At 44.2% G+C, this 121,896-nt stretch overlaps 1 protein-coding gene and 1 non-coding gene across 2 annotated transcripts; both read right to left on the bottom strand.

Moving 5' to 3' along the window:
* Window positions 1–345: 345 nt before the first annotated feature.
* GMPR (guanosine monophosphate reductase) lies at window positions 346–49,114 on the bottom strand. The gene is made up of 9 exons (XM_007973621.3): window positions 48,925–49,114; window positions 41,243–41,362; window positions 37,829–37,912; window positions 33,419–33,592; window positions 20,515–20,596; window positions 16,117–16,223; window positions 8,862–8,904; window positions 5,260–5,419; window positions 346–883 (listed from the first exon to the last, which is right to left on the bottom strand). Exons 1-9 carry the CDS (start codon window positions 49,009–49,011, stop codon window positions 703–705), a joined length of 1,038 nt encoding a protein of 345 aa, XP_007971812.1. The 5' UTR covers window positions 49,012–49,114; the 3' UTR covers window positions 346–702.
* A 48,050-nt stretch (window positions 49,115–97,164) lies between these two features.
* LOC119626911 (U6 spliceosomal RNA) lies at window positions 97,165–97,272 on the bottom strand. Its single transcript, XR_005243089.1, has one exon. It is a non-coding gene; the product is annotated as a U6 spliceosomal RNA (small nuclear RNA).
* Between the last annotated feature and the right edge of the window lie 24,624 nt (window positions 97,273–121,896).

Raw genomic sequence — 121,896 nt, 5'->3', positions numbered from 1 at the left:
AGATGACTTGACCCTGAAAAGCACGTGTAATGAAACTTGCGGGGAAAACACATTGGCCCAACTTTGTGAGTATCAGCTGGGAAAACAATTCATGTTACATCTGTCCAGTTAATTGCTTTCATTCTTTTGCAACAACCAAAAACTAGAGATGGGGGATGCCAGTTACTCTGACTCCGGACTGTCCTCCCCCCGGCTCCCGCACCGTCCTCCTCTCCTTGCCCCTCCTAAGGTGACTTGTCTGCTAATCACCAGGAGTGGCTTGCCACCGGCCTGTCCAGGAAGACGGCAAAACAAATCCCAAACCATTCAACTTGACTCCTGCAAGTACAAACTCCAGCAACTCCATCAAGTCTTAATAGCATTATATTAAAGTGAAACCATCTTCTTTTAAAAAAGAAAGAAAAACAAACAAAGGGAGAGAGAAAGAGAAAAAGAGAGAGGTGCGAGTGTTGGTTTGAACAATGAGGTTGTGAGTTCCGGGCAGCAGGGTGTGATGTTGGCCCAGTCGGTGCCTTGTGTCTGGGCCCGGAGAAGGCAGGCGGGAGAGCCCCGAAGCCTCCAGGCAGCAGGAGATTGGAGAGAGGACACAGCCTTCCACCATTCGGGAGCAGCCAGAAGCTCTGACGGAACAGAGTAGGAGGGAGATGGGAAAAGCAGGTTTGGATGCTTCCACTCGAGCCAGACGCCATTTCGTTCCTGGGGTTAGCTGAACACGGTGTTGTGCTGCTGGGTCACCCGGATGAACGTTGCCCTCCTGCTGAGCTCCTTGAGTTTGGCGGCCCCCACGTAGGTGCACGTGGACCTCAGTCCCCCGAGAATATCCAGGATAGTGTTTTCCACATCTCCTTTGTAAGGCACTTCCACAGTCTTACCCTCAGAGGCTCTGGAAGACAAAATAAGTTTTCTTTTTATCTAGTTCCCCACTCCCCATGCCCTTAAGAGCCCAGTTAGAATTATTCCCAGCTCCAGCACTTTCTGCAGCCCCCAAGGCACTCAGAAAACCAGACCCCACCCTCTGACCCCATCCCCACATTTCTACCAAGTGCCAGCGTGATCACCAGCACCTCAGACGAACACATTCCTCCCACCCAAAGGGCACGGGCTCATTGCTGGCTGCCCTGCACGCCGGGAAGAGGAAAGTCCTGGTGAGTAGCACTTGAAGGAGTTGGGGACCCATACCACCCCGCTTTGTGCCATTCTCTCCAGCAACGTGCTACCCTCTGCCCCTAACAGAAACCACCTTTACCTTTCTATTCTACCTCAACACGCACACCAACTTCCGAACAACCAGGAGCCCAAAATGTCCCCAGAATGGCCCTGGCAGATTCCCCCTGGAAACAGCCTCCTGCCCTCCTAGATCAACAACAGGAAAAGTCCAGAGCTTCACCTCCTGCCTGCTCTAAGATCAGAGACCAAGTGTCTTCAAGGGGGACGACCAGGACGAGGAGAACATAAAATGGGTAACTCAGGTCCTACTAGCTTACGTGGAAATCACCAGCAAGGTGATTTCATTAAAGTGGCTCCATTCTGATAGCCTGCCTGTCTTTCTGCTTTGCTGGGTACACCAGCCACCCCCAGTTTGCCTCCCTGTTCTTACAGGTCACTATACCTATCGCCCTGCACATGTGTGGGTCCAAGCAAGGTGGAATCAGAGGAGAACCGAGACCTGTCTTAGCACCGGAGGCTTCCAGGCTTTGGATAGCATCTTTCACATTTTCAGAGGAGTATTTAGAAATTCAGAAGGTCTGGCCTATGGCGTGAACACTGAGCAACATTTCACTGTCCCCACTGAGCCCATGTCCCTCTCTTCACAAAGCCACCATGTAACACTGCTTGTTACTTGGGTAACACAGGTCATGTCCCCTTACTGCAAAATGGGGATGTGGTCCAGACACATGAATATATTACCAGAATGTGTGTATATTACACATGTGTGTATTACCAGAAGGAAATCTGAAATCTAGGCACAACTCTAGTTCTCATCTAAGGGCCATGCAAGTTCTAAGAAGTACCCAAATTCTAGAACCTTCTGTAGCCATTCTCTTCAGCTGGAAAAAGAGCATCAGAGCATCTCTTTTTTTTTTTTTTTGAGATGAAGTTTTGCATTTGTCACCCAGACTGGAATGCAGTGGTACAATTTCGGCTTACTGCAACCTCTGCCTCCTGGGTTCAAGCAATTATCCTGCCTCAGCCTCCTGAGTAGCTGGGATTACAGGTGCCTGCCACCACTCCCAACTAATTTTAGTATTTTTAGTAGAGATGGGGTTTCACCATGTTGGCCAGGCTGGTCTCGAACTCCTGACCTTAGGTGATCCACCTGCCTTGAAGAGCATCTCTTGACCAGACATTCGTTACCTAGAATTTCAAAAGGGGGTTAACTCTTGGTCGCTGAACAGGCAGGACTACCCTTGGGTAAAATCTAGCTACTTAAACCATCGGCCAGTGTAGAGCCCCAAGCTCAGGAAGCCAAAGTCACTGGCCATACTCAGGACAGTTCAGGGCTCAGCACTCTGTGACCCCAGACAGGTGTCTGTACACATGTGCCTGCAATGACTGACATTTCGTTTTCGTAAGATATTTCCATGGCCTTCCTGGAGCTTGTTGGAAATTTCTAGATTCTCACTGGTGTGAATCTAGAGCTCATTTTTTGCTGATGCTTAAGTCTGCTCATCTGTAAAATGAAGGTACTTCATTCCCGGGGACAGCATGAGAATGAAATGATAGGGAAAGAACCAGTAGTGTGTACATAACTGTGCCATAAATAATTTGTGAAAGTCAGGAAGCATTCTCATGATGAGATCATGGTCATGAGGCTGAAAACTGCACAAGAGACAGAGAGAGAGAAAAAGAGAGAGAGAGACTGAGACTCAGAAACAGAAAGGCAGGACAGGTACAGCCTGGCTCAGGCTGCAGCCTTCGGATTAAGGTTCTAATTTTCTCAGCAATTTCCTTCCTGGTTAAAGATTTGAATCCACTTCCAGAATACAGTCTTGCTACTGCTGAATTTTTTTTTTTTTTTTTTTTTTTTCTGTTATATCTAAACACTGCTGAAATTACAGGAGATGGTTTTTCTTTCAGCTCTTTGGCTTCTGTCTGTGCCACAGCCTGCTCTGGCCTTCCCGATTCTATAATTGTTTTTAGAACCCAAAAGAGATGCAGCCACGAGGGTGAAAAAGGTACTCCAGGCAAAGCGCCTAGCTGCTGCTCACCCATGAAAGCTCCACTTACATTCTGGCACAGAGGAGACACATGTAGGCCCTGGGATGATGACAACAGTTGCTGGTAAAGCACGAAGCTTCTTGACCATAGGTCCAGCTTAGTGCCTCCTCCTTACCCAACCGTGCAACCTCCTCCTCTATCAGGGACCGCATGGGGGAAAGAGGGCTTCGGGGACTACCTGGAAGAAGTGCATCTCTCATTTCTGACTGATGCAGTCCCCATCGATCTTTCCATCCTGCTTTTCCCATATTATCTTTATTGGGGTTCACCACCAAAAGAGAAAGAGACTGAGGTGAATGAGAACTGAAGTAAGTCTGCTAGAACCCCACAGAAGAACAGAACTCTGGTAGAATACGCCCCACCCCCCAATCCCCCTACCTACAAATCTCAGTGGAGTTCTGAGATTTTGCTGCTAGCTTGATATGAACCTTATATAATACATCTGAATCCCAGGTCATCAAAATGACCCTCTGGGTGTGGACTGAGTGGTAAGAAATAAAGGGTGTCAGCCAGGGAGGGCTTAGGTGTCCACTCCAGCACAGGATAGAGTCTGAAAACTGGAGGGAGAAGCCTGAGGTTTCCTGGAGAAAAGCAACCAGCCAATTCACAACCAGCTTCCCTCTGTGGATGGAGGACCTTTGGTCCTGCCCCCGTTTTATATAGCTTGTTGTTGGCACTAATCCTGATGAGAATAACAGTAGGCTCTATGGAGCACGGTGAGGCAGTGAGTATACCGTCATCAGGTTCTTTTTTTTTTTTTTTTTTGGCAGGGTATCACTCTGTTGCCCAGGCTGGAGCATAGTGGCACGATCACAGCTCACTGTAGCCTCCAACTCCTGGGCTTAAGCCATCTTCCTGCCTCAGCCTCCTGAGTTGCTGGGAGTACAGTCACGTGACACCACACCCAGCTAATTTTTAATTTTTTTGTAGAGACAGGGTCTTGCTATGTTGCCTAGGCTTAACTGGAACTTCTGGGCTCAAGCAGTCCTCCAACCTTGGCTTCCGGAAGCACTGGGATGACAGGCATGAGCCACTGTGCCTGGCCCCATCATCAGGTTCTTAAAACACACATGCAGAGAGTTAAAATGGAAGTGAATCAGGAAAAGACCCAGGTGTCTTTGGAGACCATGGATTAAAAACACACATCAGGAGCTGGGCGTGGTGGCTCATTTATAATCCCAGCACTTTGGGAGGCCGATGTGGATCACTTGAAGTCAGGAGTTCGAGACCAGCCTGGCCAACATGACGAAACCCTGTCTCTACTAAAACTACAAAAATTAGCTGGGCGTGATGGCGGGCATCTATAATCCCAGCTACTCGGGAGGCTGAGGCAGGAGAATCACTTGAACCCGGGAGGCAGAAGTTACAAGTGAGCTGAGATCATGCCATTGCACTCCAGCCTGAGCGACAGAGCATGACTCCTCCACAAAAAAAATAAAAATAAAATAAACACACATCAGCAGAAGTAAGCCCCACTTCTACAGTGGATGACACAACTAAATGGCTGAAAGTGCTGCTGTGTCGACTCTGAGAGCCTGGAGGCAGGTGAGACGCAGTATGAGCTGTATGCAGCATTCTTCAGGAAAGGCCTGGCCACCGTGCAGCGGTCTAGACCACACCTATGGCTTTCTGTGCAAAAGGAGAGCCATTCTTCAACTCAATCCTTTCATCCTGAACTCTTCTCAAGCCAGAGATCTAAGCTTACAGGGATAGCTCAGCACAGGCTCTACTGGAAGGACAAGGCAATACTTCCACCCACCCCCAGAGGTCTGGAGTATTCCCTTCAGGACTGGTACCCACTCACATATACCCCTGGTCACGCTTCCAACCCGCCCCCAAACACTGCTTCTCTGTACTTGCTTTTGGGAACCCCAAACACTGCAAATGCTAACTGGATACAAAGGCCTCTTTTAAAAGAACCCCTTCCCACGGTATGTTAATATACACAGAGCTGCTGTTCAGACCTGCTTCCATCCCATCTCCGTAAGAAGCAAGAGCAAGGCCAGGCCTCGAGTGCGCGCTCCGGGGGCACCTCCTCACCTGTACTCAGCAACTCCTCCTGCATGCTTCTTCATGGCCGTGTCAGAGCTCATCCCGTAGAAGAGCTTGAGCTTCCGTCCGTTCCTCTCAATCACTTCTCCAGCACACTCCGTATGACCTGAAAACATTCCTCCCAGCATGACAAAATCTGCTCCAGCTCCTAAATGCCGACGGTGGGGATAAAAGGGAGTAGCAGAGAAGAGAGCTCAGGGGAAACAGACTCTCAAAAAATCCAAGTGCTTGCCCAGTTCACCCGCCTCCCCCACAGCTATAGCCAAGAGAAAGGCTGGACCTCTCTTGCCTATCTCCTGGAAAAAGGAAGGCTTCCATGCAGGGAGACAGGGCCATGGGACACTGGGAGAAACAAATGCAGCCTACTGAAGGCTAGTGTCCCATATACTGGACCATGCTGAATGGCTTTAATGGCTAACTAGGAGCACCTTCCTCAGATCTAACTCTTTTAGAACCAGAGAAACATTAAGAGTTGGGCAGTATTCCGCCAGGCGCGGTGGCTCACGCCTGTAATCCTAGCACTTTGGGAGGCCGAGGTGGGTGGATCACTTGAGATCAGGAGTTCAAGACCAGCCTGGCCAACATGATAAAACCCCATTTCTACTAAAAATACAAAAATTAGCTGGAAATTGCTTGAACCCGGGAGGCGGAGGTTGCAGTGATCTGAGAGCATGCCATTGCACTCCAACCTGGGCAACAGGGCAACAGAGGGAGACTCTTATCTCAAAACATAAAAAAAGGGGGCAGTATCTTAGAAAGCATGTTATCTAATCTTGTGCTTAATGCTATGACTCCTCTATGATGCCCCCTCAGGTGTCTGGTCTGTATATGAAGCTCTCCGCACTCGACATTCCCTGTGCTTATACATCAGGAAAAGGCCTCAGAACAGACTGAAGCGCCTACACTAGAGACAGCTTCAAGGAAAGAAGCCCCTGTGTCATGGAAGTCATGTGATACTCTACCCGCACCACCACAATGCTACGCATTAGACTTCCAGAGTAAACACTCTGCCAGACCAATCACCGAATGACAGCACATTTCCAGGACAGGCACAGGAGACAGAGGTACTGAAGCTGCCTGTCTTTGTGGGCTATGCTGGAACAGGCCCAGGGCTGGCTCTATGTTTATCCCAAGTGCATGGCACATGGTAGATGCTGAATGATTAGCTGTCAAAAAAGTAAAAAGAACATGTGGGAGAAATAATAAAAACAGTTATCATTCCCCATCTTGTTCATGGATCACTGTGCAGAGGGATTCTTCAATGCCTATTAACTAAGAAACTGCTACAACCTCCCCTGAGTAATCCTACTGAGGGTTTACATTTAGAACAGAACAAGACAGTAGCAGGGTGCAGATGTATTAAGTAATAGGATGAAGGAGGAGGGGAGCCTGGCAAATCCTAATTAGGAGGAGGAAACATAGGAACCCCTGAAAGTGGCCCTGATACCTTCGATTTGGTCATTTAAACATTGGCAGAGCGCTCTGGGTTTTGCGTTGGCGTTACGGCCCCTTCCGTCCAGCATGACAGAAAGGCATGCTTTTCTGGCACTCAGGGAAGCAAAGCACAACGCAACCTTCCTGTGTGGCAGCAACCTCTGAAGACCCTCCCTTTTGGGGTTCCTAACACGAATGTGACTCCCTGGTCCTCCTGCCATAATTTTAACGAGACAGAGGATAACTGGTGTCCAGCCAGGATTCTTGATGACCATAATTCAGGAGCACAGCATCTCCTCGGCAGCTGCAAAGGAGCAGATGTCAACAGCAGGAACGCAGAGCACAGACCCACTGAAAGAACGCTTTGAGGCGGTTCCCAACCATTTTCATTTCGGGACACTCTTGCATCCTTCCCTGACATGGTCGCTCTCCCTCCATTGAGTCCTGGCACAGGTGTGGCTACACTGACTGACAGGCAGTGGAGGAGGGAATGACACCCAAAGGAGACTGAGCTGAGTGTGGTCCAAAGCCAGGAACTGGGATCTACAAGGCACCTTCTCAACAACCAGCCACTTTAAAGTGTGTTCGGCTCTCTCTGTGCACAGAGAGCATGTGTGAGGCAACACAAAAGAGTCCAAGATGGACCACCACCTGTATTAAGCAGATTCAACTCAAAAACCAATCGTAAAAATGCCCTTGGCCGAAGATCCTTACACTACAGGGTAAGTGACAACACTAGTTAGCAGAGGCACTGTGTTCTCCCTGTTCTGCCCCCTGATTGTAGGACTGTGACCTTGTCATTCCCTCCTAGAGCCTCAATCCCCTCAACTATAAAATAAGAAGCTGGAATCACTGGAGGGTCTGTAGATTCCCTTTCACAGATAGGATTTATGATTAGGATGAGGTTAAATCCCATTTTTCATGACATTCTTTGGGTTGCTATGAAACCTTGTTGCTAAGAACACTGTCCTAACGTTTTTCCTTTGTCACTATCAGGGTTGTTGTCTGAACATTTTTTAATTTTTATTTTTTACATTTTTTTGAGACAGGTCACTCTGTCGCTCAGGCTGGAGTGCAGTGGCGTGATCTCAGCTCACTGCAACTTCTGGCTCCTGGGTTCAAGTGATTCTCCCACCTCAGCCTCCTGAGTAGCTGGGATTACAGGTGTGCACCACCACACTCAGGTAATTTTTTTTGCATTTTTAGTAGAGATGGGGGTATTGGCCAGGCTGGTCTCAAACTCCTGGTTTCAAGTGATCCGCCCACCTCAGCCTCCCAAAGTGCTGGGATTACAAGTGTGAGCCACTGCACCCAGCCTGAAAACAAACAAACAAACAAACAAAACAAAACACACACACACACACCCCAGAATTCCTATGACAGAAAGTTTCCTGCCACCATTTTTTTTTTTTTTTTTTTTTTTTCTGGCATCAGCAAAGGGCTGAGGCGTGAGAGCTTCGTTTTTGCTCCAGCCGGCACCCATAACCCCCATTTCAATTCTGGAGCCGGCAGCCACACGGCCAGCTCTGACCTCCGAATGCAGTTTGCAGTTCAGTGGCCAACACGGGGCTCGGCAGCTGTACTTTACTGCTTGTGGTGTTGAGAGACTGGACCGCGTCTAGTGTTTTCCGGAGAAAAGCTCAGAACCTGCTGCCCATCCACCACCGCTCCCTGATCCCCAATCCCAGGGGCTCACAGCAGGCACTGCTGCCCCCTAGTGGGAGGCAGGCTCCAGCCTCCAGTGAGAAACTGCTGCGGGATTCCTCAGGTCCCTTCCACGGGACTTCTCCAGGCTGGGTCCAAAAAACTCCGTCTGTAGTTCCTACACATCACACTTGTCACGGTCCCCTCGGACAGGTCCCCTGAGCCTTCTCTTCCCTGGGATGAAAAGGCCTTGACTTCACCCACTCCTGGCTTGCAGGACGTTACGCCTAGATCCATCTCCTAGGGCATTTGTGGCCTGCTCCACCACGGACCAGAACCAAATCAATGCGGGGATTTGGGCCAATTGGGGCTGAAACCCAGGGAGAGGAAACTCCAGGAGGCGCACAACTTCCCCAGCAGGTCCCCCTCCTCATTCAGGTTGCCACCTGGAGAGGTGCAAGGAGCTCTCTTCCTCCTTCCTTCCCTCCCTCTGCACCAGGGCCCGGCCTTACCAAATGCTTTGGCGACATCCCCTGGACACGTGCAGCCTCCATCCTTCACAGAGGAAAAAGCAAGGACAAGACACCATCAGCGGGAGCTCAGCCAGGCTGTCCCCGGATGATCCAGTGACTGGGGGTTCAGACCCACCACAGCCCCCAGCAAGCCCATGAGCCCAAGTCCCCCCACCATGGCTGTTGTTGTCTGATCGAGTGTACTCCCCTCATTATTGCACCTTTCACTCCCCAGGCCCATCCAGGCTTCCTCTGTGGCTCAGAGGCTGGCACCACCCACTGCCCACCTGCCCACCTGGGTTTGGGCACTTCTGTTGCAGAGCAGGAGGCAGCAGGGGCTGTGAGTGGTGGAGGGGCTTGGCCCTCATCCCATGCCAGCCCCTTTTATAACACACCCAGCCATTCCACTGTCCACGCTCATTCTCACTTAGAAGCCACCTTTCCCTCTCTGGCTGGTGTGAGGTGAGATTTATTTAGTACAAGGGGTGAATTCTTTTAAGAGCCAAGAAAAGGACATTGAGTTAATCCTTTTATCTTTCCAGGTACTTCCATGTTTCCTATTCCTCATGTATGGTACACAGTTACCTGAAAATCAAACATCTGTTCTTCCACCCACACTGCCCACGCAGACCACACCTGGGCTGCTTTAATGTGTAGCTGGGCCAGTCTGTTATCTTGGGCTGCCCAGCAAGGTTCAGCTGTGGGAGGTAATGTTTAAACACCAGCCACACAGTACAAGTCTTCTAGGATGCAGAGCTAGCTGCATTTTCTTTTCTTTTCTTTTTTTTTTTCTTTTTTATGAGACAGAGTCTCACTCTTGTCCTCCAGGCTGGAGTGTAGTGGCGTGATCTCGGTTCACTGCAATCTCTGCCTCCCAGGTTCAAGCAGTTCCCCTGCCTCAGCCTCTTGAGTAGCTGGATTACAGGCGCCCACCACCAAGCCCGACTAATTTTTGTATTTTTAGTAAAGACAGGGTTTTGCCACGTTGGCCAGGCTGGTCTCAAACTCCTGACTGCAGGTGATCTGCCCACCTCGGCCTCCCAAAGTGCTGGGATTATAGGCGTGAGTCACCGCACCCAGCCGCCAGCTGCATTTTCTTACAAACCCAAGACACCAAATGCCCAGAATGCTACCTACTATTCCTAATGTAGCCTGGGTGCAATTCAAGGGGCCAATGGACAGCAACAGTACGCTGGAGCAGCAGCCAGACACCATGGCGCAAGGGGAGACAGCAACAGTGTCAGGGTTCACGTGATGGTGACACAGCCCAAAGCTAAGTGTGGGTCTAGGAGAAACAACAGGGCCTCAGAGGGAAGCACCTGTCCCCAGAAGATGGGACCCACTTTAGGAAGGAACAGAGAAAAGACAGGGTACCCAGACTACCCCGTGTTACAATCTGCAGGAAGGTGCACGCAGCTCTGCAGTTGGAGGGCAGGGAAATGGGATGAACCACCTTGTAAAGAACATCTCCAACTGAGAACACAGGGTCTCTGTAACTCAGTCCCCTTTCTCTATCTACCAATGAGGCCTGTCACTCCAGGACCTAGAACTCCAATACTGTTTCACTACTTCTTTGCAGCTCTGATCAAAAGGTTAAGTGTGAAGCCTGCACCTTTTCTTTACAAACATTTACTGACCATAGTGATTTCCTCAATCAAATGTGTTATTCATATATGGCTTCTCTGACCCCCAGAGGGCCGTAGAGCACTGAGGAATAACTATTTCAGAGGTGGACTCATATGTTATCTGGCCCAAACCCTCTGTGTGAAGGCAGGAACAGGGCTTGTGGCTCTACACCCCTTGTTAATGCTTCAAAATCCTGGCATATTTATTTACTTTACCTTTCAAAGGTACAACCTCAAAATGCCCTTCACTTGCCCTGCCAATTAATGTTAAAGTGCTTTATCTCTTTATCAAAACCAGCTCTACACAGCGTTTCACACTTCTGGCCTCAAACACATTCAATAAACTCATGCTCCCATTAAAATAAGTCCTTTTAAAACATGACTTTAAAAAACATCACTCTTGGCCGGGCGCGGTGGCTCACACCTGTAATCCCAGCACTTTGGGAAGGTGATGAGGGCGGATCACGAGGTCAGGAGATCGAGACCATCCTGGCTAACACAGTGAAATCCTGTCTCTACCAAAAATACAAAAAATTAGCCAGGCGTGGTGGTGGGCGCCTGTAGTCCCAGCTACTCGGGAGGCTGAGGCAGGAAAATGGCGGAGCTTGCAGTGAGCCGAGATCGCGCCACTGCACTCCAGCCTGGACGACAGAGCGAGACTCCATCTCAAAAAAAAAAAAAAAAAAAAATCACTCTTTTCTTCACTCATTTGTATCTCCTGTGGTGTCCTGAAAATTTTATATTACTGTGGTCAGTGATGAGGCCTGAATCAGGAACCCTGTGCCACTGGGACCCCAAGAAAATCAGCCTTTCTCTTCCCAGGATGGGCCAAGAGATCCACAGTTAATACAACTCTATGGCGTGTTGCAAAAAGGAAAAGATATTTACGGCGTCATCTGCTCACAGGGTGCTTTTGTATTTGCACTTGTGAAATGGGCAGCGTAGACCAAACAACCATATGTGGTTAATGGTTGCACATTTAACCAAGAGCAATCCAACTTCACATGATGCCTCAGGACAGACAGGGCAGTCTACTTCCTGCTACTGTGTATATTTCCAAAAGTGTTCAGTGTCTTTTCATGTTCTCGGGAAGCAGAGTAGCTCCAGCAATCTAATACATACATGTATATTCACACGTAAATATTCATACCTGCTGAAAGGTTGTTAAAAACAACAACAACATTTGGGCTAGTATTTTGTTCTGTGCAAGTATTCAAGGCAGTAATTTACAAGGAGTCCTTTTCTTGTTTTTCTAAAAGAGTTAACATTATATTTAAGTACAAACGGCATCATGGGACATGAATGATAACTTGTGAATTGTCAGCCTGCCTCTTTTGCTTAACAATACTTGCTCAGGCCAGGCACGGTGGCTCACACCTATAATCCCAGCACTTTGGGAGGCTGAGGCGGGCAGATCGCCTAGGGTCAGGAGTTTGAGACCAGCCTGGCCAACATGGTGAAACCCAGTCTCTACTAAAACTACAAAAATTAGCCAGGTGTGCTGGCACATGCCTGTAATCCCAGCTACTCGGGAGGCTGAGGCAGGAGTATCACTTAAACCCAGGAGACTGAGGCTGCAGTGAGCCGAGATCATGCCACTGCACTCCAGCCTGGTTGACAGAGCAAGACTCTGTCAAAAAATAACAACAACAACAGAAAAAAAACAAAAGGAAAAAAAAATACTTGCTCACATTATGTTGAATACTGACAATGAAAAAAGAAAAATACTTGCTCATTCCTAAAACAAAGGAAGGATGGTGATGGCAAACATGGAGTAGGCAGAGAAAAGAGTTCAAGTCAGTCACCTACTAAAAACCAGCAACTATTATGAACTTAAAAGTCATTTTGCCATTCAAAGTCATGAACGTGAAGAAGACACTGTGTAGACGGGGTGGGGGGAAAAGTGAGGCTCAAAAAGGTTGAGCAACTCTTCTAAGGTCACACAACTATAAAAATGGAAAAACAGGTTTAGAACCAGTGGTTATCTTAAGATGATAGCATTACCGCTAATACTTATTTTCCTTTTTATGTTTATTTGCATTTCTAACTTTTCCTAGGTTAAACATATTTTGTTGGGAAAATTTTCCAGCCTCAAAAAAAAGATTAATTATTTGAATGCATTTGTTTAGGTATTTCTAAATAATGGTGTGACACAAAACTTAACTGGTCCCACCTTAATCTTCACCTATGCAGGAAGTATCCTGAATTTTTCCTCTCTGCTTCTCTGAAGCCCATGTGGGCCACAATAAGTAGAAACACGACTGAAGCCCAGTCTCTTGGGTATCAGCACATGCTGAACAGACACCACATTGTGGCTTCCTTTGAACTTCAACAGCACCAGTGTGCTAATTCAGCAAATAAAGTGTAAAATGGGACAGTTGGAAGGAAATTGGACCAAGTGGCAGGATCCAAAACATCGGGTGGGTTTCCAGCAGGTTCAGGGCTACTGGCAAGTAAGAGAAACATGCCCGTGCCCTGTTAGACAAAGGGAGTGTAGGGGCAATGGCTGCTCTAAACCCCAAGACGCTCAGCTGCTTACAAGGACTAACCTGAGGGCAAGGGTCCAAATTCTACTAAGCATTCATTTGCTTTTCTGGCTAAATGGAACTCCTAACCCCATCTAGGAGACCTCTCAGCACTGATGTAAAAGGAACCTCGGAGGCCGGGCATGGTGGCTCACGCCTGTAATCCCAGCACTTTGGGAGGCTGAGGCGGGTGGATCACGAGGTCAGGAGTTCGAGACCAGCCTGGCCAGCATGGTGAAACCCCACCTCTACTAAAAATACAAAAAAAATTGGCTGAGCATGGTAGCACGTGCTAGTAATCCCAGCTACTCGGGAGGCTGAGGCAGGAGAATTGTTTGAACCTGGGAGGCATTCTAGCAGTGAGCCGAGATCATGTCACTGCACTCCAGCCTGGGCAACAGAGCAAGACTCCATCTCAAAAAAATAAATAAAAAAGTAAAAATAAAATAAAAATTAAAGAAAGAACCTCAGAGAACACAAGCAAGATCAGAAGTGCTACCTTCCTATTGCACCAGTACCCCAAGCTTGGGATTCATTGTCCGTAACTGTTAAATTCAGAGAAGTTGCCGCCTTGGGCACCAGCAGATGAGACCTGGTTCAGGAACACTCACCCAGCCAGCGTATGCTGAGCCTCTACTCTATAAGCCAGTGGCTCTCGCACTTAAGAGGACATCAGAACTACCTGGAGGGCTTTTGTTAAAACAGGTTCCGGGGCCTCACCTGCAGAGTTCTGATTCAGTAAGTCATGTCGCGGGTGGGGCCCAAGAATTTCTAACAAGTTTTCAGTTGATAGTGATGCTGCTGGTCTGGGCACCAGGCTTAAGAGAATTGCTGAGATACACTGTAAGTTAGGTGGTAGTGTGTAAAGAGATGCTAAGTTGATTTCCAATCAGACTCACCTCTGGGACACACAGAGCCTCCATCCCACCCTACCACCAATCTTTGGCCAAACAGCCCTGTAAACTAAGCAAGTCTGAAGTTTCTACAGGGACATGAGGATCTCAGAATATGTTCAGAGTAAAACCTTATTAATCTGAACTCCACTACTTAGGAAATAGTGGTCATTCAAGTAACACTTATGATATAGGGTCCAAGCTTTTGACTTGATGGAGATGCTCAATGGTTAACATTATTAGGTAATGGAGACAGGACTAATTACATATGGGGATTTGGGGGACCAACCTCTGAAAGAGTCAGTTCACTAGGATGGGGTCTCGGAACGTTGATTTGTAAAAGCCTCTCTGGTGATCCTCATGCAGCCAGCCTCAGACAAGGCTGCACTCAGGATTTGAGAACCACTGACATACTGCGGAATGGTACTACTGCTTGGCTGCTCCCGTGAGTTGAATAACCTCTTAGCAAATGTAGACCGACAGTTCTATGTCAGCCTTTTACACACTAGTTGCTCAGTAAATGGATATTAATTTGTTCACTGGGGCAAAGGGTATTGAGTGGAGGGTCTTAGAACTCTGTCATTAACCAATAAACCTTTAACCATTTATTTTAGATTCTATCACAGTAGATGCTTAATAGATACTTGCTAGATGAATGGAGGGGTGGGTGAAAAACTTGGATGAGGCATTAGAAGGAGCCCAGGCAATCTGCACTGGACAGCGAGTGAAAGACCTTGATCCTAGCTTCAGTTGTTACCTGAGCACCATTCCCAAGACTCTCATCATCTATGGGCTAAAAGCTGCCAGGTCTCCAACCATGAACACAATGCCTCATGTACAATTTCCCTTCTGATGCCCCTCGAGCACCTCAAAATCAACAGACACGTGCCATAGTGAACACCACACCAGCCCTGAACCTCTTCCTTTGCAGCCATCTTCCAGGTGATCCAGCACGGGAGCCAGTACGTAAGCCAGTCATAGCCTTGCTCCTCCTCCTCCTTCTCCAGCTCCCTCCAAGCACCTACTCCACTGCCGACACTTGTTTAATTCTGCCTTCCAAATGTCAGTCAATTCTGGAGATGGCTCTTAAGCCTGCTACAGGGCACAGTCACCTCCCCACTGAATTACTAATGCTGTCCCAGCTGGGCTCTCTTTTTTATCTTGCCCCTTTCAATCTGCCCCAAGGCAGTGAGTTGGGCACTCGCCTGCTCAGACCTCTGCAATAGCTCCCTGGTGCTCCCGGAGAAGTCCCATCCTTAAAACTGGATCCCACCACTTTTGTCCATTCTTGCCTTCAAGTTTATCTCCTGCTGCCCCTCACGCCTGCCCCTCTCAGCTCACTCGCCCCAGATGCAGTGACTGAGATTTGGTTCCCCAGTGCTTTTCTGTTCCTTTCTTTCTTCTCATCTGAAAAATTCCTTTTCAACCATCAGGTCTCCCTATTACGCTCTAGGAAACCTTCCCTGACCCTGAATATGGGATATGTGGCCTGTTACGGGTTGCACTGGGTCCCCGCAAAAACTTGCATGTTGCCATCCTAACCCCTAGCATCTCAGAATGTGACCTTATTTGGAAACAGGGACAATGGACATGTCATCAGTTCAGATGAGGACATCCTGCAGGAGAGTGGCCCCTGATCCAAAAGGACTAGTATCCTCAGGAAAAGAGGATGTTTGCACACAGACACACACACACAGGGAGGATGCCACAAGCTAAGGAACCAGCAGAAGGTCACAGAGAGGCCTGGAACAGATCCTTCCCTGGGGCCCTGAGAGACAGCATGGCCCCCCAACACCCTGATGTTGGGCTTCTCGTCTCCAGAACGGTGAGATACTGAAATTTAAGCCCCCAGTCTGTGGGGCTTTGCTACAACTGTTCTAGCAAGCCGTGGCCTGGCCTGGCCCCTACCCTGTCCCCTAAAAGCTGCCTGCACATCCCTCATTGGATGCACCACCCAACCTGCTTGTATGGCTTCTGCCTACCAGGCCTGCCACCCTCACTGTGGAATTCGTGGGCAGCAGAGCCTGTTTCTGCTGAATGTCAGCACGGTGACCGCAGTGCCCAGCTCCTTCCCGTGCCCACAGGATACTCAGTCAGTGGAAGAAGAGCAGCGAGGGTGCAGGGGGGCATCCCAAGAGACTCCAGCCCCGGTCCCCGCCCCCGGCCCCAACCTCGCCCCAGCCCCAGCCCTGGCCCCGGGGCGGAGACTCACAGAGATGATGTGGCCCTGCAGGCCGTGGGCGGAGTCGGCACACTCAATGACGGCGCTCAGCTGGGGGTACCCCACTCCTGTCTTGGTGCGGGTGGTGCACACAGAACCTGCACAGAGAAAGAAGTTGACCCCCAAAGAGATGGTTATACATGAGAACACTGTGACATGAAGTGTGCCCCCATCACTTTCGCAGCCCCGCTCTAGTGACCAGGGTGAGCCTTTGTGGCAGAGGAGATGTGGGGAACGGGCTGCCCACCTGCACGCCGGAGGTCGCTGTAAACCACACCGCCTGGTCATGGTCATGTACCCCTTCAGTCCTCATCACTGTCACTGGCTGATGTCCCAGACATCGCCTTCCCCTCTACCATGCACCTGTCACTGCCACTCCTCCCTGTGGCATCAGCTGCCATGCAGTGGCCAAGCACTGATCTCTCCACACTTAAACGCCTACTCCTTTCCACCTTTCCACAAATCTACACTCTGCTTTAAACAGCCTCTCACAATCCTCCCACAGCCTCGCAGCTTCTTTACCTTCAAACTTTGTCAAATGACTCACCTCTTTTAAGTCTCACTGCCTGGACTGTAAAATGCAAAGAGAAACACAGTCTCCTGGGGTTGTGACAGAGGGCAGATGGCACAGGGAGGGGCACCTCTTGGCCCAGGGCCTGGCCTGCAGCAACCACACCCTTTACACCCTCACCTGCTCCCACCCAGCTCTGTGCTCCACAGGGCCCAGCTGCTTGTCCATCTCCCTCCTGGTTGCCAGCCTCAAGTCCCTTGCAGCCCAGCCTGAGGTTCACTTCCAGGGCAGGGCTCACGCCAGCACCCTCCTGCCTGCTTGTGCCACAGTCAGCCCCAGTCTTGGTTGTTCTCCCAGTTAGGTCCAGGCCAAGTCACACTCTGACCTCTTTATCATACCTCCCCTTATTCAAGCTTCTCAGTGCCCCCGCAGCACCCCACTTTACCCAGATCAGCAGAATCCAGCTCCACCGGCTCCCCTCCCTCCCCCACTGCTTCTCCAATGGGGCAAGTTTCTTCCCACCATAGGGACTCTGGACACAATGTTCTCTCTCTCGGACACTCCCCTCTGTGCCAGCCTGCCCAGCCAACCCCTTCTCATCTTTCCAGCTTCTTCTTAAATGTCACTGCCCCAGGGGAGTTGTTCATCGCAGTTTCAAAAAGAGGCATTTCAATCAGGATCTGTGTGAGAACGTTAAGGGTCTGTCTCCTCTACTGGGTGGTCGGCTCCACAGATATTCACTGTTGTTATCAGGTGCTGAGAACACAGCCTCGTATACAATAAGGCACCATAAATAGTCACCGAAAGAATGTGTGGACTCAAGAATGAATGAGTCACCCACATCCCTCTCTGCACTGCCACTCACTCAGACCCCCCCGGATGTCTTGTGTGCCTGAGAGGGCGCTCTGAGGACAGGGTAAAGATAGACGTGAACTCCTCCCTCCCCAGACCCGGGGGTGGGATGCTTTGAGGCCCAGCCTCCTCTCTGGCTCCCGGCCACCACTACCTTGTAGGATGCTAATTTCTGTCAGGGGTCTCTAGGGACAAGATCAGACAGAGAAGCATGTCTGTGTTCCCCAGGCCTGGATTTAGCAGAGAAACCAGGAGAGAAAGGGCAAGCCCCTCTCCTGCGTCAGCTGTGGGGCAGAGTCCACGGAAGTCCCGTAGCTCCCTGTGTCCTGCTGCTATATGTCACTCACAGTCCCGGAGCCAACAAGTCTCATTCCCACGAAGGCGCCTTCCCTCCGCCCTGCGACCGGAGGTTGTGTAGAATAAGAGGTTTAACCCCTGGTTCAGCCTCGGCTTTTCTCCTCCTCTCCTATTCAGTTGCTAGATCCGGGGGTGAGGGCCTCAGCTGCAGTAGGCCTGGGGCTCTGATCATAGTGAGGGCCCTATAAAGGGTAGACCAGTTGCCTTTCTTGGGAACAGCCAAGGAAGAAGCTTTAAATAAGGCACAGGTGGTTTTGATTAACATCCAGGTGAAAAAAATTGGCACATATTTTCTCCTGACTAGAGGGGCAGGGGATCCATTTCTGATGCTTTTTTCCCAGTTCCCAGGGGTTGCTCAATAATGAATGAAATCTATCAATCAATAGACATCCAGTACTGCTATCATTTAGATATGTAATATGCAATGTTTTTACCATAAAGAATGTGTGAGACATAAATATGGTCTCCAAACAATTTAAAGAAGTAGCTCCCGTGCATCAGGCTCAGAGAAGGCCCCTTGTTCTCTTTAGTCACATCTGTTCTACACAGACAGCCAGAAGGGTGGGGAGAGATAGTGAGAGCAGAAGGACAATACAGCTTCTGGGGAAATAGAATGCAGACACAAAGATGTGCAAGAAAACAAGTGTAGTAAATGCTTGAGATCACATCTAGAAAAGCTTTGAGAAGGCCGGGCACGGTGGCTTCACACCTGGAATCCCAGCATGTTGGGAGGCCAAGGCGAGCGGATCACCTGAGGCCAGGAGTTCGAGACCAGCCTGGCCAACATGGTAAAACCCCATCTCTACTAAAAGTACAAAAAATTAGCCAGGTGTGGTGGCGCATGCCTGTAATCCCAGTTACTCGGGAGGCTGAGGCAGAAGAATCACTTGAACCTGGGAGGCGGAGGTTGCAGTGAGCTGAGATCGCACCACTGCACCCCAGTCTGGGCAACAGAGCAACACTGTCTCAAAAAAAAAAAAAAAAAAAGCTTTGAGAGCCAAGAAGTTTCTCACACACCTTCACATCCTGTACAGCACCCGCCCAACACAATGGCAGCTGGTGAACACTCAATACATATTTCCTTTTTTTTTTTTTTTTTTTTTCCTTGAGTCAGGGTCTTGCTCTATCACCAACACTGGAGTGCAGTGGCACGATCTTGACTGACTGCAGCCTTCACCTCCCAGGATCAGGTGATCCTCCCACCTCAGCCTCCCAAGTAGCTGAGACTACAGGTGCACGCCACTGTGCCTGACTACTTTTTAATTTTTATCTTGTATTTTTAGTAGAGACAGGGTTTCACCATGTTGCCCAGGCTGATCTCGAACTCCTGGGCTCAAGCAATCCACCCACCTTGGCCTCCCAAAGTGCTGGGATTACAGGCATGAGCCACTGCATCAGGTCCATATTTCTGATTAAACAGGTGACTAGTGAGTGTCCCTGCCTTTGGGGGAAAAAAGAGTCTTCCTAGTTTATTAGCCTATTTTGTTCTATTATCAGTCTATCTATTACAGCCTGCCCTAAGAGGAGGCAGCCTGGCAAGGAAGAACAGGGCCTTATCCTTTCTTTGTCTTTTCAATAATGATAGATACTCAGTAAAGACCTCTTCCCACTTGCTCAGAATACATTATTAACTGGCTTAAACAAGTGGCAATATGAAAAACTTAACCTTGAAAATATCTCTGTATGTTAAAAGCTTGGCCATTTTTATGAATCTACAGGGCTCTTCTTCCTAATATTCTCTTCATACACATCCAATTCCCTCAGGCTGATCACGGAGCCAAGTCACAGCTCAACAGCGTCTCCAGTGCCTCCCAGCTGTGCGTTTTCCCACAGATTCCTCTCATGTTGGGTTAGATTTGCTTCCTTTTTTGGTAGTGTCATTTGGGTGTGAGATTCTTTTGAAAAATCTTTGCTGTTTTTTAGTCCCAAGTGAAAATGTGTATCTTCTTTCTTGCTCCTCAATGTTAGTGTCTGGTTAATAACGGATGTGCATGGATGAATTTAAAACATGGCAGCTCATCTTCATGCATGGCAAAGAGGGCACGCAAACAGTAACTCTGCCCCATGAGAAAATGGCACCACCCATGACAAGGACAGAAGGTTCCACCTTGTTCTTCTGCTTAAGATGCCAATGGGTGGTCCTAAGAAAGCACGCCTGGGAGAAGAACATGGTCAAAAATCTACATCTAGTATGTATCAGGTGAGGAGCCAAAGGTGATCATTACCTAGGCCATGGGTCAAGTTCAAATGTGGCCTCCTCACTGCAAGCTTATTTGCAATGTTTGGGGTCCTTCACATAAACTGGAGTCATTCATGTTTATTAACTGTCTCTACAGATTCTTCACCTATCACTTTCCTCTTCAAGGTACACGGGGTCGTTAGTGACATCTGCGTTCTTTCCTTCCACATTGGTTCTGAAACCAAGCCCTCATATTCTAACCACATCCAAGTTCATTCAGAAGGTCCCTGGGGGCATCAAAGAGCAGTTCAATAATACTTTGCATCAGGGGTTTCCCTGAGAAGCTCAGTGATGCTTCCAGAAAAAGCGTGCTTTAAATATCTGTGAGTGAGTCATTCGTGCATCCCCTTCTAGTGATCTCCAGTCCCCGCAAGCCCCAGATCCCATTCTTCCCACACACGCCCTCTGCCGTGCTCCTAACAAGTCTTACCTGGTCCAACTCCCACTTTGATGATATCTGCTCCGGAAAGAATAAGTTCTTCTACCATTTCTCCTGTCACCACGTTCCCTGCCTGAGACAGAAAGAATACAGCTCACGATCGTGAACTACTATTGCTGGTATAAAGGTGAGGAACTCCACACCCGAACATGAGGATGTGCACATCCTAAAGCCACCAGGCAGCTGGGGGACAAAAAAGGAACACAGAATTTCATACCTGGAGACCACTTTTGGGAAAGGCTTCTTGGGTGAGCTGGTGGCATGAGAAGATACAGCACTATATGATTTAAGAACTAGAAGAGACCTTAGAATGTCCAAGTCAGGGCTTTTCAGACATCTCAGCAACCAACAACAACAAAAAAAATCTTAGAGGGGGCTGGGCACAGTGGCTCACTCCTGTAATCCCAGCACTTTGGGAGGCTGAGGCAGGTGGAACATGAGGTCAAGAGATCGAGATCATCCTGGCCAACATGGTGAAACCCCATCTCTACTAAAAATACAAAAATTAGCTGGGCCTGGTGGTGCATGCCTGTAGTCCCAGCTACTCCGGAGGCTGAGGCAGGACAATCGCTTGAACCCAGGAGGCGGAGGTTGCAGTGAGCCAAGATCGCGCCACTGCACTCCAGCCTCAACGACAGAGCGAGACTTTTGTCTCAAAAAAAAAAAAAAAAAAAAAAAAAAAAAACTTAGAGGGACCCCAAATATAAAAAGTCAGCAATGAAACACTCTCTTGGTAATTAAAATCTTTAGTGTTGGGCAAAAAAATGTTTCACAGTTTGCAAAACCCCTGAAGAATCTCTGTGGAACCCCAGAGAGTCAGAATTAGAAAAACACAGTTAAGAAAATAGAAGTGTTCCCCATTCTCTAGGGCTGGGATTCCCATCTAGACAGGAAAGGGCAGATGAGCCCTCATGGACCACATAGCATCTGCATGTGCTCAGTTTACAGAACATGAAACTTTGGCCTAAGAATAAACACACAAGCCTCCAGGAAGTGGCAGAATCTATCAACCAGAAGGCTGTGTCTGGTTTGGAAATAGTACAAGTTCTTTCACTGCAGGAGTCTAGGAGTGCAAAAATAGCCCTTTTTATTACAACTCACTGCCCTGCGGATTCTTCAGCCAGTATATAGGATACTTGGCAAGACGCCCTGGCTGAGTTTTCACAACTTTGCAAAGTCATATTTTGCAAAATGAATCCTTACTCATTCCACTCATGTTTTTTGCACTGAAGTCCAAGTGTCTTCCCTCTGAATTGTTTCCCAAGGGAATTGCTGAATTGCTTCCCAGAGGGAATTTTTCTTTTTTAACGTAGACAAAGTGACTTTTAACTTCATATAAAAGGATGTGGGGAAAAGGTGATGAGGAAGGCTCAAAGCTTTAATCCAAACAGCAGCTGACAATGGAAAAATCACAGATGGCCCAGAAAGAGGACTACAGGTAGATTAAAGAATTAAAATTAAAGTTATACTCCCCAAATTCAGAAGGAAACCTGGAATACTTTCAATACGTATAAAAGTGAAAAACGTAACGACAGAGCCATCTACATAAAAACTAAAATCTTGGCCAAGTGCAGTGGCTCACACCTATCATCACAGCACTTGGGAGGCTGAGGTAAGTGGACTGCTTGAGCCCAGGAGTTCGAGACCAGCCTGGGCAACATGGCGAAACCCCGTCTCCATGTAAAAAAGAAAAAAGAAAAAAAACTTACATATACATAAACACAGATATTCATACAATCAGCAAATACCCAGGTAGAGAAAAATATCTACAATTTTGACAAAGGGTTATTATCCTTAACATAATAAGAGCTCTTACAAACGTGTAAGAAAAAAGCTAACACCTCACAGATTAAGTGCCAAAGGACATGAACAAACTACTGAAAGAAATAAAAGTGGCTAAGAAAAACGGAAAAAGTGTTCAACCTCCCGAATAACCAAATGTAAACTAACGTACCAATGAGGTACTACTTTTCACTTAACAAATTATCAATAGTTGTAAACAGTAAATACTAAAGAGAAAACATCAGATGGAATCTCTCTTTCTTCTGGGAAAATTTATTGTAGTATGTTTTCCCAGAAAGCAATTTGTCCATATAAAAGAAATATGCACTTCTTTGTATTCAATAATTCTTCTAAGATTCTCTCCCAAGGAAATAATCATAAGGGTGGACAAACACTTAACTATAAAGATGTATTCTCTATAACAGTGCAGAACTGTAAATACATTCCCCAAAATGGAATGATCCAACAGTGTATGACCCATCCATGTGATGTTTTTAAGAGTGTTTTGTTTTTTGTTTTGTTTTGCTTTTGAGACGGAGTCTTGCTCTGTCACCCAGACTGGAATGCAGTGGCATGATCTCACTGCAACCTCCGCCTCCTGGGTTCAAGTGATTCTCCTGCCTCAGCCTCCCTAGTAGCTGGTATTACAGGCACACTCCCCACTGTCCAGCTCATTTTTGTATTTTTAGTAGAGACGGGGTTTCGCCAAGTTGGCCAGGCTGGTCTTGAACTCCTGACCTCAGGTGATCTGCCCACCTTGGCCTCCCAAAGTGCTGCAATTACAGGTGTGAGCCATCACACCCAGCCTAAGAGTGGTTTAACAGCGTGGGAAAAATGCTTAAATGTTTTTAGTATAATGTTGGGAGAAATACAAAGATCTCGATTTTGTTATTAAAAAAAGTATATGTGAGTATGAAAAAATACACCAAAATGCTAACAGATGATGTCTAGGTGAAGAGATGATCTAACTTTTATTATTTCCTTCTTTAATCTTTTCTGGATTTTATACTAGGAAGTGTGTTACTTTTATAATTAAATGGGGGCAGGAGTGTTTAGTTTTGTTTTTTAAAGTGCGAGGAACAGCATGAGTTCTGTCCCTGAGAGAGACCCTAACAGGAGCCTAAGAAGCAGGGCGCGAGCTCCAGTTCTTCCCCAGTGGCTGACTCGCTAAACAACCAAACCAAACCACAAAAACTTTAGAGAAGCTACTCGAAGCCCACCACACATTTTCTTTTCTTTTCTTATTCTGAGACAGGGTCTCATTCTTGTCTCCCAGGCTGGAGTGTAGAGGCACAAACATGGCTTGCTGCAGCCTGAACCTCCCTGGCTCAAGCGATTCTCCTCTCTCAGCCTCCCAAGTAGCTTACAGGCATGTGCCACCACGCCTGGCTAATTTTTGTATTTTCTGTAGCGACAAGAGTTTCGCCTTGTTGCCTAGGCTGGTCTCAAGCTCCTGAGCTCAAGCAAATCTGCCTGCCTCAGCATCCCAAAGCGCTGGGATTACAGGCATAAGCCACCGCACCCAGCCACAATTTCATTTTCAATGTGGATTTCTTTTCCCCAATCTGGCACCACCTACGAACCATTTTATTTTTAAGGGGCTACTTTAGACAAATTAATTCAAGTCAGCTCACCATAGATGTACCAGGTACAACCAGGTAGAGTCAAAGTAAGTTCTACTTACTTATTTATTTTTAAAACAGAGATAGGGTCTTGCTGTGTTGCCCAGGCTGGTCTCTAACTCCTGGCCTCAAGTAATCCCCCCACCTCTGCCTCCCAAAGTGCTGGGATTACAGGCATGAGCCACCTCAACTGGCCAACGTCAGTTTAAAAACATCAAAAAGACTGACACCGTTTTAGTAACCAGAAGCTTGTGCAAATGTCTCTCCATCCCATCAGCTACCTGTGTGTGGCTGCTGAATCTGTCCACGGTCCAAATGTGGTCACTGCCACTGTGTGGAAAAACCCAAAGTGATTATGAAATGCCTCGACCATGAGGCACAGCACAGCAAGAATGCTGCCAGGAGGACGGGGAAGTTTCCATCGGCAGGAACAAAAAGCTGTCAGTTCAAGTTTGAAATCGAGAAGGGCAAAATAAGGGAAAAGACCAAATCAGAAATGAGAATACAACAGGAGTGCGGTCAGGCTTTAGTGAAGTCCCTGGTGTGCTGTCAAGCAGCCTCTGGGAATGGGGTGTGATAACCGGGGCCAGGAAACAGCTGGTCAGGGTGATTAAGTGAGGAGTCTCCTTTATCTTGTCACGAAGCACCTTGGGTGTGGAGTGGAGGACTGTCAGAATGGTACTGTGCGTAGCAGCACAGCAGGCTGTCACCCAGGCAGTTCATGCACGTTCATTTCTTGGGCAGCCATGACAACATGGAACCAATGAACCCTTGTCCAGAGCACTGAGGCAGGCAGACGGAGGTTTCTGCCAGTCAACCCCTCTTCCTAGGGAAGCCAAGAATGTTTCGTGCTCCCTCATGCTCTAGAAGGCAACAATTGCTCCTCTGTGTCAAGGAGAGGTTGAAGGTCATGGAAAAGACAAAAAAGTAGCCAAGTCAAGACTTCAACTACTTTTGTACCATTTTTTTAAAAGTTGATATGGCCTGAATGTTTACGTCCCTCCAAAATTAATGTGTTGAAATCTTTACCCTCAAGGTGGTGATATTAGCAGGTGGGGATTTGGGGAGGTGATTAGGTAGGTCATGGGGGTGGAGCCCTCAACAATGGGATTAGTGCCCTTCTAAAAGAGGCCTGAGAGAGATCCACATGAGGTGACAATGAAAAGACGGCCATCTATGTATGAGCCAGGAAGCGGGCCCTCACCAGATACGGCATCTGCCTTGATATTGGACTCCCTAGCCTCCACAACTGTGAAAATAAACTTCTGATTTGTATTTTTATTTATTTATTTATTTTTGAGACAGGGTCTCACTTTGTTGCCCAGGCTGGAGTGTAATGGCACAATCACAGCTCACTGTAATCTCAATTTCCCAGGCTCAGGTGATCCTCCCACCTCAGCCTCCCAAGTAGCTGGGACTACAGGCATGTGACACCACGCCCAGCTAGTGTTTTGTATTTTTAGTAGAGATGGGGATTCTCCATGTTGGCGAGGCTGGTCTCAAACTCCTGGGCTCAAGCAATCTGCCTGCCTCAGCCTCCCAAAGTGGTAGGATTACAGGTATGGGCCACCACACCAGGCCAACTTCTGATTTTTATAATATAAGCTATTCAGTTTATGGTATCTTGTTACTGCAGCCTGAACAGAATGACAAAAGTTCTCTGGGCAAAAATAAAAACAAAAACTGCTTTGCCCCAATTTTTCCAGCTTTCCTTTAGGCCTCAACATCTATGGCAAAATAAGTTCAGAAAGATCTGGGGTCAAATGCTGGACCTCCCTCATTACTTGGTACTTCTGAGCAAATCACTTCAACTCAGAGTCTCCATTTATCCTGCTATAAAATGGGGGTGGATGTACCTACTTTAATCCTTAAAAGATTTACAAAGGAAGTTCTCTCAAATTCTGAGCACAGGGCCCAGCTCTTGGTGGTGCTTTACAAATGTTAGTCCCTCCACTTAAGAGTGCTTTCTGTTTATTGCTCCTTTACCCATTCTTTTTAGGTTTTTTGTAATTGTGGTCAAATACACATAACATAAAATGTACTAGGTACAAATTTTACATGTAGAAAATAAAAATAAAATTTTTGTTTTAATTTTTTTAAAATTTTTACATGAAGGTACTTAGTGCCACTGAGCTGTACACCTAAAAATTAATTTTATTTTAAATTATTTAATACAAAATTTATTTAATAAATAAGTTTTTAGCTGTACAGTTCAGGGGCATTAAGTACATTCACACTGTTGTACAACCAACACCATTATCCATCTCTGGAACTTTTTAAACATTCCAAATTGAAATTCTGTACCCATTAAACAGTAACGTCTTCACCCACTTTTTACTGGTTTTTCTGGGGTCCTCTGGCAAGAAAAATCCCTTCCATGGGATGGTAACAAGGCAAGGGTTGGCAAACAGGTAGCAGGTGGCTAGATTTGGCCCACAGGCTGTGATGTGCCAACCCCTAACATAAAAAGAGAACTATCACCAGGCACGGTGGCTCACGCCTGTAATCCCAACACTTTGAGAGGCCAAGGCAGGTGGATCACCTGAGGTCAGGAGTTCGAGACCAGCCTGGCCAACATGGTGAAACCTCCTCTCTACTAGAAATACGAAAATTAACCAGGTGCGCTACTCAGGAGAATCACTTGAACCTGGGAGGCAGGGGTTGCAATGAGCCCAGGTCGAGCCACCACACTCCAGCCTGGGCAACAGAGTCAGACTCTGTATCAACAATAACAAGGACAACAACAACAAAATGGAGTATCAACCCCACTGACTGCTCCCAAGCACGTGGAAAATGTCCCACTACCTGCCGGTGGAAACATAGTTGATATCAAGGCAATAGCCACGTTAAACTGAGTTTATTATGTGACTCTTCAGAGATTACATCACCTTCCTAGCTTTCAGCTATGGTTCCAGAAAGTGGGTGAATACAGAAAATCCAGGGAACACAGCCTGAGAGGTGCTCTCAGCCATACACACTCCTTCTACCTCAGGGGAGGCACACTCGACTGGTGAAGCCCCAGACCTGCCCCAAGCTTTCAAGAAATTCAAAGGATATGTCCGTCTCTCTGTGAAGAGGTATAGAGTGGAAATGTCTCCGTGTGGCTCAGAACCTTGAGAAACAACATGGGCAGGCCAATGAGCCACCAGTCACGCATGGAAACAATCAGGGTCCAGCCGTGGAAATCTAGCCCATGGCTCCCGGAGATCTGCCCCAAGCCGCTGACAGGGCATTGCCCCAGGGGAGTAGAGCTTGGCCTCTATCTAATCTTAACAGATTAGATCTCAAGGACCTATTTCCTCCAGACCAGGTCAGAAAGAGCCACCAGCACAAAAACATTTCCCAGAGCCAACACAGGGACCTCCAAGTCCCAGTGTGTCCAGAATTGGTTCCTTCCGGTGGGTTCTTGGTCTTGCCAATTTCAAGAATGAAGCTGCAGACCCTGGCAGTGAGTGTTACAGTTCTTGAAGATGGTGGGTCCGGAGTTTGTTCCTTCAGATGTTCGGATGTGTCTGGAGTTTCTTCCTTCTGGTGGGTTTGTGGTCTCGCTGACTTCAGGAGTGAAGCCGCAGACCTTCTCAGTGAGTGTTACAGCTCTTAAAGGTGGTGCATCCGGAGTTGTTCATTCTTTACAGTGAGTGTTACAGCTCTTAAAGGTGGCCCGTCTGGAGTTGTCATTCCTCCAGGTGGGTTCGTGGTCTTGCTCACTTCAGGAGCGAAGCTGCAGACCTTCACGGTGAGTGTTACAGCTCTTAAAGGTGGCGCACCTGGAGTTGTTCATTCCTCCTGGTGGGTTCCTGGTCTGCTGACTTCAGAAGTGAAGCTGCAGACCTTCGCGGTGAGCGCTACAGCTCATAAAGATAGTGCAGACATAAAGATAGTGCAGACCCGGCTGGGCGCGGTGGCTCAAGTCTGTAATCCCAGCACTTTGGGAGGCCGAGACGGGTGGATCACGAGATCAGGAGATCGAGACCATCCTGGCTAACACGGTGAAACCCCGTCTCTACTAAAAAATACAAAAAACTAGCTGGGCATGGTGGCAGGCGTCTGTAGTGCCAGCTACTCGGCAGGCTGAGGCAGGAGAATGGTGTAAACCCGGGAGGCGGAGCTTGCAGTGAGCTGAGATCCAGCCACTGCACTCCAACCTGGGCGACATAGCCAGACTCCATCTTAAAAAAAAAAAAAAAAAAAAATAGTGCAGACCCAAAGAGTGAGCGGCAGCAAGATTTATTACAAAGAGCAAAAAAACAAAGCCTCCACTGTGTGGAAGAGGACCTGAGTGGGTTGCCACTGCTGGCTCAGGTGGCCACCTTTTATTCCCTTATTTGGCCCCACCCATATCCTACTGATTGGTCCATTTTACAGAGCGCTGATTGGTCCATTGGTCCATTTTACAGAGTGCTGATTGGTGCATTTACAAACCTTTAGCTAGACATAGAGTGCTGATTGGTGCATTTTTACAGAGTGCTGATTGGTGCATTTACAATCCTTTAGCTAGACACAGAATACTGATTGGTGCAATTACAATCCTCTAGCTAGACAGAAAAGTTCTCCAAGTCCCCACTCGACCTAGAAAGTCCAGCTGGCTTCACCTCTCACCAGCAAGACTGAGTTGGTGGCATGTGGGGGACAATAGCAAAAAATCGCAGGCCCAGGCAAGCCACCTGGCCCTGAATGCCAGATCCAGCTCTCACTGGTGGTGTAACCCTCAGAAGGCTCCTTGAGCTCTCTAGGACTAAGTTTCACATCAACAAAAGTAGGCGCTATTATCTCTACTCAAAGATTTGTTACTATGAAAGAAGTTCTGGCCAGGTATGGTGATTCACACCTGTAATTTCAACACTTTAGGAGGCAGTGGTAGGAGGACTGCTTGAAGCTGGGAGTTTGAGATCAGCCTGGGCAACACTGCAAGATTCTGTTTAAAAAAAAAAAAAAATGTTTGTAGAAAGAAGTGCCTACTCTGTGCTAGTGCCTTTTTCCACAGTACTGAGAATGTACCTCAAAACACATTATTCTCTTTCCTCCCTGAAAGCCACCAGGCAAATTGGCCACAGGACCTGGTATACTCTTCAATCAGTCAGCCCCTCAATATGACCTTTTCTGCCAAAGTTGTTCTCTAGAAATCCCTGCTTCTCCTACCTCTATGTGGCAAGGCTCATCTTAGGTGAAAGGCAAGAAAAAACAAAAACAGGAGAAACTGGGCACAGGGAGTGACAAGCCCTCACTCCTGGTGCAGAGGCCGGGAACTGCCAGCTTCTGCCTGGAACGTTTGCAAGCATCCTTTCTGTTCACTGTAGTGTAATGATCGTAATAACACTCCATTCTCTAACACTCAGTCCTCATATTACATCATTCAGTTCCAAAACACAGGATAAATGTGAATGCGTCTTCACTATGCCTCCAAAAGCCATAAGAGAAATTATGTTTCAAAAACACCAAAAACCAAGGACATAAAAGTACTGGAGGTTTCCAAATGAATCACAGATTGCAAGGGTCACTGCAGGCACAGAGCAGCTTAAGAATAAACACCTACCTTGCCAAAGTCTCCTGTTCATTGCTGGGGAAACCAGTAAGAGCAATGAAAACATACCCCTGGGCCAGCCAGCCAGCAGGTGCTGGAGAGGGTCTCGCTGTTGGTGGCTTCCCAGACAGCTGTGGGAACCCTGAACCAATCTCTTCCCTCCCAGTTAACTCCCCCATAGCAACTCCTAAGTTCTACACTGGTAACGACACCCTTTCCCTCGTCTTACCCTGCCCCCTCCTTCCTGCACTTTCCTCCTTCCTGGTCTTTGTCCTTCCAGAGGTGACAGGCAGGCTCTCTAGACTGTCCAACAGGCAGCTTGCAGCTCTCAGGCCCAGCTGTGAACTACACCCCACAGCAGCTCCAGTCTGGAGAACGCAATGGACAGCTTGGGAACACTAATGCATTTCCACTATCACTTGTCATTTTAAACAGTGACATACATTTTCTCTCTCTTCTTAAAACAAACCCCACATTACCCTCCATCTTTCTTCTCCATCTCTGACTCAGTTCTCAGAGCAGGTGCCCTTGATGACACTCACCAGAGATGAGCAACTGCTAGTGAAGGCGGCGCCGTTATAAATAACTGCATCCCATCTGAGCCCCAGAGTCATTCTCCAGCCACGAGGATCCTCAACCTCCTTTTCACAGGTGAGGAAAGTGAGATTCAGAAAGAATGCAACTTCCCCAGTGTGACTCAGCTCATGTGCCCACACTGACTTCCGGGGTGCTATGGGCTGAACGTTTGGGTCCCCCACAAATTCCTATGCTGAAACTGAATCTTCAATCCAATGGCATTAGGAGGTGGGGCCTTTGGGAGGTGATTAGGTCATAAAGGTGCAGCCTTCATGAATGGGATTAGTGCCCTCACAAGAGAGGTTCCAAGGAGCCTGTATGCCTCTTCTACCGTATGAAGATGCAGCAAGAAGGCACCACCTATGAGGAACGGTGAAACCAGACACTACATCAGCCAACACCTTGATTCTGATTTCTGTCCAAAATCACAGAACTGTGAGCAATTACATTCTGTTGTTTATACACCAGTCAGTTTATGGTATTTTATGATGGCAGGCCAAACAGACAAAGAGCATTAAGGAGTGAGTTTAACAGTGATACAACCAGCTGGAAAGTAAAGAGAAGGAAAAACAGCAAGTGAGGTATCTTGGAAATGATATTAAAGATTAGCTCCAGGAAATGATATTAAAGATTAGCTCCAGGAACCAAGAAGTATATATACACAGCTGACATAAAGCAACGTGGTGAATCTCAAATATACTATCAAGAAAAAGAAGATCAAAAGATATAAAGGATTACCACTTATGGAACATTTACCAGTCTATCATATTAATAAAGGTTATGATGAGGAATACAGATGAACAGCCTGATGAAGCGAGACATAGGGTGAGGTCTGGAAGAGTCCAAAGTGCAGGAGCTTCTGTCCCCACAGAGCTGGGGTCTGCCACCCTCCAGGCATGTAGACATGTTACTAGCCAGGAAGCTTTCAAAACCCCATACTTTGGGGGTTTCTATGAAGGCCTCATCAAGGAGGCATAATGGATTATTAACTCTACTTCCAGCCCTCTCCCCTCTCTGGAAAATGGAGGATGGGGCTGGAAGCTCCAAGCTTCTCATCATGGCTTGATCTATCTGGTACCAACCCCCACACAGGAGCCCATTAAGAGTTGTCTTGTTAGGACAAGAGCAGCTGCACTGCTATCACCCAGGAAATCCCAAAGGATTTAGGAGCCAGGTGTCAGGAACCAGGGTCAAAGATCAAATATTAGAACAAAAGCTACTCCTACCACCCAGGAAATCCCAAGGGATTCAGAAGCTCTGTGCCAGATGCTCTCATCACTCTGGAAATTACAAAGGTTCTAGAAGTTGTGTCAGCAACCAGGATCAAAGAGCAAATATTAGAACAAAAGATTGTCTGGGCACCGTTATCTACAAGGGTTTTAAGAGTTCTGTCTCAAGAACCAAGAGCTGAGGCCAATAAACACATATACATTTCCCACTATTTAATAGTGTTCAACAAACATCATCAAAAACAATGAAGTTGGCTGTTCTATTACAGAGAACACAGTGAATTTTTCTATTTCCCAACCCACTTCTAACACTGGAACAGCTGGTTGACCTTGGAACAATTCTTTTTTTTTTTTTTTTTTTTTTTTGAGACAGTCTCACTCTGTCACCCAGGCTGGAGTGCAGCGGCGAGATCTCGGCTCACTGCCACCTCTGCCTCCCGGGTTCAAGCAATTCTCTGCCTCAGCCTCCCAAGTAGCTGGGATTACAGTTGCCTGCCACCACGCCTGGCTAATTTTTGTCCTTTTTTTTTTTTTTTTTTTTTTTTTAAGTAGAGACAGGATTTCACCATCTTTCCCAGGCTGGTCTTGAACTCTTGACCTCGTGATCCACCCACCTCAGCCTCCCAAAGTGCTGGGATTACAGGTGTTAGCCACCGCGCCTGGCCAATTTTTTTTTTTGGGGGGTGGGGGACAGAGTCTCCCTCTGTTGCCCAGACTGGAGTGCAGCGGCATGATCTTGGCTCACTGCAACCTCCAGCTCCTGGGTTCAAGAGATTCTCCTGCCTTAGCCTCCCGAGGAGCTGGGATTACAGGCGCCCGCCACCATGCCCGGCTAATTTTTGTATTTTTAGTAGAGACAGGGTTTCGCCATGTTGGCTACGCTGGTCTCAAATTCCTGACCTCAGGTGATCCACCCACCTCGGCCTCCCAAAGTGCTGGGATTACGTGAGCCATTGCACCTGGCTGGAACAATTCTTGATCCTTTCTTCCTATGTGTTTGAAAAGCATAAAAATACTTAACAATCCTTGGAAGTCCTTTAACAGAAGACTTTACTCTGTAACAATTCCTTCCTCCCATCTTTCTTACAATGATGACATATATGAGAAGAAATGAAGTTCAAAATTCAAAAAACGAAGGGTTAAATTATCTAGTGGTCAATCAGTATGTGCCATCATAATTAGAATTAGCAAAACCTTGCCTAATTACAATACAGGTTTTTGCAAAAGCCCAAGTTGTACTCTAGAGGTTCCAAATCCCTTTTTCTGCCAATCCATCTTTCCCAAAAGTCACTAATCTACATTCTAACTAGTTAAGGTGCAAGTAATTAGGAAAATACAGGAAAAGTCAAGAAACAAAGCTCCTAGATAAAATATACCACCGACTGATTCGCCACTGAGAGTAGACTGTCATGAAATGTTCATATCATGGACTCCCAACTCCTACAGCAGAGTTTCCCGTTGGCAGTAGGGGTGGGACATGGAGGACCTACATATGTGACACTCAAACCCAGTCACATGTTTTCAATATTAAAATACACTCTCTGTTAAGAAGTATTATAGACCCTTTCAAAGATATCATATGGGGCCAGATGCAGTGGCTCACACCTGTAATCTCAGCACTTTGGGAGATCAAGGTGGGCGGATCACCTGAGGTCAGGAGTTCAAGACCAGCCTGGCCAACACGGTGCAACCCAGTCTCTACTAAAAATACAAAAACTCAGCCAGGCATGGTGGCGGGCACCTATAATCCCAGCTACTTGGGAGGCTGAGGCACAAGAATCGCTTAAACCAGGGAGGCATAGGTTGCAGTGAGCTGACATCGCCCCACTGCACTCCAGCCTGGGTGACAGAGTGAGACTCCTTCTCAAAAAAAAAAAAAAAAAAAAAAAAAGTATCAGATAGTAAGAAACATGTGATGATACTTAGGAAAAACTGGAGCCAACATCCTACAAAGTTGATGGGGATTTTATTATTTATAGAGGAAAGCTAGTTTTCAGATCTTCCACAGCGGCTACCTATCCTTTCCCAAATGATCCTCAATTAATCTTTGACCAAAGAAGCACCAAAAGCTCTGAAGAGAATACAGCCCCCTCGACACATTGAACAACTCCCTCGTGGCTTCCCCATTTTGAGAATGTTCTACCGTAATATTCTACCGTACTTACCATAATGGTATGTTCAGGAAATTTGGCACGGACGAGTTTCACGAATTCCACAAAATGTTCTGAATACCCATTGGCCACATCCAGGCAAATAAACTTAACCTGTGGCACAGCTTTCAAGACGCTGGTCATCTTTTCCAGATCGTTCTGCCCACTGCCGGAACTCACGGCTACGTGCTGCACCAAAATAAACCAAGAAGACAGGCATGAATAGTAGCATTCAGACATCAGACCCTGCCCCATCTATGCACCTATTCTGGGACAGTACAACAACCCTTTTAGGTCTACCCTGATCAAATGCACAATGCACCTGCTCAAGACACATGCAACAGCAGAGGTAAAAGGGATTCATTCATTAAATTATCTAAACTTTGGCCAGGCACGATGGCTCATGCTGTAATCCTAGCACTTTGGGAGGCTAAGGCGGGCAGATCACCAGAGGTCAGGAGGTTGAGACCAGCCTGGCCAAGATGGTGAAACCCCGTCTCTACTAAGAATACAAAAATTAGTCAAGTGTGGTGGCTCATGCCTGTAATCCCAGCACTTTGAGAGGCTGAGGCAGGTGGATCACCTGAGGTCAGGAGTTCGAGACCAGCCTGGCCAACATGGTGAAACTCTGTCTCTACTAAAAGTACAAAAATTAGCCAGGCATGGTGGCAGGTGCCTGTAATCCCAGCTCCTCGGGAGGCTGAGGCAGGAGAATAGCTTGAACCCGGGGGGGGCAGAGGTTGCCGTGGGCCGAGATCGTGCCACTGCACTCCAGTCTGGGCAACACTCCAGTCTGGGCAACAGAGTGAGATTCCATCCCCCTCTGCCAAAAAAAGAAAACTACTGGCATGACTGTGTCATATCAGGGACACTCAAGGGAGGACAATGTGCAAGAACTAGGAAGTTTCCAGGAAGGAGAAATGGCAATCAACTCGGGCTTCCCCACATGAAAGCTGTGGCCTTCACCCTAAGCGCCTTGCTTGGGAAGCAAGAGAGGGGAAGATGTCTGAAATGCCTCTGACAAACTCCTTTCTATTTTGAGTTTCACTCCCAATAAAATAATAGTGCAGCATGTGACGTAGTTTGGATATTGTCCTCACCCAAATTTCATGTTGAAACATGATCCCCAGTGCTGGAGGTGGGGCCTGATGGGAGGTGCCTGGGCCATGGGGGGTGGATCCCTTATGAATGGCTTGGGCCATCCCCTTGGTGATCTCTAGGTCTGAGTTCACAGGAGATCTGATCATTAAAAGTGTGTGACCTCCCATCCTCTCTCTCTCTCTCTCTCTCTCTCTCTCCCATTTCGCCTTCCACCATGATTGAAAGTTTCCCCAGGCCTCCCCAATAGCAGATGGGTGGTGCTATGCTTCCTGTACAGCCTGCAGAACCATTAGCCAGTTAGACCTCTTTTCTTTATAAATTACCCAGTTTCAGGTATTTCTCTAAAGCAATGCAAGAACAGCCTAATACAGCACGCAAATCTCAACCTCTACACAGAACTGCAAATCTGTTTTCCTATTAAAGGGATAAAATTTCCCGAGGTGTGAAAACAAACAAGCCTGACGTGATCTTTCACAACTGCACTTGTACATTTTTAAATCTGAAGCCACCACATCCTCCCCTATAACACCCTTGTCCCTTAACTTCCACCAGTGCCCTGGCACCTCATACCTCTCCCTTCTCTGAACATCTGCCCCTTGGGAAAGGACTTGTTTTCACTAATTTATGCCTTAGTGAAACTAAGACATGGATCGTTTATATTTTAACTCTTATCTCCAAATCCTGGGCCACATACGAGTGATCTATCTTAATATCCTTTATGTTATTCCCCCAAATCATAACAACGGAGCTGCAGCGCACAGACTGAGTGTGAGCTGAGTGTGACTGAGTGTGAGCTGATGGTTAACATGACACATATTTACTCCAGCCTTCTCTGTGCATTCACGCCTGGGCCTCGTGGTTCACAGCTCTGCCCTGTGCCAGCCCAATCCACACAAGCCCACTCTCCCTCCCACTAGAGCTCTGCTTTTTTTAAATCTTACTTCGTTTCTGTTAAAGTACACTACGTGGAACTCGAGATTGGTTGCCTTCTCTCACTGCTACTAAGTTTTTCACGTTATCCCTTTTGAATTTGCCTTTTATTTGGCGGCGGGCTGTGTAGTAAGTCGATGTATCACACTTGGTAATGAAGGCCACAGTTCCAGTTACCAATACATTGCCAAAACCTCCCTTAAAGAAGGTGGAGAGAGGCCGGGCGTGGTGGCTCGCGCCTATAATCCCAGCACTTTGGGAGGCCAAGGTGGGTGGATCACTTGAGGCCAACATGGTGAAACCTCATCTCTACTAAAAATACAAAAAATTAGCCGAGCTAAGTGGCGCATGCCTGTAATTTCAACTACTCAGGAGGCTGAGGCAAGAAAATCACTTGAACCCGGGAGGTGGAGGTTGCAGTGAGCCGAGATAACGCCACTGTACTCCAGTCTGGGTGACAAGAGCAAAACTCTGCCTCAAAAAAACAATAAAAGAAGGTGGAGGGAGGTCTGAGAAAAAGAAAAAAAGAAAATTATTCCCAAACTTATAGAGAAAAACAGAAGAAAGTGAAAACAAGCATAATTCAGTTGAACACAATATGGCAAAAATAAAGGACTTACTATTGAGTCAGAATGATTTTATCTCCAAAACCACGTTTTCACTAATCAAAATCCATACATAATTAAAGCACAGTAACAACAACAAAAAGCCAGTGAGACCTTGAAAACGGTACGATCTGAAGTCATTTTCCAATCATAAATGATCTGACCAGCAGGGAGCACCTCTAACCCGGGGAGACCTGCCTGTGGCTCCGTCTCGGAGCCCCCTGAATGTGGCAGGAGGAGGTGCAGGCGTGTTGCAGCAGGGCTTTTTGTTGTTTTTAAAATGCTTGGGTTTTTAACAGCTTTTTGAAATATAATGACATGCCATACCCATTCAACATGCACAATTCGATGATTTTTAGTACATTCAGAGTTCTGTAACCATCATGATCGATTTTAGAACATTTTCATAATCCTCCCAAAGAAAGTCCCATACCCCTTAACCACATTCCTTCCCCACACTTCCTCAGCCCCTCAGGCTACTAATCTATTTCATGACTTAGATTTGCTATTCTGGACATTTCCTAGAAATAGGATCATAGATGCTATGGCCTTTGCGTGCGGCCCTTTTTTTTTTTTTTTTTGAGACAGAGTTTCTCTCTCGTTGCCCAGGCTGGAGTGCAATGACACGATCTTGGCTTACTGCAACCTCCACGTGAACCTCCCGGGTTCAAGCAATGCTCCTGCTTCAGCCTCCCAAGTAGCTGGGATTATAGGCATGCGCTACCACACCTGGCTAATTTTGTATTTTTAGTAAAGACAGGGTTTCTCCATGTTGGGCTGGCTGATCTCAAACTTCTGACCTCAAGTGATCGACCCAACTCGGCCTCTCAAAGTTCTGGGATTACAAGCGTGAGCCATCGCGCCCGGCTGCTTCTGGCCTTTTCACTTAGTGAAATGTCCTCAAGGTTCGTCCATGCTGTAGCCTGTATCAGACCTTGACTCCTTCTTACGGCTGAACAATATTCCATTGTATGGCTATACCTTATTTTGTAAGTCCTTTCACCCACTGATAGACATTTGGGTTGAGTCTACTTTGGGCTATTATGAATAACGCTGCTATGAACATTCATGTACAAGTTTTTCTGCGGAAATGTGTGCATTTCTGTTGAGTCTACACCTAGAAATGGAATTGCTGGGTCATATGGTAACGCTTATGGTTAATGTTCCAGGAACTGACAACTGTTTTCCAAAGCAGCTGCATGCACCAAAAAAATTCCATTCCCAGCAGTGAATAGGGTTCCAGTTTCTCCACATCCTCAACAACAATTATTGTCTTTTTTTAAATAGAGATGGGGGTCTCACTATGTTAACCAGGCTGGCCTTGAACTGGGTTCAAGCAATCCTCCCACCTCAGCCTCCCAAAGTGCTGGGATTACAGGCATGACCCATGGTGCCTGGCTATTATCTGTCTTTTTGATGACAGCCATCCTGGTGGGAATAATGTTTACTCAACTCTAAAACACCTTGTTTTACTCAGAAGTTTTTTCTACAGCCAAAAGACAGGCTGTACCTTGAATTAGCTGGCAGGAAACACAGGTCTTCCCCAAGCTCTTGGGATGTAACACTTCATCTTTCAAGGGAAAACAGACATTTCTTACAGATAAATCCTAGTATTTTAATAACACGATATGGAAACAAGTTTTCTCAGCAAATCCCTGGCAATGGCACAGGGCTAGAGAAACACCGAACTCTCAATGTCTCTCTGCTACTAACTGAAATCCTCTTGACAGCTCTGAAGATTTTGCTCCCCCTGCTACACTGGTAATTGATAACCAGGCTGTAGTCGTACCTGCAGGCATTCTGGGTGATTTGTGGCAAAGAGCTTCCAGTCATCTAGGGAGTAATGCTTGTGAATTGCTGTAAACATGGAGTGCTAGGAAACAAAACAGCACGATTAGGATGGGAAGCCAAGTGAGAGCCCCCCCTCCCTCCTCCATCTGGAGGTGGTGATCCAACAAGACAAAGGCATCAGTGTTCCTGCCATCCATGCTTAATTTGCTTTGAATATGCTCCTAGCAGCCAAAACCAGACAAAGGTACAACCACTGAAATCATAAAACCCTGTTTCCCATTCTAATCTGGTTAGACAATACTGCATTCAGGACTACAGAGGCTCTGCCAGGAGGCAGGAGAGGGATAAAAGACAATTCTCAGAGCCCTGCCCAGCCCACCCAGGCTCCCACCCACACCTGTATTAGGCCAAAAGCAGCACAGATGGTCCAAAGAGAAAACCAGGCAGCAGGTCCTCCGCCCAGGAGAAGGATCAACGCAAACTTCTGCTTAGCCAACCCTGAAGAACCCCACCTTACCCCTGAAAGCTTTCTCTTGTGTTCACAACCTGAACACTTCTTGCTGAAAGGTAAATCCATCGGGCAGTTGGTATTCTTGATGGTGGGAATTATATAAAGTATAACCCTAAATCTATGACTATTGCCCCAGCATTTATGACCTGCTGACCTGCTTTGTGTCAGTCTTTTCCACATATCATTTAATTTTTGGAACAACTTTGAACAGCATTATTAGCTTCACGAGCATAAATGGAGCTTAAGAGATTTAAATTGCCCAGGCATGGTGGCCTACGCCTGTAATCCCAGCACTTTAGGAGGCCGAGGCAGGAGGATCACTTAAGCCCAGGAGTTTGAGACCAGCCTGGTAACATGGCAAGACCCCCATGTCTATTTAAAAAACAAAAAACAAATAAAACCTATAAAATTTGCTGAGCGCGATGGCGTATACTTGTAATCCCAGCATTTTTGAAGGGTGAGGTGGGTGAATCACCTGAGGTCAGGAGTTCAAAACCAGCCTGACTAACATGGTGAAACCCCATCTCTACTAAATACAAAAAATTAGCCGGGCATGGTGGAGTGCCTGTAATCCCAACTACTCAGGAGGCTGAGGCAGCAGAACCACTTGAACCTGGGAGGCGGAGGTTGCAGTGAGCCAAGATGGCACCACTGCCTTGTTGCCTAGGCAACAAGAGCAAAACTCGGTCTCAAAAAAAAAAAAAATATTACAAAATTTAACAACTGTATGCATGGCTAGGAAGAGACGAAGGCCAGAGTCAAACTCGGATCTGACTACAGAGATTGTACACCTTGCCCTTTAACAGAAGCCTCCCACCTAACGTCTCTGGGGCTACCTATGTCCCCATCTACAACTTCTCATCCTAAACTTCTATGACTTTAGTAACTTGCACTAGTTCTATGGATCCTAGAAACAGGAAATTCACAGTAGCCATCCCTGGTTAGCTACACCAGTCTACACTATTCCGTGAGCAGGGAGACTTCCTAGGAAAATGGGAAGAGCGCAGCAAGTTCTAGGTTTTTCCTGGACTATAACCTATTATGTTAATTAATCAGAATTGATTGCTCCCTGGTTCCCCTCACTTTTATACTAACGCATAATCCATCAGTAGCAATGGCTGATGACAGAGCAAAGCAGGGAAAGGGTGAGGAGAAAAAAAATACCAGTTCCTTAGCAATTAATGTATTAGCCTCTGGCCCAACGCTCAGTAGGGGCTGAGGTCTGACAGACAATGCAAGTGATCATGGAATCTGACAGACCACCCCTACTCCATTTTGGGAGCTCATAATTTATTTGAGAATCTTTTCCTTCGAATCGCTGGCTAATAATGAATCTCAGCACCTCCTGTGGTTAGACTTGCTGCCCACAGTGAGAAGCTCTCTCAACTAATTGGATTTACCTTTTCACTTGGCAGGCATTATCCACAGGAAAGACAGAACCCCTGAGTGCAGCAGACATTCCACATCTAGGATGCAGAAGATGCTCTGCCTCTCACCCATAAAGGTTCTGCCCACAAACGGGTTTTCCTTTATTTTTCCCAAAGCCAGGACACTATTTTTAATTTGTTTTTAAATTGTATTTTAACAAACAGTGCTTCTCAGATTGATCTACACAATGAGTTTTGTTTTTTCGGGGTTTTTTTTTTTTTTTTAAGACAGGGTCTTGCTCTGTCACCCCGACTGGAGTGCAGTGGCGCCATCTTGGCTCACTGCAACCTCTGCCTCCCAGCTCAAATCATCTTCCCACCTCAGCCTCCCGAGTAGCTGGGACTACAGGCTCATGCCACCACACCGAGCCAATTTTCATATTTTTTTTTTATAGAAATGAGGCTTTGCCATGTTGCCCAGTCTGATCTTGAATTCCTGAGCTCAAGCAATCCGCCTGCCTCCACCTCCCCAAATCCTGGGATTACAGGTGTGAGCCACTACACCCAGCCAAAGCTAGGATATTAACTCCTCTTTATGGAAAATTAGGCTGTTGTAGTTGGCTAAGAGAGACCTTGAGCTTGTACTGTGATCTGTCCATTTAAGTTGAGGGGTAAATTCCTTAGATTCAAGAGTCAGTTTGGGTTGGAATCCTGATTCTCTCTCTGCATCTATCTGGCTGAGGGCCTAGGGCAAGTGACCTACCCCTCCCCTCTCTGCCTCAGTTTCCTCGTCTGTAAAAGGAACCTATCTTGTTGAGCTGTGTCCAAAATTAAGAGATACAGGCCAGGCACAGTAACTCACACCTGTAATCCCAGCACTTGGGGCAGGCGGATCACCTGAGGTCAGGAGTTCAAGGCCAGCTTGGCCAACATGGTGAAACCCCATCTCTACTAAAAATACAAAAATTAGCCGGGTTTGGTGGCATGTGCCTGTAATCCTAGCTACTTGGGAGGCTGAGGCAAGAGAATCGTTTGAACCAGGGAGGCGGATGTTGCAGTGAGCCAAGATTGTGTCACCACCCTCCAGCCTGGGCGACAGAGCAAGACTCCATCTAAAAAAAAAAGAAATACATTATCTGCAGTGTTTTGCACATAAGCACTCGATACATGTATTCGACATAATTATACAGTAAATGCTGCAGCACAGACTGCATACAAAACAGCTCTGCCTTAATTTTAAAGGGGTTGTCACTTTTCTGCAATATGGCACTCTTCATGTTGTCTAGCTTCTTTTTGTATCTCTAATTTCCAAAACCATCACAGTCATTCATGGAAGCAATGGATGCAGATCTAGACCATCTCACTGAACACAGAATCCAGACACTGTCCACTTTCTGATTGAAAGGAAAGACAGAGAATGACCCAAAGCATCTCACATTTCTACTCTTCCCTGTGTATAAAGCCAGGGTGGGCTCCTGATAACATGTCCATGTTGTGAGCAGCAAAGGAAAAAAACAAAAGCCTACCGCCTCACCTGTGACATCACAGCTGCCATCTCAAATGTGCCCACAGTGTCCATGTTGGCCACGATAATGGGAATCCCTGAGTAGGTCTGCTTTGAATTGCGAAACGTGAAGGTGCGTTCAAGATCCACCTGTTGGCAAAAACAAAAAAAAGGGGGGGGGCGGTGGAAGATATGAGTGCTTTGCTCTTATGTGAAATGTGCAGAATTTCTGGAGTTTGGAGTAAGAACAACACAAAGGTCCCTGGATTCTCTTAGGGGTCAAAGACAGGTATTCCAAAGACACCAGAGTCCCAAAAGAAACCAGGTAAGGCACTGGATTCAGGTGCAAAAGCTGAAATGGGCTCCTCACTTTCCTTGCTCAAGCACCAGCAGAAGGCACTGGAAATTCCACCATCAAGACAAGCCTCGGAAGCTCTCTCCTCCTTTCCCAGCCTCTCCAACCCCACTGCCGCCTTCTAGCCGCATCCCTAAAGACCCTCGTACATGTTATCTTCGTCCCACCTCCAAGCTCTATGGAAACCACTCCCCTCCTGGGAGCACCTGCTCCACTCTTCCTTGCCAATCATGGCCCTCATCCTGGAACAATCCCTTTACTTCTTACCTTTCACCTAGAGCCCCACTCCAAATTCGCCCTGCAGTGAGCACCACGCCATTAATCCTTTTGCCTTTTACTCTCCACGGCTGCTTTAATTATGAGAATCTTTCAAAAAGCTGGTGGAATGTACATTGCAACCATATGTTCCCGCATATCAACCCTTGTTCCTTTGACTTGCAAGCAGCTGGGGGGCAAACGGGTAGGCGCGGGGGCTCCAATTCTTCTGTAACTTCAAGATCAGGGCATGTAGGACTAACCCTGCTATCGGCAATCCAGAACAACACAGCCACAAGGTGGGCTTGACAGAAGCCACGTGCCAGATAGAGCCAGGCACTCACCAAGAGCTGGAAGAGTCCGAATTACTCCTCTGACCCAGGGCAGATGCCAGCCTGTCTACCCACCCACCATCCTCAGCCTGCTCTTATCCCAGGAAGGCTACCTGTTACAGGTTCCACTTCTCAAGTTCATTTCTGGCTGGGATTGGTCAATGGAGGACACTGGATGGGAAACTGGAGGACAGTGGCAGGCAGAGGTAGGGGGAAGTCAGGGTAGTTCTCCCAGAACCCCGCTGCCTTAGGCAGCTTCTCCAGAGCAGCTGTGTCGCCTCCAGGCCTGGATCCTCTGACCAGAGAGGCCTGCGTATTCCTCGTTCCAGCTTTCCCGAAGCGAGCCCAGTCCCTTCCTGGGCTCCAGAGCACTGTCTTCTCCCTCCGACCCTCGCCCTAAGGCAGGGTGGCTTCTTGCTGTTGCTGATCTCTGGGGTGCCTCAATATCCTCAGTTGTGTGAGGATGCCCCGCATTCAATTCCATGTTTTAAACAGCCAGCATTGTTTGTTTCTCTGGCTGGACTCTGATAGACACAAACCACATTAGAAGTGAGTGCTTCCCCAAGGAGAACTGGCCAGAGAAGCACAGGTGTGAATCTTACGCTTCTGAAGTAACTTAGACCTACATTAACCCTGGCTTCATGAATTACGCCAGCAAGAGTCATTCTCTGCCACGTTTACCTAGATACTCCTCTCATTTTTTTCACTTGAGGCAACTTTCACTTTGCAGTCAGCATTAAGTCAGAAAACACCATGGGACGGCTCCGCCCCTTAAGCCTTTTCATTTCTCTGGCTTCTCAACACAGGGTTCTGTGTCCAGAAGGCATCCTGGGTGAATGATGTCATAAACATGACTGCACAGGCCTCACACAGCAATCAGTGAGGAGAAATGAGATGCTGGAAGTGCACGAACCTACGCGCAGCGGCGTGTCCCTTTCCCCACTTCCTTCCTGATGACTCTGGGTTATACTTCAGTGGAGCACGTTACAGCGACATTCTGAAAGAGAACTGAAGGGATCTACCCATGGCAACCCTGTATGCGGCTAATGGCTCTCTAACATTTGGCTTGGCAGGCTTGAAACAATCAGAATTCCTTGGTCTCAAATTACTCTTCTATCCTCCAACAGGCATGGGACTAGCTGCTACACTCTGCACCCGGCTGAGATCACAATGGGTTTTTCTTGGCACGCCAAAACCTATCAGCAGGACACAAAACGCAGAGCTCTTCATGGAAAAGGGCAGCCTTAACAGTAAACGCTTCCCCTCATTTCCAGTCCTTTTTATGAGCTAGTTCTTTGCCACCATTAATTCTAAGAATAAGAAATAAAGTGATCTTCCCCAACTTTATCCGCCCAGACACACACACATACGGGCCAGTTGTTCACTAGCAGAGATAAATATTTTAAATATTTCAGCCTCACAGGAACAGCACTTGGCACTTAGTCTGGCACAGCCGGCCAGTACGCCAAATATAGATTTTCTAAGCCTGACCTGAAAGGGAACATAAAGTAACAAAGTCCCCTCCCCCATCTGCTAACACACATCTCTGCCGCTCTCTAACAGGCCTTCATTAAAGCCAGTCCCGCCACCCAACATGTCAGGGGCTCAAAAGTGTAAATGGGCCGGCACGGTAGCTCACACCTGTAATCCTAGTACTTTGGGAGGCTGAGGCAGGCAGATCACTTGAGCTCACGAGTTCGAGACCAGCCTGGGCAACATGGTGAAACCCCATCTCTACACAAAATACAAAAAAACTAGCCAGGCTTGGGTGGCACGGGCCCGTAGTCCCAGCTCCTCAGGAGGCTGAGGTGGGAGGATTGATTGAACACGGGAGGCTGAGGCTGCAGTGAGCCATGATCATGCCACTGCATGCCAGCCTGAGTGACAGTGAGACTTTGTCTCAAAAAAAAAAAGTACAAATAGAGGCCCACCTACCACATTCCTAAATAATTCAATGTAATAAGTCCAACGAACAAACTGCTACATAAAATAGGTTCTAACCTCCTACCCTAAAAATAAAACAATTTCATTCACAACCAGAAAGGCATCAGAACATGGCGGTGGGGAGCTGGCCCTGGGCCCCAGTCTGCCCCTCTTCCCTTCTCACCTAAATCCTTATGTATGCACAGAGGAACAGCCCCCCACCTTCAGTCTGCACATGAAGCTCTGTGCATACCCACATACTTTTCCATAAACAACTGCCACTTGCCCGCTCTGGGTTAGAGGTGAGCACACCAGCATCATGGGTGGCCCTTGGAAATATACCAGGGCAAGAAGCCCATGCAGGCCTTAGAGTCAGCTCAAAGTCACCTGGGGAAGGATATCCAGGATCCCGAGTACTTAGAGCACGGCCTAAGGCACAGCATAGCCCACAGGCCCTGCCCGGTGAGAAGGGATGCAATTAGGGGGGCAGACAGGGGACCCAGGACAGAGGCTCCTTTTCCTAGATCCACAGATGGCACCGAGTAAAACAATTCTTTTATATATTGTATTTTATTACATAATTATATAGATTGCTCATTATCTGTAACACCTGTCTGAGTACAGGGACAACGTCTTCCAACTTTGTAGTTCTAGTGGCTCAAAATGCGTGGGATAAACTAATGCCTGGCTAAAAGGTAAGAACACTGTGTTCTGGCCTCCAGCCTTTTGCAGTGTTTGGTGGCCCCAGCCCAGACTTCTGAACGTGCATCCAAGCCCTGAAAGCCTCACCATCAGTTATCAGGCTCATGAGAAGCTCATGCCCAGCTGCAGTGCTACTAGCAAGCCGCAGGGTTCCACAAATGGAAAGGGCTTCAGAGGCTGGTCCAGCACACCCGGGTACCCATCAGAATCCTCTTAGAAGTGGTTCCAAAATACTCATGCTCCAGCTGCCTCAAACTTCATGAATCACCACCTTTGTGCTGGACACATTATGTGTATTTTGGAGTGTTTCCCTAGGCGATTGTAATGCATTCATGACTCAGAACAGCGCCAAACTCTTTAATTTTCCAAAGCAAAATTTACAAAGACTGTTATGGGTTGATTTATGTCTCCCCCCACAAAAAATGTTGAAGTCCTAACCTCCAGTACCTGTAAATGGGACCTTATTTAGTTAATAGGGTTACTGCAGACGATCAAGCTAAGGTGAGGTCAAGAGGGTGAGCCCTAGGCCAATATGACTGTTGTTCTTATAAAAAGGAGAAATTTCCAGGAGCGTAATCCCAGCACTTTAGGAGGCTGAGGTGAGCGAATCACCTGAGGTCGGGAGTTCGAGACTAGCCTGACCAACATGGAGAAACTCTGTCTCTACTAAAAATACAAAATTAGTCGGGTGTGGTGGCGCATGCCTATAATCCCAGCTACTCAGGAGGCTGAGGCAGGAGAATCACTTGAACCCGGGAGGCAGAAGTTGTGGTGAGCCAAGATGACACCATTGCACATTCTTACTAGCTTAAGGACTAGGGTAGAATGTTTAAGCCAGAAATGGGTTCTAAGGAAGAAAACACTCAGGGAGAATGCAGGCTTCCCAGCATATCAGATGAAAACAAAGGTCTTGTCTCAATCCACAAAGTCATTATTTCTCAGAAAAAGATTATCCAAATGTCCCCACATGACCCTGTGGAGCTTTATTCTTCCATGCCAGGGGCTGGACATTTGAGAGATGAATGCCTCCCTGGAGAATCCAGGCTAAGGCCACCTGGGCCACTGCTACCTGTATTCTTTGCCTTTCAGAGGTGACCTCAGATTCATTTCATTTATGTTCATTCATGGGAGGCTGGTAGAAATGTCCTTGCAGGAGTCCTGAAGCTTCTGAGGGGGAGATCACTCTTACTGTCTGTTTCCTGCTTACAGCCTGACGATCCATTGCTGGGCCTGGCTCTTAGCAAAACTGCCACGAGGATAAGCCCATCATCAGCTGTCAAAACCCTCCTCCCCCAGCCAGACTCTACTCCCAGGGTGTAAGTTCTCTTTCCTGGCTCCACACAAATCCACTGTTAGGCTCAATGTTGGTCATCTACCGTTCAGTTTCCAATTTGCCTCCAGATATTACTTCTGCCAGGATGCACACATTTTAAGCTTCTGATTGTGCAAGGAAAAGTTTTTATCTGCCTATGAAAAATTTCAGGCATCAACAAGCAAACTGAGAAAACATTAAGAGGGGATTAGGGAGGCCTAACTAGATCCTCAACGCCACTGAGGCAAGTAAAGTCAGACCATGGGGGTGGTCGGCCAGGCAACAGCCTCACGCACCAGGGAGCTAAACCATCACGGCAACCGATTAGAAACGCAATGCTGGTTAACTTCAGTCTCCAGGCCCATGGCTGGCAAACTCCCACGAACGTGAAAATATAAAAAAGACATCTCAAGGGCACTGAGTTCTCACTGCAATGTGTACATAAAGATTGCAAAGGTGCCATCCCAAACTGGAACATTAGTAGTTACAATCTGCCCAAATTGTGAAGCCAAGTGTTGCATGACATTGTCGCATGATGTGATAGTATTCTCTGAGGAGTAATTCATTCTATTACATAAATTTCATTTTAGCTTTAGAGACAGGGTTGTCCAGGCTGAAGTGCAGTGGCACCATCATAGCTCACTGTAACCTCCAACTCCTGGGCTCAAGCCATCCTCCCGCCTCAGCCTTCCAAGTAGCTGGGACTACAGGTGTGCACCATAGCTCTAATTTTTTAAATTTTTGTTGTAATCTCTAACTCCTGGGCTCCAGCCATCCTCCTGCCTCAGCCTTCCAAGTAGCTGGGACTACAGGTGTATACCACTGCTCTAATTTTTTAAATTTCTGTTGTAATCTCCAACTCCTGAGCTCAAGCCATCCTCCCACCTCAGCCTTCCAAGTAGCTGGAACTACAGGTGTATACCACTGCTCTAATTTTTAAAATTTCTGTTGTAATCTCCAACTCCTGAGCTCAAGCCATCCTCCCACCTCAGCCTTCCAAGTAGCTGGGACTACAGGTGTATACCACTGCTCTAATTTTTCAAATTTCTGTTGTAATCTCCAACTCCTGAGCTCAAGCCATCCTCCCACCTCAGCCTTCCAAGTAGCTGGGACTACAGGTGTATACCACTGCTCTAATTTTTCAAATTTCTGTTGTAATCTCCAACTCCTGAGCTCAAGCCATCCTCCCACCTCAGCCTTCCAAGTAGCTGGGACTACAGGTGTGCACAACTGCCCTGGCTGATTTTTTAAATTTTTGTAGAGCTGAGGTCTTGCTATGTTGCCTAGGCTGGTCTCAAACTCCTGGCCTCAAGCAATCCTTCCAATTCAGCCTCCTAAAGTGCTGGGATTACAGGTGTGAGCCACTGTGCCTGGCCCTATTACATTTATGTTCAATATTTTACCTTCTCAACATGTTTTCTGGTTCAGAAAATAGGTATATCTTTGTTTTGAACATCCAATTTTCTGACAAATAAGTTTCTCTCTTCTAAATACATTTTGAATATTTAAAGAATATTGAGGCCACCAAATTATTAGCATATCCAGAATCCCGGTATTTCATCTTGGTCTTGCCTTAGGTACTGGCTACGCTCATGCTTCCAGAGACCCAGGCCTGCCCTCCAAACTGTTTTTGTTCCACGAGAGGCCCCCTCTTTAGCACCTGAAAGGTCATGAGGGACAGGCACAGGGTCACCCAATCTGGGGTGATAAGCTTTAATCATTCCTCCCTCACCTCCTCCAGTCCTGCCGGGCTCCAGCCAGCCAATGCTGCCGCTTACAGAAGGCCACTTGGTTTAGTCATTGGCTAAGGCGGAAGCTTCCCCAATCCAAGCAAGCCCTCGGCTGGCAGCCCCAGGCACTGCAGTTAGGCCTGTCACCGGAGTGGGCAGCGGACTTTTTTGCTGAGGGGATTTATTTATGGTCTTGTTTGTGGAGCTGGATGGACGGAGCTGTGCAGGTTGGCCCAGCCTCCTAGTGTTTACTCCTTCAGCCGTGTCCAGTTTCCTCACCTTCCGCTCCAGCTCTCAGCAAAGCCACAGTCACCAGCGCACACCACCCCGGGGCACTCTGCCTTTCAGTGCAACTAGTTTATCCTTCAGGGGCTGACCTCCCTTCCCCCAGCCTATTTCCAGTCTGGTCTCCACCTGTTCCTTAGGATTTGAGTACATCCAGGCAGAACCAGGGAAATGCCCGAGGCTTCCAATTCGTCCCCACCTCTCCCACCCCAAAGCTTTCCGCTTCTCCAGGGCTAGGCTGGGACCGCGGACTGTCCAGTACCGCAGAGTCTCCAAGCCCCACTGCCAGCAAGGCCGCCAAACTCCGAAAGGAAACACTGAACTTGTGCCCTGGGTTCTCCTGTTTTTTCAGACGCATTCACTAAGTTCCACCGCTGGACCTGAAGCGAAAGCAGCAGCAATTCTCAGCACTAGGAGACGCTGCCAAAAATCACCGGGATCTGCAGTTGTTTTTGTCGTCCTCTCTCCTCTAGCTCCAGTTTCCTTTTCTTGCAATATGCGCCCTCGTACCCCCATTCCTTCTAAACCAACTGGCCACTGGATCTCTGCTCATCTGTGGTCAAGTTTCACTGTGAACTTCCCCCAGGCCACCTAACGGGACCGACGTGTAGAGAATTTCAAGGGCCGCCGTATCACCGCCCTTAAAGACACCTCACGTCCCGGCAGGTGCTGGGGCGGGGGAACAGGGATGCAGCGCCCCAACCTCAAACACCAAAGCAGGCAGGGTAACCCCGTGCCACCCCCCTTCCACCCACTTGCCCGGCGCCACCCGGAAAAAAAAAATCCCAGCCCCACTGCGACTTCCGAACGGCCCCCACCTCGGCTCGGCTCTTGAGGCTGCTCCGCTTAGGTCGGAGCAGGACATCCTTGAAGTCGAGCTTGAGGTCCGCATCTATGCGGGGCATGGTGCGGCGGCTCCTGGCTGCGGCAGCGACGGCGGCGGGGCGGGGGCAGCGGCGCGGGGGGCGCCGAGGCTGCTGTGCCGCGGCCGGGAGCTGGCGCGGGCAGGGCGCGCACGCCGCGCTCTTAAACCCGCCCCGCCGACCCGCGGTCACGCTTGGCCCGCCCCGGGCACCGCCTCCGTCTCGGGCAGGGGCTGAGAAGCAGGCTGGTTAGCCCTTCCTCCTCGCGCCCCCGCCCCCGTCCTTCCCCCGCCGGTATACAGCCCGTGGCAGTGACCGAACGGGGACGGGGGAGGGAAATGCGCACCGTCCTGTTTGTCCCCAAGGTCCCCGATAGGGAGGGGACTTAGCGTGTGCCTGCCTTATCCAAGGGAAAGTCGCTCCGAGAGCTTTTACTTCTTCTTCTTCTTCTTTTTTTTTTTTTTTTTTTTTTTGGAGACAAGAGTCTCTCACTGTCGCTCAGGCTGGAGTGCAGTGGAGCGATCACCGCTTATCGCAGCCTCGACCCCCTGGGCCCAAACGATTCTCATGCCTCAGCCTCCCCGAGTACAGGCGCACGCCTCCACACCCGGCTTATTTTCAAATTATTTCCTAGAGATGAGGGTTTCACCATATTGCCCAGGCTGGTCTCGAACTCTGACCTCAAGTGATCCGCCTGCCTCGGCCTCCCAGAGTTCTGGGATCACAGGCGTGAGCCACCGTGCCCCGCGGCTTCCCCCTTTTTAAAATTCAAGCCCGGTGTGCTCAGCCCGTGCTGAGGGGCAGGCCTCTCACTTGCCAAAGAAGGAGAAACCCCAGGGAGGTTGTACAGCATTAAGGAAAAGAGCATGGGCAGTTAACTGTTGAGCTGTACTGGGATTCTTGAGGCCATGATTCCCTTTGGACTTGTTAAGAGACAAGGTCTCACTGTGTTGCCCAGGCTGGTCTTGAACTACTGGGCTCAAGTAATCCTCCTGCCTCAGCTCTCCAGTGTTGGGACTACTGGTGTGAGCCACTGCGCCCAGCCTGGATTTCAGTATTTTTGTTTAAGAAAAACAGTGGAGCCTGAGTCCCCTCTGGGGATTACCAGTGATGTGAGTTCATTAATTCACTTATTGACCTTACTGAGCCTTTATTATACACTCGGAATGTTATTATACACTCGGAATGTGCTGCCGGGCTTCATGCATCATCTCACTCACTCCCAGAACAACCTAATGAAGAAAGAGCCACTTCACAGATAAGGAAAAATGAGGCTCCTACAAATTAAATAACTTGCCCAAGGTCGCAGAAAAATTCAATATAAATTTCTCAGTCCTTAGAACTTACTACAACTCTTCACTGAAGCTTATTTTGTCCTGGAATATCTCTTTGCCTGAGTTCAAAACCTGGTTCCAGCACTTTCTAGCTAGGTGACCTTTGAGGAGTCAATTTCTCTAAGTCTCAGTTTTCTTATAAAAGGGGCGGGGCAGGAGGGGGTTAACCCTGTCTCCTCCCTGGTTTTTGTGAGAATTAAAGTGTGTGTGTTTATGTAAGCACAATGTCTGTCCCATAGTAGTTGCTCAATGCATGGTAGTTACAGATTTGTAGTCCCATGTTACATTATGTGCCTTACGTTTTGTATTTTCAAACTAGAATGCTAACTGCACAAAGGCAAGAATCATCTTTCATTCTCTTCCATTTTTCTGCAGCCTCAAACTGAGCTAGCAACTGTCCTCCCTGAGCTAGCATGTAAGGCTGACCATAAAAGATACATCACAATATTCAATTTAACACAAATGGCTGAAGATGATAAAGGTCTCAGCCCATCCCACATGCTCTCATTAGCTATACCCCAAAGGAAGTTCATGAAGTTTCAGGGAAGGAAATGAAATTTATCAGAGAGAGAATGAAAGTAGCCACAATTAGTCCAGCCCTGCAATGTTTACCACCCTTGACAAATTCTTGGGGGCTGGCCAGATGTGCTGCTTATTTGCAAAGTACTGAAAGGAAACCTAATTCTGATCTTTTAAAGATAAAATAGAAGTGAAATATAATTACTAGGTGGTATGATTATTTTTAAATTATTCTCCTTAAAGGGAAGAGAAACTGACCTTGTTAAGTATCTGCCAGCATGGGTGAGGGCTTTATTCATTGTTTCATACAGGGTCTTAAAGGAGAAGCTTCTGTAGGTTGTCCTTGCTCTTTCCCTCTGGTCCTCCTTCTTTCTGGTCAGTCCTCCTTCTATTAGAATAGACAGAAGTTCATTTTACACATTCCATTCCTTCTCCCTCTGGAACGAACATTCCATTATAACTGCCCTCTTCTCTGACACAAAATCATACTTCTGTTAGAGTCAGCCTGAGTCCCTGATTCTTCTAAAACCAGCTTTGCAAAAATTATGACAGTGAGAAAAATCTGACATAGGAAAATGACGACAATGAAAGAAATCTGACCTAACCGACTCCATCTTGCTTTTAACCTCCAAGGTGTCCTTGTTCATTCCTGGGTGTTGGCTGAGCTAACTATGGGAGGAATTGAGTTTATGGTTTAACTTTGAAACAAAGATGAGAACAGCACGTTCCCAAAACAAACCCCCTCCTGGCTTGGGGACCAGCCCACCTTTGTAAAACTAACAAAGTAGCTACAAGATTACAAATCATGTCTCAGGCATCATGTAGCCAGAGGCCGCAAGATTCCTAACCTCCCCAGTTGCTCCTATGATTAACATCACTATTGAAAACCTAAGATTGGTGTTAGAGATATGTTTCAGTCAGTCCCCCCATTCTGATGGACCAGCTGGCACCACCCTGACCGGCAAACTGGCTCAGCTAGTTCTGTGATCTCACTCAGAAATGGAAGACAGCAAGAAAAACCTACTTCCACAGCCTATTATTTCATCCCTCACCCGACCAATCAGCACTCCCCACTCCCTAGTTCCTGCCCACCAAATTATCCTTAAAAAAGCCTAGTCTCTGAATTTTGGGGGAGACTGATTTGAGTAATAAAACTCCAGTCTCCTGTTAGCTGTCTCTGCACTTATTAAACTCTTTCGGTATGGCAGTAATACTGTCTCAGTAAATTGGCTCTATCTATGCAGCAGGCAAGAAGAACGCATAGGACAGTTTCACTCCCACACCAACTGAGACTCCTTTCAACATCCTGTGCATCTTGTACGTATTTTTGCTTCTCATTACGCTAATACTAACAATGATAGTTTCCCATCAGTACAATGACTTTATGTTAAAGTTCTCACTGCCTAGACAAGGCTATAAGTGATATCTAGAATTCAATTTGTTAACATTATATTATGGGAGGGGAAGGTTATCCCCAAAATTACATGGGAAGATAACCTCCAAAATTATGTGGGATAAATTCCACTTGGTCACAGTGCATAATCCTTTTTTGTATTGATGGATCCTATTTGCTAATATTTTGTTAAGGATTTGTGCATCTGAGCTCATAAGGGACATTAGTCTGTAGTTTTCTTTTGATGCTTTTATCAGGGTAATAGTGGCCTCATAGAATTAGTTGGGAAATGTTCCATGCTCTGTTTTCTGAGAGCTTGTGTAGGTGTGGGATTAGTTTTTTAAATATTTAATAGAATTAACCAGTGAACTAAAATTATGTAAAGTGATAAAATGCTTTATTTTTAGTAAATAAGTATCTCTCAAAACCCAGAAATAAAGTTAAGTATTAAAGGCTTTTTGAAATTCAAAATTATAGTATTTAATACTAAGGGGATAAGAACAAATCTGGAGGCATCACACTACCTGATTTCAAACTATACTATAAGGCCATAGTGACCAAAACAGCATGGTAGTGGTATAAAAATGGGCACATAGACCAGCAGAACAGAATAAAGAACCCAGAAATAAACCTAAATACCTGTTGATCTTCAACAAAGCAAACTAAAACATAAAGTGGAAAAAGGACACCCTTTCCACAAATGGTGCTGGGATAATTGGCCAACCACATGTAAGAGAATGAAACTCTCACTTTATACAAAAATCAACTCAGCATGGATTAAGGGGCCAGGTGAGTGGCTCACGCCTGTAATCCCAACACTTAGGGAGGCTGAGGCAGGCAGGTCACCTGAGGTCAGGAGTTTGAGACCAGCCTGGCCAACATGGTGAAACCCCGTCTCCACTAAAAATACAAAAATTAGCTGGGCATGGTGACATGGGTCTGTAATCCCAGCTACTCAGGAAGCTGAGGTGGGATAATTGCTTGAACCCGGGAGGTGGAGGTTGCAGTGAGCCAAGATTGGGCCACTGCACTCCAGCCTGGGCGACAGAGTGAGACTCCATCTCAAAAAAAAAAAAAAAAAAAGAAGGATTAAGGACTTAAACCTAAGACCTGCAGCTATAAGAATTATAGAAGATAACATTGGAAAAACCCGTCTAGACATTGGCAAGGATTTCGTGACCAATAACGCCAAAGCAAATGCAATAAAAAACAAAGATCAATAGCTGAGACCTAATTAAACTAAAGAGCACGGCAAAAGGAACAGTCAACAGAGTAAACAGACAACCCACAAAGAGGGAGAAAATCTTCACAGTCTATACATCTGACAACAGACTAATATCCAGAATCTACAACAAACTCAAACAAATCAGTAAGAACAAAACAATCCCGGCCGGGTGCGGTGGCTCAAGCCTGTAATCCCAGCACTTTGGAGGCCGAGACGGGCAGATCACGAGGTCAGGAGATCAAGACCATCCTGGCTAACACGGTGAAACCCCGTCTCTACTAAAAAGTACAAAAAACTAGCCGGGTGAGGTGGCGGGTGCCTGTAGTCCCAGCTACTCGGGAGGCTGAGGCAGGAGAATGGCGTAAACCCAGGAGGCGGAGCTTGCAGTGAGCTGAGATCCGGCCACTGCACTCCGGTCTGGGCGACAGAGTGAGATTCCGTCTTAAAAAAAAAAAAAAATCCCATCAAAAAGTGGGCTAAAAGGGCATGAATAGACAATTCTCAAAACAAGATATACAAGCGGACAATGGACATATGAAAAAATGCTCAACATCAGTAATGGTTGGGGAAATGCAAATCAAAACCACAATGCGATACCACCTTATTCCTGCAAGAATGGTCATAATCACAAAAATCAAAAAACATTAGATGTTGGCGGCCAGGCATGGTGGCTCACACCTGTAATCCCAGCACTTTTGAAGGCCAAGGCAGGCGGATCACGAAGTGAGGAGATCGAGACCATCCTGGCTAACATGGTGAAACCCCATCTCTACTAAAAATACAAAAAGTAGCTGGGCATGGTGGCACACGCCTGTAGTCTCAGCTACTCATGAGGCTGAGGCCAGAGAATTGCTTGAACCCGGGAGGCAGAGTTACAGTGAGCAGAGACCACATCACTGCACTCCAACCTGTGTGACAGAGTGAGACTCCATCTTAAAAAAAAGAAAAAAAAATAGATGTTGGTGCGGATGCGGCGAACATGAAACACTTCTACACTGCTGGTGGGAATGTAAACTAGTATAACCACTGTGGAAAACAGTATAGAGATTCCTTAAATAATTACAAGCAGAACTATTTGATCCAGCAATCCCACTACTGGGTATCTACCCAGAGGAAAATAAGTCATTATTCAAAAAAGATATTTGCACGCACATGTTTATAGCAGCACAATTCACAATTGCAAAATCGTGGAACCAACCCAAATGCCCATCAATCAACAAGTGGATAAAGAAACTGTGGTATATATGTGTGTGTATACATACATACATATATATATATGATGGAATACTACTCAGCCATAAAAAGGAATTGATTGACAGCATTTGCAGTGACCTGCATGAGATTGGAAACTATTATTCTAAGTGAAATAACTCAGGAATGGAAAACCGAACACTGATATGTGGGAACTAAGCTATGAGGACGCAATGGCATAAGAATGATACAATGGACTTTGGGAACTTGGGGGGAAGAGTGAGTGGGGGAGGGATAAAAGATTACAAATATGGTGCAGTGTATACTGCTCAGGTGATGGGTGCACCGACATCTCACAAAACACCACTAAAGAACTTATTCATGTAACCAAATACCACCTGTACCCCAATAACTTATGGAAAAAGAAAAAGAAAAAAGAATTTGAAAATACTTGATATTTCATGCACTTGTAATATTTGACAAAATGTGTCCCATTGGGTTAATAGAGCAGCCTTCTAATACTAATTCGAAATGTATATTTGCCTAATTGACTTAAACATATGAAGGCAATGTGAAGTGTATTAAGTTTGTGTAGATTATTGGAACGTTTAGAGTATTTATAATAAAGTTGTTAAATTACTTTGGAAAGCTCTGCCTGTTGGCTAGTTTACTACTTTACTTTGCATAATAATCCCTGGGGATTTTGTGAAAATGCAGATTCTGCTTCAGTACATCTAGGCTGGGGCCCGAGGTTTTACACTTCTGACAAATGCCTAGATGAAGCAGAGGTTCCAGGGACCACAGATTGAGTAGCAAGGAGCGTGACTATTGGAAGTTTTAGGCCGGTCAGTGTGGCTCACGCCTGTAATCCCAGCACTTCGGGAGGCCAAGGCAGGTGGATCACTTGAGCTCAGGAGTCTGAGACTAGCCTGGGCAACAAGACAAAACCCTGTCTCTACATAAAATACAGAAATTAACCAGGCATGGTGTCATGTGCCTGTGACAAGTCCCAGCTACTCAGGAGGCTGAGGCTGGAGGATCACTTGAGCCCAGGAGGTTGAGGCTGCAGTGAGCCAAGATTGCACCACTGCACTCCAACCTGGGTGACAGAACAAGACCCTGTCTCAAAAAAAAGAAAAAAAAAGTTTTAAAAAGGAAATCTATTTGATAGTATTTATAAATTCAGCTTAACATATGTTAAAGTATTTAAGTTTGTAAGTGGGACCAAGTGTTATTCAAAAGCCCCTTAAAGTTGATTATGATAATTCACTAGAATTAGAATAAAATTTTTAAGTAGACTGTATAAACTTAACAAAGAAACAAGTTTTTAAATTTGTACTTTTGCTAAAATGGAATAGTAATTTTTATTTATTTGTGTATTTTTTTAGAAACAGGGTCTCCCTCTGTTGCCCAGGCTGGAATACAGTACCACAATCATAGCACACTGCAACTTTGGACCCCTGGGTTGAACTGATCCTCCTGCCCCAGCCTGCAGAGTAGCTAGTGAGAGGTGAAGCCAGCTTGCTTTCTGGGTCGTGTGGGGACTTGGGGAACTTTTCTGTCTAGCTAAAGGATGGTAAACACACCAATCAGCACTCTGTGTCTAGCTAAAGGTTTGTAAATGCACCAATCATCACTCTGTAAAAAATGCACCAATCAGCACTCTGTAAAATGGACCAATCAGTGCTCTGTAAAATGGACCAATCAGCAGGATGTGGGTGGGGCCAAATAAGGGAATAAAAGGTGGCCATCCGAGCAAGCAGAGGCAAGCTGCTCAGATTTTTTTCTGTGGTGCGGTGTGTATTTCTTTTGCTCTCTGCAGTAAATTTTGCTGCTCAATCACGCTTTTGGTCCGCTTTGCACTTATGAGTTGTAACACTCACCATGAAGGTCTGTAGTTTCCTTCTTGAAGTTAGGAAGACTATGAACCCAAGGTCTGCAGCTTCACTCCTGAAGTCAGGGAGACCATGAACGCACAGGGGGGAACGAACAACTCTGGAAACGTCATGTTTATGAGCTGTAACACTCACTGTGAAGATACGTAGCTTCACTCTGGAAGTCGGCGAAACCACGAAGCCACCGGGAGGAAAGAACAACTCCCATGCGCCACCTTTATGAGCTGTAACATTCACTGTGAAGGTCTGCAGTTTCAGTCTCGGAGTCAGTGAGACCACGAACCCACCAGAAGGAAGAAACTCTGGCCACATCTGACCAGCTGAAGGAATAAACTATGGGCACACTATCTTTAAGAAGTGTAACACTCAGCGTGAGGGTCCATGACTTCATTCTTGAAGTCAGTGAGACCAGGAGCCAACTGGAAGGAACCAATTCTGGACCTGGTAGAACTACAGGGCATAATACCACACGCGTCTTTTTTTTTTTTTTTTTTTTTTTTTTTAGAGATGGAGTTTCACGCTGGTGCCCAGGCTGGTCCCAAACTCCTGACCTCAAGTGATCCTCCTGCTTCACTTTTCTGAAGTGCTGGCATTACAGGCCTGAATGGTAATTAAAAACAAACAAAAGAACCTTAAAATGGCTGGATGGTTATTTATGGGAACAAAAACTGCTTCCAGGGATACTAAAAGGTCCTAATTGACACTAACATATGTGTGTGTCAGGCATTGTACTAAGCATTTTGTGTGTTTTTACAACAGCCCTGTGAGATGTCATAGTCGCTATCATCATCTCCTCTTTACAGTTGAGACTAAATGCAGTAGTTCACACCAGTAATCCCAACACTTTAGAAGGCCGACTCCAGGAGTTTGAGCCCAGTCTGGACAACAAGGTGAGACCTCATCTCTATTTTAAAAACTTTTTATTTATTTGGTTTTTGGAGATGGAGTCTTGCTGTGTCACCCACGCTGGAGTGCAGCGGCATAATCTATAAAATATTTTAAAAACTTAGCTGGGCATGGTGGTACACACCTCTAGTCCGAACTACTCAGGAGGCTGGGGCAGGAGGATCACGAGTTCAGGAGTTTGAGGATGCAGTGAGTTATGATCATGCCACTGCACCCCAGCCTGGGCAACAGAGTAAGACCCTGTGTCTGAAAAAATAAATAAAAATTTTAAAAATAAATATGGGCCGGGTGCGGTGGCTCAAGCCTGTAATCCCAGCACTTTGGGAGGCCGAGACGGGCGGATCACGAGGTCAGGAGATCGAGACCATCCTGGCTAACACGGTGAAACCCCGTCTCTACTAAAAAATACAAAAAAAAAAAAATATATATGAAGCCACAAAAAAAGAACAAGATCATGTCTTTTGTGGGAATGTGAATGGGGCTGGGGGCTACTATCCTTAAACCAAACGCTGCATGATTTCATAAGTGAGAGCTAAATAAGCACTTACGAACCCTGCGAAGGAAGCAACAGGTGCTGAGATCTTGTGGAGGGTGGGAGGAGGGAGAGGAGCAGAAAAGATAACTAATGAGTACTGGGATTAATACATGGGCGATGAAATAAACTACAAGAGACCCACACCATCATGACACGAGTTTACTTATGTAACAAACCTTCACATGTACCCCTAAGCTAAATAAACGTTAAAAAAAAATTAAAAATACATAGTTGAGGAAACCAAGACTCCAAAATGGTGCTAGTCATATGGTTAATTAAGCAGGCTAGATGAGTTCTGTAGCCCCGGCTGCTGAACTGCCCATACACTGTATTGGCACTGCCTGCCATGTGGTTTCTCTACTACCAGACGTTTCCTTCCTTTTTTTTTTTTGTTTTTTTTTTTTTGTTTGTTTTAATTGAGATGGCGTCTTGCTCTGTCACCCAGGCCGGAGTGCTGTGGTGTGATCTCAGCTCACTGCAACCTCTGCCGTCCAAGTTCAAGTGATTCTCCTGCCTCAGCCTCCTGAGTAGCTGGGACTACAGGCATGTGCCACCACACGCGGCTAATTTTTTTGTATTTTTAGTAGAGACAGGGTTTTGCCATGTTGGCCAGGCTGGTCTCAAACTCCTGACCTCAGGTGATCTGCCTGCCTCAGCCTCTCGAATTGCTGGGATTACAGGCATGAGCCACTGCTCCCAGCCTACCAGAAGTTTCTTTTTTTACTTTTTTTTTTTCTTTTTTGTGACAGAGTCTCGCTCTGTTGCCAGGCTGGAGCACAGTGGCACGATCTCGGCTCACTGAAACCTCTGCCTCCCAGGTTCAAGCGATTCTCCTGCTTCAGCCTCCCGAGTAGCTGGGACTACAGGCATGCGACACCAAGCCTAGCTAATTTTTGTGTTTTTAGTACAGACAGGGTTTCACCATGTTGGCCAGGATGGTCTTGATCTCTCGACCTTGTGACCCACACACCTTGGCCTCCCAAAGCGTTGGGATTACAGGCATGAGCTACTGTGCCCAGCCCCAGACAGACCTCAAGAGGTCTCTGGGTTCTTGAATGGTTTTTCACTAACTTCTCCTTGAAAGTAACATTGAATGGGGACCACAGACCATGACTGTATTAATGCTGCCTATGTCTTTGTCATCATGGAAATCACATATATTTTCATACCTTATTACAAGTGTTGAACTCCCTCATCTCAAATTCAGAAGTATAGTAGTTATTAAACGTGCTGGTAGATCTTCTTATCTAAGACATTAATAAACAAGCATTTTAGCTATTATATCACAATTTGTTCATGTTGGAATACCTGTATTTCAGTATAGTTTCCTGTACAGTCTTCTGTGTTTTATGTATTTCAAAGCATTATTCTAGGCCGGGCATGGTGGCTCAGACCTGTAATCCCAGCACTTTGGGAGGCCAAGGTGGGCAGATCACTTGAGGCCAGGAGTTCGAGACCAGCCTGGCCAACATGGTGAAACCTTGTCTCTACTAAAAATACAAAAAGTATCGGGGCGTGGTGGTGCATGCCTGTAATGCCAGCTACTTGGGTGGCTGAGACACAAGAATTGCTTGAACCCAGGAGGCCGAGGTTGCAGTGAGCCGAAATTTCGCCACTGCACTCCAGCCTGGGTGACACAGTGAGACTCTGTCTCAGAAAAAAAAAAAAAAAAAAAAAAGGCATTTTTCTCAGATTTGCAGTTTCAATCAAATTGTTAGGAAATGTTCTGTTTTTTAAAAGTTTGATAGTAAATTACCATATTCAATTATATGTATGATTTAAAACAGAATCTGAGAAGTGACCCAAAGATATTCATGACACAAAAAACGCTAAGACCCCCGCCCCCAAATCCCCACCCTCTACCAGACTGTAAGTTAGGTCAGGAGTCAGGGGTCTTATTTTTATCTGAGTAGCTGAGATCTGGCATGAAGTAGGTGTTGTTTTGTGGAGTGTCTCAGTGAATGTAGATGTGTAGGAAAGAGAAAAACTAAATAGAACCCCATGGTGAGCCAGTGGTAGATGCTTGGTTAACAGTGGTTCATGTGAATCTGAACTAAGGATTAAAATAACTCTTCATGACTGGCCACCGACTACAGTGAGGCAAACCAAGCACTAAGGAGGCATGAATTTTAGGATTGCACAGTGCAGATTTCACTCCTGAAAATGATGCCTCCTTAAATTTTTTTTTGGGGTCCCAGAACAGCTACTTCCAGTTGTTATCTGGTCTCCATTATTTGTTTATTTTTATAACAGCTTCATTAAGACATAATCCACATACCATACAATTCATCAATCTAAAGTGTACAATTCAGTGATTTTTACTCTATTCTGAGTTGTACAACTATCATCGCAATCAACTTTAGAACTCTTTCATCACTCCCAAAATAAATCCTTTTAGCAGCCGTTCCTCATTGGTGCCCCTTTCCTCTGCCCCCCAAAGTCTTAAGCCATGACTAATCTATTTTCTGTCTCTTTTTCTTTTCTTAATAGAGACAGTGTCTCACTATGTTGCCCAGAATGTTCTCACATGCCTGGCCTCAAACAATCCTCTTGCCTTGGCTTCCCAAACTCCTGGGGTTAACCATGCCCGGCCTCTTTTCTCTCTCTGGATTTACCTATTCCGCACATTTCATATAAGTAGGATCATATCATATGTGGTCTTGTTTAACTGTCTTCTTCATAGAAGATGTTTTTGCGGCTCATCTGTGTTGCAGCATGAACCAGTAACTTCATTCCTTTTTTTTTTTTTTCTTTTTTTTGAGACAAAGTTTTGCTCTTGTTGCCCAGGCTTGAGTGCAGTGATGCAATTTTGGCTCACTGCAACCTCTGTCTCCCAGGTTGAAGCGATTCTCCTGCCTCATCCTCCCGAGTAGCTAGGATTACAGGTGCCTGCCACCACACCTAGATAATTTTTTTGTATTTTTATTAGAAATGGGGTTTCATTATGTTGGCCAGGCTGGTCTCGAACTCCTGACCTCAGGTGATCCACATGCCTCGGCCTCCCAAAATGCTGGGAGTACAGGCATGAGCCACTGCACCCACCAACTTCATTCCATTTTATGACAAAATAATATTCTAGCCTCCTTAAAACTTTCACCCTCGATGTCTCACTTGCCTTCCAGCTCTGTAACGTAAGTAATCAAGTACTGATAAAAGAATTTTATGATTGCCCATGGAAAGAGAATTCTGCCTAAACGAGGAACAAACCCGTGACAATCTCCATGTGGAGCTCCTTGAGCTAAGATTCTGGGAGGATGTGGTTCTTGCAAGTAGCTTTGGAGATTGATGTCACAACTGAGAGGTCACTCAAGGGGAAAACCACCAGTAAAATTAGGCAGTTACTAATCCACGCTCCACAGGGGCCAGACATCAGGTCACATGCAGCACCGCATTCCAAATAAAATGTATGTGCTGGGCTTCTAGGGGAGTTTTGCTTTATGGCCAAGCAGAAATAGAGCAGGGATGATTATAAATTCTGAAAGGCTTAGGGTATAAGAGCAAAATCTGTTATTTCTGATTGTCGTCCTCCCTCTATTTTCTTTATCCTTATTCAAACTACAACCTCCTCCCTTATGCAGTCACACACACGCGTACACATGTGCTTGAAACATATTGCATCTAAACATTCCTAATTGTCAATAATGTTAATATAATACATAGCAGGGACTACAGGCTGACAATTCATGGAAGAGATGCTTGGTTTGGCCAGTAGAGTGCTTTGAACATTTTTGAGCTAGTTGAAAACATTTACAAATTGAGAATTTTCACACAGAAAATCTGAACAGCCAGCTTAACTTTTGTTTTTATTTTTTTAATTTTTTGAGACGGAGTCTCTGTCAGCAGACTGGAGTGCAGTGGTGAGATCTCGGCTCACTGCAACATCCGCCTCTTGGGCTCAAACGATTCTCCTGCCTCAGCCTCCAGAGTAGCTGGGACTACAGGTGTGCTCCACCACACCCAGCTAATTTTTGTATTTTTAGTAGAGACAGGGTTTCACCATGTTGGCCAGGATGGTCTTGATCTTCTGACCTCGTGATCCACCCACCTCGGCCTCCCAAAGTGCTGGGATTACAGGTGTGAGTCACTGCACCTGGCCAGCCAGCTTACTTTTAAAGACTGGGAGGCTAGCCGGGCCTTCATCCCGTCAGAGGTCTACCATCTGTTAGAGTGAATCAAAGTCTCTTAGATGGATTGGGTGGGTGATCTCTAATGCGTAAAACTGACTCGACCCTCCTGGCACATACATAGTTGTTTAAATTTGCCATCCCTGATGGACAATACACACTAAGAATAATGCCTCACTTTTCCAGCTCAATTTGTGCAGAGAAAGTAGATATAAATTCAATTTGCTTGTGTCTTGCGGCAGGGAAATGTGTGTGTGTGTGTGTGTGTGTGTATGTTTGTTTAACTTATTGAAATAGACAAGTCAGTATCATCATAATGGAATTTAGACTACAAAATCCAACACCAAAATGAGGGGGTTTGCCTTCAGGATATGATTCTATTTTTAAAATAACGTTAGAGATTAAAACCTGTAATGGTATTATTAAGGTTGTTGTTATTAAGATGAGTCAAAATTAGTCTGGCATAATCATCTCATTACCAACCTGGTGATCTCCTTTCTTTTAATTAAAATCTTCTGTGTCAGCAATAAGGCAGAAGGGAAGAAAATAATCTCCACATTAAAATTCCCATAGAGTCTTCCTTTAATCTGGTTAATCCGGTGTTGGGTAGTTTATTAAAAATGCTGTTTTCCACATTTTTCACTGAGATGGAGCCTCCACTTCTTAAGTCAATTTTGTTTCCAGCCCAGACATTGAGTTTTAACTGACAGAAGAACGTAACATGGCTTTTTCTTGCAGTGGTGTTTACAACCAACTGATCGCAGCCAGTTACAGATTTCTTTGTTCCTTCTCCACTACTCTGCTTCACTTGACCAGCCTTAAAAAAAAAAAAATTTTTTAATTGCTTTTTCTTGATTTTCTCATAATCCCTAGCTGTGCAGACCACTTTTTTTTTGTTTTCATTTTTGTTCTGTTTCGTTTTGAGACAGAGTCTTGCTCTGTTACCCAGGCTGGAATGCAGTGGCATGATACTGGCTCACTGCAACCTCTGCCTCCAGGTTCAAGTGATTCCTCTGCCTCAGCCTTCCGAGTAGCTGAAACTACAGGCATGTGCCATCACACCTGGCTAATTTTTGTATTTTTAATAGAGACGGGGTTTCATCATGTTGACCAGACTGGTCTTGAACTCCACACCTCAGGTGATCCACCACCTTGGCCTCCCAAAGTGCTGTGATTACAGGCAAGTGCCACCACACCTGGCCTTGTTTTTGTTTTTGTTTGAGACAGTGTTGCAGGAAACTGAGGACCAGAGAGACTGATATGGAGAACAGGAGGATTGTTGATTTTAGATACGCACTGGCTCAGTGGACTTACATCCAAAAAGCTGAGCCGATGCGTACCTAAAATAAACAATCCTCCTGTTCTCCATATCAGTCTCTCTGGTCCTCAGTTTCCCATAACATTTTTGGTGACCACAAAGGGACTGGAGACAGTAGGTTTACTGTCTCCTTTGCCTCTGGGGGTTGGAGCCCCGGGCCTCAGAAAACCTGTGACCCCAGGTGCTGCCAGGAGAACTTTAGCCCAGAGGGAAGATCAGCTCTCTCATTACCCTGTGCCCCTACCCAGCAGCACAACGAAACCTAAAGAAGGGCTACAGGATGATTTCAGAAATAGTGTGCTTCCGATACTGCAGTAAGGTTTTAGGGCCCGTCCCATGGGGATGGAAGGGGAGTCTGATCACCTCCCGGGGTGTGCTGAATAGTCCGACCCAGAAGGGCTGGGGCAACTGGAGTGGCTCGTCAATCTGGGTGAAACTCAAACCACAGCCGACACAGGACGCAAGAGTGGCTCGCTAAGTCGGCTAGGAAACTGGAGGTGGTGAGAGTGGCATGCTAAGTCAACTAGGAAACTGGAGGTGGTGAGAGTGGCATGCTAAGTCGGCTAGGAAACTGGAGGTGGTGAGAGTGGCTCTCTAAGTCAGCTAAGAAACTGGAGGTGGCAAGAGTGGCTCTCTAAGTCAGCTAAGAAACTGGAGGTGGTGAGAGTGGCTCACCACCCCAACTGGGAAACTAGAGGGGGCGAAAGTGGCTTGCCACCCCAATTATGAACACAGGAACTGGCAGTGTGAAAGTGTGTGAATGGAGGGACCTAATTAGACTCATCAGCCACGAAATCAGGAGTCACAGATCTCTTAGCATGGACTGTATGCTCTGAGAAAGTGTAGGGCCAACTAAGACTAGTGGCGATCTGCATATGGCTAATAGGAGCTGCCCTACAGCTCAGAGTTGTAGCAGAAATAAAGAACTCTCCAAAGCCAAGCAGCATCTGAAAACTCTCACAATAGCAGATGATATAGTCGGACTAAATGAGAGGAAGAGTGAGTGTGCAAGAGTGATTGTGCTGTGCTGTAAAGGGAAGAATGGGAGGAAAGTCATCAAAACTTACTCCATTGGAGTGCATGTTACAAAAATTTAAGAAAGGTTTTGCAAGGGATTATGGAATTAAGTTAAGCCCATAAAGGTTGGGAACTTTCTGTGAATTAAAATGACCTTCTTTTAGTGTGGGATGGCCGACTGAAAGAACTATAGGTAGGAATAATTGACTATGCATTTAAGGTGGTGACAGGGGTTGGAGGACAGCCAGGGTACCCAGACAAATTTCCTTAAATTGATTCATGGTTAAATATAGCACAGACAAGACCGGCCTGGATCCAGCCCTATTTAGCAGCTTCACTTGCAGGCAGAGAGTTAAAGGGAAGTCCCAGACAAAGCAAGAGAAGCCAGTTTTGCAGGAGCTGCCAGAGGGAACAGAGATTCTTCCTCCATATGTCCCATCCTAGCCCCCTTTACCAAGGCTAACAGCCCTCCAGGAACCAGATTCAGGTGCTAGCACACCCCAAGTTTCACCCCAAAGGGGAGAATCGGAGCCTCAAGAGACCAGGGAAGGAAGTCAAGATTGTCAAGCAGGCGGTCTCAGATCTGGCCATGCTCAAGCTATGCAAATGCGTCTCAGGGAGATGCGAGAACTCATTTATTATGATGACCAAGGCTAGGTCCACAGGGGCAAGTGGACTTTCATCTACTATCATTTTCAACCAGTGATCTCTTAAACTGAAAACACCATACTCTCTCCTACACGGAGAAGCCCCAACCTCTTATAGATCTGAAGCAATCCATCTTTCTGACACACAGTCCAACCTGGCCAGACTGCAGGCAGCTTCTCCTCACGTTATTTAACACTGAGGAGTGCAGGAGAGCAACACAGGCAGCTCTCCACTGGCTAGAAGCCCAGGCACCAGAAGACACAGTGAATGCCCAAGCCTACACTCAGGGTTGGTTCCCAGACCAAGGCCCCAACTGAGACCTGGAAGGTCACTTTTGCAAGGGATAAGAGCGAATAAAAAGAAAGGAATTAATATAAGGACGATTTCAGAAGTGCTTCAAGGAGCTGACAAGAGCCTAAGTCAGTTTTATCAGAGACTTTGTGAAGCATCCTGGTTTTACACCCATTTGACCCTGAGGCTGCTGAAAATCAGCACATGGTAAACACAGCGTTTGTAAGGCAAGCCCAGGGTGACATCAAGTGGAAGCTGCAGGCATGAATGCCACCCAGCTTATAAAAGTGGCCACCACGGTGTATGTTAACCGTGACCAGGGAACAAATGGGAAAGAGCAAAGGCAACAAGCACAGCACCAAGCAGCTAGGCACGCTAAGGGTTAAGTCCCTTTCCCCAGCCTGGCTCTACCTTGAAAAAGAGTGGGGCAGGGACCTGCGCTGGGAGAATAGCAAAGGAGAAGGAAGGGAGAAAGTAAGAGTAAGTGTGAAAAAGGAAAGAAGAAAGTAAAAGGAAAATGGAAAAGAAACAGAAAAGACCGATGGCAGTGCACGCGTGGGGACGGGGCTGCTGTCCCTGCCTGGCCCCGCAGGCTGTAGGAGCAGGAGAACTCAGGAAGGAAAAAGAAAGCAGAGCGAAGGCTTAAGAAAAATGCCAATCTGTTGGCAGCAGTCTTTACAGAAAAAGAGATTAGCAATGTGAGAGGACGTGGACTCGGACGTGGACGTGGAAGGGGTCAAGTTAGGCAGGGATTTGAGAGCCCGACAAGGCTAGAAAGAGATCAATATGCGAGATGCAAAAAGAAAGGCCCTGGAAGGATAAATGTCCAGAAGGTAATAAAGAGAGTGGTAAAAGCTGTGGTATAAAGAAGTCATCGGCCAAGGGCTGCTGCACCTTAGGAAACCCAGATACTGATCTGATTGGGCTGGCAGGAGCTGAAGGATGTGAGAACTAGGACAGACTGGGCTCCTTTTCATTAGGTCTCCAGGAGCCCATGGTCACATTAGAAGTTGAAGGCAGCAGGATTCTGCCATGTCTGGATTCCAAATTTCTCACTGATTGCTAAGCCACTATATAAAGTTACAAAGGTGGGGAGAAAAAGAATCCCTCCTCTGGGAGGCTGAACAGGAGAAGGAGCCATGCCTTCATGCCCTGTGAGACTGGCTTATAGACTTTACCAAAATGCCCCATGCCGGAGGCTACTGGTATATGCTAGTGTTTATTTGCACCTTTTCCCGGATGGATTCAGGCTTCTTTCCCCACCAGGAAAGAAAAAGCATGAGAAGTGACTAAAGTACTATTAAGAGACATTATCCTCAGGTTTGGACTGCCTATAACTTTAAAGTCAGACAATGGGTTGGCATTTGTAGCTGAAATAGTGCAAGATTTAACAAAAGTGTTAAAAACAAAACGGAAGTTACACACAGTCTATCGGCTGCAAAGTTCAAGAAAAGTGGAACACATGAACTGGATACTCAAGCAGCTACTGAAGAAATATTGCTAGGAAACTCATCTGAGATAGCATCAGGTTTTGCCTATGGTCCTCCTCTGAGTCAGGTGCACCCCAACCAAACAAACTGGGTATTTGCCCTATAAGATTTTGTTCAGTTGGCCACCCCCAAATCATAGGTCCAATTAAAGGTGACCTCCAGGAACTAGGGGATTAACTCTAAGAAAGCAAATGCAGGCTTTAGAAATAGCCATGCAAAGTGTTCATAATTAGGTACATGAAAAAATGCCTGTAAACCTGACACCCCTTTAAACCTAGAGACTCTGTTGTTTAAGTTAAAAAGTAGAACCCAACTTCCCTAAAACCCATGGTGGGATGGGCCCCATACGGTAAGCTTGTCCACTCCTACTGCTGTTAAAATTGCAGGTGTTATACCTTGGATCCACCACAGTTGGCTGAAACCGGCAGCTCAGGTACAAGTAAACCAGCCAGCAGGACACAGACCATTTGACTCAGCTGATCCTGGGACAAGACAGGGTTGCTGCTGAGGACGACAGCCCTGCTCTGGTCACTCTAGAGGCTGACTATGCACGGCTGAAGCTTGAGGAAACAACAAGCCTTGCTGTAGTCACACACCGGAAGCTGACTAGTCTATGCAGGGCTAAAGCTTGAGGACTCGTCAAGCAAGTAAATATAGTTAGAAATCTTAGGACTAGTAGTTTTCCTGTAATACTGTTTTACTATTGTTTTGTCGCTGTGCTCAACCTCCTTCCCCAGGTAAGGACCTCTTTTGTCCTTGCTGGATATGAATATGCTGTACATTGTTTTGCTGCTGTTACCTCCCTTAACCATGCTAGAAGAAGCACCCATAGAAGGGTGTCCCCACTGTACACATACTACTTGGTCAGGGAACAGTATAACTAGAACTCTATTGTACCATACTTATTATGAATGTGCAGGGACTCACTTAGGAACTTGTACCTATAATCAGACCACCTACTCAATTTGTGACCCAGGAAATAACCAACCTTATGTATGTTATGACCTCAAGTTTTCTTTTTTTTTAAATTATACTTTAAATTCTAGGGTACATGTGCACAACGTGCAGGTTTGTCACATATGTATACATGTGCCATGTTGGTTTGCTGCACCCATTAACTCGTCATTTATATTAGGTATTTCCCTTAATGCTATCCCTCCCCCTTGCCCCCCCACCCCACGACAGGCCCTGGTGTGTGATGTTCCTTGCCCTGTGTCCAAGTGTTCTCATTGTTCAGTTCTCACCTATGAGTGAGAACATGCGGTGTTTGGTTTTCTGTCCTTGCGATAGTTTGCTCAGAATGACGGTTTCCAGCTTCATCCATGTTGCTACAGAGGACATGAACTCATCCTTTTTTATGGCTGCATAGTATTCCGTGGTGTATATGTGTCACATTTTCTTAATCTGGTGTGTCATTGATGGACATTTGGGTTGGCTCCAAGTCTTTGCTATTGTGAATAGTGCCACAATAAACATACGTGTACATGTGTCTTTATAGTAGCATGATTTATAATCCTTTGGGTATATATCCAGTAATGGGATTGCTGGGTCAAATGGTATTTCTAGTTCTAGATCCTTGAGGAATCACCTTGAGAAATAACTATGAGAAATAATCCTTGAGCAATAACTATGCAAGGCCACAAGTTATGCTATGCTATAGATTATGTGACCTGTCTTCCACAATGGTTGAACTAGTTTACAGTCCCACCAACAGTGTAAAAGTGTTCCTATTTCTCCACATCCTTTCCAGCACCTGTTGTTTCCTGACTTTTTAATGATCACCATTCTAACTGGTGTGAGATGGTATCTCATTGTGGTTTTGATTTGCATTTTTCTGATGACCAGTGATGAGGAGCATTTTTTCATGTGTATGTTGGCTGCATAAGTGAATGACCCCAAGTTTTCAACTGGTGAATGGTTTGAAATTCGTAGAGGGTCAAAAGAAGGTCCCCTCTTAAACCAAACCAGGGTCCCTCCCTTTTACTGAGGGCCTGTTTCTCTGTATTTTGATGCTTGTCAGGTAGCATATCAAGACTCACCCGTCTGTGGAAACTTACCTTTGGAAAGATACTATAGAAATAACTACAAATATATACGCAGGCCAAGAGTAACTCCAACTTGTTCCCCTGGGACCCCAAAGAAAGATTATTGGTTTTGCATATTGTGACACCCTAGCACACAGCAAAGGTCAATTATACTTTCCAAAATGCCAGTGAAACCAGATTGTGAAGCAAAAACTTGTAATCCTGTAAATTTCACTATTCTAAAGCCAGACTTACCCATGTGGACTGCAGGTTACCCCATACATGTCTACGTACACACATACCCAGCAACCTTCGTATATGTTATCAAAAAGAGAACCTGGACCCATCTGGCCCAGCAAGCCACTAAAATGAGGAATGCTATCTATCAGAACAGATTAGCTTTAGACTACCTCCTAGCCCGGGAAGGAGGAGTATGTGGAAAGTTCAGTCTAACAAATTGCTGCCTAGAAATCGATGACAATGGAAAGGCAATTATGGAAATAACTGCAAGAATGAAAAAATTAGCCCATGTTCCAGTTGAAACTTGGAAAGGGTGGTCTCCAGAGTCTCTCTTTGGAGGCTGGTTTTCATTTTTCGGAGGGTTCAGGACTTCAGTAGGAGTGGTTCTGGCCATACTAGGAAGTTGCTTAATACTCCTTTGTCTCTTACCTCTCCTTGTTAGAAGCTTTCCATCAACTATAGAGGCAATACTAGCTAGGCAAACTACCAGTCAGCTAATGGCTCTGTGTAAATCAACCTTTGTCTAAAGAAGAAAACTTGTCTCTACAGGCAGAACTAAGCAATAGTAATGCCTTCTATTAAACTTCTTTTATAAAAGGCATCAAAGGGGGGAAACTGAGGCAGACATTTAAAAATAAATATGCATTCATTCACTCTAAGAAAAGTAACAGGCAAGGCAAGGGTTAAAAAGAAAAGAACAAGTGTGCCTCTGCTAGTGCAGCAAGCTGGCTTCAAGGACAGTTATAAAATAACACTGTTTAAGAAGCCAAGGTCAAAGGAATGGGCTCCAGACACCCGCCCTCCAGAGCAAGGCTGAAGGAACAAAAAAAAAAGGAGAAAGACAAATTATTTTACCGTTACTCCTTTCCCAGGCTTCTTAAGCATGATTATGTTTTACAAATGTCTGTATTTAGCCAGTGATTGTTTTTCTTTCAATGCAGCTACAAGGCCACTGGCTATGCAAGGCCACAAGTTATGCTATGCTATAGATTATGTGACCTATCATATGATTAACTGCTTTTGTTTTATTTATTGTAAGTCCACTTATAAAAACCCCGCTCTGTCTTTGTTTAATGTCCAGTTTTTTGGATGTGAATCTACTGAGCCGACGCGTACCTTAAATAAACAATCCTTCTGTTTCTCTCATATTGGTCTCTCCGTTCCTCAGTTTACCGCAGCAACAGGATCTTGCTCTACCACCCAGGCTGGAGTGCAGCGGTGCTCACTGCAGCCTCAAACTCCTGGGCTCAAGCAATCTTCCTGCCTCAGTCTTCCAAAGCATTGGGATTTCAGATGTGAGCCACCGTGCCTGGCCTTGAAGGCCACTTTTAAGAAAAGTTAAGCACCTTGAAATATTTACTAATGCTTAGGCCAAAATAATTCAATTTCCCGGTAACTATACCCACCTGCTATGGGTAACAATTTCTCTTTCCTTCTCATCCCCATTTAGCAAGTCTCTGTCCTTTCCTTTTGCTGTGTGGTCCTTACAACTCTCAGCTCACAAACTCCATATGCAGGAAAGCTGTCCTTCTTTACTTTCTTTCAGAGATCTTGGACTTGGTTTCTGGCCCCTCACCTTGCTGAGATGGGGGCCCAGGTTTTATTTTCGGTCATTGCTGGGACTTTCCCCACACCAAATGTACCCAGGTCTCACAGTGACAAAGGCCGAGTTGCTGACTTGTTTTTAATCATCTGCTACACCAGAAGTCCCCATTGTCCTGGCCCACAAGGTCCCTTTGAGTCTTGTGGCTCTGATGCTTCTTTGTCACTTGTGGGTAAGGGAATCTTGGCTGGGACTGGGAGCCCTGTGCCTGGAGTCCTTTCCGTTGTCTCTGGGGCACATCCTCCTGGTGCTGATTTGAAGAGGGGTGAGGGACAGGTTTGCAGAAAACACTCTCTCCCCTTCAGGATCCAGAAGAATATTTCCCCTTCCTTATCCCATTGTGTTCTCTCTAAGGTGCTACTCCTCTCTCCTGTTATTGACACCCAACATCTTCTCCTCATGGGTTTAGACTTTTACAAAAGGCAGAGAGAGCTGTGGACTTTTGCTCTTTGCTTAAAATGGGAGAATTTAAATACACAGAGAATAGCTTTGTAGCTCAAGAAAGGTACCTTTGGCTGGGCGAGGTGGCTCACACCTGTAATCCCAGCATTTTGGTAGACCAAGGCAGGTGGATCACCCGAGGTCAGGAGTTCAAGATCAGCCTGACCAACATGGAGAAACCCCATCTCTACTAAAAATACAAAATTAGTCGGGCATGGTGGCACATGCCTGTAATCCCAGCTACTCAGGAGGCTGAGGCAGGAGAATCACTTGAACATTTGAGGTGGAGGTTGCAGTGAGCCGAGATTACGCCATTGCACTCCAGTCTGCGCAACAAACTCCCTCTCAAAAAAAAAAAAACAAAAACAAAAAAGAGAAAAGTACCTTGCTGTAAGGTATCTGATTACCAAATAAAGCAAATAGAGGTCACATTGAAGTATGTATTCCCTGAAAGAAAAAAGTAAATAAGAAAAGACACAAAGCTGGGCATGGTGGCTCACACCTGTAATCCTGTAATCTCAGCACTTTGGGAGGCCGAGGCGGGTGGATCACCTGATGTCAGGAGTTCGAGACCAGCCTGGCCAATATGGTGAAACACCATCTCTACTAAAAATACAAAAAGTTATCTGGGCATGGTGGTGGGCAGCTATAATCCCAGCTACTGGGGAGGCTGAGGCAGGAGAATTGCTTGAACCTGGGAGGCAGAGGTTGCAGTGAGCCGAGATTGCACCACTGCGTTCCAGCCTGGGCAACATGAGTGAAATTCCACCTCAAAAAAAAAAAAAAAAGAAAAAGAAAAAAAACAAAGGACACAAAGGAGAGATAGAAAGTCGTGGGACTTCAGCAACTGAGTTTGGGGCCATTTTAAACAGCGAAATTTCCAATAAAAAGCACAACTATGTGAAAACCAAGACACTAGATCAACTGTAAAAAAGAAACTCAGCCATGGTTCACACCTGTAATCCCAGCACATTGGGAAGCTGAGGCAAGAGGGTCCCTTGAACCCAGCAGTTCGTGACCAGCTGGGGCAACATAGTGAGACCTCATCTCTACAAATTAAAAAAATTAGCCAGGCGTGGTGGTACACGCCTGTAGTCCTAGCTACTTGGGAGGCTGAGGTGGGAGAATTTCGTGAGCCCTGATCTCACCACTGCACTCCAGCCTGGGGAACACAGCAACACCTTGTCAAAAAAAAAAAAAAAAAAAAAAAGGTGCTTATTTACAGTATGAGAGCTGAAACAAGAAGGTAAAGCATTGCTTTGTTCCACTTGAATGTGAAAATGTGCATCTCAGGTGACTTAAGGAAGACTTCAGGAAGCTCTTTGACCAATATTGGACCTGTTGCCTGTTTTATTTACCCTATTTGAACAAATCAAAGCAAATGAGCACACAGGGTTTTCTTTAGAAGAATTATTTATAAAGTTCTTCAAACATGAACAGCTGCTGTACACATGCACATCATCATATTATTAAATGCGAAAGTCAGTGACAGCTATAAAGATATATAATAGTATTAGTTAGCATTTGTTGAACAATTACTGTATTATCTTCTAAGCAATTACTGGATTATATTCTATAATATATGATTATATTCTAATCATATATGCTAAGCCCAGCGTTATTATAAGTTTTAAAGAGGGTGTCTCTTTGAAAAGCAGGGCACAGTAGAAACCAAATACTGAAGTATTCTGAACTGTCCAAGCAGCAGATTCTTCCCCCCAGTACCAGAAGGCACAAACCCAAATCAAATCTGGTCTCCTGGCTCTTTGCATAACTCTGTGGGTACCTGAATTATTAGTTTCTCCAGACTTTCAAAACCAAGAGCTTAGTTTCTTTTCTGTGTTCTCCTTCTTGCGCCTGCTGGGCTGTGGTTGTTAAATAAGACTGCAAGAAAAACAGCCCCTAACTCAGACAGCTAAATAGCCACATAGCATCTGGCTTCTGCAGACATTTAATGAGCCTATGATGTTCCCCCCTCCTGTGTAACTGAATGAAGACCTCACTGCTCAGTTCATGCTGGTTTACCTGCAGAATGTGCAAAGCAGGAGGTTGCTACTCTTTCTTTCTTCTCCTTGGCCCACTGATCCTTTGCCCATTTCCTTAATAAGCTGCCTTTATCTTTGCCTCTATTGATTCATGAACTCTTTTTATCCCTACCTATTACTCCTTTACGACTAAAAATATCCCATTGTTCAGATCAGTAAGATCTAATCTTTATGAAATCTACATCTCTTTTCTTCTAGATAGGTTGGATTATTGTGTATGTGTATGTGCATGTAGCTAATATAAAATTGGACATCAAGTAGTTAGCATAGAAGTAAAAACTAGAATAAAGGATACTAGAGTCTGGGAAGGGTAGGGGTTTTCCTTGCCTGCTGCCCGGATGGAGCAGATTTATCAAGACAGGGGAACTACAATAGAAAAAGAGTTTAATTCACACAGAGCTGGCTGACTGGGAGACTGTAGTTTTATTACTCAAATCAGTCTCCCTGAAAATTCAGAGTCTAGGGTTTTCCAAGAAAGGTTTGGCAGGCAGGGGAATGAGTGCTGGTGATTGGTTGGGGATGCAGTCACAGAGGTGTGGGAAACGATCCTTGTGCACTGAGCCAGCTTTTAGGTGGGGGCCACAGGACTGCTGAGTCAAGAGTCGGAGGCGCCCCTGGGAGGAGTCATTAGATCGTCAGAAGTGTGAAAGCCTGAAAAGACATCTGAAAAGTGCAGCTGCCGTGGAAAACGGGTTGGAGGTTCCTCAAAAAATTAAAAGCAGAATTACCATATGATCCAGCAATTCCACTTCTGGTTATATACTCAAAAGAATTAAAAACAAGGTATCTAGAGGTCGGGCGGGTGTCTCACGCCTGTAATCCCAACACTTTGGGAGGCTGAGGCAGGCAGCTCACCTGAGGTCAGGAGTTTGAGACCAGCCTGGCCAACAGGGTGAAACCCCGTCTCTACTAAAAATACAAAAATTAGCCAGATGCGGTGTTGTGCACCTGTAAATCCCAGCTACTCAGGAGGCTGAGGCAGGAGAATTGCTTGAACCGGGGAGGTGGAGGTTGCCGTGGGCCAAAGTTGCACCACTGTACTCCAGCTTGGGCAGCAGAGTGAACCTCCATCACACACAAAAGAAGTAGGTAGATAAGAAACAGTCCTGAGTAGTGTTAAACTCAAGTTTCTCATTCTTCAGCAGAACTGAATTCCATTTCACACACTTCCATGCTTATCAGGAGCGGGCAGGAAAAATGCATGAGTCAGCTGACTTATACCAGTTGGTTTTGGCATAAGTCATCCTTTCCTGCCCATTTCTGTTAAGCTTGGAGGAAAATAGACAATAGGGTTGAGGGGATTTCAGAGTCACTGTCAGTGTTTTCTGGACAATTTATGACTTTGAAGACAGTCGTGGCCAGCATACAAGAAAAGCATTTTTGGCATAGATATTTACTCACAGGTCAGTGTTTTTCAACTCTTTATTGCTCCTCCAGGGACCATTTAGTAGTCTAGAGACATTCGCTGTTGTCACGACTGGAGAGGGGATGGGGGCAATATTGGCTTCTGGTAGATAGAAGCCACGGATGCTGCTGAACAGTCCACAGTGCACAGCACAGCCCCACAACCAAGAATTACATAACCCAGACGTCAGTGCTACCAAGGTTGAGAAATCCTACCTTAGATGAGACTGTCATCTTCAAATTTTTGGTTCAAGTATTCCTTCAAAATTTTATAAAACTGTTTATTCTTCCACATACTTTCAATCGACATCCAACATTTTTAATCATAAGTTTATTAATTTTAAAAGACATAATTTCGGCTGGGCATAGTGGCTCACGCCTGCAATCCCAGCACTTTGGGAGACCAAGTCGGGTGGATCACGAGGTCACGAGATCAAGACCATCCTGGCCAACATGGTGAAACCCCATCTCTACTTAAAAAAAAAAAAAAATTAGCTGGGCGTGGTGGCGGGCGTCTATAGTCCCAGCTACTCGGGAGGCTGAGGCAGGATAATTGCTTAAATGCGGGAGGGGGAGGTTGCAGTGACCCGAGATCACGTCACTGCACTCCAGCCTAGCGACAGAGCAAGACTCCGTCAAAAACAACAACCACCACCACCACCATGTAATCTCTAGCTGATTTCAAGCCAAATTGTTTTGAAAACTAATATCATGACTCCTTGCGGTCCATCCCCATTTGCTTAAAAAATGCGTGAAAAATTCTACTTTTAGAGTTGAAATATTGTATTGTTCATTTTTGTCCTTGTACTTCTATTTTCATATCCTGAAACCAGCTTTGCAAAAATTATAACAGACAATTATGACAGTGAAAGAGGTCTGACCTGACTGACTCCGTGTTGCTTCTAACCTCCAAGCTGTCCTTGTTCATTCCTGGGCAGAGGATGAACTAACTTTGGGAGGAGCTTAGTTTATAGTTTAACTTTGAAACAAAGATGATAACAGGCTGGGCATGGTGGCTCAGGCTTGTAATCTCAGCACTGTATGAGGCCAAAGTGGATGGAGCACTTGAGGTCATGAGTTCAAGACTAGCCTGGCCAATATGGTGAAACACTGTCTTTACTAAAAATACAAAAATTAGCCAGGCATGGTGGCAGGTGACTGTAATCTCAGCTACTCAGGAGTCTAAGGGAGGAGAATCACTGAACCTGGGAGGTGGAGGTTGCAGTGAGCTGCACTCCAGACTGGGTGACAGAGTGACTCTGTCTCAAAAAAACAAAAACAAAAAACAAAGATAATGGCAGCCATATCCGGAAACAAACCGCCTTCCCACCCAGATCGATAAAGTGCCTTATAATAATAAAACTCCAGTAATATGAAAACTCCCATCTCCCATTCAGCTGCTCTGCATGAATTGGACTCTTTACTGCAATTCCTCTGCCTTAATGGATCGGCTCTATCTGGACAGCAGGCAAAATGAACCCATCAGGTGGTTACAATCCCCCTCAGGAATTTATCCTGGGGTGGTTCACTTCCAGCTTTATGAAATAAATTGCACTGGAATAAGAGGCTTTTCCTGATCATCCTATCACACTTCTCTGCCATAAATATCCTATAAAATTGGCCGGGTGCCATGGCTCATGCCTGCAATCCCAGCACTTTGGGAGACTGAGGCAGGTGGATCACCCTAGGTCCAGAGTTTGAGACCAGCCTGACCAATATGGTAAAACCCCGTCTCTACTAAAAATACAAAATAATTAGCCGGGCATGGTGGTAGGTGCCTATAATCCCAGCTACTTGGGAGGCTGAGGCAGGAGAATTGCCTGAACCCAGGAGGTGGAGGTTGCAGGGAGCCAAGATTGTGCCATTGCACTTCAGCCTGGGCAACAGAAAGACTCCATCACAAAAAAAAAAAAAAAAAAAAAAGAATCCTATAAATTGAAATTAATGTTTCATTATTTCCTGTGACTATAATGATCTAATTGTTAAAACTTTTTTTGGGGGAGGGTCGATTATAGTTGCAACTTTTATTAGACACAACTGATCAAAACGACTTAAGTAAATTATAGATATACATAATTATTAAACATCAGAAGTAAACTTTCTTTAAGAGACACCTTTTATTGGGTGCATCTTGGCCTGGATTACACTCGGGTGCTTGATGCGGAAAAAGTGCATTTCTTGCTCACACTACTGTTCCACCCAGCAAGATGATTTGCTCATCAGGGTTACTCTGGGACCCAGGCTTCTGCAGGCTTCCTCTCCATGTCTGAACCCGTGATCACTGAGGCAGGAGAAAGGGAATGTGGCTGCCTGGAAATGATACATGTCACCTCCATTTATATCTCATTAGCCCATGCCAGCCCCAGGGCCAAATCTAACTTTGCATAGAGTTGGGGAAGTGCAAACCTTCCAAATGGTCAAAAGGGAAGAACTGGAATTCAGGTGAAGCCCTGCATAGATACCTGGGGCTTCCCTCCCACTTCCCTTCTAATTCACGTATTCATGAATGAATATTTATACTTTTTGAGGCAGGGTCTCACTCTGTTGTTCTGACTGGAGTGCAGTGGCGCAATCACAGTGCACTGCAGCCTCAACTGAGCCCCCGGTTCAAGTCATCCTCCCTCCTCAGTCCCTTGAGTAGCTGGGATTACAGACGCTTGCCACCACGCCTGGCTAATTTTTGTATATTTTTTTGTGGAGATGGTGTTTTGCCACGTTGCCCAGGCTGGTTTTGAACTCCTGGGCTCAAGTTATCTGCCTGCCTCAGCCACCTAAAGTGCTGGGATTATAGGTGTGAGCCACTGCACCCTGCCTGAATGAGTATTATTTATTGCTAGGATGAGACAGAGTTCAGAAGTGATTTTATTCCTATTATTGTGTTTGTCTTTATAGATAGAAGTTATGAGAAATTTTGGTCACGAAGAGAAATGTCACTAAAGGGCCAGGCATGGTGGCTCATGAGTAATCCCAGAACTTTGGAAGACCAAGTGCTGGAAGACTGCTGGAGCTCAGGAGTTTGAGACTAGCTTGGGCAACATCACAAGAACCCATATCTATAAAAAATTTTAAAAATTAGCCAGGTGTGGTTGTGTGCAACTGTAGCCCCAGCTACCCAGGAGGCTAAGGCTGAAGGATCTATCCCTTGAATCCAGAAGTCCAAGGCTGCTGGGAACTATGATTGTGCCACTGCACTCTAGCCTGGACAACAAAGTGAGACCCTGTCTCTAAACAAACAAACAAACAAACAAACAAACAAACCCCAGAGAAACGTTCCTCAATTCTTTGAATTCTTTCTGAGTTATATGTTAAAAGTCTAATGGTGATCTGTCTATAACAAGCAATAATTTACAATGATCTACCAGCTAACACCTTGATCATGTCCTTCTTTTTCATCAAAAGTAACAATTTAGAAATCCAAGTTGCTAAATGATTTGTACCCAGTGGTAAGGAGCGTCCCCTTTCCTGATACCCACATGAATATTTCAAAGAGCATTCAGAGATTCTATATGCCAGGGCAATGCAACACCATGAAGATAGGTTGGGCATGAGGGATACCTTTCTTTTGGGAAGTTGGGAATCTTATTTGTGCACTGATAAGAGGGCACGGATGAAAAAGAAATGGACTTTCCATCGTTGGTATTCTCAGGTCAGTTTCAGAAAAGAGAGTGGATGCAAGTTGAATATATTGATGGAAATGGATTCCATTTATTTATTTATTTATTTATTTATTTATTTATTTATTGAGATGGAATCTTGCTCTGTCACCCAGGCTGGAGTGCAGTGGTGTGATCTCGGCTCACTGCCGCTGGGTTCAAGCGATTCTCGTGCCTCAGCCTCTGGAGTATCTGGGATTACAGGTGCATGACACCACATCTGGCTAATTTTTTTGTATTTTTAGTAGAGACGGGTTTTCACCATGTTGCTGAGGCTGGCCTCAAACTCCTGACCTCAGGTGATCCACCTGCCTTAGCCTCCCAAAGTGCTGGGATTACAGGCGTGAGCCACCGCACCCAGCCATGGATTCCCTTTTAAAACAATCTGTGCCTGTGTATCCCTTGGAATGCTTTTATATAGTCCAGGGGTGCATACACCCCAGTGTGAAGACTGCAGTATTAAGATTTACTACCTGAGCCCATGAAAGGACAGATTTCAGAAATTTGTTTCTCATGGTTCTGAAGAGTAGGAAGTCTGAGATAAAGGATCCAGCTGATTTGATTTCTGGAGAGGGCTCTCTTCTTGGATTCCAGACAGATGCCTTCTTGCTGTGTCCTCTCAGAGTAGGGAGAGAGAGAGGAAGAAAGAGTGAGAGAGAGAAACAGAGAGATATAAAGAGACAGATAGAGAGAGGGAGCTAGAGAGAGAAAGAGAACGAGACAGAGAGAGGGAGAGAGCATGCTAGCTCTCTGGTGTCTCTTCTTAAAAGGGCTAGGAGGGCATGGTGGCTCACACCTGTAATCCCAGCACTTTGAGAGGCCAAGGAGGGCAGACGACTTGAGGTTAGGAGTTCAGGACCAGCCTGGCCAACATGGTGAAACCCCATTTCTACTAAAAATACAAAAATTAGCTGGGCGTGGTGGTACATGTCTGTAATGCCAGCTATTCGCAAGGCTGAGGCAGGAGGATCACTTGAACTTGTGAGGTGGAGGTTGCAGTGAGCCGAGATCACGCCACTGCATTCCAGCCTGGGCGACAGAGCAAGACTCCATCTCAAAAAAAAAAAAAAAAAGAAAAGAAAAAAGGAAAAACAAACACCACCACCAACAACCAAAAAAAAAAAAAAAAAAAAAAAAAAGAAAAAAAAGAAAAAACAAGAAGATTAAAAAAGATAATGGATATATATCAGGGTCCCCAATCCCCGGGCTGTGGACTGGTACCTGTCCATGGCCTGTTAGGAGCTGGGCCACATAGCAGGAAGTAAGCAGACGAAGGAGCATTACCCCCTGAGCCCTGCCTTTTGTCAGCTCAGTGGCAGCATTAGATTCTCATAGGAGCACAAGCCCTATTGTGAACTGTGCATGTGAGGGATCTAGGTTTTGTGCTCCTTATAAGAATCTAATGCCTTATGATCTGTCACTCTCTCCCATCACCCCCAGATGGGACCATCTAGTTGCAGGGAAACAAGCTCAGGGCTCCCACAGATTCTACATTATGATGAGTTGTATACTTATCTCATTATATATTACAATGCAATAATAATAGAAATAAAGCGCACAATAAATACAATGCTCTTGAATCATCCCCAAACCATCCCGTCCCTGTCCGTGGAAAAGTTGTCTTCCATGAAACTGGTCTTTGGTGCCAAAAAGGTTTGGGGCCACTAATGTCATAGTCTTTATGACTATGCCCAACACAATAGCATTTAATAAATGGAAGCTGTAATATAATAATATATCATCATTAACATTATTTTATATGAAAATAAACTCAGATGTATGAACAAGTATTGTGAAAATGTGCATACGTGTTAAAGATAAAACACGGACTTCATTCAGATTCCACTGTCCCCGTCTTGGGTTTCTTCCACTGAGACCCCTGGGAGAAGCAGCGTTTGCCATCCTTGGGGAAGCTCTAGTATAAGCCTTTTTCTCATGTTAAAATGCCAAAGCCTCTGTGAAAAGTAAGGATTTTTATTTAGTGTGTCTCTGATCTTTACCTGAGCTGAAATTTTGTTGAACACAGAAGAGAGAATGCAAGCATGAAGGTTCTGTGAGCTGGAGCAGGGATTGGGGGGCCCACGGGTGGAGAAGGCAATTTGCAGCATGAAATAGAGAAACTCCAACACTTACACCCCACTTTCCCCATTTCTCAGTTTGACCAAGGGTCTTGTCTCTACCTCTGTGTTCTCTCACCTCTTTCATTGTGTTAGTCAAATGCTGTGTCCTTTACATCCATGGCATTTCTTCCTCCCTTGTTGCCCTGGAAACGGCTTCTGTTATCCAGACAGAGAGTTTTATTGATTTCTCTGCCTTCCTTCAACCCCTGCTTAAAAACAAGCACAATGTCATCAAATGAAATTCTTGAGTTTTAAGAAGTCTTCCTTGAAAAACTTGAACACTTACAAATAAGCATATTTACTTGTTTTCCCTTTAGTAATGAAACAACCTTATTTTTTTGTTGCACATTGCTTCCTCTATCTATAACCAAATTTAAGACTGCCTTTACTTTTTTCGTAGCATCTAATACTATATTTGATTGAATGTATTTGTTTAATACATTTATGTTAATGTTAAAACACATTCTGGCATCTGTCCTGCCTCTGGTGGATAGCTTCACATAGAGATTTTTTTTTTTTTTTGAGACAGGATCTTGCTCTGTTGTCCAGGCTGGAGTGCAGTAGTGAAATCACAGCTCACTTCAGCCTTGAACTCCTGGGCTCAAGGGATCCTCCCAAGTTAGCCTCTTGAGTACCTGGAACTACAGATGCATGCCATCATGCTCAGCTAATTGTTTTTTTTTTTTTTTTTTTTTTTGAGATGGAGTCTCGCTCTGTTGCCCAGGCTGGAGTACAGTGATGTGATCTCAGCTCACTGCACGTTCTGCCTCCTGGGTTCATGCCATTCTCCTGCCTTAGCCTCCCGAGTAGCTGGGACTACAGGCACCTGCCACCACGCCTGGCTAATTTTTTTATTTTTAGTAGAGACGGGGTTTCACTGTGTTAGCCAGGATGGTCTTGATCTCCTGACCTCGTGATCTGCCTGCCTTGGTCTCCAAAAGTGCTGGGATTACAGGCATGAGCTACTGCACCTGGCCCCCAGCTAATTTTTTAATTTTGAGGGGGTTGGAGGGACAGGATCTCACTCCATTGCCCAGGCTGGAGTGCAGTGCACAATTACAGCTCACTGCAACCTCAAACTTCCAGACTTAAATGATCCTCCTGCCTCAGCCTCCCTAGTAGCTGGGACTACAGGCCTATGCCCCCTGCCTGGCAATTTTTTGTACTTTTTGTAGAGACAAGGTTTTGCCATGTAGCAGCCCAGGTTGGTCTTGAACTCCTGGGCTCAACCAATCCTCCCACTTCAGCACCTCCCAAAGTGCTGGGATTACAGGCATGAGCCACCCCGGGTGGCTTGAGAGATTTAACGCAAAACCCTGACTACACACAGCGCTGCCGTATCGAAGAAGGAATTCTATGTTTTAGGTGGTGCGTTACTCATTTAAAGTAATGTTTCACATAATGGAATTCTGGTACAGTGAAGCTTAACATTAGACCCAACATACAATAGCCTGAGCTTTGAAATGTCTTAGAATAACTATATTTCACATTTGGAAGAATTATCAGAGATCACCGACGCCTTCAGTTCTTAGGGATAATTAATTTAATCAAGAGAGGAAACAATTTCAACAACCAAAAACTACTTCCTGTCTTAAAAAGGAAATAGCAAATTATGCTAACACCTGATTATGGATTAAAAACTGATGTGCACGTGTCTCTATTCCTAATATTAGTATTACTAAGTCTACCTGTACACTAAAGTTCTGGGATCTGTGAGTACCAGTGACAGTGCCCTGCCCTCCCTCTCTTGGAGATGCTCCCAACTTGTTCTCTTTAGTGCTTCTGTAATCAGGGGGAGGGGGTAAAATAAATTATTCTTCATGTCTCTACCCCCCAGAGGGCGTGCACTTCCTCCCCTCTATTCAGGAAAGACACTTGTCCCCGAGGCTGGGCTGGAGTGGTGAGCTGGTGTGTGGACACACATGGAAGCTTGTCGTTTTGAGGCTCTTCCTTCCCACTTCTCTCTGAGACCTCTTATCTCTACCTATCCGGGCCCTTTCTCTCATTTGAGTAATTCACCTCTCTATCTCCTGTTTCTCCGTTCCCCAGCCCCGGTATTTCCTAGATTCATGGACAGCAAAAGCATGTTCCATGGGCTGATTCTCATCTTTCTCACCCTTAGTTCGACTAGTTCTTTGACTCTTTTTTTTTTAGACAGAGTCTCACTCTGTCATCCAGGCTGGAGTGCATCCAGTGGCACTATCTCAGCTCACTGCAACCTCCGCCTCCTAGGTTCAAGCGATTCTCATGCCCCAGCCTCCCAATAGGGGTGCGCCACCACGTCCAGCTAATTTTTTTGTATTTTTAGTAGAGATGGGGTTTGATGTATTGGCCAGGCGAATCTTGAACTCCTGGCCCAAGCAACCCACCAGCCTCGGCCTCCTAAAGTGCTGGGATTGAGCCACCGCACCCATCCTGAATCTTGGCTTTTATTTAAGAGTGGGCTAAGGGAGGGTACCCTGGGATTAATTAAGGAAATACACACAAAATCCCCAAAAGATATTATTTCAAAATATAACTGTCCTAAAAGAATTTTTATAAGTTAGATCATTTTATTGTTTGTTTGTTTATTTATTTATTTATTTATTTGAGACGAAGTCTTGCTCTGTTGCCAGGCTGGAGTGCAGTGGCACAATCTTGGCTCACTGTAACCTCCACCTCCCAGGTTTAAGTGATTCTCCTGCCTCAGCCTCCCGAGTAGCTGGGACTATAGGTGCCAGTCACCATACCTGGCTAATTTTTGTATTTTTAGTAGAGATGGGGTTTCATCATGTTGGCCAGGCTGGTCTCAAAGTCCTGACCTCAGGTGATCTGCCCACGTCGGCCTCCCAAAGTGCTGGGATTATAGACATGAGCCACTGTGCCTGACCAAATTAGATCATTTTAGAGTTGAAAAAGCTTAGACATTATTAGTCCAGTTCTTTCATTTGTTAATGGGGAAACTGAGGTCAGAGATGTTAAAGGACTTGCTTGAAGTCACCTAGTTAGTGGCAGAGGCCATGTCACAGAGTCCATATCTCCAAGCTTTCAGGCCAGTATTATTTCCTGAGCATTGCACTGTCTCTTATGTCAGGACTCAATTATTACATTAAAAGTTCCCCATCATCTGTAATTTATACAGGCTGTTAGAACATCTGTAAAAACTGTATCGTCTTGATACATATGTCAAAAGAACTTGAATAGTCTAAATCCAGCCCCACATTTCTCAAGGAGTTTGGACGGGAATATTTCTTGCTCATTCGGGATAGTTGGTTACTTGTCACCAAATTGAAGAAGTGCCTTAGAAGAGATGGTTGCTCTAGGTTACCATGTAATGAAGCAATAAATCATTAACCAATCAAGTTATGTCGCTTCTGGCTGAAAAATTGCTACCAGAACTCAATTTTGGGGGGCAGACTGGCAGGAAATGTGAAGGATTCTTACCCATAGCACTCAATGAAAGTGGATATAGCCTCTCCGTACCCAGTATTTCTTCCCGGTTTTAGAGGTGAGCAGCCTATTTTAATTAACTCAGACCTTCATGTGTCACATCCTGTCTGGACCTCAGCATTTCTGGAAGAAACAGAAAATAGGATTCAAATAGCCAGGCTTTCAGTAGGCCAGTTGTTATCTTTGGAAATTGGTCCACGGCTCTGGACAAAGGACGCTGTGGTGTAGTGTACTGTATGTGTCACTAGAGGGCACTTTTTCCCTTGCTTTGGAATCTTAAGTTTTTCAGAAACTGGAGTTTGCAATCGTCTGTATCTGTCCCTGTGTCCACACGTTAGTAAATTTTTGGTGACTCCAGTGAAATGCTCTCCCTGTACAACAGTGGCACTCTGCAATCCTTAACAGATGTGATTGCTGATGGGGATAGTTACAATGCATTCTAGTCAACTAAGAGGAAATTGATGAGGGTGTTACTGCCCAGGGGTGAGCAGAAAGCTGTCTAAATGTTTGGACTGGAAAAGGACTAGGAAGAGCTAGTACCGTATGCTTTGGTTGTCTGCCTTAGAAGGAAGACATTCAGAATAATAATATGATTTAACAAGACAAATAGGGCAGACATATAGGATAAGCCCCATACTACACAGGTGTGTAGCTAGCAGCCACCTGGTACACTCAGATTCTATGGAGGAAGAAAGGTAGACAAATACTGGGTTTAAAATATCTATCTGGCCAGATGCAGTAACTCAGACCTGTAATCCCAACACTTTGGGAGGCCAAGGTGGGCAGATCACTTGAGCCCAGAAGTTCAAGACCAGCCTAGACAACATGGCAAGACTTCATCTCTACAAAAAGTTCAAAAATTAGCCAGGTGTGGTGGTGCATGCCTGTAGTCTCCACTCTTTGGGAGGCCAAGGCCGGAGGATTGCTGGAGTGTGGGAGGCGTAGGCTGCAGTGAGATGTGTTACACCACTGCACTCCAGCCTGAGTGACAAAGAGAGACCCTGTCTCACAAAAGAAAAGATAATTAAAAAGAAAAAAGCTATCTATCTATCTATCTATCTATCTATCTATCTATCTATCTATCTATCCATCTATTTGTTTATCTCTATCTCTCTTCTTAGGACTAGAAAGATCAAAAGAGTTTGAATGAAATAGGTCATCGAATACTGTGGAGAAGAAAAGAAGGGAGATACATTTTAAAGTGTTTAATGCTCCTATCCCCAAGTAGTATAGAGATCATTGCACTGGAAACATCTGAGGACAGGACTAAGCAACGATCAAATGTACACATGGGTCATGATCCTTCCTTTGGGCATAAATGACTAGTATTTGAAAGGGCAGCGGGTGGGGACTTGTAACCATACACATACTTAATAAGAAGCTTGAACAAACTCTCAATGCATAAAAGAAAGAACCTGGATTGGAAATGTTGGAGAATGACTGTAAGCCTCATTGAGCTCTGCAAAAGAGATACGTCTTCCCCCAGTGGCCCAGTGACCTCGAAGCACCCAGGTTCACTACTCTGCTTGACTGCCTCTGTCCATTCCTTCTCACTTTCAGAACAAAACCACTTCCTTGATCCCCCTGACAAGAGGAACAATCTATTGACTTAGAGTTTCACCTTAGATTCCCTTTGACAAATTCCATGTCTCACCTGTGACTCTGGGCATCATGGCTAATTTTCAGGTCACCTCCTCTCAGTGCGTTCTGAACTGTATGGTCCTTCCCATAAACCCCTCAGTGGGCGTGGTCTCCACGGTCCAGGCTTATTTATCTTGGCCTCGCACATGAAGCTTTTGAAAGCCAGGGGCTCTTTGTGTTTTCTGAGCAGCCTAGAACATGATTCTTTAACCTGAGTGTGGTGGCTTGTGGCTGTCATACCAGCACTTTGGGAGGCTGGGGTGGGCGGATCACCAGAGGTCAGGAGTTCGAGATCAGCCTGGCCAACATGGTGAAATCCTGTCTCTACTAAAAATACAAAAATTAGCCAGGCGTGGCAGGCTAATTACCTGTAGTCCCAGCTACTTGGGAGACTGAGGTGAGAGGATCACCCAATCCTAGGATGTTGAGGCTGCAGTGAGCTGAGATTATACCACTGCACTCCAGCCTGGAAACCAGAGAGAGACCCTGCCTCAAAAACAAAACAAAACAAGAAAAGGATTCTTTGCATAAAATTGTAGTACCTTAGATTTGAAATAATAAGGGTCATGAAGTCTAGCCTTCTATTAAAGAGTTAACGTTGAATAAATGCTCAATGACTACTGGTATCCTACCAAACTTCTAAATTTCCTTTGTGAGGTGTTTAAAATGAAACTGCTATAAACATTTGTGTACAGGTTTTTCATGAACATTAAGGTTTCATTTCTCTGGGATGAATGCCCAGGAGTACAATGGCTGGGTCATAAGATTTGCATAAGTTGCATGTTTAGTTTTTTTTTTTTTTTTTTTTTGAGACAAGGTCTAGCTCTAGCTCTGTTACCCAGGCTGAAGTGCAGTGGTGGGATCACAGCTCATTGCAGCCTTGACTTCCTGGGCTTAGGTGATCCTGCCATCTCAGCCTCTGCAGTAGTTAGGACTGTAGGTGTGCACTGCCACACCTGACTAGTTTAAAAAGAAATTTGTAGACAGGGTCTCTCTATGTTGCTCAGGCTTGTGTTTAGTTTTTTTGTTTGTTTGTTTTAGAAAAGGTCTGACTCTATTGCCTAGGCTGAAGTGCAGTGGTGTGATCTTGGCTCACTGCAACCTCTTCCTCCTGAGTTCAACTGATTATCCTGCGTCAGCCTCCCGAAAGCTGGGATCACAGGTGTGTGCCACCATGCCTGGCTAAGTTTTTGTAGTTTTAGTAGAGATGGGGTTTCTCCATGTTGGTCAGGCTGATCTCGAACTCCTGACCTCAGGTGATCCACTCACCTCGGCCTCCCAAAGTGCTAGGATTACAGGCACGAGGCACCGTGCCAGACCAAGAGTGGGCTTTTGTTTGGGTCTTTTTTTGGCTGTAACTGCTGAAGTTTCAGAGTCGCTGGCTTCTTTAGCTCTGGGTTTGGAATATACGAGGCAAAAAGAAAACTGAGGGAACTCATCACCACATTGTCTTTGGATCCTAAGGCCCCCTCACTGGTCTGCTTTCTTCTCTCCATCTTTCAGAGCCTTCTTATGTTTGTCTTCTATCGGGGACCCCACCCCTGATGTTCAACGTGGGTTCCTTTCTATTTCCCTAAGAGTAGCTGGTCTGAGAAATAAAGGGAAAGAGTACAAAAGAGAGAAATTTAAAGCTGGGTGTCCGGGGGAGACATCACATGTCGGCAGGTTCCGTGATGCTCCCTGAACCATAAAACCAGCAAGTTTTTATTAGTGATTTTCAAAAGGGGAGGGAGTGTACGAATAGGGCGTGGGTCACAAAGATCACATGCTTCACAAGGTAATAAAATATCACAAAGCAAATGGAGGCAGGGTGAGATCACAGGACCACAGGACGGGGCGAAATTAAAATTGCTAATGAAGTTTCAGGCACGCATTGTCATTGATAACATCTTATCAGGAGACAGGGTTTGAGAGCAGACATACGGTCTGACCAAAATTTATTAGGCGGGAATTTCCTTGTCCTAATAAGCCTGAGAGCGCTATGGGAGACTGGGGCTTATTTCATCCCTTTGTCTATGACTGTAAAAGACAGCCGTCCCAGAAGCGGCCATTTTAGAGGCCTACCCTCAGGGAAGCATTCTCTTTCTCAGGGATGTTCCTTGCTGAAAAAAAATAATTCAGTGATAGCTCTCCTATTTGCTTTTGACAGAAGAGAAATATGGCTCTGTTCCATCTGGCTCACAGGCAGTCAGAGTTTAAAGTTATCCCCCTTGTTCCATGAACATTGCTGTCATCCTGTTCTTTTTTCAAGGTGCCCAGATTTCATATTGTTCAACCATACATGCTCTACAAACAATTTGTGCAGTTAACATAATCATCACAGACCAGGCACAGTGGCTCAAGCCTGTAATCCCAGCACTTTGGGAGGCCGAGATGGGCGGATCACGAGGTCAGGAGATCAAGACCATCCTGGCTAACATGGTGAAACCCCGTCTCTACTAAAAAATACAAAAAACTAGTCGGGCGAGGTGGCAGGCGCCTGCAGTCCCAGCTACTCGGGAGGCTGAGGCAGGAGAATGGCGTAAACCCGGGAGGCAGAGCTTGCAGTGAGCTGAGATCCGGCCACTGCACTCCAGCCTGGGTGACACAGTGAGACTCCATCTCAAAAAAAAAAAAAAAAAACATAATCATCACAGGATCCTGAGATGACATACATCCTCCTCAGCTTATGAAGATGATGGGATTAAGAGATTAAAGTAAAGACAGGCGTAGGAAATCACAAGGGTATTGATTGGGGAAGTGATAAGTGTCCATGAAATCTTCACAATTTATGTTCAGAGATTGCAGTAAAGACAGACGTAAGAAATTATAGAAGTATTAATTTGGGGAACTAACACATGCCCATGAAATCTTAACAATTTATGTTGTTCTGCCATGGCGTTGGCCGGTCCCTCTGTTTGGGGTCCCTGACTTCCCACAACAGTCTTCTATATATTGTCCAGGGGCTTTGTATTATTCCCTTTTGCATTTCTATAAAGAAATACCTAAGACTTGCTGATTTATAAAGAAAAGGGGTTATTTGGCTCATGGTTCTGCAGGCTGCACAAGCATGGCACCAGCATCTGCCTGGCTTCTGGTGAGACCTCAGTAAGCTTTTACTCATGGTGGAAGGTGAAGGGGAAGCAGATGTGTCACAGGGTGAGAGAGGGAGCAAGAGAAATGCCAAGCTCTTTAAAACAACTAGCTCTCAAGTGAACTAGTAGAGCAGGAACTCATTCATTACCGGGGGATGGCACCAAGCCATTCATGAGCGAACTGCTCCCATGATTCAAACAGCTCCAACCAGGCCCCACCACCAACACTGGGGATGACATTTCAGCATGAGATTTGAGGGTACAAACATCCAAACTATATCAGGTTTCACTTTGCTTAACAGAAAGGATAAGAAAAAGTATGTTTACTTGGCTGGGCATGGTGGCTCATGCCTGTAATCCCAGCACTTTGGGAGGCTGAGGCGGGCAGATCATGAGGTCAAGAGATTGAGACCATCCTGGCCAACATTGTGAAACCTTGTCTCTACTAAAAATACAAAAATTAACTGGGTGTGGTGGTACACGCCTGCAGTCCCAGCTACTGGGGAGGCTGAGGCAGGAGAATCGCTTGAACCCAGGAGACAGAAGTTGCAGTGAGCCAAGATCATGCCACTGCACTCCAGCCTGGGTGACAGAGTAAGACACTGTCTCAAAAAAAAAAAAAAAAAAAGAAAAGAAAAAGCATGTTTACTTCATCTTTTCAGAAGAGAAATTTGATTTTCCCATATTTTAAATGAAGTTGGTCTACAATATTCTCTAAAGATTTTTTCAACTCAAAAGATACTGTTGTGCTACAATGTATTAAATCCCTGTTTGCCTTTTTTGTGTTTCACTGAGGATATTAAAGCAAATAAGAAGGCCATTAGCCTAAGATTGTCTCTGCTCCAGGAGCTCTTATGTAAGGAGCCAAAACTTAACTTAGATGCATTTCTTGTAACTGACTTTAAGAAAATGCAAAAACAACAACAAACCCACAACAACGTCAGCCTCAGCCAATCACAAACAACCAGTAGATTGGTTGTTTAACCAGAAACCTCCCATCAAACCATATCCAAATAAGGCAAATGCCTACCCGTAGCCAATCAAGTAATTTCTGAACTTTGCTTCCGGGCTCAGCCTATAAAAGCTCACTGCTCACATTGCTGGAGTGGAGCTCTCTGAACCCCTTCCAGTTTTGAGTGCTGCCCAATTCATGAATTGGTTTTGCTCAAATGTACTCTGTTAAATTAATTTTCTCTCAAGTTTTTCTTTTAACAGGAATCATAGTCACTGCTCCATAAACATGTTTTCTAGTTTCTACTTTATAATGTACCCACTCCCTATGTGCTTTCTGCTGGGTTGGGAGAAGCAAAGGAAAGTTCTTAAGATAGTGTTACTCTCCCCTTCAGTAAAAAGGTCAAACTGTTTTATCTTTGGCGAAGTGGTGTTTGCTTTGGGAGAAACCCCACTTGAGAACATGGAAGGTCCAGGAACTCCAGAATTAGACGAAGTGTAAAAAAGTTTGAGAACCACTGATCTGGGGTAAAATATCCTCAGTACCTTATACAAAGAAGTTTAGATGTTATCCATTTTAAAGACATTTCTAAAATGCTAAATCAAATACTGCCAGTAAAAACTGACATCAGCATATGTTTCCTGGATTCTTTATTATTTCATTTTCGAGCTGGTATCCCAAACAAGATGGTTTAGTCCTTAAAGTTGGCTACACTGACATGCATATCAGCGTAAAAATTTGTTCAAATGTTAATGCAAGGAAATACTGTTAATTTCTTATTTAACCTAATACAAAAATGTGCACTTTTATTTATTCAGCTAGCATTTATTATCCCCCCAGATAGATCTCCCACTTGCTTAGTCATACCCTGACTTCACTGGCACTGCTTTTCTACCTTTTACCTGAACTCATTCCTGCAGAAACATCTCTCACTCCTTTTATTTCTTCCCTCTTCCCATTATCTTCATTCAGTTGCTCACCGATGAATTTTTTTTTACATTAAAGCAAATATAATAAAACTTTTAAAAGTGATCATCTAAGCAATATGATTTAATACAAATAGAACACTAATTATTCTGTATTTTAATCTCTTTCTTAGTTGTCTTTTTCATATGGATGAATTTTCAGTGTAGTTTACTTAACTTTTTATTGAGATATAATTCGTCCATGATCAAATTCTCCATTTTCAAGTGTCCAATTCAGTCATTTTTAGAATATTCATAAAGTTGTGAGAAGTCCATGAAGAGACTGAGGGAGATGAGTGAAGGATGTGGAGGGTAGAGTTTGAGGTAGGGATTGATGTAGGGATATCCATTTACAATGCCCTAAAGGATATAGAAATAAAGGATAGCGTGCCGGGGTAATAGACAAAGTCATGGGAGGGTGTGATGGCCTCAATACCAAGACTGAAATGCAGAAGAGCAGAAGGTCCCAGCAGGTGGAAGAAGAAGAAGTTTAGATCCTTGCCCTGAATGAGTTTAAACCCAACTGGAACTGGGGACCCATTCAATGTAACTGTGCTGGTGAAATGCAGGATTAGGAACAGAGTCCATCACTCCTCAGCTGGCAAAGTCTGCTCCAGGCTGGCAGGCCTACTCACTGCTGTTGGTACAGTCTTGGGCATCCCTCTATGCTTTTACTTAGGCTGTTATTCCATTCTGAACGCCATCCCTAGAGCTCACCAATCACTCACTGCCTACCTCACATCCTCTGTGAAATATTTCCTAAGGGATCCTTTCTACACCAAGCTCTCTGAAAGCCCATTGCATTTGAACTAAAACCTTACAATACAGTAGTCATAGTATATTGTACAATGCTGTCTGATCACCAGTTGCCAGATAATCTTGATCTTGAAGGCTAATTAACAATCCTGCCTTGCCAATAACTGTCAGTAGCTTGCATTTTCACTATTTCCTTCTAGATGTTCCTTCAAAGGGTCCTTACCAGGAAAAGACTGGCGATCACTGCCGTAGGGGGAAGAAAAGATCTAGAAAATACAGATTGACCTCCTCTATATTTCCATAATGTTATTGAGGCAAGAAGTTAACGCAATAGAATATTTATGCACACACAAACACACACAGAAAATATAGATCAGTCATCCTCAAACATTTTCCTTATATATCATAATAATTTTCATCTACTATCTATTGCTTTGCACATTTTAAGGTTGACATTTAAGTTTTGTCATAAGTTTCAAGTTGTTGCAAAAGATGAAATGTATTCATTCATAACAGTATTCAAAATAAGAATATTAAAACTTAAAAATAAGGCTGGGCATGGTGGCTCATGTCTGTAATCCCAGCACTTTGTGAGGCCGAGGTGGGTGGCTCACCTGAGGTCAGGAGTTCAAGACCAACATGGCAAAACCTCATCTCCACTAAAATTACAAAAATTAGCTGGGTGTGGCGGTGTGCACCTGTAGTCCCAGCTACTCAGGAGGCTGAGATGGGAGGATCACATGAGCCTGGGAGGCAGAGGTTGCAGTGAACTGAGACTATGACACTGCACTCCAGCCTGGGTGACAGAGTGAGACCCTGTCTCAAAAAACAAAAACAAAGAAACAAAAACAAAATCTGTAACATTATTAATTTACTCATCATTTAAGAATACAAGATATTTTGTAAATAAGCATAACTTTTAGATTGTTCCCTTTCTCCTTAAAATTGTGTTTCAATTCTACTTCCCTATAGAATTATATCTTAGTATAATAATACATTTTATATCTCTTACTGATCACTCTATTACAGTTTTCCCCCATAAAATTAATTTTAAAGTCCCTGTAACTGTAAGTTATAGTGTTAAAAATAAATATAGATTGAGTAATTTTTATTATACAATTGATCCAAAACAACCTATATATTGTGTATACTTTGAAAATAGCTACACATAAAAAGTAAGAGTTTATTGGAAGTACATCTATTCATGAGATGTGTGTTTTTCCAATTAGTTCACATATTTGTGAATGAATGCTACTTGATGCTAGAGCTCTGAAACATGGTTAAATATAAATTGTATTCCTAGTTTTACGTGTGTGTGTGTGTGTGAGAGAGACAGAGAGACGGGATCTCACTCTGTCATCTCGGCTGGAGTGTAGTGGCACAATCCTAGTTCACTGCAGCCTCGAACTCCTGGGCTTAAGCAATCCTCTTGTCTCAGCCTCTCAAGTAGCTAGGACAGAAGGCATGCACCACCACGCCCAGCTGATTTTTACATTTTCTGTAGAGACAGGTTCTTGCTGTATTGTCCAGATTAGTCTCAAACTCCTGGCCTCAAGTGATCCACCTTGGCCTCCTAAAGTGCTAGGATTATAGGCATGAACCACCATGTTTGGCCTACTTTTTCTTCTTTTAAGATGGGGTCTTTCTGTGTTATCCAAGCTGGACCTCAGTGGCCATTCACAGGTGTGAGCACATGTCAGCCTCAGACTCCTGGCCTAACGTGATCTGCCCACCTCAGCCTCCCAAGTAGCTGGAACTACAGATGAAAGTCACAGTACCCAGCTCCTAATTTCACTCTTTTTTTTTTTGCAGAGTCTTGTACTGTTGCCCAGGTTAAAGTGCAGTGGTACCACTTTGACTCACTGCAACTTCCACCTCCTAGACCCAAGAGATTTTCCTGACCCAGCCTCCTGAATAGCTGGGACTAGAGGCCAACACCCCACACCTGGTTAATTTTCTTTTTTTTATATAGAGATGAGGTTTTACTATGTTGCCCAGGCTGGCCTCAAACACCTGGGCTCAAGCAATTCTCCTACCTCAGGACTCTCTAATTTTACTTTTATAACTAAGTGTAAATACTGATAAAACTAGTTCTTTAATAATTAGATGAGAATTGATGTACTTAAAAACTTTTTAAAATGTTTTGTTTTATTATAGTAAGAACGTATAACATGAGATGTGTCCTTTTAGCAAATGAAGCTTAATAGACTTTGTCTATTACCCTGGCACGCTATCCTTTATTTCTATATCCTTTAGGGCATTGTAAATGGATATCCCTACATCAATCCCTACCTCAAACTCTACCCTCCACATCCTTCACTCATCTCCCTCAGTCTCTTCATGGACTTCTCACAACTTTATGAATATTCTAAAAATGACTGAATTGGACACTTGAAAATGGAGAATTTTTAAGTGTGAAATATTATTGTTGACAATAATTGCTATACAGCAAATCTTTAGAGCTTATTCACCTAGTTCAATTAAAACTTTATGTCCATTTTTAGTAACTCCCCATTTCCTTCTCCCCCCAGCCCTTGGAAACCTCAACTCCACTCTTTGACCCTAGGAATTCAACAATTTTGGATACTTCATATAAGTAGAATCACGTAGTATTTGTTATCCTGTAACTGGCTTATTTCACTTAGCAACCTGTCCTCAAAGTTCATTCTGATGGTTGTGTATTGCAGGATTTCCATCTTTTTAAATGCTAAGTAATATCCCATTGTATGCATGTATCACATTTTCTTTATCCATTTATCTGTTGATGGACCTTTAGGTTATTTCCACATGTTGAATAATGATGTGGTGAACATGGGAATGCTAATATCTCCTCAAGATCCTGACTTTAATTCTTTTGGGTAAATACCCAGGATTACCCAATTATTATAGAAACATTAAAATTGTGATTTTACATTTTTGAGGAGCTACCACACTGGTTTTCATAGGGCTGCACTATTTTGCATTCTGACCAACAGTGCACAAGGGTTCCAATTTCTCCACAACTGTGCCAATCATTGTTATCTTTTGGTTTTTCAATGATAGTTATTTTAGCAGGTGATATCTTGTGGTGATTTTGACATATTTTGTTATAACAAGTTAATCATTCCTTGAACTCTGAATTATGTGCTAAAAATCACATGATGGTCTCTCACCAAAAATTACTTTAAGTGATAGATCAGGTGACAAGTCAATTAGGTATTCCTCTACTTTTGTTAAAAGCAAATTGGAAATTGTCTGAATTGCAAAAGGTTTATTATCCAGATATTCAATTATTCAAATTGTGTGTATCAAAGTGCATTGTGCTGCATATAAAAACTTCTCAGCTTGTCATTCGGTCATATTGAGAAGTTTTTATACCCAGCACAATGCACTTTGATAGGATTTGGAATGTGGGAGAAGGAAGGCTTTTCTTGGTAAAAAGGGAAGCCTTGGCCTCAGGCATGTTCTCAGGGGACTCATAGACATTGAGGACCTGGTAACCGATGCCCCTAAATAATCAGGGCCTGTTTATTTCTTCCACCAGGGGAAGGTGTACCCCACTTTGGAGACTGAGGGCACAGTCAGTATATGGTAGAATTAGGGTTCTAGAGTTATAAAGATGGCAGTTTGAATCTTAAATTCTGACATATATTGCCAGTGTGATGCTGTTCAATTAATATAATCTTGCTAAATCTAGTTCCCTCTTCCATAATATAAGGATAATAAGTATATCTGTCACTGAGTGTTGTTGTGAGGATTAAATAAAAATAAGCAGATAAAGGTGAAAAGCAAAGGGCCTGGAACATAGTAAGCAAGTGGTGGTTAATTTTATGTAATGGCTTGGCTGCGTAAGGGATGCTCAGATAGCTGGTAGAACATTGTTTCTGGCTGTGTCTGTGAGGGTGTTTCTGGAAGAGATTAGCATTTGAATCAGTGGACTGAATAAAGAAGTTCTGCCCTCCCCAATGTGGATAGCACCATCCAATCCTTTGAAGACCTGGATAAAACATAAAGGAGGAGGAAGGGTGAATTCCATCTTTGTTCTTGAGCCAGGACCTCCATCCTCTCCTGCCCTTGGACACTGGAGCTTCTGATTCAGATCTTTGGACTCTAGGGTCTACACCAGCAATCTTCCTGGTGTTCTCAGGCTTTTGGACTAGGACTGAATCAGACCATCAGCTTTCCTGGGTCCCCAGCTTGTAGACCACATATTATGGGAATTATCTGGCTCCATAATCCTGTGATCCAATTCCCATAGCCAGTTCCCAGTTCTCCTCTTACATATCCATATTGGTTCTATTCCACATATTCTACTGGTTCTATTTTTTCTGGAAAGCTTAAGCACCCAAAACAAGTTTTCTTGTTCTCTCCCTCTCTCGTTCTTTCTCTTTCTCTCTGCTACATATCAGGCCTTCTTTGAAGCATTTTATATGGATTATTTTATATAGTCTCCCAGCAACTCTGTGAAGCATGGATTGTATTACTCCCCTTTTAAGAATGAAGAAATCGAAGCCCCGAGAAGGCTAAGTAACAAAGTTAATAGGTGGTAGAAGATGCATTCAAGACCAGACAGCCTGACCCCAGGGCCTGCACTCCTAGTCTTGACCCTTCACAGTAGGTGGCACGAGAAAGTCCAATTCTGTTCCAGTGTTTTGACCACATACTTGTTGGCCAGTTCTCTAATGAAAGCAAAACCTCCAGAAATAGGAATATTCATGAACTTTCTTCTAAGTTCATTCCACCAGTCTTCGTTCTCCTGAAGGTTTACTGCCCAGCAGCTCCTGAAAAAAAAGGCTCATTCATCCAGACCCTACAAATCTAGTTTTACAAAGCTAGCTGGGGATATTATTATCATGATATAAGATTGTTTGCCATATTTTCAGGATGTCAGACAATTTTTCTCCCGCTTTGCATGCTGGCAAAGTACAGACTTGCCCTGACCCTATCCTGAACAGCCTTGTCCTCTCCAGGCTTTAAGTGCTCAAAGAAATGGTCTAACTCAGCCTCATCACCTCCTGCTGAGGTCTTTAAGGTTGAATTTCCTTATTGGGCATTACTGAAATGTTTGGTTAAATCAGTCCTGTGTTAGGACCCTGAGGCACTGGGTGGGACTCAGCAGCTTGTTACAATGTTTATTTTAATTAGATTCTAGCAATTGCAGCCTGTGCAGTGTAGATGTCCTAGGGCTGCCATTGTCTGCCATTCAGGGAACTTGGAAATGGAGCTCTTTTCTGAGATCCTGTGGGCATTAGGGAGAGGTGAAGAGGGGATGGAGTTATGTTTGAAAGTATGAGGAGTCAGTGGAAAAGCTAGGTTCTTGACTACGCCTGATTGGTCAATGACATGGCCACAGTTTGGTAACTGGCTGTGCAGGTCTGGATTCTGGGTAGCAACAGTCCTGTACATCTGGCAACACTATGGTGTGTCTCTGTGGCAGCTTATTTTGAGCGTCACGGCTATTACCCAGAGTCAGGAGTAATGTCTTTCATTCTGAGACATCTAAACCCCCAACCACAGGCATGTTTTCTTCCAGGGCAGAGGGCAAATGCAATTACATCTGTGACCAATTTGCACAGCTGGGAGCTCAGCCTCCTGACAGAAACATTTATTTGAGATTCAAGTCTCTGGGGAGCTGGGTCACCAGACAGGAAGTAAGGTCCAGCAAGCATGTGTTGTCTACTATGTGAATGCTTGTTAGGTTGGGCCAGGAGAACAAAACAAAACAACACAAATTGTCAACTTAAGCTTTTAGAAGCAAAAAATCAGCCTTCTCTGTCTACAAACCAGGTTTCTCAGGGCATAGAGGAAAATAAGAATATCCAAATAACACGGTTGCCACTGACCCCAGTACAAACATAGCACACACATGGGACATGGAACTCATGGAAGAGGCAGATGCCTGGGAGTCAAAGCCCTGGTTTCCAGTTGTGGTTCTACCACTGTGAACTGTGGCATCCTGGGCAAGTCACTTTGCTCAGGCTTTTTTTTTTTTTTTCCCCCCCCAGAATTTTTATGTCATTCTTGCTCAGGGGCCATGCTAATCTTCTCTGTATCATTCCAATTTTAGTATATGTGCTGCTGAAGCAAGCACTTTTTTTTTCTTTTCTTTTCTTTTCTTTTTTTTTTGAGATGGGGTCTCACTCTGTCACCCAGGTTGGAGCGCAGTGATGCGATCACAGCTCGCTGCAACTTTGACCTCCTGGGCTCAAGCTATCCTTCCATCAGCCTCCCCAGTAGCTGGAACTACAGGCCTTTTCCGGAGCTGGAAGATAAAGAAAAACACCACAAAAGCATTGAATAGACAAATCTAGAGCCCAGCCTAATGACTCTATTTAGTATTTATCCATAGGACAATGTCTCTGGATTTTATTTATTTATTTTGTCTCCCAATGGCTTTATTGAGACATAATTCACATACCATACAATTCACCAATGTAGAATGTACAAGTCAGTGGTTTTTAATATGTTCATAGAGTTGTGCAGCCATCATCACAACCAATTTTAAAACATTTTTATAACCCCAAAAAGAAACCTGCCACACTCCTTATTTCTTAGCTATCACCTCTCAAAGCCTCCCCTGATTCCTTCCAGCCTTAGGCAACCTATGATCTACTCTCTGTTTCTATAGATTTGCCTATTCGGGACATTTCTTACAAATGGAATAATACAATATGTTGTCTTTAGTGACTGGTTTCCTTCACTTAGCATAATCTTTTCAAAGTTCATCCACACCATAGTATGTGTCAGTACTTCATTTCTTTTTACTTCCAAAAAGTATACAGTTATGTGGAAATACCATATTGTGTTTATTCATTTGTCCATTGATGGACATTTGGGCCATTTCTACTTTTTAGCTCTTACGAACAATATTCTGTGAACACCAGTGGACAAGTTTATGTGTGAACATATGTTTTCATTTCTTTTGGGTATATACCTAAGAGTAGAGTTGCTGGCTCATACAGTAACTTTGTGTTTAACCTTTTGTGTAACAGCCAGACTGCTTTCCAAGGCAGCTGCACCACTTTATTTTATTAATTTTTTTTTTTTTTTTTTTTTTTTTGAGACGGAGTCTTGCTCTGTCGCCCAGTGACCGGATCTCAGCTCACTGCAAGCTCTGCCTCCCGGGTTCACGCCATTCTCCCGCCTCAGCCTCTAATGTTTTTTTTTTTTTAATTTTAGATTCAAGGAGTACATGTGCAGGTTTGTTACATGTATATATTGCATGATGCTGATTTGGGTTTCTACTGAACCCATCACCTTAATACTGAACATACTAACTAACAGGTAGCTTTTTCAACCCTTGCTTCCCATCCTTATTCACCACTTTGGAGTCCCCAGTTCCTATTGTTCCCATCTTTATGTCTATGTGTATCCAATGTTTAGCTCTGACTTATAAGTGAGAACATGTAGTATTTGGTTTTCTGTTTCTGTGTTTAATTCACTTAGAATAATAACCTCTGGCTGCATCCATGTTGCTGCAAAAGACATGATCTCATTCTTTTTTATGGCTATATAGTATTCCATGGAGCTGCACAATTCTATATTCCAATGAGCAGTGCATGAGAGTTCTAATTTTTCCACTTCCTTGTCAATACTTGTTATTTTCTGTTTTGTAAAAATGTTAACCATCCTAATGGGTGTGAGATGATATTTAATTATGGTTTTGATTTGCATTCCCTGATGATTAATGATGTTGAGCATCTTTTCGTGCACTTATTGGCCATGCATTTATCTTCCTTAGAGAAATGTCTATTTAGATTTTTGCCCATTTTTTAGTTATTTGGTTTTTTGGTGTTGAGCTGTATGTAATACGTGTAATATTATTTGCACATTTTTTCTCTCATTCATTGTAGACTTGTCTCTTCATTTCCTTGATGGTGTCTTTGGAAGGACAAAAGGTTTTTAGCTGAATTGTGCGCAGTTAATCTAGTTTTTCTTTAATTGCTCATGCTTTTGGTATCATATCCAAGAAACCATTGTGAAATCCAAGGTCATGAAAATTTACACTTGTGTTATCTTCTAAGAGTTTTATAGGATTAGCTCTTACATTTCAGTCTTTTCTCTATTCTGAATTTGTATACAGTGTGAGACAGGGGTCCAACTTCAATTTTTTTTTTTTAACATGTGTATATCTAGTTGTCCCAGCATCATTTGTTGAAAAGACTATTCTTTCTCCACTGAATGGCCTTGACACCCTTATTGAAAGTCAATTGACTATAAATGTGAAAGTTTATTTCTGGACTCTCAATTCTACTACACTGATCTATATGTCTACCCTATGCCAGTACCACACTGTTTTGATTACTATGGCTTTGTACGCATGTTGAAGTTGGGAAGTGTGACTCCTCCAATTTGTTCTTTGTTCAAGATTATTTTGTTTTTTCTGCATTTTTTGAATTTTGATATAAATTTTACAATTAACTTGTCAATTTCTGCAAAGAAATCAGCTGGGATTTTGATAAGAATTGCATTGAATCTATTGATCAGCTCGAGGGTGTATTGCCATTTTAACAACATTTTTTTTTTTTTTTTTTTTTTTTTTTTTTGATTCAGAGTCTTGCTCTGTCATCCAGGTTGGAGTGCAGAGGCACAATCTCGGCTCACAGCAACCTCCGCCTCCTGGGTTCAAGCAATTCTCCTGCCTCAGCCTCCTGAGTAGCTGGGATTACAGGTACCCACCACCACACCCAGCTAATTTTTTGTATTTTTAGTACAGATGGGGTTTTATCATGTTGGCCAGGGTGTTTCGAACTCCTGACTGCAGGTGATTCACCTGCCTCAGCCTCCCAAAGTCCTGGGATTACAGGCATGAGCACTGAGCCTGCATGTTGATCTTTTATCCTAAAACCTTGCTAAAAAAATTATTCATTTGAGCAGTTTTTTAATGAATTCCTTAGGTTTTATTTTTTCTTGTTAATTTTTTCTTTTTAAAATGAGATGGGGTCTTGTTATGTTGCCCAGGCTGGTCTTGAACTCCTGAGCTCAAGTGATCCACCAGCCTTGGTGCTGCGATTATAGGAGTGACCCACCTCACGTGGCCACCTTAGGGGTTTTTAATATCCAAGATTATGTCATCTGAAAGTAGAGATAGTTTAACTTTTTCCTTTCGAATATAGATTCCTTTTTATTTCATTCTTGCCTAATTGCCCTGGGAAAGGCCTAGATTTGTATCTCAGCTGTCTAAGGAACTGAATTTCTGTTATCAGCCCTCACCGAAGTTTGAATTAGGTGCTTCGGCTCCTTTAACCAGGTAGTTAATGCTTAACATTCAGCCCCCAATGCACATCGAGAGAAACATACTACCCAGTGTGTATTTCCATAGAGCAATACAGCTCTTAGGCACTGGGGATCAATCAGGAGTGTGCTTGGGTAGGTCACAGCACTGTTTCCAGATGGAGTGTTAGGATGGCAGGAAAGGATGAGAAGCGGCAGAGCTTTAGACAAGGAATCTTTTCAGCCAGGGTTAATGCCTTTCAGGGCCTCTGCCAGAGATAAGGATGGAAGAGGTCAACAAAGAAGATGGGGAATCACGTACAGACAGAACTGCAGCTGTGACCTGGACAAACCACCCAGCTCCCTCCACTGCCCACTGCAGAGTGAGATGGAAAAGAAGAGAAAGTCAGGGCCCGGGGCGGTGGCTCAAGCCTGTAATCCCAGCACTTTGGGAGGCCGAGGCAGGTGGGTCACGAGGTCAGGAGTTTAAGATCAGCCTGACCAATATGGTGAAACCCCATCCCTGCTACAAATACAAAAGGTTAGCTGGGCGTGGTGGCGCGTGCCTGTAATCCCACGTACTTGGGAGGCTGAGGCAGGAGAATCCCTTGAACCCGGGAGGTGGAGGCTGCAGTGAGCCGAGATGGCACTACTGCACTCCAGCCTGGACTACAGAGCAAGACTCTGTCTCAAAATAAATAAAATAAACAAACAAATAAATAAATAAAGAAGAGAAAGTCGGCCAGTTTTTCAGTCTACCAATGAAGTAAGCTGTTTTCTTTTCAGACTTGGAGTGAACAAATTCTGTAAGCACCCTAATTAATGAGGAAAGCTCTGAGTCAGGCATGTTTTCTTGGTGCTTTCAAGCACTCTGTGCCTCTAGCCTTTCTCTGACCAGCCTCAAAAGGGAAGACATCCAACGTGATTTCTGAGTTTGTACATATTTGCGGTGGCTATTTGCTGCGAGGGGGAAACAGATCCAACGTCAAGACACCCATGACTTCAGAAACAAGATGAAATAAATATCTTGGTTCATGGGCAAACTGCGCAGAGCAGGCTTTGTGTGGGAACCCCCAAAGGTGGAAGAGCTATTCAAAGGTTGCCAGAGCCCGAGAATAAACTGACGAGACTTATGGACACAATCCAGTTCCTAGCAAAATCCGTGCCCAACCTCCCTGAAGTGCACCATTGAGGAAACGGCTTGAAAATAGGTTGAATGACATGAGGAGCAACATCGGCAGAATGGCTTTAATGAGCCAAAAAATGTGGTTTCAAATGCCCCTGTCTCCGAGTGCCACTGTCTGCCTTTGCCAGCAGATATAAAATCTGTTCACTGGAGCAAACTTAGAGACATGAAGCGGAGCTTATGCAAATTCCAGGTCAGCGTGTCGCATTCGCATTCAAGTCCAGAAAATTCGCTCCACGTGAGGAAAGATATGTCTGTGCTGAAGGGGAAGCGTTTGTGGTCTTGCATGCAGGACAGGATTGGGGGCGTTGCCGGCAGAAGGAAAACCCTTGCATCTCCAGCAGGGACAGTTTACGGCTGGGCCTGCTGTTGGCTCCCGGGGAGGGGCGTGTTGTTTACTGTACAGTCTGGTCCTAATTATTCAGGAGCCGATTATCCAATTCATGGATTCACTGGCCTAGTGCCTCCCCTCTTTTTAAAGGATTTCCAGACTTTTGGTGATGTTACTGCTCAGCTGATGCCAAATGGTAGAAAGAAAGAATGAAAAGAGGACAAACATAATCTTGCCCCATGTTAGCAATTCCTGTAAACTAGCTGATCAGGGAAAGGGAGCAAACTGTTTGGTTAAAATAGAATCTAGGAATTGTTGGGGATAGGGGGTTTCTTTCTTGGTAGTCTATACACGGTGTCCTGGGCCCCTATTGTCACAGGGACTCCCATGGCAGATTTACTGGTGACGGCTCCATAAGGCAATGCTCATGAAGTGCAGACGGTGCAGCAGAGCAGCCAGCTGGGCTCACAGTGAGGCTGCTGACGGCACAGAGAGTCAAGTACAGAAGTGGACCCAGGAGAAACCTCTGGGTTCTAAGTAGGCTTGGCCTATAGCTGCTTGTGTGTTGTGCAAAAGGATGCAAGCTCCATCCAGCTCCTAGACCACCAAAAATCATCACACACTTTTCAGTGAGGATTTGAGGGGGTCAGTCGTAAATGCCCAGAGAGAAGAAGCCAAAATACAGAGCTGTGAGAACGTTTGGTGAAGCCAGGCCTCAAGGAGCCATGGAAACGGGAAATGAACATATTACAGCACGAAAAGGTGTATTAGCCTTTGGGGAGGAAAGTGGGTGACCTCTTAGAAAGTTAGTGGCAGGAGGATGTTGTGACTTAAAAAACTGTTCCTTTAATGAACATTCCTCCAAAGGAATTAATTCTTTTGTATTAATATATTGAAGGCTTAGGACTGATTAATATCATTACTTTGAAGTATAATCTCTTCATTAACTTCTCTCACTTTCCTTTATTAGTGAACATTTATATTTTTAACTATACAATGCACGTAATAAAATGTACAGTAAAACGTTAAATTTGAAATTAGGATTTTTAACTAGCTTGAACTGAGCTTTCCAAAGATAAGCCTTCCCTACCCCATTGTACTTGTTCTTTCCTCTAAACTCACCACTTAATTCAAAATAAGGAGTTTCTTATTGCAATTGAAACAGAACAGGAATTATATTTCAGTCTTAAGTCTTCAACCTTGCTCTTGATTTTTTTTCCTTGCTATCAAATTTACAAAAGTTCAAGGTTTTTGGTTTAAATATCCAGTTGAGGCTGACAGAAACACTCGCCAAAGACAAGGCATGATCTAAATGAGAACAACTGGTCCTAAAAGCCTTCTCTGCCCCACACTTTTGGGATGCTGCAGAAAAACAAGCAAGCAAACAAATAAACACACAAATACACGCCTAGTTGGGCCACAATAATAGTTTTCAAATTTATTTGGTCCCAAATGACTTGGAGAATCTAACAAAATGTATGAAACTTCTTCCCAGAAAAACGTATACAGACACAACACCACAGATTCCCCAAAGCCATCTTACTCTGATTATTGTCCCCTAAAGCAAAAACTAATCTGACCTGGTGCAGTGGCTCGTGTTTATAATCCCAGCACTTTGGGAGGCTCAGAAACACGGCTTGCTTGAGCTCAGGAGATCAACATCAGCTTGGGTAACAGAGCAAAACCCTGTCTTTATAAAATATACAAAAATTAGCCCGGTGTGGTGGCATGTGCCTGCAGTCCCAGCTACTTGGGAGACTGAGGTGGGAGGATGGCTTGACCCCAGGAAGCAGAGGTTGTAGTGAGCTGAGATGGTGCCACTGTACTCCAGCCTGGGTGACAGAGTGAGAATCTGTCTCAACACAAAACAAAAACAAAAACCAAACAAAAAACTGATCTATAGGTACATCCTACGGACATGAGCTTTAAAGAGGATTGTGCAAGTCTCTTTTTTAAATGAACATAAATGAAGAACTGCAAAAAATTAAGAAAGGAAGGCAGTGGGGAGCACAAAGGAAATAGAAGTACAAAAAGTAAAAATAAATACACTCATTGAGAAAAACACATTATGTGAAACCCGTATGATAGCACCACAAGGGAGTTGATCTTGTTTTAATCCTAGCAGCACCCAAGAAAGGGAAGACCTCAGAGTAAGATCATCAGCAAGATTGCTGTTAGGAAGCAATGCAACGATGCCGGTAACAATTTGAAGTAAACATGTGAGAGGGTGGCTGGGAGGGGAGAGTCTGAATTCAAAAGACCCAGCAGGAAATGCTCAGTGACAGAATTAAACTTGACAGGCAGAGGCCTTTACTTCTGCTGCCATCTCTAAACACAAATCTTCAATGACATATTTAGTATGCTCTTGAGGTGCCTTAGTGCATCAAAGGAAGAGCAGGCATATGTCCAAACTGTGTCCGGAACCGGTTCCTTCTGGTGGGTTCTCGATCTGGCTGACTTCAAGAATGAAGCCACCAACCCTCGCAGTGAGTGTTACAGTTCTTAAAGATGGTGTGTCCAGAGTTCGTTTCTTCAGATATTCAAATGTGTCCACAGTTTCTTCCTTCCGGTGGGTTCGTGGTTTTGCTGACTTCAGGAGTGAAACTGCAGACCTTCGCAGTATTACAGCTCTTAATCCGGAATTGTTGATTCCTTCTGGTGGGTTCATGGTCTTGCTGACTTCAGGAATGAAGCCACAGACCCTCATGGGGAGTGTCACAGCTTATAAAGGTGGTGCAGACCCAAAACGTGAGAAGCAGTCAGATTTATTGTGAAGAACAAAGATCCTACTGTGTGGAAGAGGACCCAAGAAGGCTGCTGCTGCTGTTCCCTATGGCCAGCTTTTATTCCCTTATTTGGCCCCACCCACCTCCTACTGATTGGTCCATCTTACAGAAAGCTGATTGGCCCATTTTACAGAGTGCTGATTGGTGTGTTTACAATCCTTTAGCTACACCCAGAGCACTGATTGGTGCATTTACAATCCTTTAGCTAGATACAAAAGTTCTCCAAGTCCCCACCAAGCCAGAAGCCCAGCAGGCTTCACTTCTCAAAACCACAAGGGAGAAACTACTCTGAGAGTAGTCAAGGAGAAACTACTCTGAGAGTGGTCAGAATGACTCAGGTCCCTTTAATAGTCCTAATCAAACAAGGGCGACTCTTTCTCCTGCTGTAGAATGGCTTGGGTAAATGCAAGTTGGTTAAATATTCATTGGCAGTGCCTATTGTATTTAGAAAAACTGTGCCTTGGGGGCTACCACAGCACTAGCCACTGGCCTAGCAAGGGCATGCATTAAAGAGGTTTGGCAAAAATATGTCTTTAGTCAAGCAGTTAGAAGTTAATGGATTTGTGTTGAAGAGTGGGTTACTTGATGCTTCCTAAAATAACAGCAGATGAATTAAGAGCTGCTAACAGTTATGTCTTGCTCCAAGGGCAATGTGCTGCTGCAGTGGTAGGGATGAAATTCACCAAAACATTGCTATGAACATTTCAATGACAACACCGTTTCACATTTCTGTATGATTGATACTTATCTTGATTGGGAATAGAAAATGTTATGTAGAGATTACTCAAAATGTATGATCAGCAATCTGGCCAAGATTGCCTTGTAAATTGATTCCTTGAGATATTTCTTCTCCTCCAACACACAGAACAATATATAAAATAGGAAAACAGAAAATTAGAAATATACAAATATAAAAACAAAATTAGAAAGGCATTGTGCATTAGTTAAACGTGATACTAGCTGTTGTAACTGACAAGCTCTGAAATCTAAGTGGAATAATATTGAAAGTGTTGCCAAAATGTTGCCATTGAAAGTAATGGACAAAACCACAATTACTTTTACACCGACCTAATCACTCAAGTACATTGCAACCAGATGTCCAGAGGGCTGCCTTCCATGCAGTGATTCATGGACCCAGACTCTTGCTGTTTTTTGACTCCTCTATCTCTTAGGATCTCTGAGTCCTTCACTTCTAGGGGAGACCAGGAGAAAAAGATAGTATGCAACATGACATGAAAGGTTTCTTGGGACAAGCCTAGAAATGTCATGTGTCACTTCTGCTCACATTCTTTGGCCATAACTAAATTATATGTTCATACCTAATTGAAAAGGTGGCTGAAAACGTAGTCTTGTTTTGTGCCCTGGAAACAGAGGAAATAGATTTTAGTAAACACAAAAATGTCTGCCACGCATAGTGAGTCACCTTTTTGTTCCAGACGTCTCCATGGGGATACACATCTCCATTGACCCATAACAAAAACATGAAATAAGCAGGAAGTAAAGTCACGAGCCACTGGTTTGCTTGCCAGTGCAAGCAAACATAAAGGCAAAAAGATTCAGCTTCTGGAGGGTAAATGTAACTAAAACGTACTCAAATCAATTGAGAGACTTGAGACAGTCTCATTGCTTGAAACCAGTCTGGATCTAATTTTAAAAAGTCTATTGAAAAATGCCACCTGACAGAACATGTATAAAATGCATCTCTGGGGAGGTGGAGGAACATTATTACTGCCCTCTTAATCAGAGACTGAGGCAAGCTGCCCCCTATGTCTGTGATACTGTGTCTGGAATTGGTGGGTTCTTGGTCTCGCTGACTTCAAGAATGAAGCCCCGGACCCTCACAGTGAGTGTTACAGTTCTTAAAGATGGTGTGTCCGGACATTGTTCCTTCTGGTGGGTTCGTAATCTCGCTGACTTGAGAAGTGAAGCTGCGATCTTCCCAGGCACTATTACAGCTCTTAAAGGCGGCACAGCTGGAGTTGTTCATTCCTTCTGGTGTGTTTGTGGTCTCACTGGCTCCAGGAGTGAAGCTGCAAACCTTCGCAGTGAGCCTTACAGTTCATAAAGGTGGTGCATCTGGAGTTGTTCGTCCTTCCCTGTGGGTTCATGGTCTTGCTGGCTTCAAGAGTAAAGCTTCAGATCTTCGTGGTGAGTATTATAGCTCATAAAGGCCACACAAACTCAGAGAGTGCGTACCAGCAAGCTTGACTGCAAAAAGCAAAAAAGGAATGCTCCCACAGTGTGGAAGGCGACCCTAGAAGGTTATCACTGCTGGCTCCAGCAGCCTGTTTTTATTGCCTTATCTGGCCCCACCCACATCCTGCTGAATGGTCCATTTTACAGAGGGCTGATTGGTCCTTTTTGACAGAGTGCTGATTGGTGCATTTACAAACCTTTAGCTAGACACAAAAGTTCTCCAATTCCCCACCTGACCCAGAAGCCCAGCTGGCTTCACCTCTCAATATCACCAATATAATCAAAAGGTAGGAGTGGCCCATTCAGACTGTGTGGAAGAGGCATGGAGGCAATCGCAAACCTTTTAGATAGGGAGGGATTATCATAGAAAGAATGATAAGGGAAAAAATGCCCCACACTAGATTAGCCTACAAATCCCAATTCTAAATCCTATTTTAAAAACAAACACTGAAATAAAAAACAGTTTTCAAAATTAACAATCAGAAAAACATTATTCTAGATACTTGTGAAGAACATTCTGATAAAGATCTTAAAAGTTATGCTTATAATACTCAGAGAGATAAAGAAATTATATCCATAAGGTAGAATAAGAAATTATATTTTTTAAAAGTCAAATATAAATAAAACTGGAAGATATGAAAAAGAGCCAATTAAAATCCTAGAAATAAAAAATACTAATTCAAAGTGTCACCCCAAATTTGAAAATATGGGTCATTTTGAAAAAATAATGAAATTACTGCATATTAATAACTGAGGATACAATTTAAGTAGTAGGTATAATTGTATTAGTTAAAAACCATGAAAGACTGAAAGTAAACAAGTTAAGATTTAACTCAAGAGGTTGGAAAAACAGTAATAGCATAAATATAAAGCCAGTAGAAGAAAGGAGATTATGAAGAAGACAGTGTTGACCAAAAGAGTCGAACTCTGTAAACTATTTGAAGAGATTTATTCTGAGCCAAATATAAGTGACCATGGCCTGCGACACAGCCATCATGTGGTCCTGAGAACATGTGTCCAAGGTGGTCAGGGCGCAGCTTGGTTTTATACATTTTACAGAGACGTGAGGCATCAATCAAATACATTTAAGAAATACATTGGTTTGGTCCAGAAAGGTGGGACAACTCAAAGCAGGGGCTTCTAGGCTACAGGTGAATTTAAACATTTTCTAGTTGACAGTTGGTTGAGTTTGTCTGAAGACCTGGGATTGATAGAAAGGGAATGTTCACTTTAAGATAAAGGTTGTGGAGACCAAAGTTCTTTTGAAGTCTTATAATGGCTGCCCTTAGAGACAATAGGTGACACAAGTTTCTTATTCAGCTCTTAGTTAATCTCTTTAGGATTGGGAGGGTCTGGAAGAAATAAGATCTAGCTATGTTAATAGAGATGCTTTATGGATGCATTTTCCTCCACAAAGAAGAGTTTTGCAGGGCCATTTCAAAATATAGTAAAGAAACATGTTTTGGGGTAAAATATTTTGATTTTCTTTCTTTTTTTTTTTTTTTTGAGATGGAGTCTCACTCTGCCGCCCAGGCTGGAGATCAGTGGCGTAATCTCGGCTCACTGCAAGCTCCGCCTCCCAGGTTCACACCATTCTCCTGCCTCAGCCTCCTAAGTAATTGGGACTACAGTTGCCCGCCACCACACCCGGCTAATATTTTTGTACTTTTAGTAGAGATGGGGTTTCATCATGTTAGCCAGGATGGTCTCGATCTCCTGACCTCATGATCCACCCACCTTGGCTTCCCAAAGTGCTGGGATTACAGGTGTGAGCCACCGTGCCCGGTCAATATTTTGATTTTCTCCCTTGTCTCGTAATGTTATGCCAGAGTCAGGCTGGAAAGTAAATCACGATATATAGAGTTAAATAAAACCCATCTGATGAGAATTTATGATTTGTAGGGCATGACTCCCCAGGCTCCTTAGATAGAAATTTGGGCAAGATAAAAAAAATCAGAGTTTAGTCCTCAATAGCATGAGGGGAAGTTATGTTTTCTATCACCAGGTTATGACCTTTAAATAAAAGGGTGTGTTACTGTCTTCCTTCTGTTGGCTGGAGTAGGTGGTGAGACCTGGATAAACCATCTGAAACCATGGAATGAAAGCCATGAAATGAGCATGGGAACCTGGATCCTGATACCATGAGGTCACCAGATTAGCCCCTGTACTGCTCATGCTTAAAACGTTACGAAAGAAAGATAAATATATTTCTATCATAGTTAAGCCACTGTTCTTATGGCCTTTGTATACCCGAACAAGAACAAAGCTACATTCTAAGTGATAAAGCTATGAAGAACTTGATGCAAGTACATTTGAAAACAAATGAAATGGATAATTATATAGGAAAATATAACTCATCAAAATTGATTGGAGAAGAAATATAGAATCTAAAACCAATTATTTTTTGTGGTACAGAGTCTCTGAGATGGTCCACCAAAATCCCCACCTCCTGGTACTTTTTTTTTTTTTTTTTAGAGATGGAGTCTCGCTCTGTTGCCCAGGCTGGAATGCAATGGCACAATCTTGGCTCACTGAAACCTTCCCCTTCCAGGCTCAAGTGATTCTCCTGTCTCAGTCTCCTGAGTAGCTGGGATTACAGGCATGCACCCCCGTGCCCAGCTAATTTTTGTATTTTTAGTAGAGAAGAGGTTTCACCATGTTGCCCAGGCTGGTCTTGAACTCCTGACTTCAGGTGATCCACCCGCCTCAGCCTTCCAAAGTGCTGGGATTACAGGTGTGAGCCAAAGTGCCTGGCCAGTATTTACACTCTTATGTAATCTCCTCCCCTTAAGATTGGTTTGGATTTAGTGACTTGCTTCTAATGAATAGAATACAGCAAAAGTGATGGAATGTCACTTGTTAGATTAGGTTACAAAGATGCTGTGGCTCCTGTCTGCTACATCCTGCCTTGCTCTCTTGCTGGCTGATCCGAGGGAAGCCAGCTGCCATGCTGTGAGCTGCCCTCTGGAGAAGCTCAAAGGGTAAGTATATTTAATCTGTTCTTGCATTGCTATAAAGAAATACCTCGGGCTGGGTAATTTATTTTTTTAAAAAGTGTTTTAATTGGCTCATAGTTCTTCAGGTTGTACAGGAAGTGTGGTATCAATATCTGCACAGCTTCTGAGAGAATCTCAGAAAGCTTACAATCATGGCAGAAGGTGATGAGGAGCCAGGATGTCACATAACAAGAGCAGGAGCAAGAGATAGAGCAAGAAAGAGGTTCCAGATTATTTTAAACAACCAGATCTCATGTGAACTAAGCGAGAACTCCCTCATCACCAAGGGGATAAGGCTAAGCCATTTACGAGGGATCCACCCCCATCATCCAATACCTTCCATTAGGCCCTACCTCCAACATTGGAGGTTACATTTCAACATGAGATTTGGAGGGGACAAACATCTAAACCATATCAGTGAGGAACTAATGTCTCTAGCCAACATATAGTGAGGACCTTAGGGCTTCTGACAGCCACATGAGTGAGCTTGGAGGCTGATCTTCTCCACTTGTGTCTTGAGATGATTGCAACCCCAGCTGTCACCTTGATTGTAGCCTTGTGAGCAACTCAGAGCAAGAGGCATCCAGATTTCTGACTCACAAAACTATGAGTTAATACATGTTGTTTTACAGTCGTTAGGTTTTGGGGTTATTTGTTACGCAGCAGTAAATAACTAATACATCTTTAAAGAAATTGAATCGGTAGTCAAAACCCCTTATTAAAAGTCAACAAGACCAGCCTTTTTTTTTTTTTTTTTTTTTTTTTTTTTTTTTTTTTTTTTTTTTGAGACAGAGTCTTGCTCTGGCATGAACTTGGCGCACTGCAACCTCCACCTCTCAGGTTTCAGCCATTCTCCTGCCTCAGCCTCCTGAGTAGCTGGGATTACAGGCATGCACTACCACACCTAGCTAGTTTTTGTATTTTTAGTAGAGATGTGGTTTCACCATGTTGGCCAGGCTGGTCTCCATCTCCTGACCTCAGGTGATCTGCCTGCCTCACCCTCCCGAAGTGCTGGGATTACAGGCATGAACCACCATGCCTGGCCAATAGGGCCAGGCATCTTTTGCAGGGGGACTTTTCAAATGTTTAGGGAACAAATAATGCCTATCTTATAAAACTATTTTAGACTTTAAAATCTAGAGAACAGAAAAAAAGGAAAGTTAACCACCTCAATTTAAGAAACCAATATAACTTCAATATTAGATAAGAAGAACATTAGAAAAAAATTATAGAATAATCTAATTTATAAATTTGGATGTAAAAATTCTAAGAAAATATTACCCAATTCAATTCAACAGTATAAAAATAACTTTTAAGAGAAATTTGAATAATATTTGCTTTCTTCTACAAACTTAAAACACCTTACAGTAGAGTGCACTACCCTAATAGGCCAACATTTATAAATATGTTAACTTTTTTTTCTTTCATAAGTACTTTGCCTGTTAGACATGACAAGCAAAACCACCTTAAGTACTCAAATATCTCTTGTAAAGTAAATATACCAAACTGAACTCAAAATATTACAAAACTGAAGTTCTAAAAATGTTCCCAATATAAAAAATACTAAATGTATGCAGATAATTTCTTTCACCTCCTCTTTTTTCCTCTCATAAATATATACAAAAAAGAGAGAATAGAATGCCCACCACCCAGACTCAACATTAACTTTTTTTACTCTTTTGCTTCATGTACTTCTCCTCTATCTTATTTGCTAAAGTATTTTCAAAACAAACCCCAGATAGCCTAACACTTGTACACTTCAATATATCTCTCTAAAAATGTGCACATTTTCTTTAAAAAAACGCCAGTATGATTATCACTTCCAACGAAATTTGTAATAACTCTTTTGTGTCACCCAATTCTGAGTCCTTAATTGCAATTGCCCAATAATCTGAAAACAATTCTTTATAGTTGTTTTAGTCTAATAAGACTTCAAACAAGGTCCACAGGTCATATTTGATTGTTATGGCTCTTAAATCTCCATCTTCCTCATTTTTTCTGCCCTTTAGAAGCTGAGTAAATTGTTCTGTAGAATATTTTATATTACAAGTTTGCCTGTTTATTTCCTGGTGTCATTTAACATGTCCCTCTATCTCCCCATATTTCCTGTAAATGGGAGTTTTCTTTAGAATTTTCAGGAGAAACTTTAAAAAATTGCTCTATTCACATATGGACATGAACATGGGAACAATAGACACTACAGACTACTAGAGTGGGTAATAAGGGAGGTGGGCTTGGGTTGAAAAACTACCTATTGGATACATTACTACTTGGGTGCAGTATAATGTAACAAACCTACATGTAGCCCCTGTATCTACAATAAATGTTGAAATTAAAACAAACAAAAACAAAAGTGCTTTATTGACATATCATTCCTATACCATGCAATTCACCCATTAAAATGTACAATTGAACTGTTTTTAGTATATTTAGAGTTGTACATCCATCAAAATCAATGTAAAACATTTCATCATGCCAAAAAGAAACCCAATACTGGTTAGCAGTCATTCCCAGTTCCCACCTCTCACCCCCAGTCCCTTTTGTTTCTGTCAATTTGCCTATTCTGGACATTTTATGTAAATGAAATAATAGACTATGTCATTGCTTGTGATTGGCTTTTTTTTATGTAATATAGCATTTTCAAGATTTATCCATACTGTGACCTGTATGAGTATGTCATTCCTTTTTTATTGTTGACTAATATTCCATTGTATGGATACACTCCATTTTATTTATCTGTTCATCAGTTGATAAGCATTTGTGCTATTTCCTCTCCTTCACCTATTTTGAGTAATGCTGCTATGAACATTCTTGAACAAGCTTTTGTGTGGACATTTGTTTTTCTCAGGTATATATCTAGCAGTGGACTTCCTTGTTCACATAGTAACTCTATGTTTAATATATTGAGAAACTTCCAGACTGTTTTCCAAAGTGGCCGCACAACTTTGCATTCCTTCCTGGAATGTGGGCAGGTTCAACATTTTTTTGCAATGAAACTTGCATATATATAGATATGTGCGTGTGTTTATACACATATATACATATATATAGATATATGTATGTATGTATAGCTTCATAATTTTGTTGAACATAAAATTGACATACAAATTGAATAATGTTACTCTACTCCAGCAATATCTAATTTAAAAATGTAATAGAAAATAAGAACACTTTCATAATAGCAATAGGAACCACAGAACAAACTCAATAAAAGGAGTACTGTTTTGGGGGGAAAAAACTGCAAAACATTATTGAAAGACATATGAGGAAGAAACACTTTATGAACTTGAAATTTTTAAATACGGTTTTGTCTTTTACCAAATATTTGCACACAGGGAGAAATGAGGACAGAGACAGGGATTAACATACCTCAGATTTTACAGCTATTATATTTCAAAAGGGATATTTGAAATACATTTACAAAAAGAAAGAGTATTTGTTCAACACAACAAAGAGAGTTTAATACTGATGATTTCTTCAAGGGAGTAAAACAAAAATATCTTCTGTTAGTTGATTGTTTTATCTTTTAGAATAAATTATGGAATTCTATTGATTATAGAGAGATTTTATTTCTTCCTGGATGGACCTAAAAATACCTCAATAATAGAGGAATAAATATACCATATTTGTGAATGGGAAGATTAATATTCTTCAAAAATTAATTTCTATGTTGGTTAAGATCCTAATACAGTGGTTTTGACAAGCTGACACTAAAATGCATACAGAAAAGAAAGAACCAATATATGATATGGGTGCTCATTATATGACTTTTAATTATGAGTATAATATTGGTATAGGGATGTACAAATCATCCAATAAAACAGAATAGAGGGCTGGGAGCAGTGGCTCATGCCTGTAATTCCAGCACTTTGAGAGACTGAGGCCAGTGGGTCACCTGAGGTTAAGAGTTCAAGACCAGCCTGGCCACCATGGTGAAGCCCTGTCTCTACTAAAAATACAAAAATTAGCTGGGTGTGGTGGTGCATGCCTACAATCCCAGTTACTTGGGAGCCTGAGGTGGGAGGATCACTTGAACCCAGGAGGCAGAGACTGCAGTGAGCTGAGATCATGCCACTGCATTCCAGCCTGGCTGACAGAGTGAGACTCTACCTAAAAACAAACAAACAAAAAATAATAGCAATTGAGAAAAAAATGCAGTACTATGTGGGAAAACTGGTATTTGTCAGAGTTAGCATTACAAATTAGTGGGGGAAAAGATAGCCAATTTAATGAATGGTTCAGGAAAAATAAGTAATAATGAGAAAAAATACATTAGGCCCCATCTATCATGAAGCATAAAATAATTCCAGGTGCAGTACAGATCTAAACGATAACAAGTTAAACTGTTTTTATTTTTATTTTGTTAGAGACAAGGTCTTGCACTGTCACCCAGGCTGGAGTACAGTAGTGTGGTTAGAGCTCACTGCCACCTTGGACTCTTGAACTCAAGTGATCCTCTAGCCCAAACCTTTTGAGTAGCTGGGACTACAGGTGCATGCTGCCACACTCTGCTAATGGTTTAAATTTTTTATTTCTTGTAGAGACAGGATCTTACTATGTTACCCAGGTTATTCTTGAACTCCTCACCTCAAGAGATCCTCCTGCCTTGGTCTCCCAAGTGCTAGGATTACAGACGTGAGACACCATGCTTGGCCGAGAACTTTATTTTTATCAAAAACATTAAGAGAAAATCTTTATGTTCTCTAACTATGAAGTAATTTTTTAAACATAGCATCAAAAAAAACACAAGCTAAAGTGAAAAAGGCTGAAAAACTCAACTACATTAAAATTTTAAATGTCTATCTATTAAGACTCCAAGAGCAAAGATCAAAACAAACTTAGAATGGGAGAAGATATTTCCAGTAAATACAAGTAACAAATAACAAGTAATAAAATACTATATTAAAAACTTTTAAAAAATCCCAGCACTTTGGGAGGCCGAGACGGGCGGATCATGAGGTCAGGAGATCGAGACCATCCTGGCTAACACGGTGAAACCCCATCTCTACTAAAAATACAAAAAACTAGCCGGGCGAGGTGGCGGGCGCCTGTAGTCCCAGCTACTCGGGAGGCTGAGGCAGGAGAATGGTGTAAACCCGGGAGGCGGAGCTTGCAGTGAGCTGAGATCCGGCCACTGCACTCCAGCCCGGGTGACAGAGCGAGACTCCGTCTCAAAAAAAAAAAAAAAAAAAAAACTTTAAAAAATCAAGATGCTATAGATTGAATTTTTGTGTTCCCCCAGAATTTGTATCTTGAAAAACTAGGCTCCAAGTGACAGTATTAGGAAGAAGGGGTCCTTTAGGAGGCATATTAGGCCATTCTTGTGTTGCTATAAAAAAATACCTGAGACTTGGTAATTTATAAGAAAAGAGGTTTAATTGACTCAGGGTTTTACAGGCAACACAAGAAGCATAATGCTGACATCTGCTTCTGGGGAAGTCTCAGGGAGCTTCCAATCATGGTGGAAGGTGAAGGGGGAGCAGACATCACATATGGTGTGAGCAGGAGCAAGAGAGAGAAGGGGAAGGTGCTGCCCACTTTTAAATAACCAGATCTTGCAAGAAATCATTCACTATTGCAGGGACAGCACCAAGGAGATGGTGCTAAACCATTGATGAGAAATCCACTCCCATGATCCAATCAGCTTCCATCAGACCCCACTTCCAACATTGGAGACTACATTTCAACATGAGATTTGGCAAGGACAAATATCCAAACTATATTAGGAAGTGATTTGATTACAAGGGTGGGGCCCTTATGAATGGGATTAGTGCCCTTCAAAAGTGGCTGGAGAAAGCTTCCTCACCCTTTCTGCCATGTGAGGTTATGGTGAGAAGGTATCATCTATGAACCAGGAAGTAGTTCTCACCAGACACTGAATCTGCTGGCACCTTGCTCTTGGACTTCCTGGCCTCCAGAATTGTGAGAAATAAATGCTGTTTATAAGTTACTTAGTCTAAGCTGTTTTGTTACAGCAGCCTAAATGGACTAAGACGGTTGATAAAGACAAACTATTCAGTGGAAAAACTATAAAAGGCTATAATTAAACAATTCACTGAAACAGGTAAAGGCTATAATTAAGCAATTCACTGAAACAGGTAACGGCTATAATTAAGCAATTCACTGAAGCATTATCCAACTGGCTAATAAATGTACAAAAAATAATTTCAGCCTGCCTATTAATTAGGGAAATGTAAATTGGAATAATAGATGAACAAAAAAGTTTGAAATCTTCATACTCCTATGTGATGACAAGGATATGGTTCCTTTAACTAATTATTGAGAGTATTTTGTAGCAAGAGTAATTTACCAGCTGCCGTTTGCAAACTCAATTCTGGTTTTCTCCACTTGTATCCATGATAATGTTTTTGGCTCCAACTGACAGAAAACCCTGTTCCCAATAGTTTCAGCAATAAAGAAATCTCTTATCCCACTTATTAGGAAGTTCAGAGGCAGCTGAGTGGCTTTAGGATTGGTAATTTCAGTGGTTCGACAGTGTAAACAAGTGCCTTGTTTATTCCTGCTCTTTTGTATGCTGTTCCAGGGTCAGCTTCACCTGCTTACTAGACCCGTTTTGATAGGAGGAGGGTTGTCAGCAGTGTTTGGGGCTATGAGCTTCATAATTTACATCTGTTGGGAAAATAGAAGTCTCTGTCACCAGGAAATAGAGTTCCTTCCCTCTGATCTGATATAGCTAGCTGAGGTCACTTGCCTGTCTCTGGATCCTGTGCTCATCTGAGACCTAACATAGACACGGGAGAATATAATTATAGGATTAGCTTAGATGTGTGGAGTTGGGTCAATGCCTAATCTCACTGCTGTGAAGGAGGAGTGGACTGGGTGCTCTGAAGTCAATCAAAATGTCTACTGCAGCCGGATAAGGTGGCTCAAGCCTGTAATCCCAGCACTCTGGGAGGCTAAGGCAGGAGGACTGCTGGAGCCCAGGAGTTTCCAACCAGCCAGGGCAACATGGCATAACCCTGTCTCTACAAAAAATAATTTTATATTTTATTTTATTTTATTTATCTTTTTTTGAGACAGCGTCTCACTCTGTTGCCCAGGCTGGCCAGGCTGGTCTCAAACTCCTGACTTCAGGTGATTCGCCTACCTCAGCCTCCCAAAGTGCTGGGATTACAGGTGTAAGCCACTGCACCCGGCCCAAAAAATAATTTTAAAAAATTAGCTGGGAGTGGTAGAATTTTAGCTACTCAGGAGGCTGAGGCGGGAGGATCACTTTAGCCTGAGAGTTCGAGGCTGCAGTGAGCCAAGATCATGCACCATACTCCAGCTTGGGTGGCAGAATGAGACTCTGTCTCAACAGAAAAAAAAAAAAAAAAAAGTCCATTGCACCTCCCGTAGGTGCATAAAAAACTCCCAAATACTTAAGATGTAGACGTGTGAAACTGCCGAAATACTAATGAAAGGTAAAATTTAAATACAATTGACACTTTTCAGGCCTTAATGAACAAGTGAATAAACTGTTTTTGTCATTTCTGAAATAGTCTGTAAGAGATGACCACTCCAGGGCCACCGCTCTAGATGTGCTTCCACCTACATGCTAACATGAGAAGAAGAAATCTCTAAGGTGGGTGAGAAGTCGCTCATCAGAGTGGTCAACTCTCACAATTCAAATGGCACTGATGGTCACCTCTTTTCCTTTCAAAGGTGATGTGATAGAGGAAACATGCATATTGCACTGCAACCTTTGTTCATTTTTATGTACTGTCAAAATTTCAGATCCTTAAATAGGCTGGAGTGAGACTGGTCTGTAATTGCAAGCACAAGGACGGTTGCTGTAACGAGAAGCACTATACTTTGGTTCTAATTCTAGACTTCACTCGTGTCTGAAGTGTTTGTTCCAGAACTTCAGTGTTCACGCCATCTTTATTAGGTCAACTTCCAGATGCTACCTCTGACAAGAGGAACATCTTGACTTTTTCTTTTTTTTTTTTTTTTTTGAGATGGAGTCTCACTCTGTTGCCCAGGCTGGAGTGTAGTGGTGTGATCTCAGCTCACTGCAACCACTGCCTCCCAGGTTCAAGCAATTCTCCTACCTCAACCTCCTGAGTAGCTGGGATTACAGGTACCCACCACCATGCCTGGCTAATTTTTGTATTTTTAGTAGAGATGGAGTTTCACCATGTTGGCCAGGCTGCTCTCAAAGTCCTGACCTCAGGTGATCCGCCCGCCTCAGCCTTCCAAAGTGCTGTTATTACATGTGTGAGCCACCGCGCCCACCCACCTTGACTTTTTGGAGGTATTGTTGAAAAACTTTTTGGAGGTATTGTTGAACCCAGGAGATGAGGCGGAGGTTGCGGAGAACTGAGATTGTGCCACTGAACTCCAGCATGGGCAACTGAGTGAGACTTCGTCTCAAAAAAAAAAAAAAAAAAAAAGAAAAAAAATTAAGTCTACTTAATTTATCAAGTCATGTTCATGTTCTGATTTTATATGCTTACATTTATCAATAAACGTTGTGATACTTGAAAAAAAGATATTAGATATTAGACATCAACTCCTTCAGAATTTTCTCAGTGTTCTCCATGGAGACTATTTTAGCGCCTTTGCTGGAGGATGGAAAAAGTCTGGCCCTAGGATTCTAATCATTCTTCAACTGCCTTCTAATTTGCCTTGATCTATTTACATACTGAGCTTCACAAAAAAAAAAAAAATTGTTTACAAAGCTTAAGTGGTTAAAAATGTTGAAAAAAAGCTACTGACCTGTTCATTTTAATTAATTAATTAATTTATTTATTTATTTTCTGCCTGGCCAAGGTGGCCAGGAAAGTGACATTAAGATAACCCAATTTAGGCCGGGCGCGGTGGCTCAAGCCTGTAATCCCAGCACTTTGGGAGGCCGAGGCGGGCAGATCACGAGGTCGGGAGATTGAGACCATCCTGGCTAACATAGTGAAACGCTGTCTCTACTAAAAATATAAAAAATTAGCCGGGCGTGGTGGCCGGCACCTGTACTCCCAGCTACACTGGAGGCTGAGGAGGAGAATGGTATGAACTCGGGATTCAGAGCTTGCAGTGAGCAGAGACTGCGCCACTGTACTCCAGCCTGGGCGACAGAGCGAGACTCCATCTCAAAAAAAAAAAACAAAAAAAAAAGATAACCCAATTTAGGGTTAACGGAACCAGAATCAAGAATCAAACTTTGATTCTTCACCTGAGGCTTGGTCTATCACACCAGCATTTAATAAAATGTGTTCTGTGGAATGCTAGTTCCATAAAAGGTTGTGTAATAAAAGATTCTAGAGAACGAATACATTGGAAAAGCTTGTGTATGTTATCCTCTTGGAGAGTCCATATTAGCATCTTATTTTATTTTTTATTTTTTGTAGAGTTGCGGTCTCACCTGTTGCCCAGGCTGGTCTCAAACTTCTGAGCTCAAGCAGTCCTCCAGCCTCATCCTCCCAAAAGAATGCTGGGATTGTAGGCATGAAGCACTGTGCCCCACCATGTTAGCCTCTTTAAAACTCTATTAATACTACACTTCAGCCTAGGCAGCAGAGTGAGACCCCATCTCTAAAACAAACAAACAAACAAACAAACAAACAAAAATCTCTGAATAGTGAAGAAATCTGTTTAATTCATCATTTTCTTTTTTTTTGTTTTTTAAAAAAACTTTTGTGGGTACATAGTAACTACATGTATTTATGGGTTACATGAGATATTTTGATACAAGCATGCAATACACAATAACCACATCAGGGTAAATTAAATTATTTTTGATTATGGTTTCCCTGTTGTGCTAGCAAATACTAGGTTTTGTTCAGTTTCAATTTTTTTTTTTAACCCATTAACAATACCCTCTCTCCCTCATCCCCCGCCACCCAGCCTCTGGTAACCTTTGTTCTACTCTGTCTCTATGAGTTCAATTGTTTTAAATTTTAGCTGTCACAAATAAGTAAGAAGATGCAATGTTTGTCTTTCTGTGTCTGGTTTATTTTACTTAACATAATGACCTCCAGCTCCATCCACATTGTTGCAAATGACAGTCTATCATTCTTTTTTTATGGGTGAATAGTACTCCATTGTGTATATGTACCATATTTTCTTTATCCATTCATCTGTTGATGGATACTTAGGTTGCTTCCAAATCTTAGCTATTGTGAACAGTGCTGCAGCAAACCTGGGAATGCAGATTTTTTTGATATACTGATTTCCTTTCTTTTGGTTATGTACTCAGCAATGGGATTGCTAAATCATATGGTAGTTCTATTTTTAGTTTTTTTTTTTTCTGAGGAACATCCAACCCGTTCTCCATGGTGGTTGTACTAATTTACATTCCCACCAACAGTATATGAGGGTTCTTTTTCCTCCACGTCCTCACCAGCATTTGTTACTGTCCTTCTTATGGATTTAAGCCATTTTAACTGGAGTAAGATGATATCTCATTGTAGTTTTGATTTGTATTTCTCTGATGATCAGTGATGTTGAGCACCTTTTCATATACCCATTTGCCATTTGTATGCCTTCTTTTGACAAATGTCTATTCAGATCTTTTGCCCAACTTTTAATTGGATTTTTAGATTTTTTTTCCTATAGAGTTGTTAGAGCTTCTTAAATATTCTGGTTATTAATCCCTTGTCAGATGAAAAGTTTGCAAATATTTTCTTTCATTTTGTGAGTTCTCTCTTCACTTTGTTAACTGTTTCCTTTGCTGTGCAGAAACTTTTTAACTTGGTGTAATCCCATTTGTCCTTTTTTGCTTTGGTTGCCTGTGCTTGTGGAGTATTACTCAAGAAATCTTTGCCCAGTCCAGTGTCCTGGAGAGTTTCCCAGATGTTTTCTTTTAGTAGATTCATAGTTTGAGGTCTTACATTTAGGTTTTAATTCATTGTAATTTTTGTATGTGGTGAGAAATAGGGGCCTAGTTTCATTCTTCTGCATAGGGATATCCAGTTTTCCCAGAATCATTTATTGAGGAGACTGTCCCTAATGTACATTCTTGGCATTTTTTTAAAAACTGAGTTTACTATAGATGTATAGATTTATTTCTGGGTTCTCTACTCTGTTCCACTGATCTGTGTGTCTGTTTTTATGCCAGGACCATGCCATTTTGGTTTCTACAGTTCTGTAGTATAATTTGAAATCAGGTAATGTGATTTCTCCAGTCTTGTTCCTTTTGCTTAGGACAGTGGTGGCTATTCCGGGTCTTTTTTCGTTCCATATAAATTTTAAGATTGTTTTTTCTATTTCTGTGAAGAACGTCTTTGGCATTTTGATAGGAATTATATTGAACCTATAGATTGCTTTGAGTAGTATGGACATTTAACAATATTGATTCTTCCAATCAATGAACATGGGATATATTTCCATTTTTTGTGACTTCCTCTTCAATTTCTTTCATTAATGTTTTATAGTTTTTATTGTAGAGATCTTTCACTTCTTTGGTTAAGTTTGTATAGATATATTATTTTGTATGGGCATATTATTTTCTTTGTAGTTGCTGTAAATTGAATTACTTTCTTGATTTCTTTTTCAGATTGTTCACTGTTGGCATATGGAAATGTTACTGAGTTTTATGTCTTGATTTTGTATCCTGCCACTTCACTGAATTTGTTTATCAGTTCTAAGGTTATTTTAGTAGAATCTTTAGGTTTTTCCAAATATAAGAACACATCATCTTAAAACAAGGCTAATTTGACTTTTTTCATTCCAATTTGGATGCCCTTTATTTTTTTCTTTTACCTGATTACTCTAGCTAGGACTTCCAGTACTATGTTGAATAACAGTAGTGAAAATGGGTATTCTTGTCATGTTCTGGATCTTAGAGAAAAGGCTTCTAGTTTTTCCCCATTCAGTATGATACAAGCTGTGGGTCTGCTGCATATAAGTTTTATTATGTTGAGGTATATTCCTCCTATACTCAGTTATTTGAGACTTTTTATTATGAAGGGATATTGAATTTTATCAAATGCTTTTTCAGCATCAATTGAAATGATCATGTGGGTTTTCTCCTTCATTCTGTTGATATGATATATCACATTGATTGATT

The sequence above is a fragment of the Chlorocebus sabaeus genome, chromosome 17 (genome assembly GCF_047675955.1).
Source record: "Chlorocebus sabaeus isolate Y175 chromosome 17, mChlSab1.0.hap1, whole genome shotgun sequence".
In the NCBI taxonomy this organism is placed as follows: Eukaryota; Metazoa; Chordata; class Mammalia; order Primates; family Cercopithecidae; genus Chlorocebus; species Chlorocebus sabaeus.
The sequence above is the reverse complement of the archived record's forward strand: the minus strand, read 5'-3'. Positions and strand labels throughout refer to the sequence as shown.

Excerpts from the sequence above, each read along its gene's own strand:
- GMPR (XM_007973621.3), bottom strand. The coding sequence starts at position 49,011 with ATGCCCCGCATAGATGCGGACCTCAAGCTCGACTTCAAGGATGTCCTG. Across the intron at positions 41,363-48,924 it reads GCCTCAAGAGCCGAGCCGAG|GTGGATCTTGAACGCACCTT; the intron begins GTGGGGGCCGTT and ends TTTTGCCAACAG. Across the intron at positions 16,224-20,514 it reads CAAAGTGGGAGTTGGACCAG|GTTCTGTGTGCACCACCCGC; the intron begins GTAAGACTTGTT and ends TTCTCTGTGCAG.